The sequence below is a fragment of the Syzygium oleosum genome, unplaced genomic scaffold (assembly GCF_021117445.2).
Source record: "Syzygium oleosum isolate NSW1041296 unplaced genomic scaffold, Sole_v2.1 Sole_v2.17, whole genome shotgun sequence".
NCBI classification, from domain to species: Eukaryota; Viridiplantae; Streptophyta; class Magnoliopsida; order Myrtales; family Myrtaceae; genus Syzygium; species Syzygium oleosum.
Genome location: NW_026607501.1, coordinates 2,131,902 through 2,247,332, shown reverse-complemented (window position 1 = coordinate 2,247,332; position 115,431 = coordinate 2,131,902). Strand labels below are relative to the sequence as shown.

Genomic DNA, 115,431 nt, shown 5'->3' with positions numbered 1-115,431 from the left:
AAAAAAAAAAGGGAAACGTGCCAAATTCACGCAAATTATTGAATTCTAAAGATGCGTTAGATTCGCGGAAAATGAGTGATACGATCGCTTATATTGTTCAGAAAAATGAATGGACGGGAAAAAAATTTTCACCGTCCATGAAAATAGTTAAGCGTGAATTGTTATCGATAATGAAAATATTTTCTGTTGACTAATTTTTTAAAACGATATAAGCGATTATTTTTTAAAAAATATTTTTCGAATCACTCATTTTCCGTGAAATCAACGCACCCTAATTTTCGCCGGTCCTAATATGGGAACCCCAACTTCAATTTGGGTAATTTTTTTGGGTAAGACCAAAAAAAAAATTGGATGAAGATCGCTCCTACTCCAGCTAAGTTAGACCCTTCATGTCTTTATTAGAGACGTGCCTATTTCGAATTCTCTTTTGAGAAAACGGCCTCATTTCGGGTCTTTATTTGAAAATTTCTCTTTAAATCAATTTTTAGCTTTCTCTATCTCTTCTATTTTGGGTTATCTCTAAGATATATACTTTCATATTTCAAAAGATCACAAACGCTCACCACTGTTTTTGCACTTTTGGGTGCTTTTGTTTGGCGAAAAATGAGTGATTTGAAAAAAAAAATTGTAAAAATAATCGTCTGTATCGCTTGCAAAAATGAATTAATGAAAAATATTTTCACCATTCACGAAAATCGTTATCAATAAGTAAAAGAAAATTATTAATTAATTATCTTAAGTGATATAAGTGATCAATTTTAAAAAAATATTTTTTAAATTATCCGTTTTTCGCGGAAACAGACGAAAGGTTGAAATCTAAAATGAGAATTCTTGAAGCAGCATCCTCCTCTCCTTTTTTGCAGTAATTATGAATAGTGGACAAGGGTAACCCAGTCGGAAAAAAAATTGACACGTGGCACCGAAGGAAAGGGCCAAAAGTTTTTTTAAAAAATTTTAATTGCGGTATAAATAATTTTGACTAAATCTCGAATCCGAGTGACTCCCCTCTTGCCTGACACCCATCTCTATTTCTTAAACCGTCCGATTATATAAAAAAAAAAAAGGGGAGGGAGGAAGGGGGGGGAGAATTCCCCCGGTTCCACTGTCTGCCGCCATCCACCGGCTGTCTACCTCCACCTGTCGGCTGTCGAGAACAGAAATTTAAGAATAACTTATCAAACGAATTTTCGAGACTAGAAATTTTGTGTTGTTATCAAATGCTAATTTTTGTTTGGAAACTTGTTCGGGAAATAGATAAATATCTTATCTTTATCAGTATTATCTATGCAGTGAAAATAATGCAGATACAGATATTTAAACACTTAAAAGTAAGTGGCGAAGTTTTAGTTGATAATCACGATACGGAAATGAACTTCGCAAAGTTAAGAAAAATGATTAACTCAAAGTATCAATAAATAGAAAATAGATTAACAACCGACGTCTGAAATTATTCGAAACATAATTTTAGACCCGTGCAATGCACAGGCATCTTAATAACTAGTGGTTACTTTAACAAATCTTGGATTTTACATAATTCTCTAATAAATATCCAATCGATATAATTTCATATATTCTTGCGCATAATTCTAGAATTATGCATATTTTGGTTTTCTCGTCAACATAGACGAGAGTGTTTTTCTATTGAATCTATTACTCTATGGCTTCCTTGTTTTTTTTTTACGATATACAATAGGACTGATCGGTTCCGAGGTGAGTAGAACCGACCCTGTCATGGCCGGTTCACCATATCAAAATTGAGAATTGGATTTGTTGCCCTAAAACCGGCCAGCTTTTCTTTTTTCATTTTATTATATACAATATGGAAATTAGCCCATTAAGGTTTCGACTGATTTAATTCTTTTGGCAATTAACCTGAGACCGATTCGGCATTGACTCAAAATACAACACCAGTGATAGAATGGAGCACTGTGTTGTTGAGGTAGTCATCCATCCGGAAGAAACAGTGACTACAAAAGCAACTTTTCACGGAAGATGAGTTTTTTTTTTTGGTGATATAGTATTCTCATTTATCATTTCTCAAAAGATGAAAGACGGACGAAGTTAGGTTGATCATCATCCACACTAAAGACGGAAATATTTGCATTTTGTTGGAGAAATTCTCGAGTAGCAATAAATAGCGGGTCGAGCTCGTGAACATGACACATCCAGAGCGGGAATGCGCCACTTCGCACGTCTCATCTCACCATTCGAGCGATGAAAACCTTCCCATAATAGATTTTGTCCCTTGCATTGGCGGCCATCCACACCATCATTGTGCGATGAAGAAAAGCCGTGACGCGCTCTTTGTTCGAATATCAATGTTGAAAGAAACATCATGAATACAATACAACCTTAAAAGAATTCCGTAGAGCATCCTAACCCTTTTATAAGAAACAGTATCGCTTCGAATGTACCTCGGAGTCAAGTCGAACCGCCAGAGTGGAGTTGTTGGAACGAGTATTGGAATGGAGTCGAGCCGCTGGAGAGGAGGAGAGCGAGACACGTGAGAGAGATAAAAGAGAAATAACTTAGGTGGCTTAGTACTTAGGGATGAACCGGTTCGGTTCCCGGCCTCACTCTAGAACCGGCTTCGAGTGGAACTAACCGGTTTAGGGTCTAGAATCGGGAACCGAACTGGGGTACTCACCCATAACACACATGATCTACGTCTCGAGGATCGATTCCGTTTTTTTTTTCTTTTTTATCGGACACGTTCGATAAAATACTTCGAAAATCCCGATTCACGAGACCGCATCGGGATGGGCATTCGGATAAGCTCCGGAGGTTTTTACTTTTTGTATTTTGTATTTTTATTTTTCTTAATCGGACGGTTTAAGAAATAGAGATGGGTTGTCATACAAGATTGCCGTGCAGCCCAATCACGACGGAGTCACTCGAATTTGAGATCTAGGGTGCGCATAAATACCATTCTGTGCCCGGGAGCTATTTCTGAACAGAAATGATTTTTTTTTATTCTGTGCCGTGGGTCGCGACGGCGAGGCTCGGCCTCGCTCGATCTGGGTGAGGCCGCCTCGCCTAGGCGGCGAGGGCGACCCTCGCCTCCGCCGGCGAGGGCTGTGACGCCCTCGCCGGCCCTGGGCTGTGGCCGGTCGCCGGCGGCCGGCCCAGCCCAGGAAAGAACAACACAAAAATAAGAAAAGAAAAAAAAGAAAAAAAAAAAAAAAACTGATTCTCAAAATTGTGCCGAGAAACAAGAAGTAACTTTTTTTTACTTCTTGTTTCTTTTCCAAAACTGTTTTTCGGCACAAATTTTTGCAAAAATGTTCCAAGGAACAAAAAGTTTACCAAACGCATTTCTGTTCCGAAACTATTTCCGGGAACAAAAGAACAGAAATTTTCACTATTTGGCACGTTACCAAACGGGCCCCTAGTGTCAAAATTATTTATACCGCAATTAAGCACTTCTTCTTTAATTTTGGCCCTTTTCTTCGGCTGACACGTGTCCTTTTTTAGACCGGGTTGCCCTCGTCCCGCTTATCTTAATTACTGCAAGAGAGAGAGAGAGAGAGAGGAGGATGCCACTTCCAAGAACTCTTAGTCTAGATTTCTGAATCGTTAAAAACGGTGAGTTTCCGTGATCTCTTGAAATATATAATCCTAATATAAAAGAGAGAGAGTGGGGAATAATTTCAAATAAAGTTTCGAAATGGAATCGATTTCTTAATAAAGGGATTCGAAGTGGACACAATTTCTAATAAGTGTACGTGATTTTTTGCGGAATGTGAAAGCATGTATATTAGATAACCTCGTATAGAAGAGGGAGAAAAGGTTAAAAATTAATATAGGAGAAAAATTTCAAATAAGAACTCGAAACGGGACTATTTCCTCAAAAAGAGAGTTCGGAGCGGGCACCGACACCGTCGGGCGCTAGCTTAGTTAGAGTAACAGCGATTTTGTCCGGATCCTTCGATTTTTACCCAAAATTGAAGTTGAGGGTTCCCAACCTACAAAATGGGCCAAAACATTAATGAGAATTTTAATTACGTGCGTAAATTTGGCCACATTCCCTTTTCCTTCCACGTGGATAAAGGCGACAACGGACGAAATAGATACCAAAAAAGCGGGGATAGGAGCCCTTGATGATGGTACAGCAGAGTCCATTGATCAGGTGACGAGGCCCGAAGGGGGAAAGAGGAGATCACGTGCCACATTGAATCACCAGCGCAGTGCCTAAATCAATTTTTAGATTTCTCTTTCTCTTCTATATTAGGTTATCTAATATGTATACTTTCATATTTCAAGATCACATAAAACTCAATCGATTTTACACTTTAGAATCTAAATGAAAATTGGCACAAATGATCCTGAATTTTAGCTTAATATAAAATATCGTTTATGAATTTTTAATTTGTTCAGTATGATCTCTGAACTTTCAATACATGTTCAATTTAGTCCACAGACTAAATAATTCAAGGAATATATTGAATATTTAACAAAAGTTCAAGGATCATATCGATCAAATCAAAAGTTCAGAATGACATCGTATATGGTGTTGACATTTATGGATCACATTGAACAAATTAAAAATTAAAAAATGATGTTGCATTTTGGGTCAAAGTTGAAGAATCATTTGTGTAATTATTCCGAATCTAGAATTAAGAGTTCTTGAAGTAGCATCGGTGTTTTTTTTTTTTTTTTTCGGTAATTAAAAAAAGTGGACGAGGGTAACCCGGTCTCCGAAAAAAGAAATAGTACACGTGGCAGCTGAAGGAAAAGGGCCAGAATTTAAGAAAAAGTTTAATCGCGGGAAAAATAATTGTTTTTGACGAAATCTCGAACGCGGAGTCCTCGTGATCGGGCTGCACGGCAATCTTGTCTGACAAGTCCTCTTCATTTCTTAAACCGTCCAATTAGAAAAAATAAAAATTAAAAAAAAGAAAAAAAAATAGAGAGAGAAGTCCTCAGAGCTTATCCGAATGCCGGTGGTGACGTGGCGCGCGGACTTTTCCTAGGTGGGCCCAGCATTCTTTTATTCGTGAAAACCGCTGAACAGGTCTGGCGACGATCCATTGAATGTGCGGGGGCGAGAATGAGTAAAATAAGAAATTTGTTTTTAATAAATTAGAGGAAAATATTAGAAAAAATATTGATAGTGAAAGGAGAGGGATAAAAAGAAACTAAAAAAAAAATCTTCGCCTAAGAAAAATGAAAAATTGAGGGACATTGCAGAAGGTCAATGGTCGAGGTCGGTGAATTGTTCAGATCTAATCTTGTTTTTCGTTCTCTTGTCGCTCAGATTCTGGGTGCTTCTTCCGACGGCAATAAAATGGAGCGGCTTCTCTGCATTCCTTGTGGCAAGACAGGCCCGACCAGGGGCGATTGGTTCTTAGATAGAATGGTACCGATTCTTTGACTCGTGATTTCGACTTTTGAGAACTAGGAATCAGGAATCGAGCATGCCGGTTTTGGAACCGCCAATTTCGGTTTGGTCCCGAGAATCGGTCCGATTTTTTTGTTTTATTAAAAAAAATCAAATTTTTATGATAAAATATTAACATTGCCCCATTTCACTGCAGAAACATATGTTGGTTGGCAGTTATATTTTTGTATAATCATGTTGAAGTCGAAGACCATGTCCTATTCTCCATGTGCGCAAAGATGCTTCTTTTTTTACAAGACGGTTTCAATCCTGTAAAATCGGCGAATTCGACTTTGGAACCTGGAACCAATATCTTTTAGGTTCTCGGAATGGAAACCGAACCAATTCTAGAATGGGCTAGCCGGTTCGATCTCCGAGTTGAACCTGACTTGTACTCAATGTTACATCCAACGTAGTCTCGTGAATAAGCAATTTGAATATTTGTCAAACATATTTAATAAAAAAATATTCAATTTTCACAACATTGATTATATACATTATGGGGGAGGAACCGAGCTGGTTCATGAGAATCGGCTTTGACCGATACTATTCTCAATTCTATAATCTAAATCAGTCAGTTTTACCCAAGTTCGATTCTAGAGTAGAACTAGGAACCTATTAATTCACCTTTAAGTCCTAAGTCCAAGGGTTTTTTTTTTCTTTTACCAGTCTTGATTCCCCCCCCCTCTCATTTCTCACTCCTCTCATTTCTCACTCTTAGTTCCTCGTTGTCTCTCGGATTTGTCACTTGGGACTTCTTTGACAATGCAGCTCGACTGCCTCTCTCACCTCTTTGTGTCTCTCGTTCCTCACTCTCCTCCTCTCCGGTGGCTCGACTCCACTCCAGCACTCATTCCAACGACTCCACTCCGGCGGCTCGACTCCACTACTCCGAGGTACATTCGGAGTAATATCGTTCCTTATAAAAGAGCTAGGATACTTGACGGAATTCTCTATGGTCGTATTATATTCGTGCAGCATGTTGCAACTTTTCCTCATCGCATAGTGACGATGCGGATGGCTGCCACTGCAAGGGCGGAAATCTATTATGGGAAGCTTTTCATTGTTCGAACGGTGAGACGAGACGTGCGAAGTGGCTGGCACAGTTCCTGCTCCGCGTGTGCAGAGCTTGACCTGTTACCTATTGCTACACAAGAATTATTCCAAGAAAATGTAGTTTTTTTTTTTGTTTCTAGTGTGGATGTATGATCAGCCAACTGCATTTCTTCCCATCTTTGAGAAATGATAAATATCAATACTATATCCACAAAAAAACTTCATATTTCATACAGAGTACTACCTCATCAGCACAACGCTCTATTCTATCACCGGTACTGTATTATTAGTCAATGCCAAAACGGTCTCAGGTCAATCGCCAAAAGAAATAAGCAAGTCGAAACCTCAATTGGCTAATTTGCATATCGTATATGATAAAATGAAAAAAGAAAAGCCGGCTGGTTCTAGGGCAACAGATCCGGCTCTCAATTCCAAAAAATGGAGAATCGATCATTACAGGATCGGTTTTACTCATTCTGGAACCAATCACTTCTGTTGTACATAAAAAAAAAATGACATAAATAGTTTCTGAACTTTGACTTAATGTGCAATTTGATTCATAAATTTTTAATTTGTTCAATGTATTTGGATAAGCTCTCCGGACTTCTTCTTCTTCTTTTTTTTTTCTTAATCGGACGGTTTAAGAAATAGAGATGGGTTGACAGATAGATTGCCATGTAGCCCAATCACGAGGGAGCCACTCGGATTCGAGATTTAGTCAAAATTATTTATACCGCAATTAAACTTCTTCTTTAATTTTGGCCCTTTTTTAGACCGGGTTACCCTCGTCCACGTTTCTTAATTTCTGCAAAAAAGAGAGAGAGAGGAGGATGCCCTTTCCAAGAACTCTTATTCTAAATTCTAAATTATTAAAAACGGTGAGTTTCCGTGATTTCTTGAAATATATGATCCAAATATAAAAGAGAAAAAGTGGGAAATAATTTCAAATAAAGATCCGAAATAGGATGGATTTCTTCAAAAAATGATTTGAAGAGGACACGATCTCCAATAATGATACATGATTTTGCGGAATGTGAAAGCGCGCATATTGGACAACCTCATATAGAAAAGAGAGAAAAGGTTAAAAATTAATTTAGGAGAAATTTTTTAAATAGGAACTCGAGACGAGACCCGTTTCCTCAAAAAGAGAGTTCGGAGCAGGCACCATCAGGCGCTAGCTTAATTAGAGTAGGAGCGATTTTTGTCCGGATCCTCCGATTTTTTACCCAAAATTGAAGTTGGGGGTTACCAGCCTACAAAATGGGCCAAAACATTAACGAGGATTTAGTTACGTGCGTAAATTTGGCCACGTGCCCATTTCCTTCCACGTGGATAAAGGCGACAACGGACGAAATGGATAACAAAAAAGCGGGGGGAGCAGTTAACGGATAGCGAGAAGGGGCAGTCTCCAGAATTGGGCTGTGGATAGGAGCCCCTGATGATGATGGTACGGCAGAGAGTCCATTGATCACGTGACGAGGCCCGAAGGGGGAAAGAGGAGATCACGTGCCGCATTGAATCACCAGCGCGGTGTCCAAATCAAATTTTAGATTTCTCTTTCTCTTCTATATTAGGTTATCTAATATATGTATACTTTCATATTTCAAGATCACAGAAACCTCATCGATTTTACACTTTAGAATCTAAATGAAAATTGGCACAAATAACCCGGTCTCAAAAAATAAATCACACGTGGCAGCCGAAGGAAAAGGGCCAGAATTTAAGAAAAAGGTTTAAATGGGGGATAAACAATTTTTTCTTTGACGAAATCTCGTACGTGGAGTCCCCACGTGATCGGGCTGCACGGCAATCTTGTCTGACAAACCCCTCTTCATTTCTTCAACCGTCCAATCAGAAAAAATAATAATTAAAAAAAAAGAAAAAAAAATAGAGAGAGAAGTCCCCAGAGCTTATCCGAATGCCGGTGGTGACGTGGCGCGCGGACTATTCCTAGGTGGGCCCAGCATTCTTTATCCGTGAAAACCGCTGAACAGGTCCGCCTCCCGGCGACGATCCATTGAATCTGCGGGGGCGAGAATGAGTAAAATAAGAAATTCTTTTTTGATAAATTAAAGGAAAATATTTATAGAAAAAATATTGATAGTGAAGGGAGAGGGATAAATGTAAAAAGAAACTATAAACAAAATAAAAAGAAGAAATCTTCGCTTGAGAAAAAATGGAAAAATCGAGGGAAATTGCGCAAGGTCAACGGTTGAGGTCGGTGAACTGTTCAGATCTAATCTCGTTTTTCGTTCCCTTGTCCCTTCAGATTCTGTGTGCTCCTTCCAACGGCAATGAAATGAAGCGGCTTCTCTAGCATTCACTGCGGGGGGACTTCCCAGCAATCTGGCGAATTGGTATTTCGAAATATTTATTGGACGTATTTAATAGAAAAAAACGGTCGATTTTCGGAATATTGATGATGTATGTTATGTTATGGGTGAGTACCCGAGTTCGGTTCCTGATTCTAGACCCCAAACTTGTTAGTTCTAGCCAAAGCCGGTCGTGGAGTAAAAAACCGGAACCGAATCGATTCGTTCATAAGTGCTAAGGGCGCCAATGATAACCATTTTATTTAAAAAATAAATTTATTTGAAATAAATTTCTGGTAAGAAATAAAATTTTCTATTTCTATTCCCTAAACGAGTTTTTGAGAAAAATATGGGTTTGATAACGACATAAAATTTTTCCCTCCCAGGAGAGCAGCGGGCAGAGGTCGATGGCAGGAGGCGGACGGTGGCGGGAGGTGGTCGGTGTCGAGTAGTGATGGACGGCGGAGGACGGCGACGGACGATGGTGAGAGACGGGCAACAGACGGCAGTGGGCGCCGGCATTCTTGAAATAGAAAAATTAAAAAAAATTATTTATCATTTTTGTTTCAAACTTATTTCTGAAATCAAATTTTATTTCAAAAATAGAAAAATGAAATTGTGTTACCAAATGAAAAGGGAACTTGTTCAAATCTAATTCTTGTTTTTTTGTTCTCTTGTCCCTTAGATTCCGTGTGCTTCTTCCAACGGCAATAAAATGAAGCGGCTTCTCTAGCATTCCTTGTGGCAGGACACACCCAACTAGGGGTGATTGTTTCCCAAATGGATCGGTACCCATCCCGTGACTCCCGATTTTGACTTTTGAGAACTAGGAATCAGGAATCGAACATGCCGGTTTCGGAACCGCCAATTCCGATGTGGTCTTGGGAATAGGTCCAATTTTTTGTTTTATAAAAAAAAAATCAATTTTTTATAATAGAATATTAACATTACACCATTTTCACTACAAAATATGTGTTAGTCAAGTGGTTATATTTTTGTGTCTTCACGTGACGATCGTGCTCGATTCTCCATGTGCGCAATTTTTTGTAAAGACTGATTCATCCCGATAAAACAGGCAATTCCAACCTTGGAGTCAGAAACCGAATTGATTCTGCCTTGAACCAGCCAATTCGGTCCCTAAGTTGAACTGCCGAGTTGAACTAGACCTGTACTCACTCCTACATCCGATGCAGTCTCATGAATAGGCAATTCGAAATACTTGTCAAACATATTTAATTAAATAATATTCAATTCTCACAACATTGATTATATACATTATGGATGAGGAACCGACCTAGTTCATGTGAGCCGGCTTATGACCGGTTCGATTCTTGATTATATACCCAAAATCGGTCAGTTTTATCCAAGTTCGATTCTAAACTAAAATCGGGAACCGAACCGGTTCACTCTCATGTCCTAAGCTTTCTCTCTCTCGGTTCCTCATTCTCTCTCTCAGATTCGTCACTCGGGCCTTCTTTGACGCGGCAGCTCGACTATCTCTCTCGTTTCTCACTCTCCTCCTCTCCAATGGCTCGACTTTACCCTAGCGACTCCACTCTGAGTACATTCTGAGCGGTATTGTTTCTTACAAAAGAGATAAGATACTCCACGAAATCCTTGATGGATGCATTGCGTTCGTGCTATTTCTTTCGATATTGTTATTCGAACATAGAGCATGCTGCGACTTTTTCCTCTTCTAATAGTGAGACATGAGACGCGCGAGGTGGCACATCCCGCTCTGGATGTGTTCTCTTCACGATCTAAGAAAATGCAAACACTTTCCGTCTTTAGTGTCGATGATGATCGACCAACTTCATCCATCCCATCTTTGAGAAATGATAAATTAGAATAGCCGGGCGGCTCTATTTCCACCTCCTATACGACTAAATCCACCCAATTTTTACCGAATAGACAAAATTGTCCTCTATCAATTGCAATTTAAATTGATGACCCCGAATTTATTTACTTTCCTTTCTTCTTTTTTTATAGTTTTTTTTATATCTATGTAGGATCTACTTACCATAATTAAGAATTTCATATGTTTAGTTTTTGTTTATTGTTAGATATTACTTCCATAAAAAGTTGTTTTGTCGAAAATGGAAATTTTCAAGAAATTTAGTTCTTTTCCACGTTGTCAATGATATTTATCAATACGTTGTTAAATAGATGAAATTTAATTAAATCAAAACATTGCATTAGGTAAGAATTTTTTTTTGAAAATGCTAGTAAAATATCATTATTTTGGATTGGCAAAAATTAATATCATCTATGAACTATTTACAAAAGAATATCAAGATACCTCTTTGTGCATAATGTTTTTAGTGTGATCCCATATATTCCGTTAACGTCTTACCTGCTTTGTATAAAAGTATCTTGCAAGTACAATAAGGAAAAAATATAAATTCTTGATATGGTAAATAAAGAGACTTGATATATATTTTAAACTAATGAAATTAATAAAAATTTCACCAAGAAAATGAGCTTTTGAGATAAGAGGGACAAAAAATAGATAAGTTGTTACAAAATCAATGATATAGAAGAGATTTTTTAGTTTTATACTATATCAAAGAATGTCTTTTAGCGAGATGGCTTTACACAAAGTATGTAAAACATTATAGAAATATCTGAGATTGTACTTCTCTTTAATACGCTAAAAAACACATGTGAAATGCTTAATTAGGGTAACTATCATACATAAAAAAAGAAAAAATATAAAAAAGGAGTGGGGCCATCACTTTAAAGTGCAATTGAAAGATTGATGGCAGTTTTATCTTTTTGGGATAAGCGTATTATAAGTCTTAAAACTTGTCACGAAAGTGTAATTGAATTCTAAAACTTTCAAAAAGTGCAATCAAATCCTAAAATTTGTCAGGAAAATGCAATTAAGTCCTAAAACTTTCAAAAAGTGCAATCGAGTTATAAAACTTGTTGCGAAAGTGCAATTAAGTCCTAAAACTTTAAAAAGTGCAATCAAAATAAGAACTTAATTAGACTAACTTGACAAGTTTTAGGACTTGATTGCACTTTTTGAAAGTTTTAGGACTCAATTGCACTTTGTGACAAGTTTTAGGACTTAATTGTACTTTTTGAAAGTTTTAGGACTCAATTGCACTTTGATGATGAGTTTTAGGACTTTTAATGTACTTATCCCTATCTTTTTAGTGTAAATGGAGTGGATGTAGTCATTTAGGGGTGGAAGTAGCGCCGCCCATGCTATATCCACAAAAACTTTACATGTAGAAACTTGCTTTTGTATCTTTCATATGGATTACTAGCTCATCAACACAGCCCTCTATTTTATCACTATTGCTGTATTCCGAGTCAATGCGAAAACGGTCTCAAATTAATTGCCAAAAGAATTAAACAAGTCGAAACCTCAATGGGCTACTTTGTGTATTGCATATGATAAAATGAAAAAAAAAGCTAGTCGGTTTCAAGGCAACATACCCAGTTCTCGATTCCAAAATACGAAGAACGGATTTTAACCGCCATAGACCTATCAAATGAGTGGGTCAGTTGGGTTGAAAATAGTCCGACCCATATTGACTCATTTAATCTGTTTTGACTCATTTTAATATCACATAATTCTAGTGACCCATACCCGACTCAACCCATATTACTAAAAGACTTTAATGTTAAATCTAATTTACAAAAACTTGTTTCTTATAATTTTTTAAAAATATATATTGCTAAACAAATTCTATTTTTTTAATATTTAATAATTTTTTAATTTTATTTCTTTTTTTTCTTCTACATCTAGCGATCGGTGACCTCCGGCCAGCTAGCGACTAGTAACGACTAATGACTAGTGACTGTTGGCATCTAGCAACGACTGGCGACTGGTTGGTGATTGACGATTGAAGGTGTTCGGCGACGACCGACGACTGGTGATCGGAGACTAGTGATCGGCGATTGGTGGTGAACGGCGACGATCGGTGACCAGCCGACGACCTTTGCCGGATTTCCTAGGAAAAAAAAAGGAAAAGAAAGAAAAAAAGGAAAAACTTAAAAAATGATAAAAAAATTGGAAAATTAAAAGAATTAAAAAAATGACTTTTTTATCTATGACTCACTTAACTAACCCATATATGACCCATTTAAAATCAATTTAAGACCCATTAATTTGTTAACTAATCCATTTATGATCCACTTAAGCTTATTTTCAAAACTCAAGCCAAATCCATTTATGGCCCACATTAAAATATATGGATTAAAATATGGGTTCTAGACCCATTTTTGCCACTTCCAACCTGCCCATGAACCGATCACTCCTATCGTACATCGAAAAAGAACAGTTTCGCATTGAAAAAACTACAGTATAATGGTGGGCTTTTCGGGCTCATGGGCCTACACCATCCTCCGCCTCATCTGCTAAATTGGGCCGTGGATAGGAGCCCACGATGATGGTACAGGCAGGGTCCATCGATCACGTGACGAGGCCCGAAGGGGGGAAAAGGGAAGATCACGTGCCGCATCGAATCACCAGCACGGTGTCTAACCCCGGTAAATTCATAAAGACCGAGATCCACTCCTCCTTTACAACGCTCACGGGTCCGAAATTTCGCCAGATCGAAGCAGCGATCGATCGATCGATCGAGCGAAGAGCGCCATGGAGACCCGACCCAGATACGCGACCCTGCTGCTGCTGATCGGCCTCGTCCTCACCTCATCTCCGGCGCCGGCGTCGTCCCTGTCGGTGACGGTCAACGACGTGGAGTGCGTGTACGAGTACGTGCTGTACGAGGGCGACACCGTGTCCGGGAACTTCGTCGTCGTCGATCACGACATCTTCTGGAGCTCCGATCACCCCGGGATCGATTTCACCGTGAGCATGCGTGCCTTCTTTTCTTTGACGGTTTTTTTTTTCCTTTTGCTCCTTTCGTGGGGTTTAAGGTGATCGAGCGTTTGCATTTGAGATCTCGGGGTTTGGAGTCGATTTGTTGATTGCCTTTCGAGATTAGGGATTCGTTCGTGCTTGATTTGAGCTCGTTTGTGTATTGAGAATTGTTGCGATTCGTTTTTCGGCTTCTGGGTTGTTGCTCGTAGGGAGAATGTTGATTTGCTTTAGATAAAGTTTGGGCCTTTTTACTGCTTTGTCCCACCCCTATTTGCCCGTGCTTGATACGAGGAGCTCCTTTTGTTTTTCATTGGCTGATTGTCATATTGTAATGAGGAAATTTGGATAGGATCCGTGTGAATGGTCGATGTATCGTTTTCATGAAATGCCTTTTGTTCTCGTGATTTTTGTTTGCAAATTTTCAGTTTTGATTGGGTCGATTTCTTTATTCGATAAATTTCATTGGGGGCAATAGTGGGACTGGACTGTGGTATTCGGGAATTTAGATTGCCCTGACTCGTTTGCGGGGTTCAGTGAATATAGGTAAGGAAGTCTTATTTTTGCTTTTCATTGTACATTTGGTAGTTGCAGCGGCTGAATGACCATGCTAGCATTTCGTTCTTATTGTTGGCAATTCAGGGAATTCTTTTGTAACTTGGGTGAACTGCGTGAACCTAATCGGTTTGCCTCATGTTTCTTGGGAATGGATCTGGTTTATATCGTGTCGAGTATGACTATGATCAACCTTAAGAATGCTTTTGATCGTGATGTAACCTGTTTGTAACTGTTGATGGTTTTCTTGCTCATTAGATGTTTAGCACAATTAATCATGCCATGAACTTAGTTTACAGTGCTAAAGTGCTTTCGTTTTGTCTCAAGGCTGATGCTCTGTTGAAGGTTTTCCCTTGTTATTTCTTCTCCTCCTCGATCAGATGATGTCTTTAAAGTTTAAAACACATAAAACAGTAAATAACTGGTGCATTTGATATTCATGCATGTGATACTTTGTGTATACGGCTTTCTGTATATGCAAATATTTTGTCAAACATCTACCTGCCTGTACAATCAGATTCAATTGCTGAATCTGATGCCTCTCCTGTAGGTCACGTCTCCGGGAGGTAATGTCGTACAGACTTTGAAAGGAACTTCTGGGGAAAAGTTCGATTTCAAGGCGCCACGAAGTGGAATGTACAAATTCTGTTTTCACAATCCCTATTCAACACCAGAGACCGTCTCTTTCCAAATACATGCTGGACATATTCCAAATGAGCATGATCTAGCCAAAGATGGTTTGTCTTATTGTTCTATTATATTTTTTCTTCAATGTGGACATCCAATTATATTATTCATTCCGCTTACTATGTGTACTTCGATAGAACCTTAAGCTTGGAAGACTTATTTGGGGTGTGTGATGCAGAGCACCTGGACCCTATAAATGTTAAAATTGCTGAGTTGAGAGAGGCACTGGAATCTGTCACATTAGAGCAGAAGTACCTGAAAGCTCGGGAGTCTCGTCATCGTCATAGTAAGATTCTTGGTTTTCCCTATTGGCATACCTCAGTGAGTGATATGAATGGATGCATATTAACTAGCGTTGACTCTACTATGATGAAATCTTGACTGAAAATTGTCGTAGCACACTCGCAGCTCAAATATATGGGTCATACATGCTGGTATGTGGGCTTGGTGATACATCCCTCACCCGCAGTTCAGTAGGATTCTTAGAATATACAAATTCCTGGTTTTAAAAAATGAAGGTTGTTTTATGTGTATTTCTTATTTGATGTAAAGGTTGAACCAAAGAGGGCATGTGCTTGCATTTTACTTCTTCCGCTGCTTGGTATTTTTGAGCTGAATATATTTGACACCTTATTTAATATATATGTGTGTGTGTGTGTGGTTGGCCAAAATCTTAACACTTTCACTATGAGCTTTTAATGCTCGAGGAGAAGTTTTTCAGAATCTGACTTGTGGTTCTGCCAATGATGTGTAATTTTTGGCTTTCTGTTTTGCCATTTTCACTATAATAAGGTTTTTGCTGCTTCATTTCCTATTTAAGTGAATGAATATGAACTCACAAATCTCCCTCTTTTAAGATAATTTTTAATGAAGAGCCAGTTTATGAATGCTAGTGTGCAACTTTTCTATACTACGACTAAACTTTGCATGGTCCGATGTTTGCTGTCAGACTTTCCAATATTTTGATCTTGCGCAAAAGCTCTTGGGTTCAATAATGTGACAAATTATTCTGCTCTGCTCTAATTATCACCATCAATCTGCTCTAGCTTTCTGCATAAAAGAACTTTGACTCGGTTTAGTGTTGTATGAGTTGATTGGTTGTTTCATTATTTGCTTCTAAATTGTTGTTTTGTTCCTCTCGGGGCACTTACTGTTGGACGGCTGGTTCTGCTGCAGCTAATGAGAGCACGAGGAAACGTGTTATATACTACACTGTTGCTGAATACCTCTTGCTGGCTTGTGTAAGCACACTTCAAGTTGTATACATCCGCCGGCTCTTCAGCAAATCAGTGGGATACAACCGAGTCTGAGTCGCCTGTAATGATCTCATTCATTTTCAAGCCACAGTCAATCATAGATGAGCTTAGGGAGATATAGTAGCAGAAAAGATGTGCCTCTTCATCTGATCCACTGCTTTTTGGCTTAAACATATAGTCCGTGAGTTAGACAATGACTTCTGGTAATCTTTGGTTTCTAACTTCATTATGAATTGTGAATGCGGGCGACAAAGCCCTTGCGAACAGATGGTGTCCCTATCTTTTGCTTTTTAATTCGATGGCAAAGACTGGAAACAAGGGATGGATTGTTCCAATGAAAGCTGCTCTCTGATCAGAAATGTTTCCATTGGAGGAACTTTTCCTGGAAAACAAGATCAATTCAGTGTACAGCATGCGTGCCAGAAGATCTTTCCTTAACAAGGTCTGAAAATGATGGTTGACTTGGTGGTGGTGATGGTGACGGCGAAGTGGTCGGCTCTAATGGGTGGTGATGGCCATAAGGGGAGTGGTGTTGCTCGTCGAAGCCCAAACTGCTCGGTCAGTTTCTACTTCGAAACTCGACCAAGCGGATTCATCGTTGAATCGGCTCAATAGGAGTGGGTTCAATGTCTCAACCAAGAGTACTTTCGATTCAAACAATTTTCTTGAAAGTTCTTAACAAACAAAACGAGATGGTTAAAGATTAAACAGGCAGAGAGATGAGCTAAGTTGACGTTTTGTTACTTCTTTGTACCGTGCTTTGGCATCTTCTCGTTGCAGTAGAGCCCATTTGAGCCTTTCAAAGGCCTGCTCAGATCTAAATTGAATCCATATTATGTGGACTAAACATACACAACACTAGTGTAGAGAGGAAAAATGTACAAGTCTGTATAATGATGAGTTTTTCCTATCCTGTCTTCCTACCTTTCTACTTTTGTTTGTCGTCAGCCATTATCCTCGACGGTTACTTCTTTGTCCTGTGCTTTTCTTGCTTCGAAACGTTATCACCTTTTGATAACTGCCCATCGATCTCAACCATGCACCCGCCAATCACTCGATCTCGATGATGCCCCTTTGATACCGGCTTCATTTCTTCATTTTGAAGTTTAGGGCGCGAATGATAACCATTCTATTTCTCTTCATAACTAGTTTTCTGTTCCCAGAAACAAGTTTGGAATAGAAACCTGTTTAGTAACGCAATTCTATTTTTTTATTTCTGAAATAACTTTTTGTTCCAGAATTGATTTTGGACCAAAAATTAGAACAAAAAAAAAGTAGGTTTTCTGTTTCTGGATGAGAAATGAAAATTATTTCTAAAAGAATATGTTTTCTCTCTTCAAAACACATCTCTTCTTAAATTTGGCCTCGGTCTGACCTAGTCAGATCGTTTTGAACCGGTTCGGTCCGGTTCATTCCCGATGGGAAAATAAAAAAAATTCTAAAAAAATTAGAAAAATCAGAAAAAAAATCAGGAAATTCATAAAAAATTTAGAAAATCTGGAAAATTTCTAATAATCTCAAAAAAAAAATTCAGAAAATCCATAAAAATTGAAAAATTATAGAAAAATTCATAAAAATTTCCAGAAAATAAAAAAAAGTCAGATTTCGGGAAAATAGGAAATTTGGTGAATTTTTTCAAAAAAAAATTTAAAATTTTCAAAACTTCACAGGATGGCTTAGAATACCTGTGGCCACCCATTTTGAGTGAAATTTAAATATTTTGAGCTGCCCAAATGGTATTTTTGAAGACTCGTTAGTTTAGGGATTTAAAATGGGTTTTAATCCTTAAAAAACCCTAAAAGGGGTTTAACCCCCAAAAGGGGTTCTAAAAAAATGGATTTCTATTCCAGGAAATAGAAATTTGTGTTGTTATCAAACGGGTTTCTGTTCTAGGAAATAGAAATTTTATACTGTTATCAAACGGGTTTATGTTCCAAAAATAGAAATTTTTGGTTGTTATCAAACGGGTTTCTTTTCTCAGAAACTCGTTCTGGGAACAGGAATAGAAAAATCTATTTCTGTTTCAGGAATTGTTTCTAGAATAGAATGGTTGTCATTTGCACCCTTAGCTTCCCTCAACATAAATGGTGTATTTAGTTGAAATAGCTTCTCGGCCTTGTAAGCTCATCTGACCCAATTCTCTTTTGGGCCCTTTACAAAAACTATCTCATTCCAATTCCTACCAAATGCGGTAATGAAAAAACACTCGCTCATTGGTTTTGTTCACATTTCTTTTGTGTGGAGGGAACTTACACTTTTTGAGGAAAGAAACTAACTATTTAACATTATTTTCTGTTTTTACAACTACACGGATTCTCATCTAGAGGTAATATTAAAAATTTAGAAATAATAATGGAAAAAGAAAAAGAAAAGCAGAAAAAAAAAGACGAGGGAAGAGAGAGTAAGCAGTTTATATACGGTGGTGTCAAAGGTTGCAACCGCTATTGCGCTGGTGAAGCCACAACAGCCGAAGGCATTCTCATGGAAGGGGAGAGAGATTAATCCAAGTTTGGGCTTACCCCTCTCCTCATCTTTCACTCAGATTCTGTTTGTTTTGCAAATAATGAATAATTTAAAAAATATATTTTAAAAACCGATCACTTGTATTGCTTATCAAAATAAATGGACAAAAAATATTTTCTTCATCCATCAAAATGTTTAGATATAAATTATTGTTGATAATAAAAACATTTTCATCGACTAACTATTTCAAGCAATTATTTTTAGAAAAATATTTTTCAAATAATTTATTTTCCGTGAAACAAGCAGAGTCTCAAATTTGAGAGCACTTCCCAGTCGAAATACTTGAAAAGGATTGTCATTATAGCTAGCCTATGCATAATTTTTTTTTTTCGTTTATTAGACGAATTCGACCTTCAAATCTAGATCAAATTATTTGCGACAAGCACATGACCAGAGCCAAAGGTTCGACAGAAAATTGTGAAAATGACATAAACAGTCCATGAACTTTGGCCCAATGTGCAATGTGGTCCATGAACTTTTAATTTATTAAATGTGATTCTGAAATTTAACCCAATGTGCAATGAGTCCCTGAACTTTTAATTTGTTTAATGTTGTCTTCGAATTTTTAGTACATATTCATTTTAGTCTCTGAATTATATGAAAATATTAGCTGTAGTTCTTCCATTAATTTAAGTTTAGGGACTACATCAAATATTTTCATATAGTTCAGGGACTACATTGAACATGTACCAAAAGTCTAGGAACCGCATTGAACAAATTAAAAGTCCAAGAATCACGTTAAACATTACGCTAAAATTTAGGAACTGTATCAAATAAATTAAAAGTTCAGAGACCACATCACATATTGGGTCAAAATTCAGAGATTATTTGTGTCATTATCCCACAGAAAATTAGTCGGAGTCGATGCTCGGGGGAAGATTATAGCAAATTTGGAGAGATTATGGAGAATATTGCAATTATTAAAATCTCAATGGGCAAGTCGCATCAGTGTCGAAATCTCGAGGGGCCAAAGTGTAAATTTGCCCCTCCATTTCTTTCCTTCCTCGGAACTCTCAGTCGCATCGCTCTGGTCTCGTTTTTGACCAACTTCGTTCGATCGGTCCCGCGACGAAGATCGCCGCATTCCCTTCGTTCGAAGTCCCACCGAAGCTCGACGATGAAATGGAGAGTGACCTGGGTTTTCTGGGCGGTGATGGCGCTCCACGTCGCCGCCGTTCTCATATTCACTCGCGGGTTCCTCCTCACCCGCACCGAGCTCCCCTTCCACAGCGGTTGCTCCGATATCTCCGGCTCTCCTTGCTCCCCCCCTCGCTCCGGAGCGGCGGGCTCGAACGGGACGGGCGGTGGCGGTCCGGAGCGTTGCTGGACGAAGCCCGCGGTCGATAGGGTCGTCATCATTGTCCTCGATGCCATCAGGTTATCGCGCGCGCCACCTGTTTGACAAAAAAAACGCATCTGGGTTCGTGATTTGACTCTTCGTTGTTGTTGGGTCTTGCAGGTTCGATTTTGTGGCGCCCAGTGCGTTTTTTAAAGGTTAGTGTCTGGATGTTTTTGCTCTTCAATCGCAAATTTTCTGCGGTTGTTCTGTCTTACTTTGGTAAATGAATAAATGAGCAACATATGTTCCTTTTTTTCATTTTTGGATGATGGGGAATGGTAAGGTTTCTAATTTTACCCGTCTACAGGAGAATAGGATATCGTGCTTTTTTAGTCTATGACGCCTAAAAGCAGTTGATTGAGCTAATTGTCTAGTATGCGATCTGGTGACAAAATGAGCCATTGGGCTCTTATTTGTTTACAGTTACTTTTCTCTGCGATGCAGGCATTGTGATACCAACTTTTACTTTTTTTTCCTTATAGAAACAAAACCATGGATGGATAGATTACCAGTACTGCAAAAGCTGGCATTTAAAGAAGGATCATCTGCTAAGATTTTTAAAGCAATTGCTGATCCACCTACTACGAGTTTGCAGCGTTTGAAGGTGATAGCATCCACTTCTGATTATATTTCAAAATGCCATCCAGGATTCTTCAGGTTCTCGCGCAAGTTTGAACCAGCTTGGTGTTTTCAGTGTCCATTATGATATTTTTTTGTTGCTCAAAATTCTGTTTGTTGAATATAGTTTGTCTCTGTCAGTGGTAGAAGTGCAATTGTTATTTTCCATCGGGGCTCCGTTTAATTCCATCGAGTACTCAATGAGTTTCTTGTGTATTAGTTCTTTAATCTGTTGTTTGTTGGTCATGACAAAAAAAAGAAAAAAAAAGAGAGCTGATAGTTATTTACATGGAGACCTTATAATAGCGTTATGCTTATATGACAACTATTTATTAATGGAAAGGCTTTACACCTTGTGAAGTCATTTAATGAGAGAAGTTTAGCGAGACAAATATTGCAGTTGTACTTGTTAAGTGATTTGATGAGACCCTGTGAAGTCATTTGATTAGAGAAAAATGCTGACACAGTGGTCATACTTGTTAACTTCGTTAAAGCACGAGCTGTAGCACATAAAGCATAATGTGGGATATGTGATGGCAATTGGTTACTCTTTTAATATTCCCAGGGCTTGACAACAGGTGGGTTGCCAACCTTTGTCGACGTAGGCAATAGCTTTGGTGCGCCTGCAATCACTGAAGATAACTTGATGAATCAGGTTTGGTCATTCGCCTAAACCTTAATAAGCCATATTAAGTTTGTTAATCATTATTCATGAACAATCTCATTTGCCACACATGCTCAACCTGCTCCAGCTAGTCCGAAATGGGAAGAGAGTATTGATGATGGGGGATGATACATGGGTGCAGCTGTTTCCTCATCATTTCAATAGATCTTATCCTTTCCCTTCTTTTAATGTAAAAGATCTTCATACGGTGAGTGCTTACTTTCTTTTGCATGCAAATCCTGAATAGTTTCTCCTCAATGGTTTAAGCACCATGTATAAGCTTCTGAATTGGGTAAGTTGGCCTTCATTTTCTAGGTGGATAACGGATGCATTGACAACTTGCTTCCATCATTGTACCAAGAAGATTGGGATGTTCTAATTGCACATTTTCTTGGAGTGGTGGGTTTATCTCCGCAACTTATGTTGTAATGCATCATGTTCAAGCTGATAAAAACTTTATGGATAATTTGAGGCATATATGTTGTCCAGTCGGCAGATAAATTCTCATAAAAGGGGTGTTGTTATCTCCTGACAGGTTGACAGATTGATGCTATATAAATAATGAGTAGAGACATCAGCCAATTCTGCTGAACGATCATTTGCTAGTCCAATGCATCTTGTTAAATTCTAAGAGCCACATGTTGTGAAAAATCTGAGAAATGGAACTGCAAACAATTGATTTGATCAATAGAGCTGTCCAGTTTCAGAGAATCAGATCAAAGCTCACAAGCGCTTATACCCTGAAAAATGGTACAACTATGATGTTTTCAAATAAGTGTCCAGTTTGAAAGAATTAGTGGCTTGTCTCACGCTGATGCTCTTTGTGGTGAAGGCTGCTAGTAATTGGTCTTCATGCTATGGAAATTTTGTTCATCAGATTGTTTGAAATGCATCTGTGTCCATTTGGCCTTACGAATTCCTCTCTCTGTCTCTGTCTCTGTCTCTGTCTCTCTCTCTCTCTCTGTGGTGCACGCACGTTGTGTCCATATGGACCGTTTAATTTCATTTCTCTATGAAGTAGTCCGCGATCCTACAATTTGCTAACGCTATTGCACTAATAGTAGATGGCATCTGATATATCGTCTTTACTTGGTTTAGGATCATGCAGGGCACATATTTGGGGTCGATTCCCTTCCCATGATAGAGAAGTTGGAACAGTATAACACTGTTCTTGAGGTACTTTCCTTGATAGATGGATGAATTTGCATTTTGTGTTTGTTATTGATTGTGGCTTTCCTGTTAGATAACTAATCCTCACTTCATATTCTAAGCAATTTGAAATTTATTGATGCTCGCATTAGGTGTTTTAAGTGAAGTGTCGTTGTTTGTCTGTTCTGTATTTTATGATGCTTGAAAATGTGAGAGTAGAGCTAAGTTGGTTTCTCTGAATTAGAGATCTGCTGCTGCTTTTTCAGAGATCGTTTGGCTGTTTCGATGTGGTTCTACTGCAGTATCCCATGCTGTGTTGTGAACCTCTTTTTCTTGTTGTGTTTTCTCATAAAGTCAACTAACATAGTAAAATTTGTCAGAACGTGATTAGTGTGCTGGAAAGCCAATCAGGACCTGGTGGTTTGCACGAAAATACATTTCTCCTTGTGCTGGGTGACCATGGGCAAACCTTAAATGGTGATCATGGGGGAGGGAGTGCTGAAGAGGTATGTCACTGCTATCATTAATGAACTTTATTTGGTCTTTGATTCCATTGTTATTTCTAATATGGATCTTTTGTGCAGGTCGAAACTTCAATTTTTGCAATGAGTTTTAAGAAGCCTCTATCTGCCATACCATCTGAACTGGACATATCTTGCGAATACACCTCGGTACTTCATCTCTTTGAGCTTTCTTCGTTCTTTTCTTCTAGGAAATTTTGTGTGATTAGGTTAAGCATTCCATGTCTTCCTGTAAGGATTTTCTTCCTCAGTGATGTTCTTAAGACGCATGCACTTAATCGTAAGGTAAAAAATAAGATTTCATAGGCAGAATAATACGGGCATGGGGAGTGAAATTAAATTCATAATTACGAAGAAAGTACATTGAAAGCGCAGATTCAAAACTGGTAATTTAGCTGAGGATTAGTTTGCAGGAATGTGCTACTTTTATTATTTGTATCTAGCTTGTAATTGGTTTTATTTTTCCCGATAGTTAAACTCTGATGAGTAGTTCCACTTGACATTTCCCGAATAACTCTGACATATATTCTACTATTTTAATCTCTTATTTTCGAAATTTTCAGGATGAAAGATTTTGCATCAGCTCCATCCAACAGGTTACTAACTTATTTGCCCAACTAATTTAGAAGTTTTAATTTCAAGTGACTCAGAATTAGATTTTTCCTTTCATCACGTGTACTTAAATGCATTTTTTTCTGCAGCTTGACTTTGCAGTCACGGTTTCAGCACTGCTGGGCATTCCTTTCCCTTTTGGAAGGTGCAGTGTAAGCTCTCTGGTGCTGCTAACCCTTTGATCATCTTTGTATCAGAGTTCTTTTACTATAAAACGTTAGTAGACAGGTCAGAGGTTGTTTCGCTGTTTCTATTACGAAGGAAGTAATTTCTGGGAGAAAGCACTATAGTGATATATAGCAATTTAGGACAAGTTTGTCTAATTTTAGTTGGTGTTATAATTTATGTAGGTTGCACATGTCTCCATTGTGATTTGTGTTCGAGCTTCTATTGGTAAATTTCATGCAGATTTGGTGTGAGATGTGTAATGTATAATTGGAACAATTCTTGGGTTTTAAACTCCTGGGATATTTTCTATTGATATGAATTATCCATTAATAGCTATTCATATTGGATATCTATTCATAAATTGAATGAAAAGTAGAATTTCAACTGAATATTGAATTGTGAAGATAACAATTAATATAGTGATATAGAATTTGATCTATTTATCAATTTATATGTTTATCAATACTTAGTACCTAATATTAATATATTAAGTTGTTTCATGTTATGGTTCTAATTTAGTCATACTCTCGAGAATCTCAAGGTCTTCTGCCATGAAGAGTAAAAGATGTTGGTCCATTGAAATATTTGTATCCGTTTGCTACATCTGCTTTCAGTTATTTTTCGTTGGTGCTCTGGTCTGTAAATCTTTCTATCCTCTTGTTTCTGACAAATGAACATCATTCGGTTTCAGTTATCTCAAAAGAAGATGAGAGTTTTCCGTGAATATATTCGATTGAACTCACGAGATCGACTTTTTTCAGCATTGGGCGGGTTAATCCTGAACTCTATGCTTTAGCTGGTGGGACATGGAATATGGAGGAACTCAAGGTGGATCCAGAATATGATTTGAAGTCTGCAGAATGGTTGCAAAACTATGTCAATGTATTGTGCATCAACGCTTGGCAGGTAATTAACTTTCTGTAAGCGTATTGTTGAGCCGCATCATATAGTTCAATCTGCTTAGTGCTGGTGCTCTATCATAGAACTCAGAGTAATGAGCGTGGAGTTTAAAATTAACTTGAGAGTTATGGTTCTTTTTTCTTTGACTGGAGAAAAATATCGGGTCTCTGTCATCTGCAGTACTTTGTCATGACGAGACAAGATGCTAATCAAGTTATTAATTTGAATAATTGTTTTCTTAAAAGAATAGCAATCACATCATCCTTCCCAGCTTACCTGTTTTTCTTGTATGTGTGGATATTTCGTAGGTAAAGAGGTACATAGATATCTATTCAGCTTCATCGTTGATTGGGTTTTCCTCGGATGACATGTTACATGTAGCAAACTTGTATGCTGAAGCAGAAGCTACTTTTGCTCGAAAGATGGATGCCCTCTCATACGATAGCAAACATATAAAGTTATCAACCCTGAAGAGCCAAATTGATGCCTACTTCAAATTTTTAGCGAGTGTTGCTGAACTAGCTCGATCAAAATGGACCGAGTTTAATTTAACTTTTATGGTTATTGGTTTGGGGATGATGCTGGTATCGCTTCTCACCCATGTTCTTGCTATCAAAATGGTGAAGGAGCTGCACAACGGTTCTTTTGATCCATCAGGAAATTCTGGAATTTCCTTTGGATTAGTATTTGCCTTTTTTATTGTGGCGATTCGTGCATGCAGTTTACTATCGAATAGCTACATTTGTAAGTTTCATATCCCTAAATACTTGTACTTCATGTTAGCACATCAACTCCTGTTACTGACACTGCCAATGTTCTTTTGCTCTCTGCTCAAACCTTTTTGTCAGTGGAAGAAGGGAAAGTGGCAAATTTTCTTTTGGCAACGGCTGGAGTTGCTAAGTTCAGATATTCGATCATGAAAAGAAATATGATTTTCAAAGTAGGTACTTTGTTCCTCTTTGAGGCTTTTAGTAAATCTTTGATTATATAGGGATCATACAACTAAAAATCTGTGACTTCTGCTTCTGACTTTTGTGTTTCTGTATCTAGGCGGGTCTCTTTCTCATCCTTATTTGCCTTCTGAGATTCGCCATTGAAATTGGGCTATCCAAGCAGGCTGCCACTTCAGCTTTTCTGCATTCTAGTACCTCATGGATAATTGGGATTGACTTGAATCATCCTGTTTTGGTTTACATTCTTCAACTTTTGCCAATGCTTACTCTAATTGGATTGGCCCATCTTTTGTACAAGTCTACTGCTCATGGCTCTTCTCAAAGGATTTGCCGGATTGTTGTTGCTGGAACTATTGCCAGTTATGTTCTTATAGTTGTACACTGGGCCTCTGAAAGTAACATGTTAGGCCTTGCTCAAATCAGCAAAGGAAGGAATTTTATTCCCAGGATAATATATGCCATTGGAATTGGACAGCTGTTACTACTAGCATTTAGCCAGCTGTTTAACAGAAGCAAAGTTGTTGATCACAGAAGCTTATTTAGTAAAACAGTGAGCATGTTATCTGCATGGAGTCCATCTGTAATTATCCTGTCGGGAAAGCAGGGGCCTCTGATCGCTTTAGCATCCATAGTTGGAGGTGCTTTTTTCTTTTCATGGATTCCTTGGCACTTTAGATATACTCCTTTAAGTTTTGACGTTCCATATTAGACAATTCAGGATAATGAAAATATGGTTTTACAGGCTACTGCATAGTGATGTTGCAAAATATAGAAGAAGATAGCAATGGAACTGCCAAACCTTCAGTTGTCAATCCTCTTTCTGTAACAGAATGGAGCCTTTTAGCTCTCTCTATGTTCTTCTGTACTGGTCATTGGTAAGATTGTTTTTTGTGCTCTAGGTATAAAATTTTTGCCAAGTGATGCATTGTTTAGCTGGTCTAAAACACAGTCCAGTGGCACAGTGGAGTTTATTTAGCATTTACACTTACTGGAATAAGGCTAGGTGCTGGTGATGGTGGTTGTTTTTCTTATGTTGTACTTTGCTTTAATGTGTGCTCACAATTTGGTTGACTTAGAACCTCTCTCTGTCACACATTCTGTTAGCATTGGTGTCATGGTGTGAACCTCTATGTGGTATTATCATTTCTTATTTCTAATGTCCCATGATGTTTTCATCAGGTGTGCTTTTGATGGCCTCCGCTATGGTGCTGCATTTGTTGGGTGAGTCATGGTTACATGGATTTTCTTGGAGATTCAATGTTCTGATGCATTGTTTTTGACAACCCAGTCATGAATTGCTGCTGTTTACTTCCATAAGCATGAAGTTTTGTTTATTGGCGATCCACAATCATTTGTTTTTGTATTTTATAATTTTGCTGTTGGGATCATTCTGTGAGGTCCATTTTGTGATTTGATTTCTCCTTGTTTTCTACCAGGTTTGATGAGTTTGTCCTCATACGCCAAGCAATTCTTCTTACCATTGAGACATTTGGGTTTTCACATATTATTCCCATTTTCGGACTTCCATTCCTTGTCTTACATCGCAAGTTGTTTGCTCAGAAAGACCTCTTTGTCCAATTGTCTCTAGTAAGTGAACAATTGAATGAGCCATACACGTTTTGTATATCTTTTTGTGTTTCGTGGAGTGTCTTAAACAGCTTAGCTTGTCTAAACATCTAAGGTCTCTCTCTTCTCAGGCTTATATGATGTTTGGGCTCGTTATGGCTGCTACAGTGACGGTAACCATATTCTGTGTTATGATACAAAGGAGACATTTGATGGTAACAATCACGCCACAATTCAATGCAATGTTTCATCTCAATTACTATACTTGTGTTTATAGCTTGTGCATTGGCTGCTTTGGTTTCAGGTATGGGGATTATTTGCACCGAAGTTTGTATTTGATGTGGCGGGTCTCATTCTTACTGATGTACTGATTTGTTTGGCATCACTTTACTACTTTTGTCAGCCAGAAGATCATATAGTGGAAACTAACACCAGTGGAAGATGAAAGTTCTCGAAACCGCAATCGATGTTGATTCTTTGGAGAGTTGATTCTGTGAGAGATGCGTGTTCAAAAGTACAGATTGTGCTAATTTGTTAGCATTTTGAGGATTCACTAACTCATTTTTTGGAGTTCCTCTGTACGGAAGATGGAGAAATTGACATTGATAATGCCTTTTTGATAGAGATTACTTTGAACAGGTTTCACTCAGATTGTGTTTATTTTCCATTTTTGGAGTTCTTATAGTTTGTTATTAGGCGATAAATTTGGGAGTTCACCATCTTAGTGCTAGTAGTTGCTAATCCATCATCCTTGTGTTGCTCATCCGCAACGAATTTGGAGATTGGGTTGGAATCACACGCAGGATTCACAAAATTGAGGGTTGTGATAAATTCGGCCCAATAGATGCGGGTCAATACCAGAATTTTCACTGTGTCATGGCTAATTGAGGTGTGATTTGTTCAAGCAGTCAATTTATTTGCTTCTTGCTCGAGTCAAATGATGAAATATTACCGACAGCCACCGACAAACTATTGCGATTGTTTGGAGCACGTTTCTAGTAGGTACGGCTAGCCAAGAGCTCCACTCTTGGAAGCACGGAAAATCAAAAAAAATTTCACACCCGAACCTGCTACCATTCTATTACCACCAACTTGGAGAAATACGACCTCTTTGAAATAATACGGTTTATGCTGAATTTGGCTCTTAGATCTTTCCGTCAATTTCTACTTTCTTTTTATCTCTGAAAATATCTCCGAAATTTGGTCCACTGGTTACATATATTGGTTAATCAATCACATTGACAGGGACACTGCAACTCCGATTTTGCATTTCTAATCAGTTAGCGTCAATATAAAAAAAGCAAATGGGTCAGCACTCCATTATCGTTAGGTAAATAAGTTCAAGATGCCAACTCAAGTCTTGTCCGACTTATTCTTTCTAATGGTCCATCAGAATCATCTTATAACCAAAACAAGGGAAACAGAAAAGATGTCAGTCACAGTCACAGTCAACAGTCACGGTCTATGTCCACTGCCTCTTCATGTACAATCCATCTCCGTTGGAGAAGAAGAAGCAAGAAGTGAAAAAGAGAAAATGGAGGAGAAGCAGCGAATTCAGATTCCCAGAGTGAAGTTGGGCAGTCAGGGATTGGAGGTAAAGATCTTGCTTCCTTAGTTTTCGTTTCGAACTTCAGAGATTATACCTGATTTTTGTGACAGTTTCCACTCAGAGACTGTTTAGAAACTTTAGAGGGCACCATAGTGCTCATAGTCCTTGGTTCCTGCATTACTCGATAAGTGTGATCTGTGGTTTTGATTAAGGGTGTGATCAAAGTCCAGTCTATCTCAATTTACTACTCGAGCTCGACCGAGCTTGATCTTAGCTCAAGCTCGCCTCGATTAAGTGTACAGTAATAAGCTTGAGCTTGAATCCGACTATCCAAAAGTAAAGCTAAGCTGGAAGTTGAGCTAAGTGAGTTATGTTAGTATAATGTAATTGGAAAACAATGTAACAAGTGTTTCTTATGTATTTAGATGTATTACTCTACTTAGGATATCGTAATTCAGTTATTTGAGTCTAAGAATGCTTAATCACATTCTCGATTCCATTCAGTACTCGAATGCCCCGAGCTTGAAAGTATTAAGTCGAGTTTGAGTCAGGCTCGTAGCAAGCTCAAGATGAGCTTGGCTTATGTGCGCTCTTGATTCCGGTAAGGGCAAGCAAGGATGGACACAAAACACGGTCAAGTCATTTCAAAGGAGAAGTAGAGGAACATTTTGTTCAGTACCCTCGTTCTTAGAATAGTGTAGAAATTTTTTTTCATCTCCAGATTTGAGATAAGACATTCAAATAACATGAAGAGAAGAATGCTGAATTCATGCCATCCTCCCATCTTGTGCAGGTCTCTAGACTAGGCTTTGGATGCGGGGGACTCTCTGGTATCTGGAATGCTCCTGTTTCCCATGAAGCTGGATGTTTACTCATAAAGAGAGTATTCGAGAAGGGCATCACTTTCTTCGATACAGCGGATGTCTATGGTCATGATCATGACAATGAGATCATGATTGGAAAGGTGATTCCTGTTTTAATTAGCTTCAATGCATTGAGATTTTAATCTCTCTGTGATAATTTTTAACCTTGAACAGTGTTATGAGATGGACATCTTGAGACTCAGACGATACCTCTTATTGGTGTATTTTGTTGTTGCCTAGTTTTTTTTGCTGGTTGTCCTATAACTGAGACCTAATTGATCACTTGCTCAGGCTCTGAAGGAGCTTCCCCGAGAGCAGATTCAGTTAGCGATGAAATTCGGCGTTGGAATGGTGGAGGAGGGTCAAGTTGCCATCAGAGGTACTCCTGAGTATGTAAGAGAATGCTGCGAAGGTAGTCTTAAGAGACTAGGTGTTGATTACATAGACTTGTACTATCAGCACAGGGTGGATACCACAGTGGCGATAGAGGATACTGTAAACATTGTCGAATAATGGTGTTTCTTCACATTGCTTTCTAGCAGATGATCATATTTCTCCAATAATTGCAATCTAAACAATTGATTTAATTAAATCAATCCCAATTGGTAATATAGGTGGGAGAACTCAAGAAGCTGGTGGAGGAAGGGAAGATAAAATACATTGGTTTGTCAGAAGCTAGCATCGATACGATAAAGAGAGCTCATGCCATTCATCCAATCACAGCTGTGCAAATGGAGTATTCTCTGTGGACTCGCGAAATTAAGGATGAATTAATTCCACTTTGCAGGTCTACTCCTATTATCCTCAAGATGTTTGTTTTTGTCCCCCCAATATATCAAGGAAATGACGCAGTTTTTACGTGTCTTTTCAATTTCAGAGAACTTGGCATCGGGATAGTTGTATATAGCCCTCTAGGTCATGGGTTCTTTGGTGGAAAGGCAGTCATTGAGAGCTTGCCCGCCGAGAGCCTGTTGGTATGTTTTTTGCTATTTATTTTGACGATTTCGATCATTAGTCTATTGGAAAGAGAATCCGGATTATGTGACCATCCAAACTTAAGTTGTTGGCACAAACAACAGCTAGCAGGGTGAGCAATCCTGCTACAAGCTCAACAAACAGCAACTAAGAGACCCAAACTAGAAGTCCCCAGTTACAGCACAACATCATATCTAAGGACACGTTTCTCTTCACATTCAAACAACTACTGAGTTTTTCTCTAATCAACCTATTTGCAAGAGGATTAAATCGAGCTAACAGAGAGAGTGGGGATATGCAGGCGAAGTTTACTGCCTCAGAAACAAAATTTTTGGGTTTCTTGGTGATATATCAGCGGTAGATGTGTTTCTATGCTCATGTATATTGTTATGTGATAGGCTATTCACCGGGGAGAACTTAGAGAAGAAAAAAGTTATATATCAAAAAGTTGTTGACCTCGCCGCAAAGCATGGTTGCACTTCTCCTCAACTCGCCCTGGCGTGGCTTCTTCATCAGGGGGATGACGTTATCCCAATACCAGGTAACAATTTCTGGTAAACATTGGGTCACATAGTACTATGGCATTAGCTGTTGATTTTTGCAAAACTAGGAGAGGTATGTCAAATCAGGCAGTCGTTGTTTTTCCCATGTTTATCACAAACTTTGAACTTACAGTTACGATGATATATAGGGACCAGAAAAGTTGAGAACCTTGAAGACAATATTGGATCAGTGGCAATTAAGCTTAGCGAAGACGAGATGAAAGAAATTCGTGATGTCGTGACCATGAATGAAGTAAGTGGGGAAAGAGAGTTCGAATTACTCGCCAAGTATTCATGGAGATATGCAAATACCCCAGCAAGATAATGCGCGACATGGATAAAAGATTGACCATGGATTTGCTCGATGGAGGCATTTCTCCCTTGTTATCTCCGCTATTTGTTGCGAGGAAAATGTCGTAGTGAAAGTGTGAGATGGGAGGTCGTGATATCCGTGTTTCAGTCTTATCCTAAGGAGCCTTAAAGATCATGAGAATAAGTGATGTAGTCTTCGAGCTTCTTGTGATAGAAACTGTAGTGTATGCCTGAATGTTGAATTCAACAAGCAGAGGTGTTCTGTTTTAAGGTGGAGAAGCTTGGCCGTTGTTTTTTCCCGACCTAATATTTCATCGGTTGTCCAACAATGGGGTTCAGCTAATCAAGCACAATACAGTAGGGACCATAACTTGTTGGTCCGAACAACTTCTCATGCATAGAAGGATAATATTCGTCGCACGGAGAATATTGCTAGGAGACGCCCGTTAATCTTTCCGTGGATGTTGATCAGCGTTTGCTACACTCGAATCGATCAATCTTATGGAGAGCAACGAATAAAGATCGAGAAAATGTTCGTCTAGCTGAAAATGTTTCTTCAAGTGCTTTGGCGAGTAGTCCCGAGCCGTTTGTTCGAACAACTCAATTTGATCATTCTAATGATGAGCATGTTCGATACCAAACGAGCAGGTCAGGAAAAGTACCTGATATGTTATCAATTGTGTGAGTATTTTCCCCTGGTTTGGAGGCAAGTTCGTTGCTGTAGCATGCTCCTGCATTGCTTACAAAGATGCTATAAACAAAATTCTCCAATGAAATATTGATAATTAGTTTTGATACGTGTAGTTAAGGGACCCAGCAAGAAACTAAGGTGCTTCACGGCATATCCTTGATGATGCGCAAGACGTCATTTTTCATGGGGACGCGCAATAGAAGTCTCATGCCTTCATAGCCGAAGGCCACTACGAGCGGATTGTCGTGTAATTCCTGCATTCAAATCCATTTCTCGATCGATCTTTGCTTGGTTGCTTATTATTGTGCCTTTCAAAGCAGTTGTGTTTCCGAGTGATCCGGTCGGTCTCGGTCGTATTCGTTTCTCCGAGCCGAACTGGATACGAGCGACCCATTTTCATCCTTGCACTTCGATTTGATCTGTTCGATTTAGTTCGACAGCGTCCTTGGTTTCGCTTGCCTGCATACTCACATGGGTTCAACTTGAAAATCATTGCCTAGTGAGGTCCTCAACTTCTTGTTTCCGTCACTGCAAACTCATGTTGGTCTGCAAGTGCAATGAAGAATGCTCCCCTCAAGCTGTCTTTGAGTTGATGCTCATTTTTCTTTTGGCTAGTGATGGGGTCAAGTTCACCGAATTGTAAGCAGGGAAACAGATTTAGATGTTTTTGCTGTCGTGTCTGTTCGACTTATGTAGAATTTGTACTTATAATTATCTAAGCGTTAAGCGTAGAAGCCTGTATCTCTCAACTTCAATATTTCAAGGCAGGATTTTAAAAAAATGTGCTTGTTTCCGTAATTTAATCCTATTTACGGTTATTGAGCGATCGAATGGGGGAGCGATTCTCATTGCTTGTTTGTGACTTTCTTCAATCTATTCTTTGATTCGCTACGCCCGAGCTAATCCGAGCGTGTTTATTTGATTCTTGTGGTTTGTTCGTTTCACTCGAATGGAAAATGGAGGTTGACAGTGAAGGTGTGGAAGGAGGGCACATTTACAAGTTCTTGCGATCGGTATGGTATTTCTCGATATGCCCACGCCTTGTTGACAAGTTGCTTCAACTGTAATCGCCTTCTCTTGGACGAAGGAAAGAGCACTTGCACTAATTTAGGAAGTTGATCTCGATCGAAACGGAGGAAATTAGAGGATTTGGGAAATTTAGGGTTTCAATCAGAGCTCCAGTTTGGGAAACTAACGTCGGTCGGATCATGGAGCCAAGAACGGCAGACACGATCAAAACGAGAAGTTACATCCAGCAATATTAGGAGGAAAACTGCCCTCAGAAGAACAGTCAAACAACCCTAGCTTCAATTTGGAGCTTCTTCAAATTAGGTCAAAGTACAAGATTTCGAACAAAATTACCCCTAGTCAAGTTGAATATTATCAGACTCAAGTGAAATCCGAGTCTGAAATGATCTAAGTGATATGATGATGTTCATTTAGACCAGAGTTTGAACATTAACATATATGCGATGTAACTTACTAATGTGCAATAATCAACAAGAGTTTAGAGATAGAGGAAATTGCACACAAAATTTATAGTGGTTGACTTATAGCAAATCCATATATTTACTCTACTATGCTGACAGTCTACTGGCTGGATTTCATTAGATAATCTATGAGAGATTACGGTTAAGTTGTGTCACTTGTATTGAAGCGCTTCTACCCAAAGCTGGTGCAGTTTATACCCAAGACGATAAGATTCCACTATTTCACACCTAAGCACACACATATGACATTGTTTACACCTCTCAAATGATTACAATTTTAAGCTCACGAAACACAAATATTGAAGTAGTCTCAAACTTTGGAATTTTTTATTATGGACCTCTCTTTTCTCTTCGGCATGTTGGTCTCTTTTTATATTCCTCCATTTCCAATCTACCCGTTGGACAGAATTGTATGAAGAAGATTGAGTAATCGTTGAGGGACAAAACCTGAATCTCCGTTGATCCTGGTCGCCCATACAACCAAAGTCTCAAGTTTCCATAAGTAGAGCTCTTCGATTTAGGAAAGTTACTTGTCTCGAGATTGATTGGCAATTAATCAAGATGCTTTGCATATTAAACCATTGCAAAACAATCTTTGAGAATAAGAGTCAATCACATTATTTTAAGAAGGAAATCCAAGCCAGATTACTAGGTGTTATAAGTATTGGATTTTCGTTTGACTAGGATCATAAATAGTTTTCAGAGTCTGAAGTTTATCTTCAGTATAAAGTCTAAATATATTTTGCCTTAAGTAGACTCTATAACTTGATGATTCTCAGCTTATAATGTTAGAGTCTGAATATTTTCCGAGTCTAAATGGACTTCGCATAGAGTCTGAAGATACCAAATGGCTTGACAATATTCACGGGCAAGCTTTGCTGATATCCTCATATTACTTTAATGATATCCATGACATACATCAATGATGTCCACGAAGTACGGAGCTGATATCCGCGTTATAACTGGCTTTAAGCTTCAGTTGCAATATTCAAAATCAACAGTAGATAGAGTCTAAAATAATCAGATGCATTGATGATATCTGCTTGTAACTTCGAGTCTGATGGTGAGTCTAATGATGAGTTTGATGATATCAAACTCTAGTTGTTTGGTGATATCCAAGTATATTAGCAATCGTGGTTCTACTCGCTTTTCACTTGTCCTTGGTACTTCAAAGCTTTATTGAACTGCCCGTTATAGGCTTATTTATCTTCTACTTAGGTAACTCTAGCTTGCAGACACTTCTACACCCAATGCCTTGTTCACCCTATTAGCATATCATTTGCATAACAACTTGTGCATCACCGGGTTACTCAACCATTAAACTCATTAGTAGCCTTTAATTATTTTGTCATCTTCAAAACATCACAAGTGGTTTCCCTAACACGTATAAGCTGCCCAGCGAAAATTTGGTTGGCCGGTGAGATCGGGCCCTTACTTAAGATTAAGTTGGTCATTACAAATTCTATTTTAATACAAAGTCCATTTTAACCCATTAAGAAAATGGCCCCATTTCATACCCTTATTTGAAAATTTTCTCCAAATCTATTATCTTAGCGTTGCTTCTATTGGCACGAGGGAACTGATTACGAGGGAATTGAGGATGATTTCCTATGGAAGTTCGCCTATCTTAGTGCTACAAGTTGCTATGTAGAATCCATCATCCTGGTGTTGCTCATGCGCAACTAATTTGGAGATTGGGTTTTTAGCACTCCCACGATTCACAAAATTGAGGGTCATGATGGATTCGGTCCAATAGAGTTGGGTCTAGACAAGAACTTTCACCGTGTCACGGTCCATGGTCGTGTAAATGATGTGTCATATATATATTTAAGCAGTTAATTATTTGATACCTATCGAATTAGAAGATGAAAAATTACCGACAACCACTAACAAACTCTTGTTGCATCGGACTATATGGAGCACATTTCTAGTAGGTATGGCGAACCGGGAGATCAAATATAAATTCACTTTTTGCAGAGGTAAAATAAGAATTCACACCCTAACTTGCATCCATTTTCATTACTACCGACCCTAAGAAATAGGAATAATGACACAAATAATCCTTCAACTTGGGCCGTTGTTCATGAACTTTTAATTTATTCAATGTGGTCCTTAGACTTTTGATACATGTTCAAGTTAGTTCCTGATATATACGACTTATGTTGGAAAGGTGCGACATTGGAGGAATTTGGCTCCTAGACCTTCCTGTCAATCGCTTCTCTTATTTACGTATAAAGATTACAATCAATCGAATCGAAGGGGATCCCGCAACTCCGTTTTTCATTCCTAAGCAGTAGGCAGAACTCTGGAAGAAGCAGTTGAGTCCATTGTCGTTATGTACACGATTCAAGACGACGACCCACCTATTAAACAACTTATTCTCTGTACAAGCCAAGTCCATTGTGGTTATGGCAGAACTCAAAATCTGTCCTTTACCACTTCATCCTCAATCAACCCATCTTCGTTAGAGAGAGAAACAGAAATAAATAAGAGAAAATGGAGGAGAAGCAGCGAATTCAGATTCCCCGGGTGAAACTGGGCAGTCGGGGATTGGAGGTAACAATCTTGCTTCCTTTTGTCTTTGCGAGCCGTCTCTATTCAAGTGATCGTTTGAGTTCTTGTCTTCATGTTTTCAAGATTAGTAGTTTTCGTTTCAAACCATACAGATTGTGCCTGATTTTTGTGACATTTGATCATGAGACTGTCTAGAGACTTCTAGAGTGAACCATAGTGCTCAAAGTCCTTGGCTCCTTGCATTAGTTGACAAGTGTGATCTGGGTTTTTGATTAAAAAGGGTGTGACCAAAGTCGAGTCATCCCAGTTTACTACTAGAGCTCGACCAAGCTTTAAGCGTGTGCTCGAAGCGACTGTCCAAAAGTAAGAATTTTACGTGAGACCGCAAGCTAAGCTGGAAGTTGAGCTAAGTGAGCTTTGAAAGTATCATCAAATTGGAAAACATCGTAATATGTGTTTCTTATGTATTTAGATGTATTACTCTAATTAGGATATCTTATATTCAGCTATGCGGGTCTAAGTTTTCTCCATCACATTCTCGATTCCACTCAGTAGCTGTATGCCTCAAAACTCGAAAGGATCGCGTTGAGTCGAGTCAGGCTCTTAGCAGCTCAAGAGTAGCTTGGCCTGTGTGTGCTCTTAGTTCAAGCAAGGGCAAGCGAGGATGGACACTTAGCACGGTCAAGTCATTTCAAGGGAGAAGTAGAGGAACTATTTATTCAGGACCCTTGTTCTTAGGGTAGTGAAGAAATTTTTGTTCTTCACCAGATTTGAGATAAGATATTGAAGAGACGAATACTGAATTCATGACATCCTCTCATCGTGTGCAGGTCTCTAGACTCTCTGGTGTCCTGAATGCTCCTGTTTCCCATAAAGCTGGATGTTTACTCATAAAGAGAGCATTTGAGAAGGGTATCACCTTCTTCGATACAGCGGATGTCTATAGTAATGATCATCACAGTGAGATCATGATCGGAAAGGTGATGCCTGTTTCATTTAGCTTTAATGCATCAAGATCTAATCTCTCTGTGATTAGTTTGACCCTGAACATTATTAAGAAACGGACATTTTAAGACTGAGATGATAGCTCTTATTAGTGCATTGTGTTGTTGCCTAGTTTCTTTGCTGGTTGTCCTGTTACTGAGACCAAATTGATTACCGACTCAGGCTCTGAAGGAGCTTCCGCGAGAGCAGATTCAGTTAGCGATGAAATTTGGCATAGCAAGGATGGCGGCGGGTCAATTTGCCATCAGAGGTACTCCTAATTATGTAAGAGAATGCTGTGAAGGTAGTCTGAGGAGACTCGGGGTTGATTACATAGACTTGTACTATCAGCACAGGGTGGACACCACAGTGGCGATAGAGGATACTGTAAGCACTGTCGGATCATGGCGTTTCTTCACATTGCTTTCTAGCATATGATCATTTTTCTCCAACAATTGCAATGTGACCAATTGGTTTAACTAAATCAATTACAATTGGTAAGATAGATGGGAGAACTCAAGAAGCTGGTGGAAGAAGGGAAGATAAAGTACATTGGTTTGTCAGAAGCAAGCATCGATACAATAAAGAGAGCTCATACCATTCATCCAATCACAGCGGTGCAAATGGAGTATTCTCTGTGGACTCGCGAAATTGAGGACGAATTAATTCCACTCTGCAGGTCTACTCCTATTATCCTCAAAATGTTTTTTTATTTCCCCTCAAGATATCAAGGAAACGAGGCAGTTCTTACACGTCTTTCAATTTCAGAGAACTTGGCATTGGGATAGTTGCATATAGCCCTCTAGGACATGGGTTCTTTGGTGGGAAGGCGGCTGTTGAGAGCTTGCCTGCCGAGAGCCTGTTGGTATGTTTTTTTCGCAATTTGTTTTGATTATATCTATCATTAGTCTATAGGCCAGAGAATCTGAATTATGCAACCATCCAAACTTACTTTATTAGCATCCAGAACAGCAAGCAGGGTGAGTAATCCTGCTACAAGCTCAACAAACAGCAACTAAGAGGCCCAAACTAGAAGTTCCCTGCTACAGCACATCTTATGCCTATCTAAGGACACTTTTCTCTTCACATTCAACTAAGTCTTTCTCTAATCAATTTATTTGCAAGAGGATTAAATCGAGCTTACAGAGAGAGTGGGATTATGCAGGCGAAGTTTACTGCCTCAGAAACAAATTTTTTGGGTTTTTTGGTGATATATCGGTGCTAGATGTGTTTCTATGTTAATGTCTATTGTTATGTGATGGGCTATGCATCCAAGATTCACCGGGGAGAACTTAGAGAAGAACAAAGTTATATATCGAAAAGTGGTTGATCTCGCTGCAAAGCATGGTTGCACTGCACCTCAACTCGCCCTGGCGTGGCTTCTTCATCAGGAGAATGATGTTATCCCAATACCAGGTAACAATTTCGGGCATACATGGGTCACGTGGTACTATGGCATTAGGCGTGGATTTTTGCAAAACTAGGAGAGGTATGCCAAATCAGGCAGCTGTTGTTTTTCCTATGTTTATCACAAACTCTTAACTTTCAGTTGCGATGATATATAGGGACCAGAAAAGCCGAGAACCTTGAAGACAATATTGGATCAGTGGCAATTAAGCTTAGCGAAGACGAGATGAGAGAAATTCGTGATGTTGTGACCAGGAATGAAGTAAGTTGTGAAAGAGAGATGGAAGTATTTACCAAGTATACATGGAGATATGCAAATACCCCAGCAAGATAATGCGCGGCATGGATAAAAGACTGACCATGGATTTGCTCGATGGAGGCGTTACTCCCTTGTTATTTCCACTATTTGTTGCGAGGAGAATATTGCAGTGAAAGTGTGACATGGGTGGTCGTGATATCCGTAATTTGGTCTTATCATAAGGAGCCTAAAAAATCATTAGAATAAGTGATGTAGTCTTCGAGCTTCTTGCGGTAGAAACTGCAGCGTATGCCTGAATGTTGGGATTCAACAAGCAGAGGCGTTCTGTATTAAGGTGGAGATGCTTGGCATGTGTTTTTTTCCGACCTAATATTTCATCGGTTGTCCAACAATGGGGTTCAGCGAATTGATCTCGGTACGGTAGGGACCATAACTTGTTGGTCCGAACAGCTTCTCATGCATAGAAGGATAATATTCATTAGGAGACGCTCATCTGCACTCGAATGGTTCTAACTTATGGAGAGCAACGAATAAAGATTTTCTCGTCTAGCTGAAAATGTTTCTTCAAGTGCTTTGGCAAGTAGTCCCGAACTGTTTGTTCAAACAACTCAATTTGATCATTCTAATGATAAGCATGTTCGATACCAAACGAACAGGTCAGGAAAAGTACCTCGTATGTTATCAATTGTGGAGTATTTTCCCCTAGTTTGTAGGGAAGGTCGTTGCTATAGCTAAGGGGTTCGACGTAGGGTTCCACAGTTGTTAAAACGCAGCGGAATATATTTGTAAACCGAAACCCTAGAACCCTAGACAGGATCCATGTGTATATTGAAATCGAGACAGAAGTTCGATACGTACCTTTTGCAAATCGAACGTAAATTGACAATTGATTATGTCTGGATTAGCGCCCTAAGTGTTGCGCCTCTACCGGTATCCACACACGCGAACATAAGTCTCCAACGATTCAAGTGCTAGCTAAAGATCTTGAAGTTCCTTTTCTTCAACGCCTTTTGATTTTCGATACTCTGTCGAAAAATCCTAGACAGAGAACGATTCTCTATCTATTTATACAGCCTCATTATCCAGCGAAATTAAAAGAAGTGGGCCAGGCGATTTGGGCCTGCCAAACCGTCCACCTTCAATCGTACATTTAATCGTTATCTCATAACGCGCACGACCGCGTAAAGAAGTTGAATAGGAGAATAAATTAAAATCTACTTCTTATTTTAAGTGGATCCCGGCGCACAAAAAATATTAACTTAGTTCGCTTTTCTGTGCGACCCTATAGGTTCACTAAACATTAGCAGTGTACTCAAAACCCCTTTTGGCCCACAAGTCATAAGCGGTCTCTAGCAAGACATTATGACTACCTAAGTATAGTGAAGGTCGATTTTCCGACACAACCTAATTCACAACTAATATTAGAGTATCAACCTTGATTGATTCCTAGGGTAGACCACTAACAATAGCATGCTCCTGCATTGCTTACAAAGATGCTATAAACAAAATTCTCCAATGAAATATTGTAAGAATCAAAATTTGCCCATCAGATATGAATTGTAGGGACTGAGATTGATAATTGGTTTTGATACGTGTAGTTAAGGACCTAGCAAGAAACTAAGGTGCTTCACGGCATATCCTTGATGACGTGCAAGACGTCGTTTTTCATGGGGACGCGCAATAGAAGTCTCGTGCCTTCATCGCCTGAGGCAACTGCGAGCGGATCGTCGTGTAATTCCTGCATTCAAATCCATTTCTCTTTGCTTGGTTGCTTATCATTGTCCTTTCAAAGCAGTTGTGTTTTCCGAGTGATCCGGTCGGTCTCGGTTGTATTCGTTTCTCCGAGCCGAACTGGATACGAGTGACCCATTATAATCATTGCACTTCGATTTGATCTGTTCGATTTAGTTTGACAGCGTCCTCAGTTTCGCTTGCCTGCATACTCACATGGGTTCAACTTGAAGATCATCGCCTAGTGAGGTCCTCAACTCGTCTCCGTCACTGCAAACTCATGTTGGTCTGCAAGTGCAATGAAGAATGCTCCACTTAAGCTGTCTTAAGTTGATGCTCATTTTTCTTTTGGCTGGTGATGGGATCAAGTTCACCGAATTGTAAGCAGGGAACCGATTACGATGTTTTTGCTGTCGTATCTGTTCGACTTATTTAGAATTTGCATTTATGATTAAGCTACGCGTTAAACGTACAAGCCAGTATCTCTCTACGTTACTTTTTCAAGGCCGGATGTCAAACATTGTGCTTCTTTCCGTAATTTAATGCGGTTGAAAGGGGAAGGGAATCTCATATCCTGTTTGTGATTTTCTTCAATCTTTTGTTTGATTCGCAACTTTGGAGCTAATCCGAGCGCGTTTATTTGGTTCTTGTGGTTTGTTCGATTCACACAAATGGAAAATAGAGGTCGACGGTGGTGTGGAAGGAGGGCGCGCTTACCGTAGCTGCTGTCGCTCCCATCGGTATATTCCACCACATGCCCAAGCCTTGTTGACAAATTGCTTCAACAAGCCGTAATCGCCTTCTCTTGGGCCAAGGAAAGATGACTTGGACTGAATTAGGAAATTGACCTCGATCGAAACGGAGGAAATTAGAGGATTTGGACAATTTAGGGTTACGATCAGAGCTCCAATTTGAAAGGGTAACCTCAGTCGGATGACAAAGCCAAGACCGACAAACACAATCAAAACATAAGCTACATCAGTGATATTATGAGGAAAATTGCCCTAGATGTCACCCCAGCTTCAATTTGGGGCTTTTGCAAATTGGGTCAAAGCATAAAATTTCGAACGAAATTATCCCTAATGTTTCTAGAATAAGCACGTCAAAAATTTGGTTGGCTAGTGAGGTCAAGCCCTTACTTAAGACTAAATTGGCCACCACAGGTCCTTTTTTAAGACAAAATACATTTTAACCCCTCTTTTATGAAAACGGCCCTGTTCATATCCTTATTTGAACATTTTTCCCAAATCTATGGTCCTAGTGTTGCTTCTATTGGCACGAGGGATTTGATGATGTTTTCTATAGAAGTTTGCCATCTTAGTGCTAGAAGTTGCTACGTTGAATCCATCATCCCGATGTTGCTCATCTGCTACGAATTTGGAGATTGGGTTTTTAGCACTCGCGTCGTTCAAAAAATTGTAGTTCATGATGAATTTGGTCCAATAGATTCAGGTCTAGACAAGAGCTTCACTGTGTCATGATCATTAATCGTGTAAATGAGGTGTGATATGTTTAAGCAGTTAATTATTTGATTCTTGCTTGAATTAGAAAATGAAAAATTACCGATCACCGCTAGCGAACTCTTGTCGTGTCGGACTGTATGGAGCATGTTTCTAGTAGGTATGGTGAACCGGGAGATCAAATGGAAAAACATTTTATGCATAGGTAAAATAAGAATTCACACGCTAACCCGCATCCATTTCATTACTACCGTCCCAAAATAAATATACGGTTATGTTGGAAAGGTGAGACATTGGACAAATTTGGCTCTCAGACCATTCTGTCAATCTCTTCTTTTATCTATATATAATGATCACAATCAATTGCATCGAAGGGGATCCCGCAAGTCCAGTTTTTCGTTCCTAAAGCAGTGAGCAGGACTATGGAAAAAAGCAATTGAATCTGCAGTCCATTATCGTTAGGTATGCTATTATTCAACTTATTCACCGTACAAGCCAAGCAGAATTTTCCTATCACGACAAAAAAGAAAGGTAAAGATAAAGATGCCACTGTCACCGTCAAAGACATTGGTTTTGCAGAACTCAAAATCTGTCCTCTACCTCTTCATCCTCAATCCATCTTCGTTAGAGAAAGAGAGATAAACATAAAGAAGAGAAAATGGAGGAGAAGCAGCGAATTCAGATTCCCAGGGTGAAACTGGGCAGTCAGGGATTGGAGGTAGCAATCTTGCTTCCTTTTGTCTTTGTGAGCCGTCTCAATTCAAGTGATCATCGAGTTCGTGTCTTCATGTTTTCGAGATTAGTAGTTTTCGTTTCAAACCCTACAGATTGTGCCTGATTTTGGTGACATTTGACCAAGAGACTGTCTAGGAACTTTAGAGTGCACCAAAGTGCCCAAAGTCCTTGGCTCCTTGCATTAGTTGATGAGTGTGATCTGGGTTGTTGATTAAGGGTATGACCAAAGTCGAGTCATCCCAGTTTACTACTCGAGCTCGACTTGATAAGTGTTCGGTGATAAGCGTGACCTTGAAGCGACTGTCCAAAAGTAAGAATTTTACATGAGACCGCAAGCTAAGCTGGGAGTTGAGCTAAGTGAGCTTTGAAAGTATCATGAAAATGGAAAACAACGAAATAAGTGTTTCTTATGTAGTTAGATGTATTACTCTAATTAGGATAGCTCATATTCAGCTATGGGGGTCTAGGTATGCTCAATCACATTCTCGATTCCATTCAATACTTGTATGCCTCAAACTTGAAATGATCGTGTTGAGTTGAGTCAGGCTCGTAGCAGCTCATTAGTAGCTTGGCTTGTGTGTGCTCTTAGTTCCAGCAAGGGCAAGCGAGGATGGACACTTAGCACGGTCAAGTCATTTCAAGGGAGAAGAGGAACTATTCAGGACCCTTGTTCTTAGGGTAGTGAAGAAATTTTTGTTCTTCACCAGATTTGAGATAAGATATTGAAGAGACGAATACTGAATTCATGACATCCTCTCATCGTGTGCAGGTCTCTAGACTAGGCTTTGGATGCGCTGGACTCTCTGGTGTCCTGAATGCTCCTGTTTCCCATGAAGATGGATGTTTACTCATAAAGAGAGCATTCGAGAAGGGCATCACCTTCTTTGATACAGCGGATGTCTATGGTAATGATCATCACAGTGAGATCATGATCGGAAAGGTGATGCCTGTTTTAGTTAGCTTTAATGCATCAAGATTTAATCTCTCTGTGATAAGTTTGACCGTGAACATTCTTAAGAAACGGACATTTTAAGACTGAGATGATCGCTCTTATTAGTGCATTGTGTTGTTGCCTAGTTTCTTTGCTGGTTGTCCTGTTACTGAGACCAAATTGATTACTGGCTCAGGCTCTGAAGGAGCTTCCGCGAGAGCAGATTCAGTTAGCAACGAAATTTGGCATAGCAATGGCGGGGGGTCAACTTGTCATCAGAGGTACTCCTAATTATGTAAGAGAATGCTGTGAAGGTAGTCTTAGGAGACTCGGGGTTGATTACATAGACTTGTACTATCAGCACAGGGTGGACACCACAGTGGCGATAGAGGATACTGTAAGCACTGTCGAATCATGGTGTTTCTTCACATTGCTTTCTAGCATATGATCATTTTTCTCCAACAATTGCAATGTGAACAATTGGTTTAACTAAATCAATTGTAAATGGTAAGATAGATGGGAGAACTCAAGAAGCTGGTGGAGGAAGGGAAGATAAAGTACATTGGTTTGTCAGAAGCTAGCATCGATACAATTAAGAGAGCTCATGCCATTCATCCAATCACAGCGGTGCAAATGGAGTATTCTCTGTGGACTCGTGAAATTGAGGACGAATTAATTCCACTTTGCAGGTCGTCTACTATTATCCTCAAGATGTTTTTTTGTTTCCCCTCAAGATATCATGGAAATGAGGCAGTTTTTACATGTCTTTCAATTTCAGAGAACTTGGCATTGGGATAGTTGCATATAGCCCTCTAGGACATGGGTTCTTTGGTGGGAAGGCGGTTGTTGAGAGCTTGCCTGCCGAGAGCCTGTTGGTATGTTTTTTTCGCAATTTGTTTTGATTATATCTATCATTAGTCTATAGGCCAGAGAATCTGAATTATGTGACCATCCAAACTTACTTTATTAGCATCCAGAACAGCAAGCAGGGTGAGTAATCCTGCTACAAGCTCAACAAACAGCAACTAAGAGGCCCAAACTAGAAGTTCCCAATTACAGCACATCTTATGCCTATCTAAGGACACTTTTCTCTTCACATTCAACTAAGTCTTTCTCTAATCAACCTATTTGCAAGAGGATTAAATTGAGCTTACAGAGAGAGTGGGATTATGCAGGCGAAGTTTACTGCCTCAGAAACAAAATTTTTGGGTTTCTTGGTGATATATCGGTGGTAGATGTGTTTCTATGTTAATGTCTATTGGTATGTGATAGGCTAGGCACCCGAGATTCACCGGGGAGAACTTAGAGAAGAACAAAGTTATATATCGAAAAGTGGTTGACCTTGCTGCAAAGCATGGTTGCACTGCTCCTCAACTCGCCCTAGCGTGGCTTCTTCATCAGGGGGATGACGTTATCCCAATACCAGGTAACAATTTCGGGCAAACATCGGGTCACATAGTACTATGGCATTAGCCGTTGATTTTTGCAAAAATAGGAGAGGTATATCAAATCAGGCAGTTCTTGTTTTTTACATGTTTATCACAAAATTTTAACTTTCAGTTGTGATGATATATAGGGACCAGAAAAGCCGAGAACCTTGAAGACAATGTTGGATCAGTGGCAATTAAGCTTAGCGAAGACGAGATGAGAGAAATCTCTGATGTCATGGCCACGACTAAAGTAAGTGGTGAAAGAGAGATGGAAATAGCTGCCAAGTATACATGGAGATATGCAAATACCCCAGCAAGATAATGTGCGGTATGGATAAAAGATTGACCATGGGTTTGCTCGATGGAGGCGTTACTCCCTTGTTATTTCTGCTATTTGTAGCGGGGAGAATATTGTAGTGTAAGTGTGAGATGGGTGGCCGTGATATCCGTATTTCGGTCTTATCATAAGGAGCCTTAAAAATCATGAGAATAATTGATGTAGTCTTCGAGCTTCTTGTGGAAGAAACTGTAGTGTATGCCTGAATGTTGGGATTCAACAAGCAAAGGTGTTCTGTTTTAAGGTGGAGATGCTTTGCCTGTGCTTTATTCTGACCTAATATTTGCAACAGTGAGGGTCAACTAATGGAGCACGACATGGTCATACCTTGTTGATCCGAATAGCTTCTCACACATAGACAGATAAATATTCGGTGCAAGGAGAATGTTGCTTAGAGATGCCCATTAATCTGTCTCTGGACATTTGTTAACATCTGCTACACTCGAAATGGTTCCATCTTATAAAGAGCAACAAATAAAGACCAAGAAAAATGTTCCTTTTGCTGAAAATGTTTATTGAAGTGCTTTGGCAAATAGTCCCGAACTGTTCTTTCAAACAACCCAACTTGATCATTCTAATGCTAAGCATGTTCGTCACCAAATGAACAGGTCAGGAAAAATACCTGATGTTATCAATTGTGGAGTACTTTCCCTAGTTTGTAGGCTAGTTCTTTGCTATACCATGCTTCTGCATTGCTTATCAAGATGATTTATACCAATTTATTCTGGTGATATCGATCATTAGTCCATTGGCAGGAGAATCAAGATGATGTGACCATCCAAACTTTGTAAATTACTTTTCGTTGGTATTCAGAATTTATTAGCATCAACAACAGAAAGCAGGGTGAGCGATCCTGCTACAAGCTCAACAGACAGTAACTAAGAGACCCAAACTAGAAGTCCCCATTTACAGCACAACTTCTAGTGCCTACCGAAGGACACTTTTCCCTTCACATTCAAACAACTACTAAGTCTTTCTCTAATCAACCTCTTAATTTGCAAGAGGATAAAATCAGAGCATACAGAGAGAGTGTGATTATGGGGACGACAGTTTATTGCCTTGAAAACAAAATTTTCGAATTTCTTGGTGATATATCAGTGGTAGATATGTTTCAATGTTAATTCTCTATTGTTATGTGATAGGCTATGCATCCAAGATTCACTGGAGAGAACTTAGAGAAGAACAAAGTTATATATCGAAAATTTGTTGACCTCGCTGCAAAGCATGGTTGCACAGCTCCTCAACTGGCCCAAGCGTGGCTTCTTCATCACGGGGATGACGTTATCCCGATACTAGGTAACAATTTCGGGCAAACATTGAGTCACATAATAGTAGATTTAGTGTTACTATGCCACTACCCGTCGATTTACGGAAAATGAGGAGAGGTATGTCAATCAGGCAGTTGTTGATTTTGCAATGTTTATAACAAGCTTTCAGTTGCGATGATATAGGGACCAGAAAGTTGAGAACCTTGAAGACAATATTAGATCAGTGGCACTTGAGCTTAGCCAAGACGAGAAGAGAGAAATTTGTGACGTCGTTGCCGTGAATGAAGTAAGTGGTCCAAGACAGTTAGAATCATTCGCCAAGTATTCATGGGGATATGCAAATACCCCATCAAGATAATGCGCGACATAAATGAAAGATTGACCATGGATTTGCTCGATGAAGGCATTTCTCCCTCGTTATTTCCACTAGTTGTTGTAAAGGAGAATACTGCAGTCAAAGCTCGAGGTCGGTGGTCGTGATATTCACATTGTGGTCTCATCATGGGGAGCCGGAGAAATCATGAGAATCAGTGATGGGAAAGACATTAGGGGCGCGTTTGGTAACGCTTCTGTTTCTCTATTTTTCTGTTCTTCTGTTCCTTGGAACAAAAAAAGAACAGAAATCCGTTTGGTAACGCATTTTATTTTTCTATTTCCTGGAATAGAAAAGTGGCCAAGAAATAGATTTGGAACAGAAATAAGAAGTAAAAAAAATCTACTTCTTTGTTCCTAGAAATAGAAATAGAAATAGAAAGGTCCGGCCCTCAAGCTGCGACCTCAGCTCCTCCTCCATCCTCCGTCGTCTGCAAACCGTCTCAAAGCACCGGTCCGGTCCATTCTCGGCGGAAATAATAAAAAAATTATAAAAAATTAATTAAATTATAAAAAATTAAAAATTCCAAAAATTCATAAAAATCAGAAAAATTCTCAGAAAATGCATAAAAATCAGAAAAACTCAAAAAACCCATAAAAAATTGCAAAATTCCGAAATTAAAAAAATTAAAAAAAATTCATAAAAAGCATTCTGGAAAATAAAAAAAGACAAATTTTGGGAAAGTAAAAAGTTTTAATAAACTTTTCCCCAAAAAAAACAAAAATAAAAAATTCACATAATGGCTTAGAATAAATTAAAAAATTCCGAAAATTCATAAAAATTAGAAAAATTTCAAAAAAATCCCATAAAAAATTAGAAAATTAAAAAATTCCCAAAATTCATATAAATCAGAAAAACTCAGAAAACCCTTAAATATTTGCAAAATTCCGAAATTGAAAAAATTGAAAAAATTTCATAAATTTTTTTTGGAAAAATAAAAAGAAACAGATTTAGGGAAAGTAAATAATTTTAATAAATTTTACCCCAAAAAAATATAAAAAATTCACATAATGGCTTAGAATACCTGTGGCCACCCACTTTGAGTGGAATTTAAATTTTTGAGGTGCCCAAGTGGTATTTTTGAAGATTCCTTAGTTTAGGGATTAAAAGGGGTTTTAAACCCTTAAAAAGGATTAGACAAACCAATAAATTATGCTTATTGATTTTTTTCACTTATAACTTGTACTTATAGTTAAATAAAAGATATAGATTTGAATGCAAAAAATTGGGAATAGAAATTTTATACAGTTACCAAGCGCATTTCTGTTCTTTTTCTATTCCAGGAATAGAAATTTTGTGCAGTTACCAAACACATTTCTGTTCTAGAAATAAAAATTTTGTGCAGTTACCAAACGCATTATTTTGTTCAGAAACTCTTCCAGGAAATAGAAATAGAAAAAACTATTTCTGAAAAGAAATTGTTCCCAGAAATAGAAACGTTACCATACGCACCCTAGGTCCCTCCGTTCTGCCAGCTTGTTGTGATAGAAACTGTAGTGTATGCCTCAATGTTGGGATTCGACAAGCAGAGGTGTTCTGTTTTAAGGTGGAGATGCTCTGCCTGTGCTATAATCCGATGTGATATTTCATCGGTTGTGGAACGGTGAGGTTCAGCTAATGGAGCACGATACCATAGGGATCATAAGTTGTTTGTTCGAAGAACTTCTCACACACAGACAGATGATACTTGGTGCACGAAGAATATTGCTTAGAGACACCGGTTAATCTTTCTGTGGACATCGATGAATGAGCAATGCGTTCCTACACTCAAAATCGTTCCATCCTATAGAGAGCAATGCGTTCCTTAGCTGAAAATTTTTCTTGAAGTGCTTTGGCAAATTGTTTCGAACCGTTCTTCTTACAACTCTACTTGATCCCTCTAATGATAAGCATGTTTGATACCAGGCGGAGCGGGTCAGAAAGAATACCTGATATGTTATCAAATGTGGAGTACTCTCCCCTAGTTTATAGGTAAGTTCGTTGCTATACCATGCTTCTGCATTGCTTATAATTTATACCAAATTCTCCAATAAAATATTGTTAGAATCAAAATCTGTCTGAAATATGTAAATGTAGGGATTGAGATTGATAATTAGTTTTGATACGTGTAGTTAATGCTTTTCAAAATCGGAATCCTTATTCCTCCTAGTGAGAACGGCGTAAGCAACAAAAGATCGATACCTTTATCGTAAGTAGAGAGGTCAAATTTATATTTAAACTGGTCAACAAATCTAAAGGGACCTAACAGACACTAGGTGCCTCAATCACATAAATCGGTGATACTGTGCGAGACTTCATTTCTGATCGAGATGCGCTACAGAAGTGTCATTCCTTAATCATCGGAAATCCACTTGAGCAGAACCAAGTTAGAGCTCATTAACGTATCTAGCCGATTCTGGCTTCCCTTAGAACCTTAGGTTATGGAGTTATGAGCTCGCCAAATAATTGGGATGCCTTCTACTTTCGTAACACGCTCGTAGTTTTGTGTTGATAGACATTGCCCCACCTTGAATGCATCATCCGGCCACCGGTCTAACGGGTCATAAGTGGATCGCATGTAAAACTCATCATATCCCGCGACCCAGATGCATCGAGTGAATTCTTGTTGCAGGTCGAATTCTCGAGAGCTCCAGATCCTTCCTAGTGAATGTGAAGCGAGAACAAAAGAGAGGCGTGTCATGCTTGAGCTTCCAAGTCGTGGCATGTCGTTTGCATCAAGGTCACGCTGATGCACCGTAGTTGAAGGTCCAATGTGTTTCTCCACCGTCGAAAACCTCCAACTACGTTCCTCCCCTCTTGACCTCACATTAGAAAGCCAACCAGAGCTGAAGTCCTACAAATTATTGTCCGTTGTTTGTGCAGGGCTACTCGAAGGTCCACGTCGTCACTTTTACATTAAACGGACAAGGTGAAACCAATTTAACCCCCACAAACATGCATCCCGTGGAACCAACACCATCCACCAATCTCTCTCTCTCTCTCTCTCTCCGGCACTATATAAATATCGCTTCATATCACTCACTTTGTAGTTCAAGACAGTAGCACTTCAGTCTAGTCACATTCGATTCGATTGGATACTTTGAGTATTGTTCTACTAGTTTTCCCAAAACTCTGGTCATTTTTTCAAGATCATGGCCTCAACAATCCTGATGCACTCGATCCCTGCGAGTCCTAGGACCGCGATTGACATTAGTCCCAGGAAATCTGTCGTGAGAGGACTTTTCCCTGCCAACCATAGTCCTAGGTTGGCTCCCCGAGTTGCTTTGCGCGTGAAGTGTATGACTGAGGTAAAGTAGCAGAATTTCGATTGATCTTGCTTATTACTTCAACAATCTGATATTGGGAAGTTACTTGAATTAACATTGGTATGTGGTGAATATTGCAGGAGAGGAAGCCAGGTTCGAACCCATCTGCGAAATCGAAATCAAAGGTATATTTGTGCTTGAGAGTCTTCTAGCACATGAATATGAGTTTTGGGAAGGCCTTACTTATGATCTGTCGCTTTTTCTACTTAAAGAGCTCAAACTTTATGATTGAAGTTTCCCAATGACAAGTGCTGTAAGAGAAATTGATTTGGTGATTCTCCGCTGATTGAATTTAGGATTGAAGTTTCCTAATGATAATTGTTGTCAGAGAAGTTGAACCGGTGATACTCTTCTGATTGAATTTCATATCAAGTGAGATCGTCGGTCGTTCTAGAGACATGATTGCTTCCTTGGCAAATTATAGGTCCTCTTGTAACTGTTTCAAACACATAGACCTGACAAGTTAGTTGGATAACGAGTGTGCCACAGAGGTGGTGTGTGTAAAGAATAGTACATACACGATATGTACTAGTTTTATGTCCTTCTACATTGACTAAAGATTGGTCAATCGATTTCACCAAATATATTACTACTCCTTGCGTAAACTAAGTTGATCATGATGACAGGTGAGCACCAACTTCACAGATGTGTTTGCATTTAGCGGGGCGGCGCCTGAGAGGATCAATGGGAGACTCGCAATGATTGGCTTTGTGGCGACCATTGCGGTTGAACTATCCAAAGGCCAGGACTTGTTCGCTCAGATCAGTGAAGGTGGCATCCCGTGGTTCATAGGGACGAGCATTCTGCTCTCGGTCGCATCTCTTGTTCCGCTATTTCAAGGAGTCACGGCCGAGTCAAAGTCAGACGGGTTGATGACTTCCGATGCCGAGTTGTGGAATGGAAGGTTGGCGATGTTGGGACTGGTCGCGCTGGCCTTCACTGAATACGTCAAGGGAGGAACACTTGTGTAGGGTTTCGGAATTAGAGCATGTACTTGGAAAAGTAAATCAGAATGTAATCCTCAGAAGCCAATAAAGTGCACCATGGTCTTAATACAAATATTGTGCACAATACCTTCTTGGTTAGATTTCACATTACAGTAGTTGTCATACTGCAGATCATTCTCTCAAAGGATATTACAATGTATTATTCAACGTGGAGCATAAATTTAAGAAAACTCCTTTCGTAAGTAGAAACATCTTTTCGTATGAAGCGGAAGTAAAGAAGCATCGATGAATTTACGAGATGGTAATCGTAAACTAATAAGCCGCAGGCGCCTTTACCAATGAGTTGACGACGAGACCCAGATGACTAAAATGATGGACAACCCGTATGCATCGAGTGCTCATGCTCTGAATTCTTTGTTGCAGTTCAAATTCTCAGGAGTGTGCTCTGGATCCTTCGCAGTGAATATGCCTTTAAAATGTGAAGAGAGACTAGAAAAGACTGGCCTGTCATGCTTGACCTTCAAAGTCGTGGCATGTCGATTTTGTTCAAGTCATGCCGATGCACAGTAAACCTATTCAATATTCCATATTTGATGGGTTGAATAATTATACGAATTAATTATGTTCAGTAGATGCATTATATATGAGTTTAGTATGATAAAACCCAAATAAATATGGGTGTTTAATTGGTTCGAACCCAAACCCAACCCACTTTTATGTCTCGTTCTTCACCCTCTATGATAAAATGATAGACTTCTCGGACTATATCAAGTTTAGAGAAGTCTTGATGGGCCCTACTTCGCCCTTACTAAAATATCAAGACGGCCTCTTTTATTCCACATTGTTTTTTATTTTAGTTAATCTTGTAAGTTTCGTTCGTTAGTTGTTAGAGTATATCTTTCCTTAGTTGCATTTGGAATTGATATTTTTATGTAATATTATAATCTTAGTCTCATTGCAATCCATAGTCAGTATAAATCATCTTCTTCAATATCTTACATTTCATTTAATTAAAATTTCAATACCTCCACGTTATTGGTTGCTGTATATTTGTATATTCAAACTAAGTACTAACATTCTCTTTTTTATTTATTTATTGTGAGTCAATACAAAAATTGAAAATTCTATGCAATGTTGAAAGCCGATTCTTTAGTATCTTACTGTTGAAATAACGATTTTATCCAAATAACATATACAGATGAAGAGCTTAAAATGGGTTAACTAGGTGCATATAGATTTCATAGGTTGGATTTAATATTGAAGTATTTTAGTAACTAAACTGGGTCGGGTATGAGTCACTAAATTTGGCATATAAATGAGTCAATTTTGGTTGGACTATTTTCGATTTAACCTAAATCCCATCATTGGACGGCCCTGATGCACGGTAGTTGAAAGGTCCAAGTGTTTCTCCACCGTCGATAACCTCGAACTACGTTACTCCACCCTTGGCCTCACATTGGAAAGCCAACAAGAACTGAAGTCCCACAAACCATTGTCCGTTGTTTGTTCAGGGGCTAATTCGAAGGTCCACGTCGTCACTTTCACATTAAACGGACAAGGTAAAACCATTTTAACCCCACAAACAAGCGTCACGTGGAACCAACAGCATCCACCATTCTCTCTCTCTTGAGTACTGTTCTATTAGTTTTCCCAAAACTTCTGGTCATTTTTTCAAGATCATGGCCTCAACAATCCTGATGCACTAGATCCCTGCGAGTCTTAGGACCGCGATCGACATTAGTTCCAGGAAATCTGTCGTGAGAGGACTTTTTTCTGCCAACCATAGTCCTAGGTTGGCTCCCCAAGTTGGCTTGCGTGTGAAGTGTATGATTGAAGTAAAGTAGCAGAATTTCGGTTCATCTTGCCTATAATGTCGACAATTTGATAATGGGAAGTTACTGAATTAACATTGGCACGTGTTGAATATTGCAGGAGAGCAAGTAGGATCTGAACCCATCCCCGAAATCGAAATTCAAGGTATATTTATGCTTGAGAGTCTCCTAGCAAATGGATACAAGTTCTGGGAAGGCCTTACTAAAGAATGTCACTTTTTCTATTTAAAGATTAAACTTTAGGATTGAAATTTCCTAATGATAAGTGCAGTCAGAGAAATTGAACTGGTGATACTCTGCCGATTAAATTTCGTATCAAGTGAGATAGTCAGTCGTTCTAGTGACCTGATTACTTCGTTGACAAATTATATATCCTCTTGTAACTGTTTCAACCACATAGACTTGACAAGTTAGTTGATTGACATTGTGGGACAGAGGTGATGTGTGTAAAGAATAGTGCAGACACGATATGTACTAGTTATATATGCTTCTACATTGATTAAAGATTGGTCAATCAATTTCATCAAATACATAACCACTCCTTGTGTAAACTAACGTTGATTGTGTTGACAGGTGAGCACCAACTTCACAGATGTGTTCGCATTCAGCGGGCCAGCGCCAGAGAGGATCAATGGTAGACTCGCAATGATCGGCTTTTTGGCAGCCATTGCGGTTGAACTGTCCAAAGGCCAGGACTTGCTCGCTCAGATTAGTGAAGGTGGCATCCTGTGGCTCATAGGGACGAGCATGCTGCTCTTGATCGAATCTCTTGTTCCGCTGTTTCAAGGAGTCACGGCCGAGTCAAAGTCAGACGGGTTGATGACTTCCGATGCCGAGTTGTGGAACAGAAGGTTGGCGATGTTGGGACTGGTCGCGCTGGCCTTCACCGAATATGTTAAGGGAGGAACACTTGTGTAGGGTTTTGGAATTAGAGTATACATACTTGTAAAAGTAGATCAAAATGTAATCCTCAGGAGCCAATAAAGTGAACCACTGTCTTGATACAAATGTTGGGCACAATGCCTTTCTTGGTTAGGTGTCAAATTACAGTAGTAGTAACCCTATAGCTCATTCTCCCAAAGGATATTTCAATGTATTATTTAACATGGAGTATACTTTGAAGAAAATTCCTTCCGTTAGAGGAAAGATCGATTTGTGTGAAGCGGAAATAAAGAAGCATCGATTAATCTATGAGATGGTAGTTGCAGACTAAATAAGCCGAGGCACCTTTGCCAAAGAGTTGACGAGGAGACTCAAATTACCAAAAACATCATAAATCTATTGTACTTGTTTCAATTCACTCATAAACCTTTAAATTTTTTCAATTTAGTCCTCAACCTTTTGACGAATTACCAATTTAGTCCTTCTGCCAATTTTGAGCGAAATTGCTGATGTGGTGGTTTAATTAGCAATGGCAGTCCTGACGACGGTCAATGTTAATGTGGACAATTTTTTAAAATTTTCTTGAATTTTTTAGTTTTCTTTTTTTTCGTCTTCTCTTTTTTTTATTTTCTTTTATTTCCTAACCCTAGGTCGGTGAGGGCTGCGACGCTCTCACCGACCAATGGGCAAGAGTCGTGGCCCTCGCCTAGATCAGCGCAAGGATGTGGAGGTTCTTACGCAAACCAAGTGAGGGCATCACGGCCCTCGCCGGCCCAGGGTTAGATAAAAAGGAAAGAAAAAAGAAAATAATAATAATAATAAATTCAGAAAAATTTTAATTTTTTTTTAATTTTAGTACCGCCAGTTTCACAAAGGACGGCTGGTGCTAATTAAACCGCCACTTAAGCGATTTCCGGCCAAAATTGGACGGAATGACTAAATTGACAAATCGTTAAAAGGTTTATGACTAAATTGGCACAATTAAGAGGTTTAAGACTAAATTGACACAAATGTAACATATGTAAGACTAAATCGGCACAAATGCGATAGGTTAATGACTCTTTTGGTAATTTCTTTCTTAAAATCACACGGATCTCACGGTTTTCAGAAGTAAATCAACTAATGCATCAGTAACAATTATGGATAGCCCGGATGCATTGAATGCTCTCGTTGCACTTACAAATTTCTCAAGAGAGCTCTAGATCCTTCCTAGTGAACGAGCCCTTTGAAAGGGGAAGGCTGGCGTACCATGGCATGTCGTTTTCATGAATATTCCGCCAATGAAATTGAATTGCAGGTCTCATGGGTTTCCCCACTGTCGAACAAAACCTCGAACGACGTTACCACCCTCTTGGCCTCACATTCGAAAGCCAACAAGAATCGAAGTCCCACCGCAAATCATAGTCCTTTGTTTGTTCAGGGGCTATTTGAAGGTCCACGTCGTCACTTTCACATTAAACGGACAAGGTGAAACCATTTTAACCCACCACAAACTTGCATCACGTGGAACCAACACCATCCCCCAGTCTCCATCTCTCTCTTCCCTGGTGCTATATAAACACGGCTTCATTCCACTCACCCCATAGTCCCAAATCAGTAGCGCTTTGATCTAGTCAGATTCAGTTCGACTGCAACTCTTTTGAGTGCTGTTCTTCTTGCATTCCCGTAACTTTTAGTCATTGTTCGAAGATCATGGCCTCAACAATGCTGATGCGGTCAATCACTGCGAGTCCTGGGACCGCGATCGATATTAGTTCCAGGAACTCTGTTGTGAGAGGGCTTTTCCCTGCCAACCATGTTCCTAGCATGGCTCCCCGAGGTGGCTTACGCGTAAAATGTGTGACTGAGGTAAAGTAGTCCGATTTCGATTGATCTGGATTTTTGCGTTGGTAATATGATATTGGGATGTCAGTTGAATGGACATTGGTGCGTGGTGAATATTGCAGGAGACCAAGCCGGAAAGTAGCACGGAAATGCCAGCTTCCGACATTCCTTCTTCGTCGCCTACACTGAACCCATCCCCGAAACCAAAAGCAAAGGTATATTTATGCTTAAGAGTCCCCTAGCACATGAATACGAGCTCGGTACACGTTGCGTTGTCTACTCGAAGAGTTGAACCTTTTGGATTGAAGTTTTCTAATGGTAAGTGTTGTTAAAGAAATTGAACTGGTGATACTCTGCTTACAAGTTGGTTGAATGATTTATGTGCGACAGAGTAGGCGTGAAGTGCATACTCTCCATTTACTAATGACATGTCCGTTGACATTTACTAAAGATTGGTCCATTATTATTACCACGTAAATAACTCCTTTCATAAACTAACGGTGCCCGATCATATTAGCAGGTGAGCACCAACTTCACTGATCTGTTTGCATTCAGCGGGCCGGTGCCGGAGAGAATCAATGGCAGACTGGCAATGATTGGCTTTGTGGCAGCCATTGCAGTTGAACTGTCCAAAGGTCAGGACTTGTTTGCTCAGATCAGTGATGGAGGTATCCCGTGGTTCATAGGAACGAGTATTCTGTTATCGGTCGCATCTCTGATTCCGCTTTTTCAAGGAGTCACGGCTGAGTCAAAGTCCAGCGGGTTGATGACTTCCGATGCCGAGTTGTGGAACGGAAGGTTTGCGATGTTGGGACTGGTCGCGTTGGCTTTCACAGAGTATGTTAAGGGAGGAACACTTGTGTAGGGTTTTGGAATTAAGGTCATATACTTGGAAAAAGTAGACCAGAATGTAATCCAGTGAACCATTATTTCAGCACAAATATTGTGCATAATGCCTTCTTGGTCAACGTTCGAATTACGGTACTCGTTCTGTAGATCATTCTCTCGAAAGATATCTCAATCGATTGATCAACATGGAGAACTCCTTCCGTAAAGGAAACATCCTAAAAAGTTAGGCCTTGATTAATTTTTGAGATGGTAACTGCAAACTGCTAAGCCATAAGCACCTTTGCCAATGAGTTGACCATGAGAGCCAGATGATTGAAAGGTGAATGAAGAACATCCTTAAAACAGAAGGATCTCAAACTTTTCAGAAGTAAGTCAACTAAAACAGCAATTATAAAGATGAATTGAGCAAGTTCAGATCGGACATGAGTACGATATCAGAAAAATTCTCGAAGCAACAGATTTTGCAAACCAAACTAGATCAAACTTCAAATTTACCCCTTCTAAGTAAAATGTTGGAAATTCACCAACTTGCCAACAACTTGTCTGGAGAACGTAAGTGCTATCAACCATTGAAATATCTTCCATCGGATATGTAGCATTCAATTGATAAATAACTCACAGCAAAGTATATCTTCAAAAAAGCCGCTCAATCATGATGGAACTATCACAACCGATGGATTTCTATCCAAAAACACAAATCTAGAAACTGCATTGTCCGATAAAACAACATTGGAGAAGGATCTGACCTAAGAGTACATTGTTTGTTTTTAAGAACTGCAATCTGGGGCAGGCAGATAGCGGACGTAAAGCTTGGTGCTTTGTCTCCTTTTCTTTACGGGCTTTGATCATCTCCTGTTTCAATCCAGACCAGCCTCTTTACCTAATCATGTAATAGATTCTTCAAGTAAGCAAATAACTTTGATAAACAAAACCAAAATGTAGTAACTGACTAATCAGTACTTGTTACAACATTCCCCTAACTGTAGGGGTGTTCCTTCTCATAACAGTTCGGTTACATTCGCGAAGCCGCAACGTGTCCAATGTATGCCGGTGAAGTCTTCTGGCTCCAGGAATGCCCCTAACCAGGGTTATGTACAAGTTATGGCTCCATGCAATCGGCACACAAGCCTTGTAAGCTTTGAAGGCATTCATGCTTCCCCCTTTCTCAGCGACACTGGAGGGGGGACATCAAAATTAGCTTTTTCCATGACAAACCCCAGACAGCGATGAATGAACAACTAGAATGAAGACACGCAATGTGATAATTTGGTTTAACTAAATCAGTTGCTATTGGTAAGATAGGTGGGAGAACTCAATAAGTTGGTGGAGGAAGGAAAGATAAAGTATATTGGTTTTTCAGAAGCTAGCTTCGCTACGATAAAGAGAACTCATGCCATTCATCCACAGCTGTGCAAATGGAGTATTGTCAGGTCTACACCTATTATCCTCAAGATGTTTGTCCCCCCCTCCCCTCAAGATATCAAGAAATGTGGCAGTTTCAGAGAACTTGGCATAGGGCTTGTTGCATATAGCCCTCTAGGTCATGGGTTCTTTGCTGGGACGACAGTCGTTGAGAGCTTGCCACGTGGAGAGCCAGTTGGTATGTTTTTTGCAGTTTATTTTGATGATATCGATCAGTAGTCTATTGGCAAGAGAATTCAAATTATGTGACTATCCAAACCAGGTACATTATTTTTTTTTCGATATTCAGACTTAATTAGTAGAAAAGACAGCAAGCGGGGCGAGCAATCCTGCTACAAGCTCAACAAACAGCAACTAAGAGACCCAAACTAGAAGTCCCCAATTACAGCACATCTAATGCCTATGTAAGGACACTTTTCTCTTGACATTCAAACAACTACTGAGTCTTTCTCTAACCAACCTCTTAATTTGCGAGAGGATTGCATCAGAGCATACAGGGAGAGTGGGATTACGCAGACGACATTTTATTGCCTTAGAAACAAAATTTTCGGATTTCTTGGTGATATATCAGTGGTAGATAAGTTTCCATGTTAATTTTCTATTGTTATGTGATAGGCTATGCATCCAAGATTTATTGGAGAGAACTTAGAGAAGAACAAAGTCATGTATCAAAAATTTGTTGACCTCGCTGCAAAGCATGGTTGCACCGCTCCTCAATTGGCCCTAGTGTGGTTTCTGCATCAAGGGGATGACATTATCCCGATACCAGGTAACAATTTCACGCAAGCATTGAGTCACATAATAGTAGATTTAGTGTTAATATGCCACTAGTTGTCGATTTTTGCAAAATGAGGATAGGTATGTCAAATCAGGCAGTTGATGTTTCAATGTTTGTAACAAACTATAACTTTCAGTTGCGATGATATAGGGACCAGAAAAGTCAAGAACCATGAAGGCAATATTAGATCAGTGGACCTAAGCATAGCCAAGACGAGATGAGAGAAATTTGTGATGTCGTGGCCATGAATGAAGTAAGTGATTCAAGACAGTTAGAATCATTCGCCAAGTATTCATGGAGATATGCATATACCCCAGCAAGATAATGCACAATGTGAATAAAACATTGACCATGGATGTGCTCAATGGATGCACTTTCCCTTTGTTATTTCCACTAGTTGCTGTAAAGGAGAATATTGTAGTCAAAGCGCGAGGTCAGTGGTCGCGATATCCACATTTCGGTCTCATCATGGGGAGCCTCAGAAATCATGAAATCATTGATGTGAAAGACATCTATGTCCCTCCGTTCTACGAGCTTCTTGTGGTAGAAACTGTAGTGTATGCCTGAAAGTTAGGTTTCAACAAGCTGAGATGTTCTTTAAGGTGGAGATGCTTTGCCTGTGCTATATTCCGATCTAATATTTCATCAGTTGTGCAACAGTGAGGTTCAGCTAATGGAGCAGAATACCGTGGGGATCATAACTTGTTGGTTTGAATAGCTTCACACACATAGACAGGTAATATCCGGTACACAAAGTGTGTTGCTTGATCCTTCTAGTAGCATGTTCAATACCAAATAAGCAGGTCAGAAAAAGCACCTGGAGGCAAGTTTGGTGCCATAACATGCTCCTGCATTGCTTATCAATATGCTCTGTAAAAACCTCTCCAAGGAGATGGTCAGAAGCAAAATTTGTCCAAAATATGTAAATTGTGGGGTCTGAGATACAAGTGTAGTTAATGCTTTTCAAAATCAGAATACTTATTCCGCCACTGTAAGCAATAAAAGCTCAATACCTTTATCATAAGGAGAGAGATAAAAAATATATAGATAAACTTGTTGATAAATCTGCAGGGACCTAACAGAAATTAAGGTGCTTCAGTCACGGCATACCCGTGCTGATGTGTGAGACTTCAGTTTCCATTGGGACGCACAATAAAAGGCTCAAGCCTTCATCATCGGAAACCCACTTTGAGCGAACCCAAGTTAGAGCTGATTAACGTATCCAGCGGATTCTGCTTTCAATTAGAACCTTTAAGTTATGGAGTTATGAGCTCACTAGCCGATAGATATTGCCCAACAGTAGTTGAATTCGACACATATTTCGATCACTGGTCTAGCGGGTCATAAGTGGATCGCATGTAAACTTCGTCAAAGCCAGCGACCCAGATGCATTGAGTGCTCATGAACCGAATTCTTTTTGAAGCTCAATTTCTCGAGAGAGCTCTAGATCCTTCCTTGTGAATGCGCCTTTGAAACGTGAAGAGAGACTAGAAGAGTGGCGTGTCGTGCTTGAGCTGCAAAGTCGTGGCTTGTTGTCCTCATCAAGGTCACGCCATTGGACGGTGGTACTTGAAAGTCCTCGTCTGCTCCGATTGGTTCTTTACCAAACTCAAAAACCTCGAACTACGCTACTCTTCTCTTGGCCTCACGTTCGAAAGCCAAGAAGAACTGTAGTCCCACAAACCATTGTCCATTGTTTGTTCAGGGGCTATTTGAAGGTCCACGTCGTCACTTTCACATTAAACGGACAAGGTGAAACCATTTAACCTCCAGCAACATGCATCACGTGGAACCAACACCATCCACTAGTCTCTCTCTCTCTTCCCCCGACATTATATAAATACCGCTTCATATCACTCACTCTACAGTCCAAGACAGTAGCGCTACAGTCTAGTCAGAGTCGATTCAGTTGCACACTTTGAGATTAGTATTGTTCTCCTAGTTATCCCAAAACTTTTGGTCATTGCTTGAAGATCATGGCCTCAACAATCTTGATGCACTCGATCCCTGCGAGGTCTAGGACTGCGATCCACGTTAGTTCCAGGAAATCTGTTGTGAGAGGACTTTTCCCTGCCAACCATAGTCCTAGGTTGGCTCCTCGAGGCAGCTTGCTTGTGAGGTGCATGACTGAGGTAAAGTAGCAGATTTTCGAATGATCTTGCCTATAATGTCGACAATGTGATATTGGGAAGTTTATTGAATTAACATTGGTACGTGGTGAATGTTGTAGGAGAGCAAGCTGGATCAGAACCCATCCCCGAAATTGAAATCGAAGGTACATATACGATTGAGAGTCTCCTAGCACATGAATGCGAGTTTTGGGAAGGCTTTACTTATGCACGTAGCTTTTATCTACTTAGAGAAATTAAACTTTAGGATGAAGTTTCCTAATGAAAAGTGTTGTCAAAGAAATTGAACTGGTGATACTCTGCTGATAAAATTTCGTATCAAGTGAGAAATTCACTTATTCTAGTGACATGAATACTTTATTTGCCAAGTAGAGGTCCTCTCGAACTGTTTGAAAACACATAAACTTGACCAGTTAATTGGATGACAAGTTTACGACAGAAGTGTTGTGTGTATAGAATAGTGCATGCACGATATGTACTAGTTATGTGTCCTTCAATCAACTAAAGGCTGTCAATCAGTTTCACCAAATACTTAACTACTCCTTGTGAGAACTAAAGTTGAGCACGTTGACAGGTGAGCACCGACTTCATAGATGTGTTTGCATTTAGCGGGCCAGCGCCAGAGAGGATCAACGGCAGACTCGCAATGATTGGCTTTGTGGCGGCCATTGCGGTTGAACTATCCAAAGGCCAGGACTTGTTTGCTCAGATCAGCGAAGGTGGTATCTCGTGGTTCATAGGGACGAGCATTCTGCTCTCGGTGGCATCTCTTGTTCCACTGTTTCAAGGAGTCACGGCCGAGTCAAAGTCGGAGGGGTTGATGACTTCCGAAGCCGAGATGTGGAATGGAAGGTTGGCGATGTTGGGACTGGTCGCGCTGGCCTTCACCGAATATGTCAAGGGAGGAACACTTGTCTAGGGTTTGAGTATTAGAGTATATACTAGGAAAAGTCGATCGTGATGTAATACTCAGAAATCAATAAAGTGAACCAATGTCTTAATACAAAGATTGTGCACAATACCTTCTTGGTTAGATCTCACATTACGGTAGTTGTCATACTATAGATTAGGGAAAAATGTCAAAAAAGTTTTAAATCTTGTGCATTAGTGTCAATTTAGTATTAAACCTTTTTGTGTTAAACCTTTTTTTTTATATCAATTGAATTCTAAATATTTTGTCTTTATGTCAATTTAATTATTTTGGCTAATTTTGATAAGATATTATTAATGTGGATGCCAGCTAGCCTACATGGTATCACCGGCGCTGACGTGTATAATTTTTAATAATTTTTTGTTTTTTTTATCATTTTGTTCTGATTTTTTTTTTCCTTTCTTCTTTTACTTTTGGCTGGTAATCGGAAAAATTAGCTATGAGATGATAATTGCAGGCGAATAAGCTGCAGGTACCTTTGCCAAAGAGTCCTATTAGAAACAAGGACGTACTTAAAATCAGAAGGATCTCAGGATTTACAGAAGTAAATCAACTAAAGCAACAGTAACAATGATGGACAACCCAGATGCATTGAGTGCTCATGCACATTCTTGTTGCAGTTACAAATTCTCAAGAGAGCTCTAGATCCTTCCTATTGCATCAGCCTTTTGAAACGTGAAGAGAGACTAGAGAGAGTGACGTATTATGCTGCCCTGCAAAGTCATGACATGTCGTTTTCATCAAGGTCACGCCGATGCACGGTAGCTAAAGGTCCAATGTGTTTCTCCATCGTCAGAAACCTCGAACGACGTTACTCCCCTCTTGGCCTCACATTCGAAAGCCAACAAGAATCGAAGTCCCACTACAAATCGTAGTCCTTTGTTTGCTCCGAGGCTATTTGAAGGTCCACGTCGTCACTTTCACATTAAATGGACAAGGTGAAACCATTTTAACCCGCCACATACATGCATCACGTGGAACCAACACCAACCACCAGTCTCTCTCTCTCTCTCTCTCTCTCCCGGTGCTCCATAAATACCGCTTCATTCCACTCACTCCATAGTCCCAACACAATAGCACTTCAGTCTAGTCATATTCCGTTCAATTGCAACTCTTTGAGTGTTGTTCTACTAGCGTTCCCAAAATTTTCAGTCATTGTCCGAAGATCATGGCCTCAACGATGCTGATGCGCTTGATCCCTGCGAGTCCTAGGACTGTGATCGACATTAGTTCCAGGAAATCTGTTGTGAGAGGGATTTTCACTGCCAACCATGTTCCTACGATGGCTCCCCGTGGCGGCCTGCGAATAAAGTGTATGACTGAGGTAAAGTAGCACGATTTGGATTGATCTAGATTATTGCGCCGGTAATATGATACCGGGATGTCAGTTGAATAGACATTGGTGTGTGGTGAATATTGCAGGAGACCAAGCCGGAAGGTAGCACGGAAATACCAGCTTCTGAAATTCCTTCTTCATCGCCTCCACCGAACCCATCCCTGAAACCGAAATCAAAGGTATATTTATGCTTAAGAGTGCCCTGGTACATAAATACGAGCTTTGAGGAGGCCTATACACATTGCGTTATCTACTCAAAGAGCTGAATGTATTGGATTTAAGTTTCTTAAATGTTAAGTATTGTTGAAGTTATCAATCTGGTGATCCACTGCTGATTAAATTTTGTGCCAAGTGCAGTAGTCACGTATTATCGTGACATGATTACTTGTCAGCACATTATAGGTCACTTTTTCTATCTCATAGATTTGACAAGCTAGTTGGATGACAAGTGAGCAAAAGAGGTCGTGTGTATATAAGAATGTATATGCTATATCTACTAATGTTATGTCCTTATACGTTAATACTCCTTGCGTAAACTAACGCTGCCCCATCATATTGACAGGTGAGCACCAACTTCACAGATTTGTTCGCCTTCAGTGGGCCAGTCCCGGAGAGGATCAATGGCAGACTCGCAATGATTGGCTTTGTGGCCGCCATTGCGGTCGAGTTGTTTAAAGGCCAGGACTTGTTTGCTCAAATCAGTGAAGGTGGCATCCCCTGGTTCATAGGGACGAGCGTTTTGCTCTCGGTTGCATCTCTGGTGCCGCTGTTCAAAGGAGTCACGGCCGAGTCAAAGTCAGATGGGTTGATGACTTCCAATGCCGAATTGTGGAATGGAAGGTTCGCGATGTTGGGACTGGTCGCATTGGCCTTCACCGAATATGTTAAGGGAGGATCACTCGTGTAGGATTTTGGAATAGAATTTTATACGTAATCAGAATGTAATCCTTCCAAGCAAATAAAGTAAACCATTGTCTTGATGCAAATATTGTGCACCATACCTTCTTGCGATCTCAACTTACATCAGTTGTCATACTATAGCTCATTCTGTCGAAGGATATTTCAACGAATTATTCAATGTGGAGTATACTTCAAAGAGAACTCCTCCCTTAAGAAGAAACAACGATTTGTATGAAGCGGAATTAAAGAAGTGTCGATTAATTTAGCAGATGGTAGTTGCAGACTAATAAGAAGCACCTTTGCCAATGAGTTCACCATGAGATTCAGATGACTCAAAGAAGAAGGAAGAACAAACATAAATCAGAAGGATCTAGGGCTTTTCAGAAGTAAATCAACTAAAGCACTTCGAGATGAGACTCAGTTGACTAGAAGGTGGACGAAGATCTCACTTAAATCAGAAGGATCTCAAGTTTTCCAGAATCAACTAAAGCATCTCACGATGCGACTCAGATGACTAAAAGGCGAACGATGAACATACTCAAATCTGAAGGATCTCAGGCTTTTCAGAAGTAAATCGACAAGAGGAACAATTATAAGGATGGTCGAGCGAATTCGGATCGCCCTCTATATGAGGACGGTATCAAAGAAATTCTCAAAGCAACAGATTTTGCAAACAAAACGAGATCAAATTAACTTCAGATTTTCCTCTTCCAAGTCCAATGGCAGAACTCACCAACTCAGCGCCAATAAATCTCAAGAAATTAAGTGCAATAACCCATTGAAATATTTATCAGCGCTGTTTTCTTCCTGATAATGATGTTGACACCTAAATTTTATCTCGTCATTTAAAGTTTAAGTACATAGAAAATTAGAGATCAAGTTTTAACACCTAAACAAAAATGTTTTCATTAAATTACATGACATATAGATATTAGGCGCATTTGCATTAATATAATTTTAGTGAAACATATTTTCATTTTATTATTTTATGTTGAAAAATCATTATAAAAATTAAAAAAGAAAAAAGAAAAAGAAAAGAAGGAAGAGACAAAAATGGGGAATAAGGCTGAACAGAAGGACAATGAGCTGGCAAGGGAGGAGGAGCCCAAGAAGACATTTTTATCTTCTTCCTTCTGGAGACGGAACTGTCGCCGTCGACTTCCTCGACCTCGCTCGACCATCCGGCTACTGTCGCCGTCCGACGACCCTGTTCCGGTGTCCTCGTTCTCCCGATTCCTAGCATTTCCGGAAGGGTCACTCGAGGGGAAGGGGGGGCAGCAAGGAGCGAAAAAAGAGAGAGCTTGCATCTGAGAGAGTTTTGAACGAAGGGGATAGACGTCCAGAACGGGAAAAGAATGAAGAAGGGGCCGAGAGCTGGAGCGTTCCTCCGACAACCACTGACTGCGCCGGAGCCTTCGTCGACGAGGCGTTTGTCCAACATTTTCCCTCTCCTGAGCCAAAGCCGCGGAGATGGTGTTTGCGGGAGGAAGCGCCCTGAGCCGGGCGCGACCGCTTGACGCGCTGGCCGCGGTTGGCGAGGTGGCCGGCCAGACGGGGCACCGAGGTTGGCTGGTTCAGGGCAGGCACCGGCACTAGGGCCGGCAGCGGCGCTCGCCGCGAGCGGCAGGGGAGAGAGGAAGCGAGAGCTGGCTTGAAGGAGAGCCAAGACCGGGAGAGAATCGGAGAAAGGAGAGATTTTTGCTCGTTCGCCGGTGGTCCGTTTGAGTAGCTGACGTTCCCGTCGAAAGCTCCACCTGCTGGCCGCCGTTCGTCGTCGTAGAAGTCACCCGAACCAGGTAAACCTCTCGGAAAATGCCCTGTTTCTTTTTCTCCGCCTACTGGTTTTTAAGATCGTTGAACCAACCGACGAGGTTCTGAGCAAACCACGCAAAACCCACCCTGAATCGTGATGAAAATTTCGAGTTAACACTTAACATACTAAGTTTAGGCCTTGAATGATGGTAAATCCAAGCTTGGGAGTGATGGTCCAAGTCGCACACTACCTGTTTGATAAAATGCCCAAACGAATGCCGAATCCGTTTTTGTAAAAACGGATGCGCTAGAGCTTTGATTTATGCGCGATTCGTTTTAATATTGTTGCTGACTTCAAGTTGTCTACATTTTCTACGTAACTTTCTCGCGTTCGCGCATCACTGTTCGGCCATGGACGGAACCTCCACCGGAAAACCATTCCCTACGCCGGAGCGTTGCCCGCAGTTTGAGGCCGCAACCGTTAGCCCTCTATATCTATTTCATGTGTGTTTATGTTTGTTTGTTCGGTCTTAAGGTTTGTTGTTGCGGTCGAGAGTTTGAGGATCGGGAAATCGAGTTTTTGTTCCGTGGTCGGAATAAGTCGCCGGTATGGTCGCCGGAACGTCGGCCGGCGGCGACGGCGTAAGGTCAGCGTCCGCCGTCGGCGCTGGCGGCCCGAGCCGACGGCCGGCGGCGGGCGTTCCCGGCGAAACCCCGGCGTGGCCTCAGTGATGAAGCTCTCGGTGAAGAGGACACCCAGAAAGAGAAGGCGTTCTTCTGGACACGCAGGAATAGAAAAAAAGAAAAAGAAATGAGGAATAAATTTAAAAAAATTAGAAAAGAAATAGGAAAAACGGATCCCGGGCGGGTCAGGTAACCGGGTCAGTAGTCGAGCGGATCGGGTCAGGGGACCCGGTCCGGAATTTTTATTTTATTAATAAAAATATTAACATATTAAAAAATATTAAAAATTCCAAAAAAATTCGAAAATGTTTAAAAATCCAAAAAATATTAAAAAGTCTGAAAAACATTTAAAAAAATTAAAAATACAGAAAATTAAAAAATTCAAAAGAAAATTCAAAAAAATCGGAAAAATTAAAAAAAATCCAGAAAATTAGGAAATGTTTAGAAATCAGTTTTTGGGTTTAATTTCACTAGATCTTAGTATTTAATTTTATTCTGGGCTTAGTTTAAAATTCGTGAGAATTGAGAAAACCCTTTAAAAAAAAATTTCAAAAAAAAATCGGACAAGACACTAGAGCTTTACCTTACGGCTTTTGATTGCCTTTTCCTTTCTAGAGACGATGCTAGGTCGTTGGTTGTTTATTTTCTTCATGATTATCTGGTTGCGCACTTTAAATACATTGATTTTTATTTTCCATTTCTAGCATGGTTAGGACAAGCTTTAGGCTTCTCGATAGGCTACCCGGTACGTTATTTTGCAAATATTCAAGTGTAGGTACCGAAAGGGCACTAGTTAGATCGTTAGTGTAATCAAGTCCTCGATCCTTTAGAATCTCTGATTTTCGCGCATATCGAGACGACACTCTCGCGTCTCGGTTAGGGTTTCTAGCCAACCTTTGATTATTGCTAGTGACGACTCCAATCGAATGCATAAATTAGAAAATTCTCGTCACGCGAGGTATGAGGCTTGAGAGTACCTTGGTTTTTGGATTAATGAATCATTTGGTTTGTCCTTCAAACGAATCAATCGTTGTTCACGTCCATCGACAAATACCTCTTGGCCTAGCCCAATCGGGACGGGTAGGTCGCGACAAATGCAACTATTACAATTAATGGATTTGTATCCAATGACACATATAGAAACTGTATTGTCCGACTGTTTGTACAATTTTCAGGTTCATTTACACTGACATGTTGTTCATAACAAATAATGGACATGGTAATATGTAAAAATATCTGACTTTATTATTGCGATTCGCCAAACAGCAGATAGGATATAGCAAATTCCTTGGATTTCATATCCTATCATATCTAATTCTATCTTAGCTATAAATCCAAGCGACCAAACGCAGCCTAACAGTCCTACAAATCTTGGTTTCACCGCAATGTTCTCACCTTCGAACTTGCGGAATTTCAAGTGTAAATAGGGCCGTCAAGATGGGTCATTAGCCCATATTTTAACCCACATTTATTGAAGTGAGTTATATAAATGGACCATCTTAAATTTGAAATGTAAGATCATAATGAGTCCGAAATCTTAAATTTGAAATGTAATATCATAATGAGTCCTAAAGGGAAAGACCCATAATAAATGGGTTTCAATGGATATGTTTTAAACCTAGTTTCAACCCATGTAAAAATAAATTGTTTCAAGTTCAGCCCATTTTCATTGTTTCTTCTTCGGTAGTCTCTCTCTGCCTTCAAATTCACCCGTCCGACTCGCGCCCTCACCGCCTATCTTCGGCTTGCCCGCCGCCCATCTCCGGTGGACCTTCGATCTATCTCCGGCGTCGTTGGCCTCCCTGCTTTACACGAAGATGTTGCAACAAACTGTCAAGAAATCGGTGCTTCAAATCCTCGCCTGTACTGAATTTTGGTGCTCTTATGCTCCCTGAGCTTCGAACAATCGTCAGTTTTTCTAATTATTCTAGTCTCAATTCGTTTTGTTGCATGTGTGAAGGTATCGGAACAAGATTGTACCCATTTGCTCTTTAGCGGCCCCCTTGACTCTGGCAAGAAAACCCTAATCATGGCACTTCTCAGGCAGCTATCTGCGTCCAGCTCTGAAAAGGTTTTGATTTCTTCCAATTGGCCCGTGTTGATTTGTTGGGATGTGAAGTTATGCCTTCTGGTGAAATAAGGTCTCATTCTGCTAAGTTTATTTATTTATTGGCAACAGTGGCTTGAACTTTTTTGTTATGATATCTTTTTGTAGGTCAAGGTGGAGATTAAGACTTGGTAAATAAATGTGTTAAGTGCAAACACTTTTATGATTTTTTATGCGTCCTTTGTCTATTTCTGCTATGAAACTCCGGTTATTACTTATAATTCTGCTGATTCAATTGTTTGATTTCCTTACGGAGGAATTACTTTTAAATGATAGGGTTTGATAGCCTCATACTTAAGCTGCATTGGATTGAAGTGGCCTCCTACTTCAGCTAGGATTGGAAACGTAAGGGTCTGACAGCAGCTATATATTGGCTCATAGTTGTGGGCATTGTTTTATGTTTTTGTCTTCGTCAAGTGAGTTTGCAAAATATTCATAGTTTTCTTGTTGGTGGTGCTTTCCTTGAAGGTGATTGTGCAGGCTTTGGCCATTCTCTTTGGTTGCTTTGTTATCATAGCAATGCATCAAGATCACCTTTCTTCTTTAACTGTAACTATTCTCATTGAATCTAGGTGACTAAGATTTGGAGATCAAGAAATTCTATGCTGCATACTCGGTGTGCTCCTTCATTGATGGTGTTATCCAAATTATTGAATTTACTATTAAGCATTGCTTCGAGGGACGCCAAAAGCAAGGTTTGTTTTTTTTTATTTATGTTTTTTACCTTATTTACTGTCATTTTCTATTGTGCTAATTTACTTGTTTAACTTGATATGCATTTTTATCCAAGTCATGTATACACATGAACATATTAAATAGGTGGGGGTTTTCATAGGTTGGAATAATATGAATGTGTTTTAATATACAAGTTGGGTCGGGCGTGGGTCACTTAATTTGTATTGTATATAAATAGGTCAAAACAAGTTAAATGGGTTAGAGCATTTTCGACTTTACCCAAAATCGACCTTACCCACCCGTTTAACGGCCCTGGATTCTATAAAAAAATACAAAATATATAGAAAATGGTAGAAAACCTAATTAATTAAATACTAATGATAGAAAAATAATAATCATTAATAAACACAAATAATTACTTATGCATCTCATCGTCCACTGGAGTCTGGTCCCAATCCTTCATACCAAGGTTATATATTCTTTGTACAACATGGCTTGGGTTGAATTTACATTCACTTAACTTCTTCTTTAGCTTTTAATTATGCATGTATTGTTATTAGAATTGTATGATTAGGAATAAAAATCGAAAAGATTTCATGAAAATGATTATCTCAAAGCGAAAAGCTATCAATAACAAGCGTAAGGTAAAAGCGCCTGATAAAGTTTACCAACCTTGAATCTCTACTTCGCAGAAGTGGCTCATAATTGGTCTAAAATAGGTTAGTGGTGGCTCTACTCTTGTTCCATCGATAATATCTGAAAAATCAAGTGGCAATTGATAAGATTTGGGAGTGATTGTGCGAAGCAAATCCTTATCTGCATCTTTTACTCATTAATCATTTCTTACTAACATTTATTTCCTCATGGTAACAGTAAAGTTGAATCTGTTGTCGTAAGTGAAGAAAAGTGTTTGGTACCGACAATTACATAGATAAATCTGTGAATCTTTTAAATGTGACAAAATATCGATTAATACATGGAATGGATCAATTTGCTTCTTTCTATTGCTTATATAATAATGCAGTGTATTTTCGATTTACATAGGAAAATGTGATTTTCATTAATATGATTATCAAAGTTGACGGTTTGCGTTGTATTAAGGCTACACTAAGTTTTCTTCATTTCTAAGAATTAGGTCGTTAGTACTTTGGCATTATCAATGTGGTACAATTATATTCTAGCAAAAAAAAATGTGTTACGATTCTAAACTTTACAAATTCTACGGATAGGTTTTTGACTTCTTTCACAAGCTATATTTTTTCCAATCTTTTTTTTCTTTTTTCAATAAAAAAATAGATCTTACATTAATGTAGTGCATTGAATTCCCTTTTTCCTTTTATCCAAAAAGACACAGATTTTTTTATTTCAATATTTATTTCATATTAAGTTTTGCTACAAATACTAGACCACAATGAGCTCTATGTTTTCACTTGCCAAAAGTCAAGTCCTCAATCTCGATCATTGGATACCAAGTGCGTAGTTAATTCACTCCGAGTAGCCTCAAAGCTAACAATGGTCAAAATTTCCCTTATTCATTGTCAGACATGTGACTTAGACTATACTAGAGATTATAATTGGTTATCATTTTTAGAAAATAGGTTTCATTCATGGTCGAGGCCACACGGAACACTATGTTTTCACTTGTCCAAAGTTGGGTCATCAATTCCGATCTTTGTATACAAAGTGCGTAGTTAATTCACTACCGAGTAGCCTTAAAGCCAATATTTGTCCACATTTCCTTTATTCATTGCGGACATGTGACTTAAACTATACTAGAAACTACATTAGTTCTTATTTTTAGGAAATAGGTCCCATTCATGATCGAGGCCACAAGAAGCTTTATGTTTTCACTTGACCAAAGTCGAGTCACTAATTCCTATTATTGGATATAAAGTGAGTAGTTAATTCACTACCGAGTAGCCTCAATGCCAATAATGGTCTACATTTTCCTTATTTATTGTCGGATATGTGACTTAAATTATACTATATACTATAATTGGTTCTTATTTTTAGAAAATAGTTCATATTTATGGTTGAGGCCACAAGGAACTCTATGTTTTCACTTCTCCAAAGTCGGCTCATTAATTCCGATCATTGGATACAAGGTGAGTGGTTAATTCACTACCGAGTAGCCTTAAAGTCAATACTAGTTGACATTTCCCTTATTCATTGTCGGACATGTGACTTAAACTATATTAGAGACTACAATTGGTTGTTATTTTTAGGAAATAGGTCCCATTCATGGTAGAGGCCATAAGGAGATCTATGTTTTCACTTGTCCAAAGTCGGGTTACCAATTCCGATCATTGGATACAAAGTGCGTAATTAATTCACTACTGGGCAGCCTCAAAGCCAATAATGGTCCACATTTCCCTTATTAGTTGTTGTCGGACATGTGATTTAAACTATACTAGAGACTACAATTGGTTCATATTTTTAGGAAATAGGTCTCATTCATGGTCGAAGCCACAAGGAGCTCTATATTTTCACTTGTCCAAAGTCGGGTCATCAATTCCGATCATTGGATACAAAGTACGTAGTTAATTCACTACCGAGTAGTCGCTAAGCCAATAATGGTCAACATTTCCCTTATTGATTATTGGACATGTGACTTAAACTATACTAGAGACTACAATTGATTCTTATTTTTAGGAAATAGGTCACATTCATGGTCGAGGCAACAAGGAGCTTTATGTTTCGCTTCTCTAAAGTCGGGTCATCAATTCCAATCATTGTATATAAAGTGCGTAGTTAATTTACTACAGAGTAGCCTCAAAGCAATAATGGCCCACATTTCCCTTATTGATCGTCAAACATGTGACTTAAACTATACTAGAGATTACAATTGATTCTTAATTTTAGGAAATAGGTCCCATTCATGGTCGAGGCCACAAGGAGCTCTATGTTTTCACTTGACCAAAGTCAGGTCATCAATTCCGATTATTAGATACAAAGTGTGTAGTTAATTCACTACCGAGTAGCTTTAAAGCCAATAATAATCCACATATTTCTTATTGATTGTCGGACATGTGACTTAGACTATACTAGAGACTACACAGGTACATTATGTGAGCACAGTGGGCCATGCATTAAAATGTGAAAAAAGCTTGAGCCAAATGGTATGTAGAAATCAGGATACATCATAGGGTATATTATGGAAAATGAAACAAAGGACAACAAAGTGAGACAAACCACAAAGTTAGGTAAACGTTTAAGCTATACAAGATTATTAACATTGATCTTTTCTCCAAGAACAAGTAAAATAAGATGAGAGACAAATAGAGAAGTCAAGACGTACATGAAGGAGGGCAGGAAACCTGAGCTTGCTCCTAAGCTAGAGCTGAAGGTGGAGCTAGAGCCTGAGCAGGGATAGCCTAAGGAAGTTTTGGTTGAGAAAATTCACTGAGATCTTCCATTCTGGCCGGTACAATTGAAAAAATGAAACATACGGTGACTGTCATATTGAAAGACAAAGCCTCTTCAGCACTTTTTACAGCTTTTGATATGAGATCATGGGTAAAATATCATAGCATGAGATGAACAGCCTTTAACATTGGGGTATGAATTGGGTACTGCAGAGTGTCCAGCCTACTAGTTCTTCGTTGATAGAATTGATAGCAAGTCTTTGCACGTAAAAAAACACTTGTCTTGTTTGCTTTTGGAATGATAAAGTAGGAAGTATTTGGCCAAGAGATACCACATCTTTTAACCAAACGATTAGGAGATCGCTCTGAAAATAAAAATATAATAAAAAAAAGCTATATCCTTTTCATCTGTTGCAATCATATCCAACCTACTTAGTCAGATATCCGGTATGCCAAAAAGAGCGTAATCATCAATGCAAAAGGAATTGCGAGAAAGAAACATAATGTATAACTTTTAGTTTTATCACCAGATTCTTCATTCATATCTCAAATGATTTAATAATCCAGTATAGAGAAAAACTGACTGCTAAGCATTTTAGCCAAAAGAAATTGGTCAATCAATTTATGTATGCCAAGATCTCCTATAGTATGATTAAATGATATACCATTGAAGAAGCTAATCAATTTATTAGTCGCACTTAAGTGTATTCAGAAGCTAATCATTCTTGATTACATTATGTTGTTGCAAATTTGATTATAAACCAATATTCGTCAGCAAGACTTACACAAAGAAGGGTCAAATGCCTGAGCTTGCATGGGAGCCTGAGATGAATGTGGAGCCAGAGCTTGTGCTGGGATAGCAAGAAGAGGCTTTGGTTGACGAAATTGACTAAGATTGTCCGTTCTGATAGGCACAGATGAAAAAACGGGATAGATGAATGTCATATTTGGAGACTATGTCTCAACTGCACTTTTTACAAGTTTCCAATTCAGATCATGGGAAAAAGGAATCATAGCATGTGAGGAACAGCCTTTTGACACGGCCCAAGGGGGCGAAGGGCTCCGAGCACGTCCGTGAACGAGACGTGGCCCGTCCGTGCATTGGATGTGGCCTGTCCGTGCATTGGACGTGACCCATTCGTGACCGGGTGCAAGCACTGTCCGACCCTTCAGTTTCTTCTGACAAACGACCCTGCAACTTCCCCTTGGCAGACAACCCTTGAGCTCCCCCACGCCCTTAGGCCTCTGGAACTTCTTATATAGCTATGTAATGATTGTATCGATTCAAATACCACCGTTGGATCATGAGGGAATCAACGGTTCATATTAGACCCGCACTTGTATATATAGGGGACTCCCCCTTCATTTGTACATGCTCATATGCAAGAAATACAATTACGCTGCTTTCTCTCCGTTCTTATGAATCGAGTGTGTATGCAAGGCTAACTTGGGAGTGATCCTAAGGCCGCACGGTTGTGGGATCGTTGAGAAATCAATCGACTCGTGACGAGTGGTATCAAAGCCTTCGTTCCTAGCGCAATGACTAACCCACGTTCCAGTGCTGCGAATGTCCAAGGTGAGGACCGCTAGTATCGTGGAAGGGTGACCGAGAGAATCAGCGTCCAAACCAGGAGGAGTCGTGCTGCCTCTAGCTCGAGAGATCTGATGGGTGATTTGGAATGTTGAATGACGACTTTAGAGGGAACCGTCACGGACGTCCAGGGGGTGGTTAATGACTTACATCAAACCATCGAAGGAGTGGACGCCAAAAGGGAGGAGCACATGGCCGAGGTGCAATAGCTTAAAGCCAGCATGGGAGAGCTCTGCGACAAGATACTAGGGCCCATGACCCATGAGCTGCAGTAGCGGGATGAGACTTTGGAGGCCGTGATGGCAGCCATGCGCGCTGAGATTGTCGAGCTCAAGGGGAAGCTCGCGGAGGTAGAAGCAGCACGCGTGAACGGGGTGATCACCGTGCATCTACGTATGGGCACACAGAAAGCCGAGAGAGTTCAAGGGCTCACAGCTGGCCAAGGATGTACATGGAGCGGTACTTCCGGGCCACAGGGATGAACGATAACACGATGCGAGTAAACACAACAGCGAAGTATTTAACTGATAATGCTTTATTGTGGTGGCGTCGCAGGTCCGACGATAGGAGTGGAGTCCTTATCACAACTTGGGCCAAGTTCATCGAAGAATTTCAGCGAAACTATTATCCCGCCTATGCGGAGGAAGAAGCTCGCGACGAGCTTAAGCGCTTCAAGCAAAAGGGCACCGTCCGTGAGTATATGAAACGGTTCTCGAAGCTGCTACTTCAAATCCCGTCAATGAACGACATGGAGGTGTACTACCAGTTCATGAGTGGCCTCAAGTCATGAGCCAAACAAAAGCTCAAACGGTGCAACATGAGATCTCACGACGGCCACTTCCATGGTGAAGTCCCTCGAGGAACCTAAAGTTTCGTTCACAGGCAAGCTCGACTTTCGTTCGAGGGATAGAGCCAACGGTGGGGGAGATCGAAACAAATATAAATGCCCGAATAAAGGCAAGCCAACACCGGCACCACCTAGGGCCCACCGAAGTCGAGCGATTGGGGACAACAAAAGGTACGCATCTATAAGTGCTTCGTTTGTGACGGGCCACACATGGCTCAGGAGTGTCCCAAAAGAGGCAAGTTGGCGGCCCTATGCATAGAAGATGAGCCACGAGAGGAGACGCGGCTGGGTTCGCTACGAATCCTTAGTTCCATTAAGGCCAAGAAGGCCAAAGAGTCCAAAGGAATGATGTTCGTGGACATGAAGATCGGGAGCACCATGATGAGTGCACTCATGGATATCGGTGTGTCCGACCTCTGCATATCCCAAGAGGCCGTGAAGAAGCTGAATCTTTGAGTCGAGAAAGGAGGAGCCGATTGGCTCGAGAAAGTGAACTCCAAAGAAATCCTGACTAGCGGTGTAGCTAGGGACGTGAAGCTTCATCTTGGTCCATAGACCAGAAAGGAAGACATCGAGGTAATCTCCCTTGACGATTATGATCTTGTGTTGGGTTTGAGATTCCTTGATCGTATAAATGCGGGCGTAACGCCCTTTGCGGATTGTATAAGTATTATGGACACGCGATGTCAATGCATGGTCCCGATCCACCGTGAGTCGGGACGCAATCAAAAGATGCTCTCGTCTATGCAACTTAAGAAGGGAGCTTGAAATGAAGGCCAAGCTTGAGCCTGAGCAGGCTTAGCAAGAGGAAGTTCCGATTGAGGAAATTGACTGAGATTGTCCTTTTTGACGGGCACCGCTGAAAAAAAGAAATAGGTAACTGCCATATTGAAAAATGATGTCTGTGCCGCCCTTTAAGCTATTTATTTCAGATCATGGGAAAAAGAATCATAGCATATGTGGAACGGATGGAGGATCAACTGAGGAACTGTAGTAACTGTATCCGTATGCAATCTCAAATTCATCTCCATAATAAAACTCGTTTTATCTCGGCTGTTGTTGGAACGGTAATTTAAAAATATTTACCAAAAAAAAACTCCACACCTTCAACCAACAGCTATTATAAAAAAAAAAATTGAGAAGTGCGCTCCCCCATGTTCCTGCTAATGTCATAGTCAACTTAGATACCCGGTTTTAAACATATACCTCAACTGCATTCGAGATTCCAGAATAGAGGCAACCCAACTTGTAAGCACCTTTGCCTAAAGAAATTGGCCAATCAATTTTTCAACGCCAACTTCTCACATAACCTGATCAGAACCCACTTGAGGAAATGCAGAAGCTAATCAATCTTCATTATGGACCGGTGTTCATTAGAAAAAAAGGACTCAGAATAAAACCAGTCATCGAAGGAAGCTAGTATTTATTTAGGATTTTCTTTTCCGTCAAAACTTTCTAATCTCGTGTTATTCAACCAAACGATTTCACAGCATTTATACAGAGCACTAACAATGCATTTCTCTAGACCGAAACTCGACATTTGCTCCCCCGAATTCCACAAGCGTGTTTTCAAGCAAAGCACGTAATTTTCGAAGAGAGAGAGGAGAGAGTTACATGAGGAATCCGACGCACCCTGAGGCAGAGCAGAAGCCGCATCCGCAGCCGAGGCCATAGCTGAGCAAGGGAGCTCTAGCTCAAGAAACTGGCACGGATTGCTCATTTCGCTTCCCTTCCTTTGGTCCGAAAGCTCAATGAAATTCAACAGCGGACAATGGAGGCGATCAAAGGAGGAGCTTCAGGTCTAGCCAAGTTATGGCATTTGATGCGAGAGGCTTTTGGAGTTGAACCGTGGCGGTTTGTTGAACGTCCTCATCACAGATCAATTTGCCACGTCGAACCTGCTTCTTACGTCTTGCTATTCTCCTGCACAATATTCGTTCATTCAATGACGAACTTCTGGCTCCTATCCACGTTTTGAAAAATTCCATAATCCAAAGTACAAACTGCACTATAGTTTTGGTGACTACTCGTGAAATATAGTCAAAAATAGATTACGGAAAACTTTATTTTATGGAGGACGACTGATGCAGAAAATTGGGACGGTGCAGAAGATGAGCCTTTTCAATTTAAGCAAGAAGTGGTCTTGTTCCATTTTTAGAACCTTTTCGAGAATACCTTCCGTAGCGTAAGCAGTTGTGAAAACGGAAACCCTAATCGACTACCAATGGAACGAATGTCATTAGCCCAAATTCAGAATTTTTATGTGTTGGCGCATGAACCCTGCTTGTGTAATGATTTTTTTTTTCAGAGAAAGCCACAAGAAAACCCCAAACCAAATTAATGCTATTTTTGTTTAGGGATCGCCGGGTCAGGATATCGATCCCTAATTTTCTTATGTAATGGATGACTAAATGAGGTCGTCAAAATGTAAGTGTCAATAATAATCTCTTAATCTTTCAAATTGAACATTCTATGCTTGACACACGCTTCCGTTCAAAAGAGTCATAGCTAAAATAGTTAACTTTCCAAGGGCATGGGACTCATTTCCTAAAAATAAGAACCAATTTAGTCTCTAGTATAGTTTAAGTCATACGTCCAATAATCAATCAGGGAAACGTGGACCGTTATTAGCTTTGAGGCTACTCGGAGTGAATTAACTACGTACTTTGTATCCAATGATCAGAATTGATTACTCAACTTTAGACAAGTGAAAACATAGAGCTCCTTGTAGTCTCGATCATGAATGAAACCCATTTCCTAAAAATAAGAATCAATTGTAGACTCTAATATAGTTTAAGTCATATGTCCGACAATCAATAAGGGAAATGTCTACCATTATTGGCTTTGGCTACTCGGTAGTGAATTAATTACGCACTTTGTATCCAATTATCGGAATTGATGACTCGACTTTGGACAAGTAAATACATAGAGTTCCTTGTGGCTTCGACCATGAATGTGACCTATTTCCTAAAAATAAGAATCAATTGTAGTCTCTAGTATAGTTTAAGTCATATGTCCAAGAATGAATAAGGGAAATGTGGACCATTATTGGCTTTGAGGCTACTTGGAGTGAATCAACTACGCACTTTATATCTAATGTTCGGAATTGAGGACTTGACTTTGGACAAGTGAAAACATAGAGCTTCTTGTGGCCTCGACCATGAATGAGACCCATTTCCTAAAAATAAGAACCAATTGTAGTCTCTAGTATAATTTAAGTCACATGTCCGATGATGAATAAGGGAAATGTGGACCATTATTGGCTTTGAGGCTACTCGGAGTGAATTAACTACACACTTTATATCTAATGATCGGAATTGTGGACCCGACTTTGGACAAATGAAAACATACAACTCCTTGTGGCCTTGACCATGAATGAGACCCATTTTCTAAAAATAAAAACTAATTGTAGTCTCTAGTATATTTAAATTACATATCCCACAATTAATAAGGGAAATGTGGACCATTATTGGCTTTGAGGTTACTCGGAGTGAATTAACTGCACATTTTATATCCAATGATCGGAATTGATGACCCGACTTTGGACAAGTGAAAACATAGAGCTCCTTGTGGCCGTGACCATGAATGGGAACTATTTCCTAAACATAAGAACCAATTGTAGTCTCTAGTATAGTTTAAGTCACATGTCCGAGAATAAATAAGGGAAATGTGGATCACTATTGGCTTTGAGGCTACTCGGAGTGAATTAACTATGCACTTTGTATCCAATGATCGGAATTGATGACACGATTTTGGACAAGCGAAAACATAGAATTTCTTGTGGTCTCGATCATGAATTGCATCCATTTCCTAAAAATAAGAATCAATTGTGGTCACTAGTATAGTCTAAGTCATATGATCGACAATCAATAAGAAAAAGGTTGATCATTATTGGCTTTGAGGCTACTTGGTAGTGAATTAACTACGCACTTTATATCCAGTGATTAGAATTGATTACCCAACTTTGGAGAAGTGAAACATAGAACTCCTTGTAGCCTCGATCATGAATGGGACCTATTTCCTAAAAATAGGAACCATTGTAGTCTCTAACATAGTTTTAATCATTGTTAGTTTTTTATTCTCTTGCTGCTTCAGCTTATAATGATCTGAACATTAGAAGTTAATCTCTGTTATAAATCATTCTATATGTCTGAGTACGTTACGGAGTTGATTTCATGGTAAAGACCTCTTGTCCTATGCTCAAGTCACTTTTGGAGTAAAATCTAAACCTGTGTCACATGGAGTGGACATTGTGCTTGAAAATTTTCACAAGTATATGTTCGAAATGAGGTTCTCCTCACTGCCGCAAACTTTCTCATTCATTTGCTATATTTTCTGTGATATGGTGACCATGGGTGTTGATGATTGGAGTGAATATGTTAATTGCTTTGTTCTGGTGATGGTTAGAGGTGATTAATGGCATGGTAAAATGTATATGCGTTGGTATCTGCTTAAGAATTTGTGTAGAGGATTGTGTATAACAAGTTCATACATGCTGATCTTTGGCAGATTCTAAATGCTTTTATACTGTTTGTTTTATCGTGAAACGTTCCGCTATACTGATTTTCAAGGAACATGTTTTGTAATTGAGAGGATTCTGTTTGGAATGGTTCGATTGATTATGGATAAGTAACTTTGTATATTTGTTGCTTGAATGAGATGGATAAAGATTTGGCCGACAATTTAAAGAATAAAAGGGAAGTTCGAGTATATTGGAAATGAGAATGAAGGAGTCTTATTGAAATAAATTGAATCTTGTCAATACATGCTGGAATCATGTTGAAATTTGTTAGAACATGCTAGAATTGAACCGAATGCATGCTGATTGTGATTGTATTTCTCAGCCCAATGAAATTCTTGTTCTATTTTGTCTTTAGTTTGTTGACACAAGTTCATATATATGTGTGTGAAAACATTACATCAATTTCATGTCAATTTTTTCCAAAATAATTGGAAGTTTTGATCTCGACTACTCTGTAATAATTTTGAATGTTGCTGCACGGCACTAATTGGATGCGATTTTTATAGATTCAAACTTGGTTTGCTCTTGCATGAAGTGGGTGAGTTTGCCTACCGTGTTGATTGTTTGAGCTAACTGCTAGCTTATTACATACTCAGTTGTGACCTATTTCCTAAAAAAAAGAACCAGTTGTAGTCTGTAGTATGGTTTAAGTCACGTGTCTGACAATCAATAAGGGAAATGTGGACTATTATTTGGCTTTGAGGCTACTCGGTAGTGAATTAACTATGCACTTTGTATCCAATGATTGAAATTGATGACCCGACTTTGAACAAGTGAAAACATAGAGCTCGTTGTGGCCTTGACGATAAATGGAACATATTTCCTAAAAATAAGAACCAATTGCAGTTTCTAGTATAGCTTAAGTCACATGTCTGACTATGAATAAGGGAAATGTGGACCATTATTGACTTTGAGACTACTTGGTAGTGAATTAACGATGTACTTTTTATGCAATGATTGGAATTGATTACTCGACTTTAGAGAAGTGAAAACATAGAGATCCTTGTGGCCTCGATTATGAATGGAATTATTTCCAATTGTAGTCTCTAGTATAGTTTTAAGTCACATGTCCAATAATCAATAAGGGAAATGTTGACCATTATTGGTTTTGAGACTACTCAGTAGTGAATTAACTACGCACTTTGTATCCAATGATCGGAATTGATGATCCGACTTTGAACGAGTGAAAACATAGAGCACCTTGTGGCTTCAATCATGAATGACACCTATTTCATAAAAATAAGAACCAATTGTAGTCTCTAGTATATTTAAGTTTTATGTCTGACAATCAATAAGGAAAATGTGGACCATTATTGACTTTGAGGTTATTTGGAGTGAATTAACTACGCACTTTATATCTAATGATCGGAATTGATGACTCGACTTTGGAGAAGTGAAAACATTGAGCTCATTGTGGTCTCTATCGTAAATGAGACATATTTCCTAAAAATAAGAACCAATTGTGATCTCTGGCAAAATTTTTGTCACATGTCCGACAATGAATAAGGGAAATGTAGATCATTATTGGCTTTGAGGCTACTTAGTAGTGAATTAACTACGCACTTTGTATCCAATGATCGACATTGATGACCCGACTTTGGAGAAGTGAAAACACTGAGCTCCTTGTGGCCTCGACCATGAATGAGACCTATTTCCTAAAAATAAGAACGAATTGTAGTCTTTAGCATAATTTATGTGACATGTTCGACAATGAATAAGGGAAATGTGGACCATTATTGGCTTTAAGGCTACCCGGTAGTGAATTAACTATGCACTTTGTATCCAATGATCGGAATTGATGACCCGACTTTGGACAAGTGAAAACATAGAGCTTCTTGTGGATCATTATTGGCTTCGAGGCTACTCCGGGTGAATTAACTACGTATTTTGTATCCAATGATCGGAATTAATGACCTAACTTTGGACAAGTCAAAACATAGAGCTCCTTGTGATCTCGACCATGATTGTAGTCGAACATGTGACTTAAACTATACTAGAGACTATAATTGGCTCTTATTTTTAGGAAATAGGTCCCATTCATGGTCGAGGCCACAAAAAGCTCAATGTTTTCACTTGTCGAAAGTCTGGTCATTAATTCCGATCATTGAATACAAAGTATGTAGTTAACTCACTACCTAGTTGACTCAGCCAATAATGGTTCACATTTCCGTTATTCATTGTCGGACATGTGACTTAAACTATACTAGAGACTATAATTGGTTCTTTTTTTTAAGAAATAGGTTTCATTCATGATCGAGGCCACAAGAAGCTCTATGTTTTCACTTGTCCAAAATCGGGTCATCAATTCCGACCATTGGATACAAAGTGCATAGTTAATTTACTACGGAGTAGCCTCAAAACCAATAATAATCCATATTTCCCTTATTCATTGTCGAACATGCGGATCAAACTATACTCGAGACTGCAATTGATTTTTATTTTTTAGGAAATAGGTCTCATTTATGGTTGAGGCCATAAGGAGCTTTATGTTTACACTTGTCCAAAGTCGGGTCATCAATTCCTATCATTGGATATAAAATGCGTAGTTAATTCACTTTCAAGTAGCCTCACAGTCAATAATGGTCCAAATTTTCCTTATTGATTGTCGGACATGTTACTTAAACTATACTGGAGCCTACAATTGGTCCTTATTTTTAGGAAATAGGGCACAACCGAGTATGGAATAAGCTAGCAGTCAGCTCAAACAATCAACACGCTAGGCAAACTCATCCACTTCATGCAAGAGCAAAACTAAGTTTGAATCTACCAAAATCAGATCCAATTAGTGCCGTGCAGCAATATTCAAAATTATTATAAATTAGTCGAGATCAAAACTTTCGATAGTTTTGTAAAGAATCGATGTAATGTCTTCACACCTATGTATATGAACTTGTGTCATCAAACTAAAGACAAAATAGAACGAGATCTTCATTGGGTTGAGAAATGCGATCATAGTCAGCATGCATTCGGTTCTATTTCAGCATGTTTTTAACAAATCTCAACAAGATTCCAGCATGTATTGACAAGACTTAATTCATTTCGACAAGACTCCTTGATTCTCATTTCCAGTATACTCAAACTTCCCATTTATTCTTTCAATTGTCAGTGAAATTTTTATCCATCTTTATTTCAGCAACAAATATACAAAGTTACTTATTCAGAATCTATCCAACCATTCAAAATAGAATCCTCTCAATTACAAAATATGTTCTTTGAAAATCAATATAGCTGAACATTTTATGATAAAACAAACCGCATAAAAGCATCCAAAATCTGCCCGAGATTCGCATTGTGAATTTGATATACATAATCTTCTACTCAAATTCTTAAGCAAAGATCAACGTATATACATTTTACCTTGCCATTGATCACCTCTGACCATCACCAGAACAAAGCAACTAACATATTGATTCCAATCATTGACATCCATGGTCACCGTATCACAGAGCATACAGCGAATGAATGAGAAAGTTTACAATAGTGAGGGGAACTTACTTTTGAACATATACATGTGGAAATTTTCAAGCACAACATCCACTCCATGTTACATAGGTTTAGATTTTACTCCAAAAGTGACCGAGAACATGACAAGAGGTTTTTACCATGAAATTAACTCTGCAATGTACTCGGATACACAGAATGATTTATAACAGAAACTAAATTCTAATGTTCAGATTATTATAAGTTGACGCAGAGAGATAATAAAAAACTAACACTGATTAGACTATGCTAGAAACTACAATTGGTTCTTATTTTTAGGAAATAGGTCTCATTCATGGTCGAGGCCATAAGGAGCTCTATGTTTTCACTTCTCTAGAGTCGGGTCATCAAATCCGATCATTGGATAGAAAGTGCGTAGTTAATTCCCTACCGAGTAGCCTCAAAGCCAATAATGGTCCACATTTCCCTTATTTATTGTCGGACAAGTGACTTAAAACTATACTTGAGACTACAATTGGTTCTTATTTTAGGAAAATAGGTCCTATTAAGGGTCGAGGTTGCTAGGAGCTCTATATTTTCAGATGTCCAAAATCGGGTTATCAATTCCGATCATTGGATACAAAGTGCGTGGTTAATTCACTACTGAGTAGCCTTAAAGCCAACAATGGTCCACATTTCCCTTATTCATTATCGGATATGTGACTGAAACTATACTAGAGACTACAATTGATTTTTATTTTTAGGAAATATGTTCCATTAATGGTCGAGGCCACAAGGAGCTCTATGTTTTTACTAGACCAAAGTCGGGTCATCAATTCTAATCATTGAATACTAATTGCGTAGTTAATTCACTACCGGGTAGCCTTAAAGCCAATGGTCCACATTTTTATTATTGACTGTCGGACATGTGACTTAGACTATACTAGAGATCACAACTGATTCTTATTTTTAGGAAATGGGTCCCATTCATGGTCGAGACCACAAGGAGCTCTATGTTTTCACTGGTCCAATATCGGATCATCAATTCCGATCATTAGATACAAAGTGCATAGTTAACTCACTTCGAGTAGTCTTAAAGCCAATAATGGTCCACATTTTCTTTATTCATTGTCGTACATGTGACTTAAACTATACTAGAGACTATAATTGATTCTTACTTTTAGGAAATGGGTCTCATTCATGGTTGAGGCTACAAGGAGCTTTATGCTTTCACTTGTTCAAAGTTGGGTCATCAATTTCGATCATTGGATACAAAGTGCGTAGTTAATTCACTACCGAGTAACCGCAAAGCCAATAGTGCTACACATTTCCCTTATTCATTGTCGGACATGTGACTTAAACTATACCAGAGACTACAATTAGTTCTTAGTTTTAGGAAATTGATCCCATTCATGGTCGAGGTCACAAGGAGCTCTATGTTTCCATTTGTCTAAAGTCAGATCATCAATTCTGATTATTGGATACAAAATGCGTAGTTAATTTACTCCAAGTAGGCTAAAAGCCAATAATGGTCCACATTTCCTTTATTCATTGTTGGGCATGTGACTTAAACTATACTATAGACTACAATTGGTTCTTTTTTTTTAGGAAATAAGTCTCATTCATGATCGAGGCCACAAGGAGCTTTATGTTTTCACTTGTCCAAAGCAATTCCGATCATTGGATACAAAATGCGTAGTTAATTCACTACCGAGTAGTCTTAAAGCCAATAATAGTCTACATTTCCCTTATTGATTGTCGGACATGTGACTTAAATTATACTAGAGACTACAATTGGCTCTTATTTTTAGGAAATAGGTTACATTTATGGTCGAGGCCACAAGAAGCTCTATGTTTTCATTTGTCCAAAGTCAGATCATCAATTCCGATCATTGGATAAAAAGTGCGTAGTTAATTCACTCCGAGTAGCCTCAAAATCAATAATGGTCAACATTTCCCTTATTCATTATCGGATATGTGACTGAAACTATACTAGAGACTACAAGTGGTTCTTATTTTTAGGAAATAGGTTCCATTCGTGGTCGAGGCCACAAAGAGCTCTATATTTTCACTTGTCCAAAGTCGGGTCATCAATTTCGATCACTGGATACAAAGTGCATAATTAATTTACTACCGAGTAAACTCAAAACCAATAATGATCCACATTTCCTTATTGATTGTCGGACGTGTGACTTAAACTATAGTAGAGACTACAATTGGTTCTTATTTTTAGGAAATGGGTCCCATTCATGGTCAAGACTACAATGAGCTCTATGTTTTCACTTGTCCAAAGTCGGGTCATCAATTTTGATCATTGGATACAAAGTGTGCAATTAATTCACTGCGAGTAGCTTCAAAGCCTATAATGATCCACATTTCCCCTATTCATTGTCAGATAAGTGACTTAAACTATACTGGAGACTACAATCGGTTCTAATTTGTAGGAAATAGGTTTATTCATGGTCGACTTTGGTGAAGTGAAAACATATAGCTCCTTGTGGCCTCAACCATGAATGGGACCTATCTCCTTAAAATAAGAATTGATTGTAGTCTCTAGTATAGTTTAAGTCACATGTCCGACGATGAATTAGCGAAATGTGGACCATCGTTGGCTTTGAGGTTACTCGGTAGTGAATTAACTATGCACTTTGAATCCAATGATCGGAATTGATAACCCGACTTTGGAGAAGTGAAAACATAGAGCTCCTTGTGGCCTTAACCATGAATGAGACCTATTTCCTAAAAATAGGAACCCATTGTAGTCTCTAGCATAGTTTAATCATCGTTAGTTTTTTATTCTCTCTCTGCTTTAGCTTATAATAATATGAACATTAGAAGTTAGTATCTGTTATAAATCATTCTGTGTCTGAGTACGTCACAGAGTTGATTTCTTGGTAAATGCCTCTTGTCCTATGCTCGGTCACTTTTGGAGTAAAATCTAAACTTGTGTGATAGGAAGAGGATGTTGTGCTTGAAAATTTCCACAAGTATATGTTCGAAAGTTGGTTCCCCTCACTGTCGCAAATTTTCTCATTCATTCGCTGTATTCTTTGTGATAAGGTGACAATGGATGTTGATTATTGGAGTGAATATGTTAATTGCTTTGTTCTGGTGATGGTCAGAGTTGATCAATGTCGTGGTAAAATGTATATACGTTGGTCTCTGCTTAAGAATTTGTGTAGAGGATTGTGTATAACATGTTTATACATGCTGATCTTCTGAATGCTGTTTGTTTTATCGTGAAACGTTCAACTATATTGGTTTTAAAGGAACATGTTTTGTAATTGAGAGGATTCTGTTTGGAATGGTTTGATAGATTCTAGATAAGTAACTTTGTATATTTGTCGTTTGAATAGAGATGGATAAAGATTTGGCCGATAATTGGAAGAATAAAATATAAGTTCGAGTATACTGGAAATGAGAATGAATGAGTCTTGTCGAAATAAATTGAATCTTGTCAATACATGCTGGAATCGTGCTGACATTTGTTGAAAACATGTTGGAATTGAACCGAATGGATGGTGACCATGATTGTATTTCTCAGCCCAATGAAATTCTTGTTCTATTTTGTCTTTAGTTTATTGACACAAGTTCATATGTGTGTGTGTGTGAAGACATTACATCAATTTCATGTCAATTCTTTTCAAAACAATCGGAAGTTTTGATCTCGACTAATCTGTAATAATTCTGAATGTTGTTGCACAACACTAATTGGATATGATTTTGGTAGATTCAAACTTGGTTTTGCTCTTGCATGATGTGGATGAGTTTGTTTAGCATGTTGATTATTTGATTGGAGAAGGATCTGCCTAAGAGGACAATTTAGCTTTTAATAACTTCAATCTGGGGAAGGCAGATGGCTTATGACCAATGGCGGAAGCAAAGCTCGGTGGTTTGTCTCCTAACGGTAGGGGTGTTCCATCTCATAAGAGTTGGTTACAGAAGCCTCAACGCCTCCAAGGTACGCTGGTGAAGGATATTTCAATGCATAATTCAACATGGAGTGTACTTTGAAGAAAACTCCTTCCCTAAGAGGAAACATCGATCGGTACGAAGCAAAAGTAGAGAAGCGTACATTAATCTATGAGATGGTAATTGCAGACTAATAAGCCGCAGGCACCTTTGCCAAAGAGTCGAACGATAGAATTGTCCAAAAGGTAAAACAAGGACATACTTAATATCAGAAGGATCTCAGGATTTTCAGATGCGAATCAACTAAAGCAAGAGTAACAATGATGGACAACAGAGAAGCATTGAGTGCCCATGCTCCAGAGTCTTGTTGCAGTTAAAATTCTCAAGAGAGTCTAGATCCTTCCTAGTGAATGAGCCTTTGAAACGTGAAGAGGGACTAAAGAGAGTGGCATATCATGCTGGAGCTGCAGAGTCGTGGCATGTCGTTTTCATGAAGGTTACGCCGATGCACAGTAGTAGAAGTTTCAATGTGTTTCTCCACCGTCGAAAACCTTGAACTACGTTACTTCCCTCTTGGCCTCGCATTCGAAAGCCAGCAAGAACTGAAGTCCCACAAACCATTGTCCTTTGTTTGTTCAGGGGCTATTTGAAGGTCCACATCGTCACTTTCGCATTGAACGGACATGGTGAAACCATTTAACCCCTACAAATATGCATCCCGTGGAACCAACATCATCTACCAGTCTCTCTCTCTCTCTCTCTCTTCCCCGGCACTACATAAATACCGCTTCATATCACACACTCTTCAGTCCAAGATAGTAGCACTTCAATCTTGTCAGATTCGATTCAATTGCATGCTTTGAGTATTATTCTACTAGTTTTCCCAAAACTTCTGGTCATTGTTTCAAGATCATGGCCTCAACAATCCTGATGCACTCGATCCCTGCAAGTCCTAGGACTGCGATTGACATTAGTTCCAGGAAATCTATTGTGAGAGGCCTTTTCCCTGCCAACCATAGTCCTAGGTTGGCCCCCTGAGGTGGCGTACGTGTGAGGTGTATGACTGAGGTGAAGTAGCAGATTTTCGAATGATCTTGCTTGTAACGTCAACAATCTGATATTGGGAAGTTTATTGAATTAACATTGGTATGTGGTGAATGTTGCAGGAGAGAAAGCTGGATCTAAACCCATCCCCGAAATCGAAATCAAAGGTATATTCACTCTTGAGTCTCGTAGCACATGAATACGAGTTTTGGGAAGGCCTTACTTATACACGTAGCTTTTATCTAATCAAAGAGATTAAACTTTAGGATTGAAGTTTCCTGATGATAAGTGTTGTCAAAGAAATTGAACCGGTGATACTCTACCGATTCAATTTCGTATCAAGTGAGATGGTCACTCGTTATAGCGACATGATTACTTCGTCTACCAATTATAGGTCCTCTTGTAACTGCTTAAAACAAATAGACTTGACTAGTTAGTTGGATGACAAGTGTTCGACAGAGGTGGTCTGTGTATAGAATAGTGCATGCACGATATGTACTAGTTATATGTCCTTTTACATTGACTAATTAATTTCACCAAATAAATAACCACTCCTTCCGTAAACTAACTTGATCACGATGACAAGTGAGCACCAACTTCAGAGATGTATTCGCATTTAGCGGGCCGGCGCCAGAGAGGATCAGTGGCAGACTCGCAATGATTGGCTTTGTGGCGGCCGTTGCGGTTGAACAGTCCAAAGGCCAGGACTTGTTCACTCAGATCAGTGAAGGTGGCATCCCATGGTTCATAGGGACTAGCATTCTACTCTCGGTCGCATCTCTTGTTCCGCTGTTTCAAGGAGTCACGGCCGAGTCAAAGTCTGACGGGTTGATGACTTCCAATGCCGAGTTGTGGAACGGAAGATTTGCAATGTTGGGACTTGTTGCGTTGGCCTTCACCGAATATGTTAAGGGAGGCATACTTGTGTAGGGTTATGGAATTAGAGTGATATACTCGTGAAAGTAGATCAGAATGTAATCCTCAGAAGCATAATATAAAGTGAAGCATTGTCTTAATACAAATACTGTGCCCAATACCGTCTTGGTTAGATCTCAAATTACAGTTTCTCACGCTATAGATCATTCTCTCGAAGGATATTTCAATATTCAACATGGAGTATACTCTGAAAAAAACTCCCTCCTTGAGAAGAAACATCGATTCGTATGAAGTGGAAGTAAAGAAGTGTTGCTTAATTGGTAATTGCAGACTAATAAGCCACAAGCACCTTTGCCAATGAACTCATGATGAGACTCAGATGACTATGGGTGAACGAAGAACATATGTAAATCAGAAGGATCTCAGGCTTTTCAGAAGTAAATAAGCTAAAGCAACAATAATAAAGATGGATTGAGCGAATTCGGATCGTCCTTAGATGAGGACGCTCCGAATTCTCAAAGCAACAGATTCTGCAAACAAAACTAAATCAAACTTCAGTCTGTACCCTTCCAAGTAAAAAGGTGGAAATTCACCAACTCAGCAACGACATATCTAGAGAATGTTAAGTGCAATCACCCATTGAAATACTTATCAGCGCTTTCTGCTGCCTTTCCTTTTTTCGACTGTCCAGAGGCCGATAGTATGATTTCATGGACCCAGATTATGAACTCTGTCCTTTATTTCACTTCCATCAAATTATGTAGCAATTGATTGTTTAATTAAGTCATAGCAAAATATATCTTCGAATAAACCACTCAATCATGATGGAACTCTTACAACCAATGGATTTCTTTCCAATGACACATCTAGAAACTGTATTGTCTGATAAAAGAACACTGGAGAAGGATCTGACCTAAGAGGACAAAGTTTGCTTTTAAGAACTGCAATCTGGGGCAGGCAGATGGCTTATGACCAAAGGCGGACGTAAAGCTCGGTGGTTTGCTTCCTTCTCTTTGCGGGCTTTGAACATCTCTTCTGTTTCAACCACGATCAGCCTCTTTACCTACTCACGTAATAGATTCTTCAAGTAAGCAAATAATATTGATAAACAAATCCAAAATGCAGTAGCTGACTAATCATTACTTGTTGCAACATTCCCCTAACAGTAGGGGTGTTCCATCTCATAACAGTTCGGTTACACTTGCGAAGCCGCAATGCCTCCAATGTACGCCTGTGAAGTCTTCTGGTTCCAGGAATGCCCCTAACCAGGGTTATGTACAAGTTGGGGCTCCATGCAATCGGCACACAAGCCTTGTAAGCTTTGAAGGCGTTCATGCTTTTCCCTTTCTCAGCAACACTGAAGGGGACATTAAAATTAGTTTTTCCCATGACAAACCCCAGACAGCGATGAAGGAACAACTAGAATGAACACACATGCACACCCACACATACAAAAACAAACAAAGAGGATACCAAAGAAAAGCAAAATACTATTTCACAATTGGGTAAATAACAGATATCTCACCAATCACTATCTCCTTGATTTTTCACAATGACCCATTATAGAACAGAACTAATTAATATATATGAATAACTGAGAAACTAGCTAAGTTTCAGAAGGAACCAGTTAGATTCATCTGCAGGAGACTATGAGAAGCAACACTGCAAAACATGGTTAAACTAACAATATATTACTAGGCAAGGTCACATATAGATGGAATTTTTCAATCTAGTAATTCAATCTTTTTAGAGTAACTTGAGATGCTGCTTGATTAGCTCGGTGATTATTATTCAATATCTGATTCTAGGTTGCTAAAACAAAAAGCAGGCATTATAGAGCAAGAAGCCTAATGCCTTACTGCGTCTCCTTGTATTTGAGATGTGGGATAGGACATACTCTTAATAATCGTATAATATTTGCTCATTGTCCTTTTCTTGATCCCATCTCTCCACAAGCAATTTGTGCGCATTTCCAAACACTCAACAACTAGAGTTAGTAAAAGTTCAAGCTCCCATCTTGAAACCATTCCACTTTTTTTAAATGACTAGAATCTTCACTTCAATGAAACTTAAGGGGAAAATTAAAAGGAAATAGAGACAAGGTTGATCAGAAAAATGTAGCAAGAGTAGCAATCCCACGGTATTGGTTCCAGTCATGGGAAAACTACGCAAAATTATCCATGTTGTTCATAAAAGAAGCTTCGAACTGCGCCGTCGCAAACCTAAGAATCTGAGGCTCTACTTCTCTTCTTACTCTCCCCTCAAGTGGGCAAAAACATAACACCGAGGCTCTCATAGGAATATGGTCGAACACCTTGCGGGCATGGGGGCTCAACACAAAACATCACCATCGATCCTCATCCTCCCAACCAGAACCGCACAAGAAGTACATCCTAAAGAACGAAACGGACCCGCAAACCCAAGAACCCAAATCAAGGGACGAAATAGTGCTGAACTAGCATGAACAAATTGGGAACAAGACCTTGTAAAATCTTGGCATTTACATGACCAGAGGAACTGGTACTAAAACCAAGAAATGGCAGCGAATCAAGAAGCACACCCCATATGCAGACTCGAAACGAGCATCAAAACCCATACATACCTCCACGGTCACCGCAAGGCAAGTAGAGCAGCGCCACCGGAGAGTTGAAACTGGGAAGGCGACCGAGGCGCACTAGAATTTGGGAGGGGAAGCTTCTGCTTTTGTGGTTGGGCCTTGAGACACAAGGAAACCCAACCAGAAGCCTGACTGAAAGATGGGCCACTTTCTAAGCAAAGAACAGAGGTTGGACCGGCCCAATAAAACATCGAAAACGGTTCGACCGAGTCGGTAAACCCAATCGGTCCCCTCAGGAGGTCTCGAATTCAAATCTTTGCTCGGCGATGCTTCTTGGGTGTTGAGTTAGCTAGGAAGATATGTTGAGCGACTACCCTAACCCGTGGCATGGATAGTGTTCCTTTGACTGAACCTGACATGTAGACTTAATCTAGTGTGTCGAAACTGGCACCGAATTCCATTTAATTAAGCCTAAATGAAAAAAAAAAAAAAAACTACATACGATCTTAAGTCAAGCGGCGTAGTTTGAACTTCGAAGCCGGATTATCGCCTGCAAGCAAATGCGATGACCGGGTAAATAAAATGTGCTAAAAGTGGGTTGAGAGAGAATTTTGAACTGGGCATTAGGTCAAGAACCGTGTCATGACTCGCGTCAGCTTGATGAACCTGTAATGTGAGTTGGGTTGATTTGCTCTGCCTTTATCCTACGAAATCCTATTTTGGCATGCAATTAGTTCCAAAAATTTTGTCTCGAATTTGAGCCCATCGACAAAATCTAAGCATGTGAAAACTCGAAATCGAGCTGGAGGGCTCGGAGTGTGTACAAAGTCCGATGCAAGTCGGCCGTCCAAACACAACGCGGCGGACATCCACATTCAAACGGGAGATTTCCCATTTCGGATTGTTCGGAGTTTATGCACAGTGGGCACCCGTATATGGAAGAGAAGTCCAACTTGGACTTGAGTCGGACAATAGGATTTCTCACACAATACAGATCCTGTTGAGGGCGTGCCGCAAACTCGCCTCCACAAGAATCTCTAGATGCCAACAAGCAAAATGCTGAAATTCCAAAGCTTGACTAGCCCACCAGAGCAGATGATTAAAAATCGACGGTCCACCCATGCAACGCTCGCAGTTGACCACTTTACCGCATGGACGCGTCTCATGCTGTCATCTTCACTAAACCTCCGGCGGGAAACAAGATTCATACTGAGTTTATGCCCAGAAAGACGGAAGATAATCGAGGGCCGAATCGCCGACTAGAAGAGCGTCAAAATAGTAAAAAGGCTCAAAGCATAAGTCGCACAACCAGTTTTATTCGTTTGTCTATCCACAAAGGACCAACCAATGTAGCGGATACAGATCCAAAACCACATAACCATAAGCATAACAGCTTTGTACTATATGAGCCAAGTCAAGGCAAACTGATTACTCATGCTGAGAAACCACATATCACAGGCCAAGGCATACTTCAGTGTTTATTATATCTCATGAAAGCCCACAGGGCTACACACATTAAGCTGCAGCATCAACGGCATGATCACTGCGTTCCTTCTGCACAAAAGCTTGAAGGTACTCTTTCCTGCAAGGAAGAATTCATCTCTAAGACTGGAGAGCAACATGTTGTATGAGAAAACTGGAGATGTAAACCACTAGAAGGAAAGGATAGATCAATACCTCGCAGGTAAATGGTCGTGAGGCCGATTGAATGGGGTCCAAACTGGATCACCAACAAACAGTCGCATAGCCTATACACAAAGATCACTTAGCAGAGAGTAAACAAAATTTCTTTCTATCAATTAGAAAATTCATTCTTCCACTGATTATGAAAAAGCTGCGATAACTTTAGAAGGCCCAAATCTAGTTCCCTCGCTCTCTTCATATACATGGGTGCTCGATCAAAGAAGTGAAGAGGGGTATGCATGTACCGTAAGTACCTTAATGTAATTATCCGAATCGAGGGTAAAGCGATGGTAGATTCCAGCCGGTAAAACAATCAATCCACCTTTCTTTAACCACACACGTATCCAAGCATCATTCCGGTCCCTAACATCAAAATAACCTAGACGACAAGGTAAAAATTAGGGAATTTAATAGTAACCAGAATCCAGGAAGCTGAAAGAAGAAAATCAGGGACTTACCACTTCCAGCCACGCAGTAACGAATCTCTTCATCAGTGTGGAGATGCTCCTCAAAGAAGTTCTTGATCTTCTCTTCATAATTTGGTAGCTTCTCTGGGGAAACTTCGCAGAAATCCTGGGCAAAAATAAAATAAGTTTCATGCCGCCAGACGTAGCAAACAAGCTCAACATTGGAAGTGTCCAGCAGACTAAGAGGGACCAAAGTTCTCAGGAGGATTAACAGATTAGGCAGAAAATAGACATCAGTCTCTTTAAAACATTTCAGCATTGTTACTTAACAATGCAAGATTTTCAAACTTAATCATTCACCAAAAGATTAGTTAAACAAGCATGGAACGTATGATCATGACCCAGGTCTAGTTCCACGACATGGACAAACACGAATATTAATCTTGTCCTGAAGCAACTACAAACTACCAAAGCTAGTGAAAATGTGGTATAATATTATGAATTAAATTAGATAACTTGCCACATACCATATAGGAGTATCCATGTTCCTCGCGGATTTTCTTCAATCCCTCGTCAGTTTCATAGTTGTCAGCATCCAATCGCCAGCTGAGAACGCCAAGTTCTGCAAAAACATGGTAGCTCCTAAAGAATTGGAAAACAAAATTGTTTCATTGTATCTTACAACAGTGCTTCCTCAGAATGCATACCATCAAGCTGCTCCAAGGAAACAAATTCCTTAGGTTCACGGTGATGTGGAAGTCTTTGGTCTTCAGTGCTGTCATCCATATACCATGCTTGAAGGACTTCCTCTCTAGGATCCTACCCAGCACAAAGTTCGAAAGCATTATCGCAAATACAGAACAGGCATTGAAGGACCCACAGTACATCACGAGATTCACAACACAAATTTAACCACCCTCTTCCATCCTCAAGGAAGGACGGTTGAAAATGTTCTTTCCAAAAATTGTTTTCCTACCTTAAATTTTTTATAGTTTCCTAGTTCTCACGCTTAGATCATGACCACCGTTACAGAATCCATCATCAAAATCACCCTATCAAACCAATTTATCAAGTACTATAGATTAACTGAAATACAAACTAATGAATACCACGTATAGCAAATTGATATTCATAATACGCAAACCGGTGCACACTGTTAGGTGCAGACGCATACATGACACAGACAATCAACATACCGTGAAAACCCAAGAACAAGTTCGAAAGAAGAAGTGAAACAGATACATCTTTAAAAATATTTAAGAGAAACAAGTACCCTATATTCTCCATTGACTACAAGGACCTGAAACAGATACATCTTTAAAAATATCTAAGAGAAACAAGTATCCTATATTCTGCATTGACCATAAGGACCTAAAAGTGGGCTGCAATATATTAATCCTCTCCGAGTACAATTATGCCTCTGTCCGCAGTTCGAGCTCTAACTTTGGCACCATGTAAAGAGGCAATGACATCCGCCAGAAAAGTAGCAATCCGCTCTTAAGTCAACTAGACCTCCACACCTTCTTTCTACCATATTAATGGTTTTTTCTTGACTTAGCTTGCTTCATTATATAAGGTAATGGCTGAACTTTTTCCAGTTGGGTACCAAGACTCGACCTTCATGTCCCTTAAAGAGGACTAACCCGCTCGAGATCCTAAACAGCCACTTGTTTCAAAAGTTTCAAGCTATCAGAACGCGCACAAAACAATCTACCCAGGAATTTCTTGCCCCTGGATCTCATACCCATCAACCCATCCAGTATACCGTGGCCATAGGGTGACGTGACCTACATGTGAATCCAAGATGGAAGGACATCAACCCAAACTAGTTCAATTAGGAGTAAGCCCTCAAATTTGCCCCATCACGTAAATCATATTGGAATTTGTCTTCTTTTTGAGACTTCTCTTCGGGATGCTTCTCAATTCTTCTGTAGCACCTACCAGTCTACCACAGAGATCACATCTGTTCAAGGGTTTCGAGTTTCCCGTTCCAAGAATCCCAAAACTGCGGCAAACAAATCCTAACTCGGCTCAAAAAGATGATGGGTTTCGCCGTACCGACAGCTTACCCAAAACCAACAAGCCCAGCAACATCGACAGACTCAAAAAAAAAACAGAGTCAACTTGAAAATCCCAAAGAAAAGAAAACTGGGTGACCTCGAAATCGGATCTTCCCTCCTCTCTCGACCGATCGAGACAACAGACAAGCAATTCACAAGAAAACAACTCGAAACCGAAGCGAATACCTTGCCGGAGGCGAGCATTTTCGTCGATATCGCAGGTTGGGGAATCGACAAGCTTTCTAGGCGACGCGATAAAGCGAGGAGCGGAGGGCCAAATTGCCCGTTTTTAATATACAAGAACGGATTTTGTACACCTTTTTAAGGAAAAAATTAGAAGGGTCAAATGGTAGAGAGAAATCTGACTTGGGGATTTGTTCGCGTAGAAAACTCCAGAGAGAACAAAGCTGCTCGTGTCCATGTTCAATGAACCGGGCGGAGCGATGGCGGGTCGGCCCACGGGATTGCTATTCTGGGGACAAGTTCACACGGACATCATGGCAAACGTGTTTTGTTGGGCGACTCCTTGAGTTTTTGTATTGTCGTGATTTTGACTATGGCATATTTGGTATTAAAAAAACAAAAGGATAGCGACATAAATTGTCCATGAATTTTGATTCATTATGTAATATGATGTCTGAACTTTAGATCTGTTGATGTGATACTTCAACTTTTAATTTATTCCTATGGCTCATTTCGATTTAGTCTATGGATTGTATGAAAATGTTCAATGTTGTCATTCCATTTTATTTAAGTTCAGGGATAACGTTGAACATTCTCATACAGTGCATGGACTAAATTGAGCATGTTAACAGATGACCACATTGAACAAATTATAAGTTATGGGATAATATTACATATTGGATTAAAGTTTAAGGACCACATTGAATAAATTTAAAGTTCATGTACCACATTGCACATTTGATAAAAATTCAAGGACCATTTGTGTCATTTACCCTAAAAAAATTCAGAATCATTATGATAGTTTATCAAATCTAACCTTAGTTATGATTGTTTCTGATGGTGAATAATATACAAATAGTTAGAAGAGAAGCGGGTATAGATTTTCTTTGGGATTCTTAAAGTTTGCATTTGGTCGTCTGAATTCGGATTGGTAAGGATATTATAAGATGTGATTAGAATTCTCCCAAATAGTTTAAAATCTCATCATATGTTTGGTATAAGATCTCAGTTAGGATTGAAAATCTTTGAAAATCTCCGCCGTGGCTTCCACATGCCACTTTGATACTCCCCGCAGTGCATTGAGTCTGTCGTCCCATAAGTGGCCCTCTCGATTGGCTTCCTCATGGTCACGACTGTCTATGCAAACCTTGCACGAGGGTCGTGAGGTAGAGCTCAAAGGAGTCGATCCGAATTGCCTTTTGTTGGAAACCTAGTCTTTCACTTGGCTCATCGCTGAATTGCTCACCTACGAAAGAGCATCTTCACTCACCCAATGTAGATCGACGCCAAAACAAGAGTGCTTAGAAAGAAATACAAAAAAAATAAGCGAAACTGTGATACCCTTTTGTTTGTGTGATCTAGGTGCAGAGATAATATTGCTTTATCATCACAATCCTATCTCAATACCAAAAGCAAAATCACAAGAGAAATCGAATTTGCGGCGAAACGATGAAGGAATCGATTGGAGGGTATCATGGAGAGTGAAGAGTGTGCTCAGACAGCCAAAGGATTAGACTTCCAACTACTGGGGAGTGAAAGCCAAAGTATCAGAAACTCTAGTCCACATATTAATGCATCATCACAATGCTCAGAAGGAGGAGGAGGAGGAGGGAATTGAGAGGCAAAACGCAACATGACAACACTGAGAGAAGCTAGACAGAGGGGGGATTTGGAGAGGAAGATGAGAGCGACGAAGACGAAGACCATTGTTTTGATTATGTAGGTAACGGAGAGAGAGAGAGAGAGAAGAAGCCGATTGACTGAAGAGACAATGATCGGCTCTCGCCGTGGTCGTGTCCTTATGCGGTGGGTTACTCCATCACTCCATCGTTGGAAGATAATGGATTTGTTAAGTTATTTCAAAAAAAATTATTCAATCCAAGTTTGCCCTATCCCTTGTCCCAGATTTCTTATCTAGCATTTTATACGATAATATTAAGGTTTATCCAGTTCGGAGGACGTCGCCAAACATTGCATAGGATAACATTATCCTATTCGGATTCAAATTCATACTACCAAACGCAACTGTAAGGTTTTGCTTAAATTAGGGAAAATTAGGGTACTTGTCAAGCAATTAAATTAGGGAAAATTGTATTAATAGTCCTTAATTGATGGCTCGATGTACAATATGACGTTTGGACTTTTAATTTGTTCAATATGATTTTTAAACTATTTTAAATTATCGAATTATTCCCTCACATAGTCAAATCAATATTTTGGACAAAAAAATGAAAAGTCAAATCAGTATGTTGAACCTGTTCATAAGTTTTCACAATTACACTATTACCCAGATTTTAGAATATTTTTTCATTTCAATTTATTTTATAATTAAAAAAATGGTACATTTATATTACCTTTATAGTCTTTATAAGTATTACTAAAGCTTTGTTTAAGTATATATTAGCTTATGATATTTATAATAGAAAAGGGAGAAATTCATGTAGAGCTGTATTGAGTTGATATTTTTGCTATTTTAATTTCCTAATTTACAAATTTAACAATATTTAAATAAAAAAACACAAAATTGTAAAAGCTTGCAAATTTCATCTATCTAAAAAATTAAGAACAAGATTTAGATTAATATAAGTATGATTATTAATAGATAAAGTACCATCTTCCCTAAATATCCTTGTTACAACATTTTTTCTTAAAATAGCAGGAATATAAACATGATATAACTCTAATGAGGTTCTACTTTTATTGTCATAGAGATCACAAAGTTAAAAAAAAAAAAATTAAGTGGAACTACTGTATAAAGACCGAAAAAATAAAAAAAGGTAAAAAGAAATAGAGTGTTTTTTGTTTAGGAAATGGATTAAAATTAAAAGATGTTCTAATATATGGGTGATGGTGTGATTTTGAAAACTTTTAAATTACCGTATGACTGATTCAACTTTGTTATGTAAAATTGAGGGACTGGAATATAAATTGAAAGTTTATGGACTACATTGAATATTTATTAATCGTTCAAGTACCACGTTGAACAAATAAAAAGTTCAAGAACGACATTGCACATTGAGCTAAAATTTAGAAATTACTATTGTCAATTTTTCAATTAAATTGCTAAGTGACAATAAAAAGAAAACATTATAAGTTCCGATATACCGATCTTGCTTCCAATATGAGGGCCATTGCTTTGCAAATCAAGTACTAGTGTTACGATTCATCTTTGGAATATCGATCTAGACAAGGTCAGTCCACATGGTTGGTTGTGAGTCTACCAAGCTGTTTGGGGCAGAAATACTTAAGATTGTCTTGGAGCCCAAATTATGGAAGGTCCAATCACTTGATAATTAATTACACAAAGCTTTACGTACGGTCAACGATTCTGATTCCTCAAACAAAAATATTTGCATATCATGGCCGTTTCCTTTTCATGATCCACTTGCTTAAAAAGGCAGTTGCGTATCCTAACCGTTGATTTCTTTACAAGACCTACATTATTTTTAGACTCTGTTCGTTTCACGAAAATTGCGACGTTTCTGAAAAACAATTTTTCAAGAAGCAATTTTTCAAGAAAATGATAATATTTTTCGATACCCAGCTAAAACCTAAAAATGAACTATAAAATATTTTCCGCCGTTTGGTATCTGATTTGATTTTTTAGAAAAAATTACCAGAAAATTCGAATTTTATTTTATTTTATTTTAATTTTCTATTCTATTCTTTTTTTTTTCCTTTTCTTTGTTTTTATTTTTGCTTCTTCCTTGGCCGATTGCAGACCACGACGGTGACCAAAGACTAGTGACAGGCAAGGTCAAGCCTCGCCACAAGCCGGCGAGGTTGTGGTCGAGCTGCTAGCAAGGCTCAAGCTCGCCTATGGTCAAATGCCGACCATCGCTGTGGCTAGAGATCGGCCAAGGAAGAAGCAAAAGGAAAGGAAAGAAAAAAAATAATTAAAAACTCGAATTCTTTTAAAAAGAAAAAATAAAAATAAATGAAAAATGTGTTTGGTGAAAGAAAGTACTTGGTCTAGAGGTAAAAGAAAGAGGAAGCGCAAAACATTTTCCCACTTTTGAAGGTATTTCTTCTATTAGCGAAAAATATTTTCTCTGACTAATTTATTTTCTATAAACAGGAACTGAAAAATTCGGAAAACGTTTTCCTGGAAGTTGTTTTCCGTAAAACAAACGGAGCCTTAAATGATTATGATTTCCATTGGCGCAATCCAATAGGATTAGCTAGGGGACGCTCGATCGAGCGAGGAATATCTCATTCCGGCAACGGCCACCGTGCCATGGCAGCCCATGGAAGCATCTCATCAAGGACATATGATGAGGGTGCTCGTGGATATGAGGCTGCTCTTCTTTCCCGTGACGTTGGATCGCATTAGTTATGTCGTGTGAACACACACATAGATCAAGTCCACCATAGATTGAGTATTATAAAGGATAAGTGCACTTGATCCTAAAATTTATCACGAAAGTGCAATTGAGTCTTAAAACTTTCAAAAATGTACAATCAAGTCTCAAAACTCGTCACCAAAGAGCAATTGAGTCTTAAAACTTTCAAAAAGTGCATTTTTTTAAAGTTTTAAGACTCAATTGCGCTTTTTAAAAGTTTTAGAATTCAATTACACTTTCTTGTAAGTTTTATAATTAAATTGCATTTTCGTAATAAGTTTTAGGATTTTCAATGCACTTATCCCTGCTCATAAATATGCCTTTGACAAAGCTACATCCTCGTGTATTAAAAGTGTCGCTAGCAGGTGTTGACCAAAACAAGAGCTGGACTATTGGGAGATTGTATGTATCAGACATCAGTTTTCAATCCAGAAAGTACAGAGCATACATAGAGAGGCGACATTCGAACACAGAAGCTTCTATAATACCAGTGTACATGCCGAAAGCATGACCGGTCATTCCTCCAAACTCATGAGAATTAATGAGCCGCGAGTGCGACGCCCACTTTCTCGGTCATGCTCCTCGCGTATTGCTTCCTTGCCGGGTGGTCTTCCTGCGGCCGATTGAAAGCCGTCCACACAGGTTCGCCAACAAACAGCCTGATCAACTGCATGTCAACAACATAAAACGGCAATGAATCTTTTGATGCATTGTGTCAACTCCAATCGGTCTCGCTCAACCATAGAACTAATGCATTTACAAGATCAAATCGCAGCAGTGAGACAAAGATTCCAATACCTTGATGTAGTTACTGGTGTCGAGAGTGAACCGGTGGTAGATTCCAGCAGGCAAGACGATGAGGTCGCCGGGTTTTATCCAGATCCTAATCCAACGGTCCTCCTTGTCTCGGACATCAAAGTATCCGCTCCCTTCCAAGCAGTAGCGTATCTCTTCGTCCCCGTGTATGTGCTCCGTGTAGAAGTTCTTGAGCTTCTGCTCGTAGTTGTCCACTTTCTCCGGGCACAAATCCAGCAGATCCTGAGAAAATTCCGGCAAAAGGAAATAGGCCAAAGAGTCGGTCTCCTATCAGCATCTTGGGAAGCAAGAGGTAACATGATAACTTTCGGCAACCACAGGCAACGACTCCATTATTATCCTAATTAACTCCTTATCTAAGTAAATCAATGATCAAGTTCAAGGTTGCCCCCCCGCAGATTATTTGGTCGATTGTCTTGATCTACACTAAACTTAGTCTGCTCCTCGTCGCATATGTACCTATCTAAGTCAAATCCTCAGCCTCCCTCAGTAGATCCGCGGTAGCATAATCTCTAATTACACCTCGCAATCCTCCATAAACAGCTCTATTACTTCATTCTAAGTCCAAGTTCCAAGCTTATGCTTTGATGCAGTTATCTAAGAGTCTAAGCTTCTAATTCATTCACCAAGTCCTCTCTCATCTAATAAAGTACCGCACATTTCAAGCGTCCAAAAACGGGTGCACCAGAAAAGCGTTACGATGGATTAAGTCCTCACTACACATGAAAATTAAGATCACGCGACCGACGAGCCAAATAATTTCTCAAGGCGAGAAGGTATCTGCGCATCAGCTTACACCATGGCGCAGCAACAAGTGGAGGAGAAGCAAGCCAATCGCGACCAAGAATTTTTCAAATTCCAAAACTGCAAAGATAGATTGAGATCCACAGCATGCGAACAATGTAATTGGCTCTGTCATATTACGAACGACTAACTGATGCATCTAAAGATACTTTCACGGATTGCGAACTACAGCGGCTTCCTCAAACTCCTCCTTCAGAAAGAGATTCTCTCAAAGGCTCATCAAGTATAAGAGCTAAACAACTTTCGTCTTACAATTGCAACAAAAGATGCAAAGATAAAAATCATTGAATTGACATAAGGAGTGCGAATGTACCATATAATTGTACCCTCTGGCCTCTCTGATCTTGCGCAGTTCCTCATCGTTCTCATGGTCACTGGGATTCAACTTCCAGTACAGAACTCCCACATCTGCAAACACTCAAAAAAGCTCTTCAATTCAATCATCCCATCAACATCAATGAATTCGTAGAGATTGAATGCGTCTCTCAGAGATTGAGAGAGAGAGACCTGCCAAGTGGTCCAGAGAGACAAGCTCCGGGGGGCTGCGATGGTGAGGGAGCCTCTGGTCGCCGTCGCTCTCGTCCATGAACCACGCCTGCTCACAAATTTCACAACCCCACGAAGGTTCAATCGGTATCACATCTTCCCAAAATCCTCGCACCCTCAAATGAACACGAACTTGAGTAATCGAAGCTCACCTCGATCGCCATGGCTGAACTGGGAACCAGCTTCGAAGGACTCGCTCGCGCACAGAGCCGCAGCAGAACTGGAGGAAGGAGGAGCGACATGGACGTGGTTTTATAGAAGGACCTCGCCACCATCGTGTGTTCCACGACCTCTCCGGGAATAAAATAAAATCAACCTTAAGTCGTGTCCTTGCCTGCCACGTGTGTGCTTGGATTTTCACTTAGTTTTTGTGGTGTGCAATGTGCATCATTGGTCCACTAACAAAAAAAAAATCTCAATTTACTTGGACAGTAGAAAATTGCGCAACCCGGACCGGTTTAACCCGGTAATTGAATCGGATCGGTTTTGCCCCCAATCGATTCCACGGCAATTCATGCGAGGCCAGGTAGGCCCCCAGGTAAAATATTGGGGAATCAGCCTTGGTTGACCACCGGATCAATCGATTTGGTTTCGAGCGACTCGGTTCTCGGTTCCAAAAACCGAATACTAACTTTGACAGAATAGGTTTCAAGTTTGTCGTTTGAAACCTACCCACCCTAGAATTCATCATTCCCGATAGAGAGGGTATATATTTATTTAACTATATAAAAGAGAGTAATGCCACATATACCAAAGTTTTATCTATACAAAAATCTTACTAAAAAACGGGTATATGTGGCACCATTTCCATGTCATGATACACGAATTATGTTTAGAGAATCAACAAAATTAATAAATAGGAAAAGAGGGAAACGATATATAAATAAGGCAGGATCAAATAAAAGAATATGATTTCTTTTTCTAATCTCAATTTTTCAACTTTCAGTAAGTATCAAGCAAATTTATTTTATTAAAAGCGGAGTAAATTTGGGTTAAACATGAATTAACATTGTAACATATGAATAAATCTTATGTGTAGCTAATGAAATTAGCGAATATTGTCTAGAACACTAAACACCAAAAGATTTCCCTAGCATGGAGGGATCTTATGACGCCCCAGAACGTCACGCGTGACATAATTCCCTTAGCATTATCCTTAATATGGCCAGCGGAAGATAAAGACTAAACATGAAAATCACACAAATTTAGTCAATAAAACTTTTTCTTCTCATTAATAAACTCTTGTCAGATTTACAACCCAAACAAAGCATCATACAAGTACAAAAAACAAAAACTGGGTAGGTTAGGGTTACCTATCTCCAACTAGATCCTGCATCCAAAAGTCTGCCTAAAGTCCGAAGCTGTCACGGGTCGATCACTTCACCCTCCGTTGCGGAACCATCATCTTCTAGGTCGAAGCCCCTCAACGGGCCAATCAACTCGCCCTCCAAGTTGAAATACCAAGCAACAAAAAGATAAGGAACCCATTCTGGAAGCCCCACATCAACCCATATTGTAGAGCTACACTTAGTATATACGGCGTCAGACTCCTGCGCAAACACATCCTCATAAACAGCGTCAAAATAAACGGGAACTCCAAAACGTAGGGGTTGTGGAACATCCATCCTACATGTCTGAAAAATAATGGAATGAGCTGAAGCCCAGTAAATGAAATCTCTAGTTTTAAGTTAGGAAAATCAGCTTACCACTTCCACTGGCATAAACACATATGCATGCATAGCAAACGATGTGCATAAAACTTGAATGTAAGTTATACCTTTTCCGTCTGGATGTGCCGCAAAATCTGAATAATGCAACATACCATGATATTTTCACTCAGACGCAAGCATGATGTAAAACATTTATGCTCATGCGATTAGGTTTATTACTTCATCCTCCCGAACACTCCCGGGGCATCCCAACTCCGGGGCATCCCAACTCCGAGGCATCCCGGCACACACCCGGGGCATCCCGACCAACGAGGTATCTTGACTCCCGAGGCATCCCGAAACACTCCCTGGGGCATCCTGACCTACGGGGCATCCCGACACACGGGGCATCGTCACACACCACTAAATGGGCGACGGAATTAATATTATTCTTATGCAAGTCATGACAACCAAGTATTTGCATGCAAAAGTCTGCTTTGGCCCGTCCCATATCGAGCCATCACGGTTTTTGTACTTTAAAGCCATGAAATGCATCATCCGAGCAATTTAAATATGAAACAATACATTTCAAACTCAGAAGCAAACTCAGCTCATAAGTAAATTCGTGTTCAGAAGCAAATTCGAGTCATCAGAAGCAAGTTCAGACTCAGAAGTGGGTTTAGACTCAGAAGCGGGTTCAGACTCAGAAGCGGGTTCAGACTCAGAAGCGGGTTCGGACTCAGAAGCGAATTCAGACTCACAAGGCTAAAGTCTAAAGGTAAAGTCTGAACGGTAAAGTCTGAACAGTAAAGTCTGAGCAGTAAAGTCTGAAGTAAAGTCTGAGTGGTAAGGTATGAAGGTAAAGTTTGAACGTAAGGTCTGAAGGTAAAGTCTGAACAGTTTAAAAAGTATACAGAACTAGATTTTGAGATTAAAATCTGCCCAGTTTCAAAAATAAACAAAATCATCACTTTGAGTAAAACGATTTTCTCTTCTGTTTAAACATACATAAACCAATAAGAAGAATCCAACAATCACCTCAAATTAACACTTACACGTTCCGATTTAATCGTTTCGCTTGCCGATTATCGTCATACTTTAAGGAACCAAATCACATCTATTTGAACGTGCACAGAATCAGCAAAATAGATTCAACCATCATCACAACCTCACTATTGCACAACAAAACAACCTTTCTCAAGCAACCAAGTTACAAGTGCCAAGTAGATTTACTTAGCTTAAACCTAGAGTTTCACTTACCTTGTGCAGAATCTGAACACCCCAAAGGTTAAAACTCTTCCACAAATTTTTGGATTGGTGATGGTGAGAGTAGAAAGTGAAGGAGAGAGTGTGAGTTTGGGTGAAATGATCTTCGATAATTACTCATATGAAGATGAAAATTGAGAAGTATACGAAGGGGTGGGTAAATTCATTGTATTCACATGTGGCACCTTATCTCTTCATCATGGTCAGGTGGAAGGAATAAGTGGCTTAATCGTAGGAGTATTGACCAAGGAAAATGATTACCCAAGGCTTAGGTGTCTAGCTTAAGGGGACAAATGGCATTCGGTCAACTTTTCCCTTAATAACCACGTGAGAGAAGAAGAGTCCAGAGGATATTTTGAGAAGATTTCTTCCCCCTTTTCCTTACGGCAATAACATTACTTAACCAAGATTAATCAATTAATAATAATAATACCCACTAGTTACCAAGACAACGGTAATTTAATTAACACCGCACTATGATTAACGCATACGGCCACATCTAAAAATTAAACACGTCGGACTCGGTACGATTACGTTTCCGAATCCGCGCTTCGCGAAGTACGATCCAACAAAAATTCCTATGCGTCCGCACGAATACTAACTCGAAAATAATACTTAGCTTTAAATCTAAGTATCATTTTCAAACATAGAAAATTTCTAACGTCACAAACATATTATTACGAAATTTCCGAATGTCACAGATCTCCATTGAAATTCTTCCATGTCTTTAAAATTATTATCAAATCGCAAAAGTCTGGGCACCAATTAAACTCCGCAACAATTTATTTATTTTTCAAAATTGGAGCATAACAAAAGGAAAAAATATAGAGTAGAGCTTTTTCCACTCCTTAAATGACTTCATATAAAACCTTTTAAATAAAAAAAATTTGTTATATATAATTTTTTTAATGCTGGAGCATGTCTAATTCGTGGCTATCACTACAAAAAAACATGTAATTTGCGACGGAAATTTTTCGTCGCAAATTTTGCGACGAAATTTGCGACGGATGAAAAATCCGTCGGAAATTTGCGACGGAATTTTTATATGTCGCTTGCGACAGAAATAAAAAACCGTCGCTAATTCCGTCGCAAATTTGCGACGGAAAAAAGTTTGTTGCAAATTTTGCGACGGAAAAAAAAACCGTCGCAAAATCCGTCGCACATTCGCGACGGAAATAAGTTCGTCGCAAATTTGCAACGGAAAATAAATCCGTCGCAAAATTTTCGTCGCAAATTTCCGACGGAAAAAAAAAACCGTCGCTAAATCCTTCGCAAATTTGCGACGAAAACGCACGTCCGTCGCAAATTTGTAGTTTATTAGCCCGTGATATTCCAGCCCTATCTCTCTCTCGCTCTCTCTCGCTCTCTCTCGCTTTTCTCCCTCTTTCATATGTCCGAAATCAGCAAAATTCGCGCACGTTCATATTAATCTCGGTGAAGCTTTTGTACCGGTAAGTATCATTAGCTAGCTTCGTGACTATTCATCGTTGAATTGTAATTTCTTTTATTTTATATATGTTTATGTTTGTTTTTTTTTCGTATCTGCATCACCGGTTGAACGATCGGCGACACCTCGCCGGCCTTTGGATGAGGCAGAACGGCCATTTCCGTCGCAAATTTACGACGAATAAGTGAAAATTCCATCGCAAATTTGCGACGAATGAATTCCATTTCCATCGCACATTAAAAATTATTAAAAAATGATTCTTCAGTAATTATTCTTTTTGGGTATGTGTCTAATTGAAGGTCTCGCAATCCAAGTGGACGTTGCAGTTCTCATCAAATTGACCACTTTCTCCTACCAATATTTCAGTCAAATATTTGGGTAAGTCTTCTTTATATGGTAATTTTTTCTATTTTTGCAATTTCATATTAATTGTTGCATGAATAACAAAAATTATAATTTCCAAAATTTTATGGTTTTAATTAAGAACAATAGATATGATATTTTAAATATTTTACCAGAATTTTTTATTTTAATACAGACACAATGCAAAGAGAAAGGGCTTGGATGTATAATAAGAACTTACCTGGACGTCAAGGATTAACAGATGAGTTTCGTACTGGGTTGGAACTATTTTTAGACTTTGCTAGTAGTAAATATGAGTTCATGGATGGAAATAAATTAAGGTGTCCGTGTAAAAAGTGCGGTAATGGTAAATTTCTTATGTGTGATGAAGTTAGAGAACACCTTACTAGATTTGGGTTTAGTCCGAACTATTATAATTGGACTTCCCATGATGAACCATTTATATCTGATGAAGGATATGGAAGAAGTGACCAATTTTCAGTTAGGGAAGAATGTGGCTATTATGAGCAATTGAACCCATACGAGAGGATGGTGATTGATGCAGCTAGTTATAATTTTGTCACAGAATCAAATCATGCAAGTACTAGTTTTACTCCTAAACGTGAACAAGTGGGTACTAGTCATGCTTCACAATTGGAAGATATAGGAGTAACGGGTTTTGATGAGAATGTCTATAATGAAACTTTTCAATCTAATCAGTTCCGGGATGTGTTGAAAGCAGCAGATGAACCTTTATGGGCGGGTTGTGAGGACCACACTAAGTTATCGGTGACAGCCCGACTATTAAATATCAAGGCGAGCATAATGTGTTCATGGATTGCTTCAACTCTTTTGTTGAAGTAATGCGGGAATCATTGCCTCGTGATAACATCATGCCAAGTGATTTTTATGATATGAAAAAGCTAGTGGATAACTTAGGTCTTCCGGTTGTAAGGATTGATGTATGTAGTAGGGATTGTATGATATATTGGAGAGATGATGAAAATGCAGAATCTTGCAAATTCTGTAGCCAACCTAGGTACAAGATTAACAGGAGGCCGGATCGTAATCAGAAGCGTAGACCATGCAAGCAAATGTTTTATCTGCCCTTAATCCCCATATTGCAAAGGCTTTATGCGTCTAAAGCCACTGCTGAACACATGACTTGGCATGCAAATCGTGAAACAGAAGAGGGTCTAATGTGTCATCCTTCAGATGCGGAGGCATGGCAACATTTTGATAGAACATACCCTGAGTTTGCGATGGAGCCTCAGAACATCAGGTTAGGTCTCTGTGCCGATGGATTTGCTCCATTTGGGAAAACAGGAAAAAGTTATTCATGTTGGCCAGTTATCTTAATGCCGTACAATCTTCCACCTGGTATGTGCTTGAAGACACCTTATATGTTTTTGACATTGATCGTGACAGGGCCGCAAAATCCGAAAAAGTTGATAGATATTTATATGCAACCATTGATTGAGGAGTTACAACGGCTATGGGTTGAAGGTGTCCCTGCATATGACGTTTCTACCGATCAAACATTTGTAATGAAGGCTGCCCTTCTTTGGACGATAAATGACTTTCCAGCTTACGGAATGTTATCTGGATGGAGTACAGCTGGGATCTTAGGATGTCCGATATGTTTGGAGAGGTTAAAGTCATTTAGATTAAAACATGGAAAGAAGCCCACTATTTTGACATCACTGAGACAATTTTTACCGCCAAGTCATCCTTTCAGAAGGAATAAGAAAGAGTTCACCAAGAATAGGACTGAAAGAACGCGTCCACCAATGAGGTTGACCGGCGATTAAATTTGGGAGCGTGTGCAGGACTTTCTAACTGTTATTGAGAACCCGCACGGCACGACTTTTGCGTACGGAAGTACACATAAGTGGACAAAACACAGTATATTTTGGGATCTACCATATTGGAAGGCTCATCTTATTCATCATAATCTTGACGTCATGCACATAGAAAAGAATATTTTCGACAATGTCATAAATACTGTGATGGATGTCGCCGGAAAAACAAAAGACAACTTGAACGCAAGAAAAGATATGAGAGATATTTACGATCGGCCAATACTAGCTGTGGATGCAAGCGAAAGGGGACCAAAACCGAAAGCGGTTTATACATTGGATAAGGAGCGGAGGCGAGTTGTTTGTCAATGGTTGAAATCATGCGGTTTCCGATGGATATGCTTCGAACCTCGGGAGATGTGTTGATTTGAATGAATGCAAGTTCACAGGTTTGAAGAGTCATGATTGTCACATCCTGATGGAAAGACTAATTCCAATAGCTTTGAAGGAAGTTCTACCGAATTTTGTATGGGGCGCCATTACAGAGTTAAGCAATTTCCTCCATAATATTTGCTCGACAGTGTTAAAAGCATCGCACATGAAAAAACTAGAGAGAGATATTCCAATTATTCTTTGCAACTTAGAAAGGATATTTCCTCCAGCGTTTTTTGATTCAATGGAGCATCTCTTAGTTCACCTACCTTATGAAGCCAAAGTTGCAGGTCCCGTCCAATTTCGATTGATGTATCCATTTGAGAGGTAATGTTTTTTTTAAAATACAGTTCAAATTAGTTTATCATATAATATGTTCCGATAAGCTTCTTTCTATTTCAACTAGATTCTTATATCATTTGAAGAAAAAAGCAAAGAATAAGGCACGTGTTGAAGCTTCAATTTGTAATGCATATATTATGGAAGAAGTGACAACATTTGCATCATACTATTTTGAGCCGCACGTTCAGTGCAAGAGGCGGAGAGCAGGCATAAATGATGAGGGTCCCATTGATCCCAATTGCACAGTGTTCTCTATTTTCAATTATCTGGGTCGACCAAGCGGCGCATGTCAGTTTCGTTACTTATCAGGCGAAGAATTTCATGCAGCCCGTACTTATATTTTACTGAACTGCCCAGAAGTCGAGCCATACTTCAAGTAAGTGTAAATTTGCAAATATATGTTTTGTGTGTCAAATATTTGCTAATATTTATATGGTTTTTAATATTAGGATTTTCCAAACTGAAATGTTTGGACTACAACCAAATGAGTTTGACCGTTTGTGCGATGAACAATTTGCAGCATGGTTCAAGACATATGTAAGTTGCTTATGGACCAAAACCAAGTTATTAAAATTATATACATCATTTAGTATAATATATATTATTGACTTTGCATGTGTAACCTTAGGTTCATAGTAATTATGATGAAATTGGAGGGCAAGGATTGCTATATCATCTGTCATGGGGTCCACAGTTAAGAGTTCGAAGTTGGCCAGCATATTTCATAAATGGATATAATTTTCATACTCAAGAATATGGAATGGGAAAATCCACAATGAATAGTGGTGTGTCTGTTCGGTCATCCAATGGTAGCAGTTCAGAAGATGATTTTTATGGCTTGTTGGATGAAATCATAGAGATAGAGTACCCTGGACCATTAATGATGCGGGTTGTGTTATTTAAGTGCACGTGGTTCGACCCGGTCAAAGGAATGAAGGTTCATACGAAGTTCAATTTGGTTGAAATAAATCACAAGAAAAGGTATATGAAGTATGAACCATTTGTCTTGGCACAACAAGCAATTCAAGTATGTTATGCATCATATCCTAGTTTGAAACGTGAAAAAGCTGATTGGTGGGCTGTATGTAAAATCAAAGCACGGAGGAAAATCGAGGAACACTGGAAGGATAGAGCCTACCAACAAGAGGAAGTGTGTAACACGGTTGAAATTGAGGAATATAACATACCAACTTTGCGAGATCCGTGTGGAGCAATGATAGATGTGGATCCAACTGAAATTTGCGAATTAAATGTACAAGAATATTCAGAATCTGATTTTAAGACAAATGACGAAGACGAAGACGAAGACGAAGATGAAGATTAAAATTTTTGTCACAAAACACTATAGATGTGTAATTATTAACGCTACAAGTGCTATTTTGGTTGTTATCATTATTGTTCTTGTTATTATTGTTGTTGTGCTTTTTTATTATTGTTATTGTCGATTATTCTTTTTATTTTAATTGATCATCCGAAATTTTGTCCCTAAATGCCGACAAGTCAAATATTATTAACGTGCCCTAACATTTCCGATATTCTAATTTCCATTGCAAAATTTGAGATGCCAAAATTTTGGACTGACAAAAAGACGTGGCAAATTTAGGACCAAAATAAATGAGATGCTAAATGTTTGACCGAAAAAAAGACGTCACAAATTTACAACGATACGTAGTATGTCCATATTTGCGACGGACCAGTATAGTCCGTCGCAAATTTTTGCAAATTTTGGGAGGGAAATTTTACCGTTCGAAATTTGCGACAGATAATTTAATCCGTCGCAAATTTGCCACGGATTTTTTTTTACGTCGTAAATTTTTTGTCGGTCGAAAATTTGCGACGGACATAATTTAATCCGTCACAAATTTGCGACGGAAAGTGGAGTTCCGTCGCAAATTTGCGACGGATCAGTATAGTCCGTCGTCGCAAATTTGCGACAGATTAAATTATGTCCGTCGTAAAATTTGCGACGGAACTCAACCTGTCCGTCGCAAATTTGCGACGGACTATTGTGGTCCGTCGCAAATTTTGCGAGGGAATTTTTACAGTTTGAAATTTGCGAACGGATTTTTTTTTACGTTGCTTGCGACGGATTTTTTTTTCCGTCGGAAATTTTTTGTCGGTGGAAAATTTGCGACGGACATCAAAGTTCGTCGCAAATTTGCGACGGAAGGAGGAGTTCCGTCGCAAATTTGCGACGGACACTTTAAGTTCCGTCGCAACCCAGCCTCGCAGCTCCCGCCGTCGCCGGTCGCGGGCCGCGGCCCCGCGGCCCCCACTTCGTCGCCCCGCCCCGCCCGTCGCGCCCTCGACCCCCGCCCCGCCTCGCCGCGTCCGAGCAACGGCCCAAAGCCTCGCCGTCGGCCCGACCAGGCAGGCCAACGCCGTCGCCGACCCGAAGAGCCGACGCCGTCGCCGCCCGACCTCGCCGCCCTCGCCCGCCCGCCGGGAGCCGCCCACGCTGTCCGCCGCCTTGCCGCCGCCGCCGTCGCCGTCGCTTACGTCGCCGTCGCCGTCAGCCAGCCCACCATCGGCCGGCCGAGGCTCTCGCCGGGCTTGACCCGCCCGTTGCCGCCCTCGCCGGAAGAGTACGACCAATGTCGCCGCCGGCCATCCGCCGCCAGACGCCGTCGTCCACCGTCGCCGCCGCCCGGCCGCCGGCGCCGCCTCACCTTGCCCGCCGGCCAGCCGGCCACCCGCCTCCTGATCACCGGCCGACGCCGTGCATCGCGCGAGCCGCCGCCCGACGCCATCGCCGCCACCCAGACGCCGTCGCTGCCGCCCGACGCCGTCGTTTGCCCGGTCGTGGCCGAGCACCTGGCCGACTAGTCACCATTTGGGCCCACACCCGCGCCGAGACTGCCACTGTTCGATCGGCCGGTTTTTGTTGTCCTTAAACCAAGTAAGCAACTCCCTAAACCCTAGTTAGTATAATTAGGTAATTAGTCGGACTTGTTTAGGGATTATTTATGATCACTTTTCGTTGGTTAAGTTACGGGTCGATTTCAGGATTGCATGTGGCGTTGATCGATGGTCGACTGGTTAATTTGTCTATTATGTGGATGATTAAGCGTTAAATGACGATAGGGTGATTGATTAAGCGTTTTCACAGAAAATGCTTGAAAATTGAACAATTTTATAAAAAATCATGTAAAATTATGGAAAATTAAAAAAACGGTATATGTTGACAACAAATGTGAAATTTGACCGTAAAAGTTTTTTAAAATTTTTAAAAAACTAAAATTTCATAATATCACAAAATGGCAAAAATTAATAGTGACCACCCATTTTGAGTGAAATTTAGAGTTTCTAACGTTCTAGGACAAAAAATATTAAAAATTTTCATAACCTTATAAAATGGCTTAAAATAAATGTGATCACCCATTGTGAGGGAAATTTTTATTTTTTTTGGGTGAAAAAAAAATTAAAAAAATATAAAATTTCAAAACTGCATAGAATTACCTAGAAAACATGTGGCCATCAACTTGCAGTGAAATTTAAATTTTTTTAGGTGGCCAAAAAAAAATTAGAATTTAAAAATTTTCAAAACTTCACGGAATGGCTTATAATACATGTGGCCACCCACTTTTAGTTATATTTAATTTTTTTAACGTGCCCTAAAAATTATTAAAATAAAGAAGGACAAAAATTTTAGAAACTTACCACCGCCCGCAGCGGCTGCGTTGGCTTGCACTCTTGTCCCCCCACGAAGGGATCGGAGTTCGAACCCCAGCATAGTCGTTAGGGATTCTTAAGTGTGGCGCCGTGGTGGTGGGCCCTACGCTAGCGTCACCCCAGGTTTATCCCTCCGGCTGTCGGCCGTGCGGGGGGTTCCTGGGTTATCAAAAAAAAAAATTTGGAAACTTTACCTAATAGCTTATACTACCTGTGGCCACCCAATTTTAGTATGGAAAATTTTTTTTATTTCACGGGAAAAATTTTATATTAAAAAATAATAATTTAAAAATTCTACAAATTTTTAAATTTCAAAACTTTACAGAATGTCTTAGAATATCGGTGGCCACCAACTTTTAGTGAAATTTAATTTTTTTAGGTCCCAAAAAAAATTTAACAATAATAACAATTTTTCTCTTACAAAACTTTACAGAATGACTTAGAATACCTGTGGCCACCCACTTTCAGTGAAATTTAAATTTTTGTACGTGGTAAAAAAAAATTTAATCAAAATAAATGCGATTCATATAGTGATGTTTGATACCTGTGGCCACCCATATCGTGCTCATATATTGATGTTTCATATCAAAATGAATGGGATTCATAGTATATTTGTTCGTAGGAAATTGCACGTTATAAGCACTCGACATTGGCTCATTTCAAGGAAATATTTTCTCAGTCTTTCCATCAAAATGGTAAGCTTCGTCATGTACATCATTATGTGTCCGTAATACGTGTCAATAGTTCTTTACATATTCGCATAACCTTCCTACTTGTCAGTATAAACGTGGAGATCATTCGTATAGAAGACAAGCATCTTCCTCGTCCTCGTCCCCTGCCCTTTCCTCTTCCCCTGTCCCGTCATCTAACCCTCAACCACAATATGGTCCATCACAATATGGACACGTTGGCCCTTCCTCCAACACTCAACAACATGTTACGGGACTTGGCCACATGCGAACTGAATCTCCTCCAGTTCAATCTCCTTTAGCTCCCTCTCCTTCCGTTCCACCCCATTATTCGGTGGAACAATCGAATATTGACGGAAACACAGGTCAAGAAGATAGCCGATTCTTCATATGCCCATTTGGATATTCGTAAGTACTTCATTTTTATTTTAGTATATGTAATATTTAGGGCTTTAGATATTGATGTCAACTGAATTGTCGATGTTGCACAATATCCATATGATTGCAGATTCACGAATGCTCCGTTTGTTGTGAGGGAATTGAACAAAATAGTAAGAAACTTTTGGATGGGAGAGTATATTACTTACAGAAGTGTTCCACAAGAAGTGAAAGAAATGTGGTGGAATGAGTTCAAGGTAAGTTTTACATATTTTATTTTCTCACCAATTAAGTTTGGTGTAGTATATTGATGGTCAAGAATGATGTAAAGGGACCATAACAACTCTGTAGTTTTCGATACCTAAAGGACCAGATATTTTCCCCGACATGAACTTTACAAAATCTGTCTATATTTGTCTGGTGCATGGTTATGGATACGTGATCATCATAATAACTTTCAATTTGTGTTTTTATTCATTGCAGCAGAAGTTCAAGTGGGAGGAAGCGGAAGACAATGAAGTGAGAAGAATTTTCGATAAGAAAAACAGTGATTTTATGCGAAATGTCATGAATAGAGCGAAGATCAAGCAAGTGAAACCGTCTTTCTTTACAGCTGACAATTGGGCGGCAATTAACAGATTTTGGGCATCTGAACAGAGTCGGCAACTCTGTGAGCAGAATAAGAAGAATCGATCTTCTAGCTCTAGTGATGGGTCAGCCACATATGCTGGGGGTTCTATCAACATTGCGGAGCATCGCAAATGACTGGTAAGTCTGTTAAATGAGTTATAAGTTAATTTAATTCAATTACTCATGTTTACATTTTGTAGGCACAAGAATTGGGGACGGAACCCACATTTGCAGCTACATTTGAACGCACATTTCAAAAGAAAGATAAGGCATGGACTGGCAATCGAGCAAAAGCTGTTAAGGTATGTAAGGTTATACTTTGGCTTATATGTAAACTATAATGAAAACCGTGAATGCTTTCAATATTTATGGTAGATATATGTATATATATAGTGATTTTATTTTCATCTACATTGTTAATGTAGGAAAAATATGATGAACTTTTAATGAGCAGTGCTAGTGGTAGTGATGATTGTCCTGAGTCTGGGCCACCAGTTGATAATATGGCATTA

The 115,431-nt window shown here is 39.5% G+C and overlaps 11 protein-coding genes and 1 pseudogene across 24 annotated transcripts; 9 read left to right on the top strand and 3 right to left on the bottom strand.

Moving 5' to 3' along the window:
- The first annotated feature begins 13,259 nt into the window (after window positions 1-13,259).
- On the top strand, window positions 13,260-16,346 carry LOC115694315 (transmembrane emp24 domain-containing protein p24beta3). The gene is made up of 4 exons (XM_030621447.2): window positions 13,260-13,573; window positions 14,688-14,874; window positions 15,003-15,110; window positions 16,001-16,346. The coding sequence occupies exons 1-4, from the start codon at window positions 13,358-13,360 to the stop codon at window positions 16,132-16,134; spliced, it is 645 nt and encodes a 214-aa protein (XP_030477307.1). The 5' UTR covers window positions 13,260-13,357; the 3' UTR covers window positions 16,135-16,346.
- Window positions 16,347-19,634: 3,288 nt separating this feature from the next.
- On the top strand, window positions 19,635-28,445 carry LOC115694313 (GPI ethanolamine phosphate transferase 3). Of its 4 annotated transcripts, none has more exons than XM_056319161.1 (20): window positions 19,635-19,980; window positions 20,063-20,097; window positions 20,425-20,546; window positions 21,126-21,215; window positions 21,313-21,432; window positions 21,540-21,623; window positions 22,323-22,400; window positions 22,754-22,879; window positions 22,958-23,044; window positions 23,458-23,490; window positions 23,596-23,651; window positions 24,436-24,580; window positions 24,883-25,318; window positions 25,423-25,514; window positions 25,625-26,165; window positions 26,270-26,402; window positions 26,707-26,748; window positions 26,964-27,114; window positions 27,225-27,397; window positions 28,339-28,445. In XM_056319161.1, the coding sequence occupies exons 1-20, from the start codon at window positions 19,721-19,723 to the stop codon at window positions 28,367-28,369; spliced, it is 2,835 nt and encodes a 944-aa protein (XP_056175136.1). In that variant the 5' UTR covers window positions 19,635-19,720; the 3' UTR covers window positions 28,370-28,445. The 4 variants fall into 4 exon arrangements, with proteins under 4 accessions (XP_056175136.1, XP_030477295.1, XP_056175137.1 ...); XM_030621435.2 differs by lacking the exon at window positions 28,339-28,445 and adding an exon at window positions 27,398-27,742 and having other exon boundaries at window positions 19,636-19,980; window positions 27,225-27,308; XM_056319162.1 differs by lacking the exon at window positions 28,339-28,445 and adding an exon at window positions 27,398-27,742 and having other exon boundaries at window positions 19,876-19,980; window positions 20,387-20,546; window positions 27,225-27,308.
- On the top strand, window positions 28,439-46,697 carry LOC115694314 (perakine reductase-like). Of its 5 annotated transcripts, none has more exons than XM_030621436.2 (7): window positions 28,439-28,687; window positions 29,436-29,606; window positions 29,797-30,000; window positions 30,120-30,292; window positions 30,383-30,479; window positions 44,809-44,962; window positions 45,113-45,552. In XM_030621436.2, exons 1-7 carry the CDS (start codon window positions 28,439-28,441, stop codon window positions 45,286-45,288), a joined length of 1,224 nt encoding a protein of 407 aa, XP_030477296.2. In that variant the 3' UTR covers window positions 45,289-45,552. The 5 variants fall into 5 exon arrangements, with proteins under 5 accessions (XP_030477296.2, XP_056175142.1, XP_056175139.1 ...); XM_056319167.1 differs by lacking the exons at window positions 44,809-44,962; window positions 45,113-45,552 and adding exons at window positions 30,842-31,021; window positions 31,172-31,721 and having other exon boundaries at window positions 30,383-30,471; XM_030621442.2 differs by lacking the exons at window positions 28,439-28,687; window positions 29,436-29,606; window positions 29,797-30,000; window positions 30,120-30,292; window positions 30,383-30,479 and adding exons at window positions 42,416-42,588; window positions 43,375-43,545; window positions 43,733-43,933; window positions 44,053-44,225; window positions 44,315-44,411.
- LOC130134476 (perakine reductase-like) lies at window positions 36,012-39,033 on the top strand. Its single transcript, XM_056319104.1, has 7 exons — window positions 36,012-36,071; window positions 36,860-37,009; window positions 37,197-37,400; window positions 37,520-37,692; window positions 37,782-37,877; window positions 38,275-38,429; window positions 38,579-39,033. The coding sequence occupies exons 1-7, from the start codon at window positions 36,012-36,014 to the stop codon at window positions 38,752-38,754; spliced, it is 1,014 nt and encodes a 337-aa protein (XP_056175079.1). The 3' UTR covers window positions 38,755-39,033.
- Window positions 46,698-49,925: 3,228 nt separating the features above from the next.
- Window positions 49,926-62,039, top strand: LOC115694319 (early light-induced protein 1, chloroplastic-like). Of its 3 annotated transcripts, none has more exons than XM_056319168.1 (3): window positions 49,926-50,231; window positions 50,330-50,374; window positions 61,487-62,028. In XM_056319168.1, the coding sequence occupies exons 1-3, from the start codon at window positions 50,076-50,078 to the stop codon at window positions 61,829-61,831; spliced, it is 546 nt and encodes a 181-aa protein (XP_056175143.1). In that variant the 5' UTR covers window positions 49,926-50,075; the 3' UTR covers window positions 61,832-62,028. The 3 variants fall into 3 exon arrangements, with proteins under 3 accessions (XP_056175143.1, XP_030477313.1, XP_030477312.1); XM_030621453.2 differs by lacking the exon at window positions 61,487-62,028 and adding an exon at window positions 50,876-51,308 and having other exon boundaries at window positions 49,960-50,231; XM_030621452.2 differs by lacking the exons at window positions 49,926-50,231; window positions 50,330-50,374 and adding exons at window positions 60,636-60,915; window positions 61,014-61,058 and having other exon boundaries at window positions 61,487-62,039.
- LOC115694321 (early light-induced protein 1, chloroplastic-like) lies at window positions 52,876-54,043 on the top strand (annotated as a pseudogene).
- On the top strand, window positions 55,482-56,729 carry LOC130134376 (early light-induced protein 1, chloroplastic-like). Its single transcript, XM_030621448.2, has 3 exons — window positions 55,482-55,758; window positions 55,857-55,949; window positions 56,255-56,729. The coding sequence occupies exons 1-3, from the start codon at window positions 55,603-55,605 to the stop codon at window positions 56,597-56,599; spliced, it is 594 nt and encodes a 197-aa protein (XP_030477308.1). The 5' UTR covers window positions 55,482-55,602; the 3' UTR covers window positions 56,600-56,729.
- Window positions 62,040-62,402: 363 nt separating the features above from the next.
- Window positions 62,403-64,165, top strand: LOC115694316 (early light-induced protein 1, chloroplastic-like). The gene is made up of 3 exons (XM_030621451.2): window positions 62,403-63,167; window positions 63,266-63,358; window positions 63,742-64,165. The coding sequence occupies exons 1-3, from the start codon at window positions 63,012-63,014 to the stop codon at window positions 64,084-64,086; spliced, it is 594 nt and encodes a 197-aa protein (XP_030477311.1). The 5' UTR covers window positions 62,403-63,011; the 3' UTR covers window positions 64,087-64,165.
- A 2,914-nt stretch (window positions 64,166-67,079) lies between these two features.
- On the top strand, window positions 67,080-88,758 carry LOC115694323 (uncharacterized). 5 transcript variants are annotated; one of them, XM_056319169.1, is made up of 6 exons: window positions 67,080-68,359; window positions 68,476-68,586; window positions 68,899-68,967; window positions 69,195-69,317; window positions 88,121-88,165; window positions 88,601-88,758. In XM_056319169.1, the coding sequence occupies exons 1-6, from the start codon at window positions 68,333-68,335 to the stop codon at window positions 88,616-88,618; spliced, it is 393 nt and encodes a 130-aa protein (XP_056175144.1). In that variant the 5' UTR covers window positions 67,080-68,332; the 3' UTR covers window positions 88,619-88,758. The 5 variants fall into 5 exon arrangements, with proteins under 5 accessions (XP_056175144.1, XP_056175145.1, XP_030477315.2 ...); XM_056319170.1 differs by having other exon boundaries at window positions 88,585-88,697; XM_030621455.2 differs by lacking the exons at window positions 88,121-88,165; window positions 88,601-88,758 and adding an exon at window positions 86,899-88,023.
- Window positions 88,759-88,961: 203 nt separating this feature from the next.
- Window positions 88,962-91,620, bottom strand: LOC115694324 (uncharacterized). Its single transcript, XM_030621457.2, has 3 exons — window positions 91,477-91,620; window positions 90,018-90,231; window positions 88,962-89,937 (listed from the first exon to the last, which is right to left on the bottom strand). Exons 2-3 carry the CDS (start codon window positions 90,207-90,209, stop codon window positions 89,809-89,811), a joined length of 321 nt encoding a protein of 106 aa, XP_030477317.1. The 5' UTR covers window positions 90,210-90,231; window positions 91,477-91,620; the 3' UTR covers window positions 88,962-89,808.
- A 1,102-nt stretch (window positions 91,621-92,722) lies between these two features.
- Window positions 92,723-95,997, bottom strand: LOC115694327 (acireductone dioxygenase 2). The gene is made up of 7 exons (XM_030621458.2): window positions 95,768-95,997; window positions 94,229-94,340; window positions 94,049-94,143; window positions 93,573-93,687; window positions 93,369-93,493; window positions 93,109-93,179; window positions 92,723-93,013 (listed from the first exon to the last, which is right to left on the bottom strand). Exons 1-7 carry the CDS (start codon window positions 95,783-95,785, stop codon window positions 92,947-92,949), a joined length of 603 nt encoding a protein of 200 aa, XP_030477318.1. The 5' UTR covers window positions 95,786-95,997; the 3' UTR covers window positions 92,723-92,946.
- A 4,495-nt stretch (window positions 95,998-100,492) lies between these two features.
- LOC115694328 (acireductone dioxygenase 1-like) lies at window positions 100,493-102,577 on the bottom strand. The gene is made up of 5 exons (XM_030621459.2): window positions 102,426-102,577; window positions 102,235-102,322; window positions 102,041-102,135; window positions 100,906-101,145; window positions 100,493-100,774 (listed from the first exon to the last, which is right to left on the bottom strand). The coding sequence occupies exons 1-5, from the start codon at window positions 102,546-102,548 to the stop codon at window positions 100,646-100,648; spliced, it is 675 nt and encodes a 224-aa protein (XP_030477319.1). The 5' UTR covers window positions 102,549-102,577; the 3' UTR covers window positions 100,493-100,645.
- Window positions 102,578-115,431: the final 12,854 nt, after the last annotated feature.

Coding starts and splice junctions, on each gene's coding strand:
- LOC115694315 (XM_030621447.2), top strand. CDS start 13,358: ATGGAGACCCGACCCAGATACGCGACCCTGCTGCTGCTGATCGGCCTC. Junction 13,574..14,687: donor ACCCCGGGATCGATTTCACC/GTGAGCATGCGT, acceptor CCTCTCCTGTAG/GTCACGTCTCCGGGAGGTAA. Junction 14,875..15,002: donor GCATGATCTAGCCAAAGATG/GTTTGTCTTATT, acceptor TGTGTGATGCAG/AGCACCTGGACCCTATAAAT.
- LOC115694313 (XM_030621435.2), top strand. CDS start 19,721: ATGAAATGGAGAGTGACCTGGGTTTTCTGGGCGGTGATGGCGCTCCAC. Junction 21,624..22,322: donor TTGCACATTTTCTTGGAGTG/GTGGGTTTATCT, acceptor TACTTGGTTTAG/GATCATGCAGGGCACATATT. Junction 24,581..24,882: donor TGTGCATCAACGCTTGGCAG/GTAATTAACTTT, acceptor GATATTTCGTAG/GTAAAGAGGTACATAGATAT.
- LOC115694314 (XM_056319167.1), top strand. CDS start 28,439: ATGCCAACTCAAGTCTTGTCCGACTTATTCTTTCTAATGGTCCATCAG. Junction 30,293..30,382: donor GAATTAATTCCACTTTGCAG/GTCTACTCCTAT, acceptor TTTCAATTTCAG/AGAACTTGGCATCGGGATAG. Junction 30,472..30,841: donor TGAGAGCTTGCCCGCCGAGA/GCCTGTTGGTAT, acceptor TATCAGCGGTAG/ATGTGTTTCTATGCTCATGT.
- LOC130134476 (XM_056319104.1), top strand. CDS start 36,012: ATGGAGGAGAAGCAGCGAATTCAGATTCCCCGGGTGAAACTGGGCAGT. Junction 37,010..37,196: donor GTGAGATCATGATCGGAAAG/GTGATGCCTGTT, acceptor TTACCGACTCAG/GCTCTGAAGGAGCTTCCGCG. Junction 37,693..37,781: donor GAATTAATTCCACTCTGCAG/GTCTACTCCTAT, acceptor TTTCAATTTCAG/AGAACTTGGCATTGGGATAG.
- LOC130134376 (XM_030621448.2), top strand. CDS start 55,603: ATGGCCTCAACAATGCTGATGCGGTCAATCACTGCGAGTCCTGGGACC. Junction 55,759..55,856: donor GCGTAAAATGTGTGACTGAG/GTAAAGTAGTCC, acceptor TGAATATTGCAG/GAGACCAAGCCGGAAAGTAG. Junction 55,950..56,254: donor CCCCGAAACCAAAAGCAAAG/GTATATTTATGC, acceptor TCATATTAGCAG/GTGAGCACCAACTTCACTGA.
- LOC115694319 (XM_030621452.2), top strand. CDS start 60,760: ATGGCCTCAACAATCTTGATGCACTCGATCCCTGCGAGGTCTAGGACT. Junction 60,916..61,013: donor TTGTGAGGTGCATGACTGAG/GTAAAGTAGCAG, acceptor TGAATGTTGTAG/GAGAGCAAGCTGGATCAGAA. Junction 61,059..61,486: donor CCCCGAAATTGAAATCGAAG/GTACATATACGA, acceptor GCACGTTGACAG/GTGAGCACCGACTTCATAGA.
- LOC115694316 (XM_030621451.2), top strand. CDS start 63,012: ATGGCCTCAACGATGCTGATGCGCTTGATCCCTGCGAGTCCTAGGACT. Junction 63,168..63,265: donor GAATAAAGTGTATGACTGAG/GTAAAGTAGCAC, acceptor TGAATATTGCAG/GAGACCAAGCCGGAAGGTAG. Junction 63,359..63,741: donor CCCTGAAACCGAAATCAAAG/GTATATTTATGC, acceptor TCATATTGACAG/GTGAGCACCAACTTCACAGA.
- LOC115694323 (XM_030621455.2), top strand. CDS start 68,333: ATGTTGCAACAAACTGTCAAGAAATCG. Junction 68,587..68,898: donor CTGCGTCCAGCTCTGAAAAG/GTTTTGATTTCT, acceptor TTTAAATGATAG/GGTTTGATAGCCTCATACTT. Junction 68,968..69,194: donor CTTCAGCTAGGATTGGAAAC/GTAAGGGTCTGA, acceptor CATTGAATCTAG/GTGACTAAGATTTGGAGATC.
- LOC115694324 (XM_030621457.2), bottom strand. CDS start 90,209: ATGAACGCCTTCAAAGCTTACAAGGCTTGTGTGCCGATTGCATGGAGC. Junction 89,938..90,017: donor TTAGGGGAATGTTGCAACAA/GTAATGATTAGT, acceptor TTACGTGAGTAG/GTAAAGAGGCTGATCGTGGT.
- LOC115694327 (XM_030621458.2), bottom strand. Junction 93,688..94,048: donor AACATGGATACTCCTATATG/GTATGTGGCAAG, acceptor ATTTTTGCCCAG/GATTTCTGCGAAGTTTCCCC. Junction 93,180..93,368: donor ATTCGGATAATTACATTAAG/GTACTTACGGTA, acceptor CTTTGTGTATAG/GCTATGCGACTGTTTGTTGG.
- LOC115694328 (XM_030621459.2), bottom strand. CDS start 102,548: ATGGTGGCGAGGTCCTTCTATAAAACCACGTCCATGTCGCTCCTCCTT. Junction 102,323..102,425: donor GTTCAGCCATGGCGATCGAG/GTGAGCTTCGAT, acceptor ATTTGTGAGCAG/GCGTGGTTCATGGACGAGAG. Junction 101,146..102,040: donor CCAGAGGGTACAATTATATG/GTACATTCGCAC, acceptor GAATTTTCTCAG/GATCTGCTGGATTTGTGCCC.